This window comes from Mustela nigripes, chromosome 12, assembly GCF_022355385.1.
Source record: "Mustela nigripes isolate SB6536 chromosome 12, MUSNIG.SB6536, whole genome shotgun sequence".
Taxonomy (NCBI): domain Eukaryota; kingdom Metazoa; phylum Chordata; class Mammalia; order Carnivora; family Mustelidae; genus Mustela; species Mustela nigripes.
The window spans coordinates 130,112,500-130,220,772 of NC_081568.1; the positions used below are offsets into that span (position 1 = coordinate 130,112,500).

The 108,273-nt window shown below is 36.6% G+C and overlaps 1 protein-coding gene across 5 annotated transcripts; it reads right to left on the bottom strand.

Annotated features, from left to right (window-relative positions):
* Positions 1 to 13,791: 13,791 nt before the first annotated feature.
* On the bottom strand, positions 13,792 to 85,037 carry PJA2 (praja ring finger ubiquitin ligase 2). 5 transcript variants are annotated; one of them, XM_059418344.1, is made up of 11 exons: positions 84,903 to 85,035; positions 63,289 to 63,396; positions 61,707 to 61,824; positions 60,204 to 60,404; positions 57,730 to 58,783; positions 48,176 to 48,361; positions 38,277 to 38,462; positions 33,096 to 33,207; positions 20,219 to 20,333; positions 19,709 to 19,830; positions 13,792 to 17,326 (listed from the first exon to the last, which is right to left on the bottom strand). In XM_059418344.1, the coding sequence occupies exons 3-11, from the start codon at positions 61,735 to 61,737 to the stop codon at positions 17,201 to 17,203; spliced, it is 2,133 nt and encodes a 710-aa protein (XP_059274327.1). In that variant the 5' UTR covers positions 61,738 to 61,824; positions 63,289 to 63,396; positions 84,903 to 85,035; the 3' UTR covers positions 13,792 to 17,200. The 5 variants fall into 5 exon arrangements, with proteins under 5 accessions (XP_059274327.1, XP_059274326.1, XP_059274325.1 ...); XM_059418343.1 differs by lacking the exon at positions 63,289 to 63,396 and adding an exon at positions 66,348 to 66,539; XM_059418342.1 differs by lacking the exon at positions 63,289 to 63,396.
* Positions 85,038 to 108,273: the final 23,236 nt, after the last annotated feature.

The window sequence follows — 108,273 nt, forward strand, 5'->3', positions numbered from 1 at the left end:
TAGTGGGTAGGAGAAGAATCAATGAAACAAGATGGGATTGGGAGGGAGACAAACCATAAGTGACTCTTAATCTCACAAAACAAACTGAGGGTTGTTGGGGGGAGGGGGATTGGGAGAAGGGGGTGGTATTATGGACATTGGGGAGGGTATGTGTTTTGGTGAGTGCTGTGAAGTGTGTAAACCTGGTGATTCACAGACCTGTACCCCTGGGGATAAAAATATATGTTTATAAAAAATAAAAAATTATATTAAAAAAAAATGTCTATGTTCTCCTATAGGAGAGCAAAGACAGTAACCTCTTCAACATCAGTCACAGCAACTTCTTTCAAGACACACCTCCAAAGGCAAGGGAAACAAAAGAGAAAATGAACTTTTGGGACTTCATCAAGATAAAAAACCTTTTGCACAGCAAAGGAAACATTCAACAAAACAAAGAGGAAAACCACCAAATGGGAGAAGATATTTGTAATGATACTGTCAACAAAGGGCTGATATCCAAGATCTATAAGGAACTTCTAAAACTCAACATCTAAAAACCAAATAATCCAGTCAAGAAATGGGCACAAGACACAAACGGACACTTCTCCAAAGAAGACATACAAATGGCTAACAGATAACATGAAAAAGAGTTCATCATCATTAGCAATCAGGGAAATTCAAATCAAAACCACTCTGAGGTACCACCTTACACCAGTTAGAATGGCAAAAATCAATAAGGCAAGAAACAGAAAATGTTGAAGAGGATATGGAGAAAAGGGAACCCTCTTACACTGTTGGTGGGAATGCGAACTGGTGCAGCCACTTTGGAAAACAGTGTGGAGATTCCTCAAAAAATTAAAAAATAGAGCTACCTTATGACCCAGCAATCACACTACCGGTTATCTACCCAAAAGATACAGATGTAATGAAAAGAAGGGCCACATGCACCCCAGTGTTTATAGAAGCAATGTCCACAATAGTCAAACAGTGGAAAGAACCAAGATGCCCTTCAACAGATGAATGGATAAAGAAAATGTGGTCCATATATACGATGGAATATTACTCAGCCATCAGAAAGGATGAATACCCAACTTTTGCATCAACATGGATGGGACTGGAGGACATTATGCTAAGCGAAATAAGTCAAGCAGAGAAAGCCAATTATCATGTGGTTTCACGTATTAGTGGAACATAAGGAATAGCATGGAGGACATTAGGAGAAGGCAGGGGAATGAAGGGGGAGAAATCAGAGTGGGAGACAAACCATGAAAGAAGAGACTATGGGCTCCAGAAAACAAATTGAGGGTTTTAGAAGGGAGGAGGGTAGGGGGATGGGTTAGCCTGGTGATGGGTTTTAAGGAGGGCAGAGATTGCATGGCACACTGTGTATTATACACAAACAATGAATCATGGAACACTACAACAAAAACTAATGATGTACTGTATGGTGACTAACATAACACAATAATAAAACAAAACAAACAAAAACAAAATGGATGAAAGACCTAGATGTAATACAGGAATCCCTCAAAATCCTAGGGTAATGTAGGCAGCAACCACTTGGACCTTGGCCACAGCAACTTCTTGCTAGACATGTCTCCAAAAGCATAGGAAACAAAAGCAAAAATGAACTACTGACTTCGTCAAGATAAAAAGTTCCTGCACAGTGAAGGAAACAATCAATAAAACTAAAACTCAACCCACGGAATGGGAGAAGATATTTGCAAATAATATTACAGATAAAGGGTTGGTATCCAAGATCTATAAAGAATTTCTCAAACTTAACAACCAAGAAGCAAATAATCTAGTCAAGAAACAAGCAGAAGATACGAACAGTCATTTCTCTGAAGACATACAAATGGCTAACAGACACATGAAAAAGTGCTCAACACTACTGAGCATCAGGGAAATACACATCAAAACCATAATGAGATACCATCTCACTCTGGTCAGAATAGCTGAAAGTTTTTTTTTAATTTTATTTATTTATTTGACAGAGAGAGAGCAAGCAAGCAAGAAAGCAAGCACAAGCTGAAGGAGCAGCAAAGGGAGATGGACACAGAGTTCAATCCCATGACCCCGAATCATGACCTGAGCCTGAGGCAGATGCTTAACCAACTGAGCCACCCAGGTGTCCCCAGAATGGCTAAAATTAACAACTCAGGAAACAGCAGATGTTAATGAGGATGCAAAGAAAGGCAGACTCTCTTACACTGTTGGGAGTGCAAACTGGTGCAGCCACTCTGGAAAACAGTATGGAGGTTCCTCAGGAAGTTAAAAATAGAGCTACCCTATGACCCAGCAATTGAGCTACTAGATATTTTATCCAAAGGACACTAAATAGTGATTCAAAGGAGCACATGCATCCCAATGTTTATAGCAGCAATGTCCACAATTGCCAAAATATGGAAAGAGCCCAGATGTCCGTGGACAGATGAATGATTAAAGAAGATGTGGTATATACAGACAATGGAATATTACTCAGCCATCAAAAAGAATGAACGCTTGCCATTTGCAATGGTGTGGATGGAACTAGAGGTATTATACTAAGTGAAATAAATCAGAGTAACACCATGTGATTTAACCCATGTATGGAATTTAAGAAACAAAACTGATGAACATAGGGGAAGGGAAGGAAAAATAAAATAGGATAAAAACAGAGAGAGAGGCAAACCATAAGAGACTGTTGCCTATAGGAACAAACAGGGTTGCTGTAAGGGAGGGAGTTGGCAGGATGGGGTAAGGGGGTGGTGGGCATTAAGGAGGGCACTTGATGTAATGAGCACTGGGTGTTCTATGCAACTGATGAATCACTAAATTCTACCCCTGAAGCTAATAGTACACTACATGTTAACTAATTTGAATTTAAATTTTAAAAAAATATACAAAAAAATCACATACAAAGAAAAAATAAGAAACGCTATGGTCAAAAAGATAAGAAATAATAAGTGTGGGGGAGTCTGGGTGGCTCAGTGGGTTAAAGCCTCTGCCTTCGGCTCAGGTCATGATCCCAGCATCCTGGGATCGAACCCCATATCGGGCTCTCTGCTCAGCAGGGAGCCTGCTAACCCCCCTCACTCTGCCTGCCTCTCTGCCTACTTGTGATCTCTGTCTGTCAAATAAATAAATAAAATCTTAAAAAAAAAATAATAAGTGCTGACAAGGATTCAGAGAAAAGGAAACCTTTATTCTTGGTGGGAATATAAACCGGTGCAGCCACTATGGAAAACAGTATGGAGTTTCCTCAAAAGTTGAAAAACAGAACTTTCATATGATCCAGCTATTCCATTTCTGGGTATTTATCTGGAGAATATAAAAACTAATTCTAAAAGATATATGCACCCCCATGTTTACTGCAGGATTATTTACAATATCCAAGTAATGGAAGCAACCTAAGTGTCCATCGACTGATGGATGAATAAATATAATGTATAAACACACACACACACACACACACAACTGGGATACTATTCAGCCATAAAGAAGGAGGAAATCTTGTTATTTGCAACAACATAGATGAATCCTAGAGGGCATTATGCCAAGTGAAATAAATCAGACAGGGAAGGACATAAACCATACGATCTCACCTCTGTGTGAAATCTAAAACAGCTCAAAAACCAAAATACAAGAAAGCCCCACGCTCAGAGATATAGAAAAATGACTGGTGGTTGGCAGGGGTGGGAGGGCCTTGGGGTAAGGGCAAAACAGGTACACAAAGTTAAAGAGTACAAACTCACAGTTATAAAATAAGTCCTGGCAATAGAATGCACAGCATTGTGCCTAGTGAATAATACTATACTGCATATTTGAAAGTTCCTAAAACATTTTTAGAGGCCTCATCCCAAGGAAAAATAAATTTGTAACTGTGTATGACACAAACACTAACCAGGCGCATTGTGGCCATCATTTCATAATAGATGCAAATATATGTTGTTTGAATCACGATGCCATATACCTGAAAGTAATGTTATAGGTCACTTATACCTTATTTTAAAAATGCAACCCAAATGTGTAAAAAACAGTAACAGGCAAATTTTATTGGAGTGTTTACAATTGGGAACTTAGAGAGGATATGAATAAATAGCACTCCTTTTCCCTGATCAAATTCTAAACAAATTAAGACAAAAGAGTGGCTGATAGCGGCCAAAGTAGCACCCTGTTACAGATAGAGGTGAGGGGGCGGGAAATGGCTTGTTTCTATGAGCAAACACTTCTCTCCAGGGCCACCCCTAGGATGGGAAAGACCCTGGAAAATATTTTTGTTGGGCTCTTGTCTATATAGACAATTCGAATTAAAAAAATATTATAAAATTCATGGGTCCAAGTGCGGTATTGTGATTTATCAATCAAGATTTAGAACAAATAATGAATAGAGAAGATGTACTTACCTACTTGTTTGTGGTCCTGTCCGTGCACGGGAGGATTTTTCATACAATTCAGGCATCACTTCTTCCTGTCCAGGTCCTTATTCTTTATTGTCCTATGCGATGTTCCTAGCTAATTTCATATCTCTTACACTGAGGAAATGATAATAGCAATATTACTCATGATGCCATGGCCTTTCAGAACCTGTTTGTATTGAAACAATGCAGGTTGTCTTGCATCTGCAGTTCTCTAATTCCATTTACTTAATGCTGGTTCCATCATTACTTCTGATGCTGCATCAGCCAAAGTGTCACCTGAGAATAGCAGCATCCATGGTAGACTATATCAAAGGTCTTTACTGTGCTTTGTTGATGATGACCACATATGTGACCCTCATTGAGAATATGCAGGAAAATAGGAATAATTTCGTTTTCCAAATTCCTTTCATGTAGGGTTGTGAATCTTACAGCATAAACAGAACATTATGTCTTCCAACTACATCCTCTCTTGAATTCCTTAGGCTATAGTCTCTGCATTTCTAGAATGTGCTCTCTTTCCATGGGGACAGCACCCCTGCCTTCCACACACCATGAGCAGGGAGGAGGGGTGACAAGCAGTTTCCTCCTCCAGCACGGTTTAAACCAACTGGTGAGAGCATTGCATCGCCCCGGTGGGAGACAGGAGAGGGCATGAATGGAAAGGGCCTGTTGGTGTTGTGGAAAAATGGTCTCAAGTGTCCTCGGACTGGATGGGCATACCTGCTGGGAGTTGGCACCCTGGGTGCTAGTGGTGGGGGTGGAACAGGGGACACCTGCGGTCCCCACCTTGAGCCAGGTAGACCAGGTGGCACTTTGGTGATGTAGGTCCACACATGGAGCTCAAGCCACGACCTCAACTTGGATTGCCTCGGATCCAAATCAGCTCGATTCTGGGGGCCTGATCTTGCCTACTCTTACAAAAGAAACATCCTGCCGGTCAGCGGGAGACTTGCTGCCGAGGACGCCATTCTGGAACCAGAGCCTGGCTGTGGGGGCCCGGAATGCACCCATGGGGTGCGGGGGGGGAGTTCGGGGCAGCCCTGGGAACGTCACGTGCAGGGGAGAGGAGCAGAGGGCACCCCGGAGACAGACACAGGGGTGGGGCCCACACTCACCCCTGCTCAGATGGCACTACCTGCCAGACCAGTGCCAGGCCCTGGAGGGGGACTTGCAGAAAGGGACGTCCCGTTTTGAGAAAGAGACTTGGAGGTGCGGGACCCCCTGCGTTGGGGGGAGGGGTGAAGTGTGAGGGCAGGGCCTCAGTGGTGAACCCCGGAGTTAGTGTGACCAAGCGGTCCTTCCAGCATTAGCAATCTCCAAGCAGCGCTGCCCTGGGGAGAGCAGAGGCAAGGGCTCACTTCCCACCGAGGAAAGGAGCTTGAGCTCGACTCACCTTAATTCTAACCAGAAGTGAGGGGTGGAGAGAGCCCAGACGTGTCTCAGCAGTAGGGTTAACTCTCCATGCACGGGAACCCGGGAGGTGCAGACTAAGTGTTCCCACCTCACCCAGCCTGTGTGCCTGACAGGATTCTAAGGACTGCGCATGTCTGAACTCGCTCAGCCCCACAAGAGACGTGCCACCTGCCCCTGTTTTATAGATGGAGGCAGCAGACACCTGGAGGTCAAGTAAGCTACCGGTGAGCTCACAGCTAGTATGTGGTCAGACTTGGGATTTAAACTCCGGCAACCTGACTGAGGGAGGAAAGAAAGAGCAAACAAAGAAGAGGGAGGGAACAGAGGACAGAGGAGAGTAAGCAAAGGATAGGACCTGTTGCCTCCGGAGGAACGGGCAGGATCGAGCGTGTCAATATGGCTGCAGCTTCCCTCTTTTCAGGCTCTTTCAAGAAAGTTTGCCCAGAACAACCTTAAATTTGAAAAGAAATAATATTCTTCCCGGGTGCAAAGAACCTTATCCTCACTTTTGTAGACATCATCTTTGACATTAACAGGTCACTAAGGAACGTTGTTACCCAATTTACAAGACAAAATGTTCTCTTCATTGTGATTTTTTTTCCCCCCACCCAGCAGGTTTCCTACTTCAGGACCATGAAGCAATCACGGGGCTCCTAGGGATTATTAATCAGTATTGTTATACTTAAAAAGCCCCAAATTTCACCCTGTACTTTCATTTTAATGGAAGGCCTGCTGCAGAGCAAGCTGTCAGGAATGCCAAGGCAGGCTAGACTCTGGTCTAGAAGAGATGAGATGTGCTTAACCTTCAAGCCCAGAGCTGTTTCTACAGGGTTTCCCATGAGGCCTTCTGCTGACTTTGCAGGGGTGAACTGTGGTGGCAGAAACCAGACCAGAGGTTAGATGGTGGAATTTTCTGCAGAGAGAGTCCAATGAGAGAAGGACAAGCTCATTTTTTCAGACATGAATTATGGATGTCTTCCTGAATGCAGTGTGACAACTTTCTCAGTGATTTGAGACAACAATGCAGTCTCTTAAAGCATGGAGGGAAGGAAGGTTCTCTTGCTTCCTGGGTGAAGGATTGTGGCACGTCCCCTCACAAGTAAATGTCTTGATCTGCTCATTTGTCACTCTTTTCCCCCTTGGTGGGCTTGCAGCTGAGGACCTATGCACAAAGCAGGCAAATGCAACCCATTTCTCATTTCACCTTAGCAGCTGCTCTGATTCACCAAAGGATTACACTGGGCAAGAAAGTAGGAACACAGCTTTTGGCCAAGTAGGACAACTGTCTGTGGTCAGAACACCTGAATTTAAGTCCTAGCTCTAGCACTTTCTGGCTGTGTGCACATGGGCCAGCCACTGCCTCCTCCTTAAGGGAGGTCATGTATCAGTGATTTAATCGTGAACTATTCAATGATCCTAAGTACAAAGCAGTCTATAAATAGATAAGCTCCTTCTGCCAAGTTGCTTTGGCAATGCTCTCCCAGCCTCCATGGTATCTGTTACTGGAGATGATGAGGCCATGGGTTTTCATTAACCAAAAGGATTAGCTGTCTGGGGCAAATTAGGGTAGAGCAAGACCATGTAGAGTGGATTTAGCACAAATAGCAGTAGGGACTCAGTATTTACACCGATTCAGTTATTTGCTTTCTACTTAGGCCTTATCAGTCTGTAGAAATACAACAGGTTTCCTTTGACCACATCACTGATCTTGCTTGGAGATGTGGATAGTGGTCACTGACGCTGTGGGGGCCACAGGCACTAATAAGAGAAAAATGGTAGAGGCAGAATTCTCTCCATAGTGGATCTGAGAGTTACATAAACACCTGCATCCGCTGAGATCATGTTTTGCAGGTAGGAGAATAAATTGATGTAATATGTTTAAGCTCCTCTCTGGGCATATTCGCTGTGTAATACAGGTAATTCCCAACTTCCAAATCATTTTTGATCCAGATATAGTGTTTTCATCTCCACTGAAACAGTGTTACAAAGGGTTACTGACCTTGCAGGTGTGTCTGCAAGGACTATCAGTACCGCAGCTGGAAGTTACCTTATTGATACTTACCTTGAGTGTTAACTCACTCACCTGGGCAGGAGGCAATATACCAGAGCATTGGAGTCAAATCCTGACTCCCCTACTTCCTAGCTGTGTATGTGGCCCTTGGCAGCTACTGAACCTTTTGATGCCTTTTATAGATTAGAACAGTCTACCTGTAACAATTTTTTAAAATATTTTATTTATTTATTTGACAGAGAGAGATCACAAGTAGGCAGAGAGGCAGGCAGAGAGAAAGGAGGGGAAAGCAGGCTCCCCGCTGAGCAGAGGGCCCGATGCGGGGCTCCATCCCAGGACCCTGAGGTCATGACCTGAGCCAAAGACAGAGGCTTTAACCCACTGAGCCACCCAGGCGCCCCTACCTCTAACACTTTTTATTAGGATTAACTAAGATGATGCATATAAGTCTACCTATAAAAGTTCCTGGCATATAGTATGCACTCAACAAATATTAGCTGATTTACTCACTATCCTGCATCTTTCTTTTCCTCCTCTGTTCTTTATAACCCAAACAGCATTCAGCTCTTGTGAGTTACAATGTAGCCAAGTTGACAGTTTGACAGTGGTGCTTACTCCTTGTCAAGCCCCGCATAAGGCAGTTTCCAGGGTCTGATATTTCTGGCCCACTAGCATAGTAACCAAAACGTGTAAGAGATTTTGACCCAGATGCCACACAGCCAGCAGGAAAGCCGGCTTCAGAACTGCCTACTTCTTGTTCCAATATCAGGTAAAAACACACTGAAGGCTTCTTTGTATGTGCCATAGAACACCAGGGCTAGAAGGGAAAGGGAGTAAAAATATAGCACAGGAAAGAAGGTAAAACACTTTTAAGTGTTGCTGTTTCCCTCCATTCTGCTCAGCCCCATCTTTGGAAAATCAGTTTTTCAACTTCTCTGATTGTGAGATCCCATGACCTGCTGCTGGGAGCCACAGGGCCAATCCCTCCAAAGAGATCTTCAACCTGTACACATAGCACCATCGCTGTAGTTTCTTTCAGCTTGAGGGGATTTGGAAGAGCTAGTCAGCTTGGGACTTAGTATCTGTTGCTCTTTCTTGGTTTGGTTTGTTTCTAGCTTTGATAACCATAGAAGAGCTTTTTTTTTTTTTTTTTTAAAGATTTTATTTATTTATTTGACAGAGAGAGATCACAAGTAGGCAGAGAGACAGGCAGAGAGAGAGGAGGAAGCAGGCTCCCTGCAGAGCAAAGAGCCTGATGCGGGGCTTGATCCCAGGACCCTGGGATCATAACCCGAGCCGAAGGCAGCGGTTTTAATTCACTGAGCCAGCCAGGTCCCCCCATAGAAGAGTTCTTAAAGCTCTGTGAGCCAGACATTCCCCCCGCCGAGACGAACCCCTTCCCATCTAGTGATTCTTGGGACGGGTGATGGCTTGGGACGGGTGGATGGGCATGGAATAGAGCCTCCTCATAGCAATGGAGACTTCAGGAGGTCAGAGAATTTGAATATCTTGTTTATAGTTGTGCCAGAGCAGCACTTGGTAAACGTTTGTTAAGCAGATAGTAGCTTGGGATATTGCAAACAGGTCATCTTTTGGGTTTGCTGAGGCCATTTTATCAGCAGATTCTGGAAGGATGCCAGGCGGATATGTCCTAATATACTATTTCCAAAAGCAGACTAATTTCTATTGGAAAAAAAAAAAAACACAAAACTTTAAACATCTTCTTTCAGGTGCTACTTATTTAGATGTGGGTCGTAACTAAGGGATTCAACTATGATTTCCCATTATACTAGACTAAAACTTACTATTCACAAGAGGTTGATTTTGCAAGCTCCCGAACCCTATTCTCATCTGCCTTAAATGTGAATTTAAAGTAATTTAGAAGCTGACATTCTGTAATGGCATCAAACTTAGGGTACTGCAATTATCTCAGTTGAAGGACCGTAGTCCAGGTCAAGAAGGATTACTTGTTGAGGCCAAGCCTTGTCAGTAGGATGGTATGTAGTAGTTCTCTTAAAAACAACAACAAAACAAAACAAAACAAAAACAACCTCCCACACACCAAAAACCAGGAAGCAAATGCAAGGAGGGCATAGCTTAAATCCCTGGGAAGAATTTAAAATAACATTTAAGGATGGAAATTTAAAGGAAACCCTCTGTCAAGTATCTATTCTTACTGATGAAACAATTTGGGATAAGGTTCTCTACACTTTGGCGTGATCACAATTGTTGATGGAAAATGCCCATGGCTTTTTTAAGGAAGACTTCCACAGACTTTTGAAAAAGATGGGGTTGAGTCACTTACAGACAGGTGTCTACATTACTGAGGACTTACTGGCTGAAGACACTATTAACTATTATACTCTATAGTAATATATAATAAATAATAATATAGTATATTATATATAATTGTATGATATTATAATAATAATATAATAACTAATATACTAGCATGACACCATCTCGGGCCACTCAGAATAATTTCAGGATCCCGAATTATCAGGCAGTTAGGAGGTTCTTATCAGATCTTTTGTTGTTGTTGTTTTAAAAAAGATTTTATTTTATTTATTTGACACAGAGAGAGAGAACACAAGCAGCAGAGGGAGAGGGAGAAGCAGGCTTCCCGCTGACCAGGAAGCCTGATGTAGGGCTCTATCCCAGGACCCTCAAATCATATATGAGTTGAAGGCAGACAATTATCAGACTGAGCCACCCAGGTGCCCTTCATCAGATCTTAATAGTGACTAAGAAACTTTATGAACCAGGACATTAGAACTTTGGTCAGCCTTAACTTAAGGCAAAAATATGTCTCTGTAACAATTTAGCAAAGTAATATCGCAAAGAAAACATTTTTTTCAGAATTTTGAACGGCCTCCCACTCCCTACCATTTCTTTTCCTCATTTTTAAAATTCAGACTGCATCCCCCAAAAGTAATTTGAATATTAACAATAATCAGATAGGCTGCTCCTATCCAGGAAGGTGGCATGAACAACAAAGAACCCTTGAATTCTTGAGAACCAGGACTCAATTTTTTAATTTGTAAAGTCAGAACAAAACAACCTACTTTGCAAATTCATTATTAAGATTAAAACAGAGAGCCTAACACAATGTCTAATACTTAGCACTTCATTAATGAAACTTAAAAAAAAAAAAGATTTTATTTTTTTTATCTGAAAGAGAGAGAATGAGAGCGAGAGCGTGAGAGCAGGGGGTAGGGTGAGAGGGAGAAGCAGGGAGCTCCCGAGCAGGGAGCCCATTATGGGACTCAATTTCAGGACTCCAGGACCAGAGCTGAAGGCAGCTGCTCAACCAACTGAGCCACCCAGGTGCCCCAAATGAAACTATTCTTTTAATGTAAAAATGCTTTTTTTTTTTTTTTTTCTGGGCACCTTGGTGGCTCAGCAGTTAGGCATTTGCCTTTGGCTCAGGTCATGTTCCTGGGGTCCTGGTGGGATCTAGCCCCACCTGGGGGCTCTCTGCTCAGCGGGGTGTCTGCTTTTCCCTCTCCCTCTGCCCCTTCCCTTAGCCCCGGACCCGGCTTGTGCTCCTTCTCAAATAAATAACTAAAAAGTATAAATAAAAATGCATTTTCCTCGATGAATCTTAGTAAGAAGAGATGCTGTGTTATAATCAAAAGAAATCAGTGCTTACAGAATTTCTTACTGCACTGAATGGCTAACAGGTGCTATCTTTCTAAAAAGATAAAGATCTCCTTCCAATTTTCACTATAAAAACTGTATATGGATTATGAACTAAAAATTCAAGATGGGAATAAATTGTCATAGCCAGGCACGCAGCCTTTTAGTAAAATTATTATTGGTTAAATTTTACTTATTTTAATAAAGTTCCCCTGTCAAAATCTTTCAACTTCTGAGAGATTAAGATGCTTTTATGATTTTCATCTGAAATGTTCATCAATCCTCAAAGGTAGTGCCAAAATCAAACAATGATGGAAAGCAACCATATTTCTCCATGACTTTGCATATCAACAAAGAACTTTTTTTTTCAAACCTTTTCCCATGCCCAAACAGTAGTACTGAACCTGTAATTTAGATTCAGTACTTTATAGAGAAAACAAGCAGAACAACTAAGCATCTTGCCAAGGTCATGATACATCAAATATCACAATTTTTGAGAGGAAAAATAGATTATAAAAATTATAAAAATGAGGGGTGCCTGGGCAGCTCAGGTCATGATCTCAAGGTCCTAGGATCGAGCCCCATATAGGGCTCTCTACTCAGTGGGGAGTCTGCTTTCCCCTCTCTCTCTCTCTGGCTACTTGTGATCTCTATCAAATAAATAAATAAATAAATAAATAAATAAATAAATAAAATCTTTAAAAAATTATTAAAATGAGCTTGATATTATCACTTATCAAATTCTAGGACGGATTAATAAACAGATGGCATGTGAGCAGTTGGAAAAGGAGGTAGTGTCGTTTCACTAAGAATAAGGGCATTTCCAGCTAACTTCATTTCCCTTCTTGAATTAATATATTAGCAGATTAGGCTACTTCCATAGACAGAGCAATCTGCTTGTCTGCCAAACATGATAAAATCTATTATGGTGTCCTTTTAGGGAAGATGAAGAACCATAAGCACATCACTGATTTCGACAGTTGCTTCCACATCTGGACCTAAAGTACTGATGAACAGATCCAAGTCACCTGGAGCACAGCCTACGGTGGCATTCTTACGAGGGTCTGCATGCATTTCATCTTGTTATTTATCATTAACTTGAACAAAGCCACTAAATACTAAAGGCATGCTTCATCAAAACTGAAACAGACACAAGGCAAAGAGAAAGAATGAGAACTCCTTCCTAAGGACCTTTACAACTTATAGCAAATAAGGACAAATGCAGTGCTTCAATTAGGTTACCGAGAAATCGTTTTAAGTAATTTAAGGAATGGATTTGGCTTGCCAGCAATGCCTGTAAAGTTCAACAAGAGGTAAACAGTGGGATATGTTTATCTAATGGTGATGGTAACAGATAACATCAACATATTCCAACCCTAACAGTCACGAGAGTCATTCTGACGTCGGCAATCCAGCCTCGGGACCCTGCTGTCAGACCATGGAAGAACGGTGCTTAGTGCTGAGCAGTGTACTTGAGAGAGGGATTGGAAGGACCAATGCCAGGTTGGGCTGGAATGGACAACATTTAAGAACTGAGAAAAAATGTGAAATCTGAGGGAAGTTGTGAAGAGGTGACCACACTGAAGAGACAGGACCTTTCTGTCCAGTGTTACAAGTGTGCTATTTATAAACACATGTAGGTGACATGCTTCTAACAATGAAGCCCATCCCTTGTAGGAGTGCTGAGTAGCTCTAACTCTGGAAGCAGGGGTTGGATAAAAATCACATGACAATTATAAGAGGATATGGCATTAGAGAAGAGGTGTGCCAACCCTGTCTCTAGTTCCAAGACTAGTTTTCTAGTACGGGTCTATTCTATTAAGTGGGAATCACAATTCTAAACATTTTAAAGCTTCTAAACAAAATGATTTGTTTTCTAATTTAATGTGTGCATGACCTATTAGCACTCAATTTACCCTTCTGAAATGGGTGAAAACTTTGAACCCTTTGGAAGTCATGAGAAATCTTCCTCAACAAGTAGATTTGGTGACAGTCCTATGCCTGATCTGGAGCAAGCCACTGAGGGAAGGTGGGCCTCTATCTGGGAACTCTGAGGGTTTCTGCAGTCCTGAGTCAGTGTGGAAATCAGGCTCTGCTGGACCCACAGGACTGCTGAGAACATTAGGCAGGAGAGGACAGTGACTCCTCCTTCAGAGCCCTTTCCAAGTCCATCAACCACTTCCGTATAGCTGGGCTGTTAGAGCCTTCTTGGGCCACAATTGAAGGACAATGAAATCATGTGCCCAGGAGACTATTCCAGACTTTCTTAATAGCTGTGCTCTTTGCCATTAATGCTAAATCCTCCACGGGTTTAAATGATAGAAGTGATGTGACTGCACAATTAAATATTAGAAATGACCACTGAGTACATCCTGTTTATTGTTTATGATTTACACGGAAAATGATGGACTAGGGTTGTTGAACAATAAACCAATCATTACATTTAGACCTGGGCTTTTGAAAACTTGCATTCCATTTTAACAGTTCATATATATTTAACAGCTTATATATAAATCCAAATCACAAATAATCTTAAGAGTTAGTTAGCTCAGAGATAAACAATTAAGGAACACAATAGAAAACCACATGGATCTACCTTTAAATATCAGCATTCATATTACAAGGAAGAAGAAAATGTTTAAAAAAAATAGAATTATTAGGTCAAGTCACTTAACATAGAGAAGAGAAACAATATTTTTATCAGTATTTATACCTTTATAATTTACCTTCATATATTCTTAACTTTTCCAAAAGGATCCAAACAGTATTTCAGAGAATCAAACAATATTTTGGTATCTGAACTTTTCCGCTTCTGCTTATATTAACTTGTTACAATGAAAATCCTAAAATTTCAATTTTCTTAAAAAAAATTTTTAAGCCAACTCTTATTCGACTTTTCTCCTTCACAGCAGCTGTTTGTAGATAGTAGGGAGCCAAGAATGAAGGATAGAAACAGATGGAAAGCAAAAAGTACAACCGCTATCTTAAGTTCAGCTCTCAACACTACTGGTTGAGTTTGGAACCAAAACCTCTTAACAACTGGCATATAATAGCTAAATCTTAACAGGCAAAAAAGAAATATTTTCTTTGGGAATATTTTGGGAATATTTTCTTTGCTACTAGGAGAAGAAAGCTGACGTCCCTTAATACTGCCTAAATATAACGGGGCGCTTGGGTGGCTCAGTGGGTTGAAGCCTCTGCTTTCGGCTCAGGTCATGACAGTCCTCAGATCGAGTCCCGCATCGGGCTCTCTGCTCAGCGGGGAGCCTGCTTCTCCCCCCCCCCCCTCTGCCTGCTTGTAATCTGTCTGTCAAATTTAAGAAAAAAAAATTCTTAAAAAAAAAAAACTGCCTAAATATAATTTGTGGCTTACTACAGAGCAATCTGTAGCAATGTCAGTTTAACCAGTAAGCATCACAACTGATCAATATTACTTAAAGGAAACAAATAACAACAAAAAAGAAACAAGAAAAAGAAAGAAAACAAATTAAAAATCACACTAGCCATGAAGTTCCACAATATACACATGAGAATTAAGTTTAATCTGATTTGACTCCTCGACACTGATCGTCAATGAAATATGGTATGGAAAGATCACAGAGTAGAAAACAAGCAAAGATTAGTTTATACAACAGTGACTATATACATCAGAAGGAAAACATGCTACCTAATGCAACATTAAGGCCTGAATGTAAGCATTTCCAAAGTCACAGAAGCCCCAAAGAACCCCTAAATTACAAAGTCACCACATTACATGCATGCAATGTTCAGTTTTGTTTTACCCATAAAAGGATACACAGTATTTTGCTGTAAATACCAGACACACATTTACAATATATGCAAAAATTAGAATGCAAGTGTTATGTTCCTTATAGTTAAGCCTCAAATGTGCCAACAGTGAAAATTCATTTAAGAACGAAGAAAAGAGATGGAATATAAATACTCCAAGAAATTACACAAATAAAATGTAACTTTGCATTTGGGAAGCCATATAAATATTCCTTTTATGTGTCCCAACTAAATTACCAATGTACTACTCAGATGGATGTACACTCGCTACATGCTTTACAATTTTACTTGCTCAAATGCGATATTCTAACACCTATCATTCTCTGGTACTGAGAGCAAATCACATCTGTAAGTTAAATATTATGTCCATCTTCGTACATATTTGCCTACTGGGTGTGATCACCTAAATGGAAAGCTATGCAATCTTATTTTGGAGTTACATAATTATGGATGACCCTAAAGGCCAAATTTCCCATAAAAAACAACTAAACAAAGCTCATTTCCTCATGTTTATAGAAGAATCTGAACGGAACTCTTTTGGCAGGCAAATCTGGGGTCAGGGTCTTCTTTTCTCTTTTAGAGAAAGGAAAATAAGAAAGGAACCATGTTACATGTTCAGTTCTGCTCACAGTCACTAGGTGATCACCCTACTCCTTTTTCACCCAGGGCTTAATTTGGTTTAATATGATACAACCCATTTTTATTATTTATTTCCAAGTGAATAATTTTATCAAAATAAATTAGTGTAAAGAAACAAATGTACTATGAATAATCCTTATTCAGGAATACTTTAAAGAAATAAATTATAACACAGTAAGGTTTAGATATGTTATAAAAAGATGTGGCCAAATCTGTCCTATACCCCGTTAATTTTATGCTTTACACAAGTTGGTACAATTAACCTTCCAGTTTTTTAAGGATCAGATTTCCTCTTGGGATACAACAGAATGAATGTTTAAACATGTGATGAATGTCTTCAGACTTTCTAAAATATTTCTGAACCAAAATTACTTTAAACAAACTGTATCTAATATTTATAAATTTATAAACAAGCATATTTATAAATTTATAAATTAAAAAAACAACACTTATCTAAGAAATGTGCCATGAATGTTCTCAAGTATAACTGTAACCAGGTGGAAAGGGAAAAAGGATTTCATAAGGCCATCTAATTCACCTCATCATACCAAACACTGAGCACACTAGATTGTTCATAAGCTTTACTAACCTTACCTCAAGCACCAACCATAGTAAAACACTCATGCTTTGCTAACCTTACTTTAAGCACATCCACCACTAAGAAAAGGAAAAAAAAAGATACTTTACTATCTAACCATTCCAAGGGGATTACATTGAGAATCTTAAAATTTTGTGGTGATTAAGCCAAAATTTTGGCTTTTGTTTTGATTCTAAAAAGTCCTAATTTTAAACAAAGATGGAAGAGTAGACATCTTCCTAAAAAAACCACTCAGTATTATGAACCAAGAGGTTCTGATGTAGCAAAAGCAAAGCGACCAATGAAAAAAGCATGTTTTAGAATACTTTTTATTTCCAATGAAACCAAATTTTACTACTGTTGTGATCACAGTCTTCACATTTGATGCAAATAGGAGAATCTAATTATAATCACTTAGTGGCAGTACTTCAGACAAAACCAGTAATATGTGCCACATACATGATTATTTCTTCTGGAGAGAGTTAACTGGTAAGCTTGACTTTACAATTAATACCAACATGTTCAACGAAAGAAAATGGATGCACTGCTTCAACATTCAGCTTGAAAATGTTTCGTACTTTCTGCGAACCTAAATTTAGTTTAGAAAGGTTAATATTCTTCTTTCTAAACTATGGTATAGACTATATATAGGATTTTAAATTTATTTATATATAATTATTTGCACATCAGATTGAGAAGGGATTTGCAGAATGACTTTTAGACATAGTGATCTCATTCAAGGGTTAAAGTTTAAGGGGCTTCTGCAGAGCTGTCAGCGGAAGGGGGGGCCTCCTGGTCAGGCTCAGAGGACGGAGCTGCCGAGGCTTCGATGACGGCGGGTGGGAAGTGGCGGCGGCACACGGGGCACGTTCCCGACTGGAGGGGAAGAAAAACAAGGTCAGAGCCAAAGAAAAGGTCTTAACTGCCACACAGTATCTTAGCAAGGATAAAACCCAAAAAACCCTCATTCTCATTCTCAAAGAAACAACGGTATCTGTTATCCTAAAAATCAAATCAAATAACTTAAAAACAAAAACTGAATCAACTTCAAACCCACATAATCCAGAGAAGCAAAAGTGTGATGCTATTTCCTCTTTATCCCAATCAGATTTTAATTTCTTTGAGGGTGAACAGCATCTCCTAATCATGTTTGTATCTTTCGGGTCAGTCATCTTTCACTCAGGATTAGTGGAGAGTCTACTACACTCCTTGCTCAGCGCTGTGCCATGTGAGCAAGGAGTCACTGGAAAATGAATAAGGATATGTCCCAGTGTGTCCCAGAGTTAGTGTGAGAATTAAATGAGAAAATAAACAAGTCATCTACCAGTGCCTGACACATAGCAGGAACATTTAGATCCTTCTTAAGGCTTAGATAACTTAATATGTGGAATTTTAAATACATGGGAATTTAAATAAAGGAGATATGAGGGACAGCAAAGGTGGAATTTAAGCTGGCCCTGCCTAGATCATCTAATCCTGCAGATGGTATGGGGGAAAACTACACCAGCTACGCAAATATAAACAAATGTACACAGGAGTCAATGTGAACAGACAGGCTGGGGGCTAGATCACAGAATGCCTTGAAAGCCAAGAGAGAAATTTTAGATTTTATAATGGAATGGTGAAAATTTCCACACTGGATCTTACAAATCTTTTTTTAAATAATTTTTTTTAAAGATTTTATTTATTTATTTAACAGACAGAGATCACAAGTAAGCAGAGAGGCAGGCAGAGAGAGAGAGAGGAGGAAGCAGGCTCCCTGCTGAGCAGAGAGCCCCATGCAGGGCTTGATCCCAGGACCCTGAGACTGTGACCTGAGCTAAAGGCAGAGGCTTTAACCCACTGAGCCACCCACGTGCCCCTGAATCTTACAAATCTTAAGTAGAACTTTGACAACCATGAAGTGGCAGTAGAAGGGTAGCAACAGCAAAGAAAGCAAAAGGAAAGAAAGGAAAGGAGGAAGGAGAGGAGGAAGAAAGAAGGGGAAAAGGGAGGGAGTGGCTATAGGGAACAGAGGGAGTTATATCCCTAAGTACATAAGCTGTGAAAGTGATTTGGGAATTTCTACCTTACTGCCTATAAAAATACTTTGTGTAAAAACAGAGTTCACAGAGAAGATTTAAAATAAGATTTTATTTTGTGAGATTAAGAGTCACTTATGGTTTGTCTCCCTCCCAATCCCATCTTCTTTCATTGATTCTTCTCCTACCCACTTAAGCCCCCATGTTGCGTCACCACTTCCTCATATCAGGGAGATCATATGATAGTTGTCTTTCTCCGCTTGACTTATTTCGCTAAGCATGATACGCTCTAGTTCCATCCATGTTGTCGCAAATGGCAAGATTTCATTTCTTTTGATGGCTGCATAGTATTCCATTGTGTATATATACCACAGCTTCTTGATCCATTCATCTGTTGGTGGACATCTAGGTTCTTTCCATAGTTTGGCTATTGTGGACATTGCTGCTATAAACATTCGGGTGCACGTGCCCCTTTGGATCACTACGTTTGTATCTTTTCACCCAATAGTGCAATTGCTGGGAGAAGGGGGTGGGATTATGGACATTGGGGAGGGTATGTACTTTGGTGAGTGCTGTGAAGTGTGTAAACCTGGTGATTCACAGACATGTACCCCTGGGGATAAAAATATATGTTTATAAAAAATTTTTAAAAAAAAGTAAAAAAAAAAATAAGATTTTAATAAGATTTTAAATAAGACTGTTTTTTCTTAAGTAATTCAAATATAGTTAAAAATAATTGGGTAAATATTTAGGGAGAATATATATATAGTTGGAATAGGAGGTTTTTTGTAGGTGATTACATATTTCTCTTATACATTTTCAAAGACCTTGATTTATATTAGCAGAATATATATATATTATTACAGCACTTTAAGAGGTGCCATAGGCTTTTTTTTGCTTGTGATATTTTTGAAAACACAAATTTCAGGGATATGATTAAAGATCTACTAGGTTTATCCTAAAATGATTTTTTGATATTTAATCATTTCCAAAAATGATTAAATATGCTAAGCAATTAGTGTTATCTATATTGTTTTTCAGAAATGTTAGTAAAGTAAAATAGTTTCACATTATCATTAATCTGTAATCATTAAATTGTAATCAATCTTTAACACTTAATTAAAAAGTACTACAAGTATAAAGCTGAATAAAATAGGCTTAAAAGATACTATCATCACTAACTTTCAGGAGGAACTATTAAAATATTAATTTCAAAAAAAGTAAAAATAAAACTCACCTTCTGTAGCCAAATTGAGACACAAGGTTTGTGAAAGAAATGGTGACAGGGAAGCTCTGTTGCTATATCATCCTTAATATACTCACTGCAACAGATTGGACAGCACTGCTCTTGACCAATTGCTGAAAATCAAAAATAATCTGATCAATACCATAGAGTTCAATTTTAATAAAACTGAAAACCAACATATTAACTCACAGACGATACCTATGACAGACAGAAGAGCCATCTTTGAAAAAGTAATTGCCAAACATGTTTCTGTAATAAATGACAATTTGGAATTTAATAAATACTGCTTTTGTAGAAAAGTTGGCTGAGGCACATTTGTTCCAGCCCATGACTTAATAAATTAAAAATATTCTTCCATTAGGTGAAAGTTTGTCAAAATCTGGCTCCACAGAAAAACTAAGGAAAGTTTCTAGTAGTCAGTATTTTATCTTTCAGGTACATTGATAATATATGAAAACATGAAATATGTTATCTGACATGAAAGATCAACTTTGCCCTTACCGGTGTGGTCTTCAAGAACAAGGGTCTCTGGAAGACCATCAATGCTTTCCTTACTGGCTGGTGGATTGGCCACCTCAACATCCACTGCCAGAGACTCTAAATGTGCCAGTGCAGTCTGAAAAAGAAGTCACAGCTCCTTGTTAGAAAAAAACTTTAAAACAGTAATAAAAAGCAATTTTTTAAGGTATCTTTCAAAATTATATGCACCACTAGTCTCTTCTGCTTCAGTCCCCTGCCCTTTTTGTCTCCTCCCAAAAGGAATCATCACCACACCAGAACATCAAAAAGTATCCAAAAAAGCACCGTACTTCTCACAAGAACAACAAAAATCTATCTTGTCTCAAGAATCATCTACTTGCCCACCATATCTGTATCTTCAGAAGAGGATTACCTCTTCCAACTTATGACTTCCTGTGTGAAAGCAATAAGATGAAACAAAGTGAACACTTTTGGACAGGCTCAACATATGAAAGATAAAATGTGACCGAGGTTACCAGATGATGTTCAAGTTATAGAAGCAAACAAATAATGTATTTCTGAATGGCTGTATCTATCACTGGCAAAGAGTCAGCACACCCACATGACTATTTTTACTAATATTACTGGGTTATCTGAGATGTGAACTTTAATTAGGGGTTCAATATCTATATAAATTTACCATTCTAACAAAGATGAAAGGAACAATAGATCATATAACATCTTAGTATAATCCTTCTGTGGCTTGATTAGCCCTTCCGGCTACAATTAGAACTTCAGGTAGGACTTATATTCATGGGATCCAAAAGGTAGAAACCCAAACACCCATCAACAGATGAATGGATAAACAAAATATGGTTGGTAAAGTGTACAGGCAAATTCAGAGTACTTTGATACTATAATGTAATGTGTCAACTGCTTTATTCTAGTATAAAGGTTAAAGGAAAGAGTTACCACTATAGCACAATAATTTGTTAATAATATACAATATAAAAAAAGGTAAACTGTTAACATCAAATACATAAAAGGGAGGAACAAAAGTAGAGGTGTTTTGTTTTGTTTTTTTTAAAGATTTTACTTATTTATTTGACAGACAGAGATCACAAGCAGGCAGAGAGGCAGGCAGAGAGAGGGAGGAAACAGGCTCTCTGCTAAGCAGAGAGCCTGACGTGGGGCTCGAGCCCAGGACCCTTAGACCATGACCTGAGCCAAAGGCAGAGGCTTAACCCACTGAGCCACCCAGGCACCCCAAAAGTAGGGTTTTTGTATGTAATATAAGTTTAGTTGTTATACCATAAAACAGTGTTAAGATGTTTTACATAAGCCTCATGGTTACCACAAAGCACAAATCTATGTTAGATTCACAAAAGATAGAGAAAAGTAAATTAAACACCACCACTATGGAAAATCAAGTCACAAAAGAAGGCAGCAAGAGAGGGAGAAAGGAAAAAGAGAAAAAATAACTAGACAACAACTAGTAAGACGGTATAAGTAAAGTCCTTACTTACAAACAATTATTCTAAATGTAAATGGACCAAATTCTTTAGGCAACAGGCAGGAAGTAGCTGGTTGGATTGAAAAAGCAAGACCCAACTATATGCTGCCTACAAGAGACCCATTTCAGCTTTAAGGACACACAGGTGCAATGTGAAGAGACAGAAAAAGATATTCCATGCAAACAGAAACTAAAGAGAGCAGGGTAGCTACATTTGTATCAGAAAAAATAGACTTCAGGCCTGGGCACCTGGATGGCTCAGTGGGTTAAGCCTATTCCTTCCGCTCAGGTTGTGATCCCAGGGTTCTGGGATTGAGACCCGCCTCGGGCTCTCTGCTCAGTAGGGAGCCTGCTTCCTCCTCTCTCTCTGCCTGCCTCTCCATCTACTTGTGATCTCTATCAAATAAATAAAATCTTAAAAAAAAAAAATAGACTTCGGGCCAACAATGGTTAACAAGTGACCAGGTTATTTTTTTAATAATAAAGGGTCAATTGCTCAAGAGGATAAAATAATTACAAATATATATGTACCCAATATTAGAGCACCTAAGTATATTAAGCAAATAAAAGTAGATCTGAAGTGAGATTACACAACAATAAATAATACTAGGGGACTTCAATACCTAACTTTAAATAATGGATCATCCCGATAGAAAATGAGAAATAAAACATTAAACCTGAACTACACTTCAGCTAAAATCGATCTAAGAATATACAAAAAATTCCATGCAACAGCAAAAGACTACACATTCTTCTCAAGTGCACATTCTCTAGAATAGATCATATGGAAGGTTAAAAAACAAGTCTTAGCAAATTTAAGAAGACTGAAATTGTACCAACTTTCTTTTTGACCAAAATGGCAAGAAACAAAAAAATCAACAACAGAAAAGAAAATGCGAAAATTTAGAAATATGTGAAAATTAAAAATTTAATTAAAAATTAAAAATTCCTGAAAAACCAATGGGCCAAAGAAGAAATCGAAAGGTATCTTGAAATAAAAGCAAATGGAAACAACAGCATGTCAAAACCTACAGGATGATGCAAAGGCAGTTCTGAGAGGGAAGTTTATAGTAATAAATGCCTAAATATACTATATATTAAAAAAAAACCTCAAATAAACAATCTAACTTTACAACTCAAGGAAACAGAAAATGAAGAACAAAGTCAAAAGTTGGCAGAAATTAGAGCAGAAATAAATGAAACAGAAATCAGAAAAACACAAAATACCAACAGAACTAAATGTTGTTGTTTGAAAAAATAAACCAAAATGCTATATCTTTAGTTAGACTAAGAAAAAAAGAAGAGGCTCAAGTAAAATTAGAAATGAAAGAAGATGTTATAGATGATACTACAAAAATACAAAGGATCATAGCAGACTATCACGAATAATTATACACCAACAAAATGGATAACCTATAAGAAATGGGTCGATTCCTAGAAAACATGCTGACATCAAGAAGAAACAGAAAATGTGAACAGACTAACATAAGTAATACTGAATCAGTAGTCAAAAATATACCTCCCAAAAAAGGCCAGGATCAGATGGTTTTCCTGGACAATCCTATCAAACATTTAATGAATTAAAGGCCAATCCTTTTCAAGCTCTCCCAAAAAAAATGAGAAAGAGGGAACACCCTCAAATTCACTGTTTAAAGCCAGCATTATCCTGACGCCAAAGTCAGATTAGGACATAAGAAAGAAAATTAAAGTCCAATCGCCCTGATGAACATAGATGCAAAAATCTTCAACTAAATTCCTGCAAGCTGAACTCAACAGCACCTGAAAAGGTTCATACACTACAATTAAGTGGGATTTATCCCTGGATGCAAGAATGGTTGCAACACATGCAAGTCAATAAATGTGGTATTACAGAGTAAGAGATAAATATCATATGATTATCTTAATAAACACAGAAAAAAACATTTGACAAAACTATCATTCTTTCACAACAAAAGCTCTCAACGAATTAGGTACAGAAGGAACGTACCTCAACATAATTAAGGTATCCATGTATGACAAGACCACAGCTAATCTCAGAATCAACAGTGAGAGGCTAAATGCTTTTTAAGATCAAGAACAAGATAAGGGTGCCCAATCTCAGCACTCCTATTCAATACAGTACTGAAAGTCCTAGCCAGAGCATTAAGGCAAGAAAAAGGAATAAAAGGCATCCAAATTGGAAAGGTGGAAGTAAAACTGTCTCTGTTTGCAGATTTCATCTTTTATGTAGCAAATCCCAAAGACACAAAGACCCAAAGACCCAAATCCCAAAAAGTTGTTTGGACTAATCAACAAATTCAGGGAAGCTCTATGGTATAAAGTCAAGATATAGAAATCAGTTGTGTTTCTGTACACTAACAAAGAAATATCTGAGAAAGAGATAAAACAATCCCAATCACAATGCATCAAAAGCAATAAAGTACTTAGGAAACTTAGGAATAAACTTAACCAAAAAGGTGAAAGATTCCATTTACTGAAAACTGAAAGACGAAAGAGAATGAAGATATAATGGAAAGATATTCCATGTTAAGGAACTGGAAGAATTAATATTAATTAAAATGTCCACACTACCCAAAGCAATCTACAGATTAAATGCAATTCCTATCAAAATTCCAATGGTATTTTTGACAGAAATAGAAAAAAAATTTCTAAAATTTGTATGAACCACCTAGGCCCTGAATGGCCAAAGCAAAGAACAAAGCTGGGGGTATCACACTTTCTCATTTCAAACTATACTACAAAACTGCAGTAATTGAAAACAGTATAGTAGTGGCATAAAAATACTTAGACCTGTGGAACAGAATCAAGAACCCACAAATAAATCTCGGCATATATGGACAATTAATATTTTTGAGAAGGGAGCAAGGAATTTTCACTCGGGAAAGGATAATGGCTTTAATAAATGATATTGGAAAAACCAGTTAATCGCACACAGAAGGATAACTGCATATATAAACTGTATCACTACCTTAGCACCACTCACAAAAATTAACTCCACATGGACTAAGGACTTTAAGACCTGAAACCATAAAATTTCTAGAAGAAAACGCTGGTCCTTGACACTGATCTTGCCAATGATTTTTTGAGTATGACAACAAAGGCACAGCAACAAAAGCAAAAATAACTAAGTGGACTACATTAGATTAAAGAGCTTCTGCGTATCAAAAGAAACCATTAACAAAATGAAAAAATCAAACTACAGAGTAGAGGAAAATATTTGCAAATCATGTATCTGATAAGATATTGATACCTGAAACATAAAAGGAACTCTCACAACTCAGTGAAAAAGAAACCAAAACCAAAAACTGACTTAAAAATGGGTAGAGGAAATGAGCAGATATTTTCCCAAAGAAGACATACAAACAACTAAGTACATAAAAAGATGCTCAACATCACTAATCATCAGAGAAATGCAAATCAGAATCACAGTGAGGTATCACTTCACAAGGGTTAACAATGGCTATCACCAGAAAGACAAGAAAGAACAAGTATTGGCAAAGATGTAGAAAAAAGGGAACCCCTTGGAACGTTTGGTGAGAATATAAATTGGTACAGTCATCATGAAAAACAGTATAAAAGTTCCTCCAAATATTAACAGAAATACCGTATGATCCTACAATTTCACTTCTGAGTATACATCTAAAGAAAATGAAGTCAGGATCTTGGAGCGGTATCTGTACTCCCATGTTCACTGCAGTATTATTCACAATAGCCAAGATATGGGAATAACCTAAATGTCCATCAATAGATGAACAGATAAAGATGAGGTACCTATATATACATACTGGAATATTATTCAGCCGTAAGAAAGAAAAAATTCTTGCTACCTGAAATATGTCAGACAGAGAACGTAAGTACCCAATCATATAATTTACAGGTGGAATCTAAAAAACCTGAACTCACAGAGAGAACAGAGGGTAGAATGGTGAGGAGTAGGGGAAGCAGGGAGATGGTGGCCAGAGGGTACAAACTTCCAGTTATAAGATCAATAAATTCTGGGAATCTATGCAAACAGGGTGATATAGTTAACAATACTGTATTATATACATGAAAGTTGCTGAGAGTAAAAATCTCGAATGTTCTTACCACAAGAAAAAAATGGAAATTATGTGAGGTGATGCAGATGTTAACTAACCCTACAGTGATAATCATTTTGTTCAATGTAAGTGTATCAAACGAACACCTTGTACACCTTAAACTTATAAAATGTTATATGTCACTGATACTTCAATAAAGCCAAGAAAAATGTGGTATATACATACAATGAAATAATACTGAGCTTTCAAAAGCAAATTCTGACACATGCTACAACACGGATGAACCTTTAAAGCATATGCTGAGTGAAATAACTGGTCACAGAAGGATAAATACAGATGCCACTTAAACGAGGTACCAAAAGTAGTAAAACTCAGAGACAAGTAGAATGGTAGTTGCCAAGGGTTGGGGAGAGGAAGGAGCAGGGACTTACTGTTCACAATGTACTTAATGCTCCTTAACTGTATACTAAATAGTGGTTAGGTAATTTTACATTATGTATGTTACCACAATAAAAAGGAAGCTGGAGGAGGATTCTACCTGACAGTTAACATTGCCCTCTCTTGGATGGCAGACATAACCTTTTGTATACTCTTCAGGATTAGCTTGGATAATGTCACAATGAATTATGTCTTTCCAAAAAGAATCTGACATAACTTACAACAGACCATATGGCCAAGGCCTAAGCAGTCAGAACAAAGAAAAGGAGAAAGCAAAAAAGGTTCATCATAAGAGTTAGTAAATACACCTAATAATTCTGAACACCAATTTGACTCTGAGTTTGCAGAGACTGCAAAAAGACAGTGTGCCAGAAAAGGAATTACTGACTCTTAGCTCCAAATTCACCTTTCATTTCTGTCTGTTAAAATAGATCTGGGCCTTTTGAATATTTTTCCCTTGTTGGCCTACATGACCTTAGGTTTTGTCAGTAGAGAGCTCTGGCGAGATCTCACAGAAGTACTTTGCTGCTTGGTTCTAGTGGGCTTTCTGGGAAGGCCCGTAGTGTGGAAGGGTTTCCTATGGTGGGCTTCTGTGTCACAGATGACTTCTCCAGCAGGAGGCACCTCTAGTGCCAGGGGCTTCTCCATCACCTGGCTCCAGAAGCACATGTCATTTCTCCAGCGCCTGACAGATGCTATATAAGGTAGCCAGCAGATTCCCCTGGCACCTATCTTGGGTGGCTTTGCAGCAGTGTGCTTCCAGTTAGTCATGTCCTTGTAAACAGTTTCTCTAGCACTCCAGAAGGCGGATTTCCAGCAAGTTCTGCCAGCAGAGTAGCACAAGCACTTCTCTAAGAGCCATAGCTATGCCCTCCCAACAGCCTGGATCTCAGCCCCAAGCGGAGGTGGGGGTGGGGTGTGTGTGCTCTTCCTAAGGTTATTCCTTGAATCTGCTATTCCTGCTTCTGGCCAACAGAAATGAAATGTTATCAATACAAAGCCTGATTACAAATAATCACATTAATCACAATCAAACTACCACTGGGGTCCACTGCAATGAAGTGCCAACTAATACATGTGTCTTGAGAGCCCAGGTGCCTGCTGCACTTGACCTTATGGCAATAATGATGACTGGAAAATCTAATGCGGGATGAGATCCTTTAGAGTGTCCCTGCTCACATATGAAGAGAAAAGACAAACTCAGGGCCACTAACTCTCAGAGCAAGGTACTGTGTAAGAACCACAGTTTCCACGGTAGCCCTAGAACAAATATCTTATCTCTGAAAATCAAACACAAAATTTAATTGTGTGAACTGCTAAATTAAAATGAGAGTTTAATTCTGTCTTGTCAAGTTTCTCAAAAGCTGTGTCACCCCCTGGCTTAATCAGGATTCTGATACTTAAAATGGGAACATCTGGTTGGGCTCAGTGGAAACGGACTATTTTGAATTCCCAAATCACTCAGAGCCTCCTTCTTCCAGTAGAAGTAGCATACCTTCCACAGACCAGCTTTTCTCATCTTGAGAACCCTGTGATAATCCCGCTTGGAGTGTATATCTCTTATTATTTCTATGCCCAAGAGTGAATTATCAAAAACAACATCGTCCAAAAAAAGGGCAGGATGATCAAGAACACATACTCTTCTGGAATGTAGGTTTAGGTCACTCCATCAGGTAAAGATGCCTAACCAGCTGAGATTCTTGCTGAAGGCACACAAAATATAGAATGGGTTACTGAAGAAGGAAACCACAGCTCTCAACTATAGCCTGAGACCAAATATAAAAACAAGGACTAGTAGGCTTTGCATGTTTTCTATGAGCTTGTTATGTGTTTATTTGTATCTGCTAACCATTTTCTTTTTCATTCCCATTTTTATTTAATATGGCAGTTAATTTTACAATTTAATTTTATATAAGAGAATGCTCAATGTGACTGACTGAATTTGTAGAGTAATTAATATTTAGTGATGGATATAATGACCCTTGGAGTCTGCTCATCTATTCATTCTTGAGCTAGGGTAAAAACCTCTCCATTTTAAGAATAGGTGTATCTCGTTAGGTGGAATAGTTGCACTGCTGTTGAAAGGACCTCAAATGCGTGTAGAAAGGTGTATGGGATCCAACTGGTCTGTTCTCCAGTTATTACTGTTCCTCAAATCTAAGTTCACTGTTTTTGTCAGCTCTGTGAAAACGGATTTGGGCTATTTAAGTATTTTTCTCTGATAGCTGTCACACTGTTAATTAAGCTTTGTTCACAGAAGACGCTGCAGAGACACTGCAGAAGGAAAAGGGCTTTGCTTCTAATCCCAGCGTGTCTACTTGACACAGGTTTCCATGGCATGCGTGGTTCTCTCCAGCAGCAGACTTTGGCAATGCCCACAGCTTCTCCAGCATCTAGCTCTTGTAATGCAAGCTGCCAGCAGCACTCAGGGGCCAGCAGCTCCCCCAGCATCCACCCTGGACAGTTCTGTAGCGGACTGCTTCCAGTTAGACATCTCCCTATAAATAGCCTTCCCCGGCAGCACCCCAGGGCTGATTTCCAGCAAGTTCTGCCAGTGCAGCACTAGACTTCTAGTGCTGCACTGGCAAGTGACTTCAGCAAGTCACAGCTGTGCCAACTCTATCAAAGTTTGAATCCCAGCCCTGGAGTGAAGTGGGACTCTTTCTTAAGTGATCTGAGCCCGACATGTGGGGGCTATTCCTTGTATGTGCTTTTTCTATATTCTTTAGAAGTATCTTTATTTCTTACTAAGTAAATCCTTATTACTCTAATCACCAATTATAGTTAACAATTCTTTATATTAAACTTCCGCATCAGGAAACAGAAAATGGGAAGTAATAGCCTAATACTTGTCCCTTCTTTCTCATATAACTATAATCATGAATCTCCTCCAATTCCCTGTGTACTTCTCAAGACAGAATGCAAGAATTCATATGTACTAGTACCAAATGTTTTAAAAAAGAGGGGGGCGGTACTATTTAAAGCAAGTTCCATTTTTGGTAAGATTCTTATGCTTTGATACATGTTTGTCTCTATAGGTTCATTATTCCTTTATGATGATTATCCGCCCATCTGCAGCGCTAATACATACCTGGAATTTCACATATGTAAAAATAATTTATTAGCTTGGTACTGACAAATATTTAAGGTGATCTGGAGTCACTTATAAGTAACAAGAGTAAGAGAGACTCCTTTAAAACCACTGCTAAGAAAATCCATAAAAATACAAAAATCTATCTACACCCCAAACATTATAATATATTTTTGTAAGTTAGTCCAAATGTCAGAAAGACAATAAAATAGACTAAACAGCACAACTGGAATATACTTGGGTTTAAAGTAGCATAATCCTTTGTCAGTACAAAATCTGGTTTTTAAAGAATAAAGCACTATTTAGTTTCTAAAGAATGAAGATTTACAACAACTGATGTAATACTGATTTTTGAATGATAATTGAATCCAGATTTGTCAGATGATTACCACCTGTTTGACTGATTTGAATAAATTTTCAATACAGCCATTTGCTGACAACTTACGCTGCACCAGCTATTTTACTATGTGCTTTAAAATAATGTCAAAATAATCCATAAGGTAAATTTTATTATTCCCATTTTGTAGATGAGGACCTGAAACTTGTGGAGGTTAAATGGATGGTACAAGGTCACACAGCCTAAATAAATCCATCTAACTCAAAAGCACATGCTCTTCCTCATGAACTACTTTCTTAAGGCTGATTAACGCAGTATATATGAGGTGCTCTGTAATGTGTAAAGACTTTCTAGGGGCCCATGGGCATGGAGAGTCTTAAGAGACTCAATTTCAATTCAATTAACTTTCTTTCATAACCTTTCCTTAAACTGATCTGCCTAAAAATGTACCTGCAGTCAAAGTATTATTGCTGGTTCTACATTCCCATATTCCTTTTTATATTAATCTTCTCTCACGTTATAAATAAAAGCATACTTCTTACCCATTCAAAGGGGCAATATGAAATACTGGGGTCAAACTGAAGTAATGACTGAGTAACATTTTTTTTTTTTTTGACAGACAGATCACAAGTAGACAGAGAGACAGGCAGAGAGAGAGAGAGAGGAGGAAGCAGGTTCCCTGCTGAGCAGAGAGCCCGATGCGGGGCTCAATCCCAGGACTCTGGGATCATGACCTGAGCCGAAGGCAGTTTTAACCCACTGAGCCACCCAGGCGCACCGTGAGTAACATTTTTGTAGGTAGGCTCCAGTCACCTGCTTTCAAGAAAACTGGAGGATCTAGATAATCTGTCAAGTTGATGTGACTCTGGCAAATTGCTCAGAAAAACTAAATGACATTACTATGATAAACTCCTTCCATTCCCACCAATTTATTATGTGAACAAGGTTTCTCAAGCTTACATTCATAAAGATGAAAAGCAAAACTGATGTTGAACTATATCTCATCTTAGGAATATATAAAATTTAATAAGGAAGGAAATTAAGAAATGCATTTCTGGTAAAATTTTACTTTATGTTTCAATATTTATCAACATTTATAAATTTGTTTTTGATCAGCTGGACGCAACAATCAATTTTAACTCAATCTAAACCAATTTTGTGTATTTAAATTCTTTTTTTTTTTTTTTTAAGATTTATTTATTTATTTGACAGACAGAAATCACAAGTAGGCAGGGAGAGAGGTGGAGGCAGGCTCCCTGCTAAGCACAGAGCCTGATCGGGGGCTTGATCCCAGGACCTGGGATCATGACCTGAGCCGAAGGCAGAGGCTTTAACCCACTGAGCCACCCAAACATCTTGAACGTGTTTTTATTGCAAAAAGATATGATAGGGTAAACAATATTGTTTAGGGTTTATGTTAAAAAATTTTAGATGCCAACATAACTGTGCAAAGGGAAATATTTTTTTTTCCAAAACTGGTTTGGAATAAAAAGCTTTATTATCATTGTATCAAACAGTTAAAGATCTTAAATATTTCGTCCTGTTCACACCCAAATTTGAGACAAGATAGGAGACACATGTTTATTGTCAGTATTTTCACCAAAAGCCTCTATCTGGAAAAACAGATCAGTCTGCTATTAGGAAAATAACAGAAATGAAAACAACCAGCGCTGCAGAGATCAGATTGCTTGAGAAAAAAACAAATAAAAGCACACAGTTTGTGTTTTTAGTTGTTGTTGTTTCATTTAAAGACCATTGTTAAATTTAAAAGGAAAAATCATAAATTATAAACTATTTCAGATAAATTATTATAATTTATAATAATATAAATTATTTCATGATTAAATAACTGGATACTAGACATAGAAAAAGAAAGATTTCTAGAATGGTAGGAAGACTGAACTGTATTCATTGTCAACTGAATTCAAATAAAATAAAGCTGAGCATTAAAGCTGAGGAAGCTGTTAAACTGTAGTGAAAGGAGACACTTAAGACCATCAGTCAGAAGCAGGAGGGCAGATTGGTCAGAATGACCTGTCACTGGGTTCCCTAAGAGCCAACACTGTGGAGACCGTAAGTTCCCTGGACACACTATGCTTCTTAACTCTTTCTTTGCCCGCTCTGCTAATGCTTCTACACAGAATGACCAATCTTTCTGCTGCTTTTTTCGAGAAGCCAATCAAATGTCACATTTTCCACTGGTAACAAATAATAAAACTTCTATTTTAATTCTCAAGATTTCTTTTTAAAGATATCTCTATACTGCATGAAATCATAAACCACTAGCATACTAATGGGAAAAACTGTTTAAGAACTATGAAACCAGACTCTAGGATATATATATTCCATTGCAGTCACTTAAAATTACTGAACTCAAGGAAGTCAGTGATCCTTGATCTTTACATATTCTATTTCTGATACAAGCTATCACATTGTGCCACTATTTCATGTGTCGGACTCTAGTAAGGCAAAAAATAATCTGCAAGAAGTCCTAAGTGTCTTGTCTTATGATGTTCTTTCTGACTTTTCTCCTAGTACACAGTATTCCTGCTATGGTTACTTTAAAAAAAGAGATACCAAACAAAACATATAACTGATCAATGATCTCTATGGAAGATTACACAAGATGTTAAAAAAAAAAAAAAAAGTGATGCCAAAACAGACCTATCTTTAAGTATGTGTATGTGTAGATAGATAGGTCGGTCTATCTATCCAACCACCTACCTAACTACTGTCTAATTTATGAGTCTAAATTGGACTTTCTAACCTCAGAAAATTTCAAGATAAGATGCTGTTATGTCTCTGGAAGTTTTCTCATTCATTTTTGTTCTCTCACTTTTGACTGATTCACATTATCATTTTTCTACTTTGGAAATCACTTCAGAAATAGTAATTTGAAAAAAGACTTTAATAATGGGATCTACTAGTGCAGTGGAAGTTTCCAAACATGAAAAGTTTGGGCTTCTGACCTTATGCAAATACAATTACAAGTAAGTATTTACGTTTCAGTCAAATAAGGAAAATAAGGCAAGACAAAATTATGTGCCACACTTATTTAAGTATATATGTGTATGGAAATAATGGGAGTAAAACTTCTAACTTTGTTAAGTGGCATTACAAGCCATGAGGACAAAAAAAGAGAAGTGATTTGTAATATATCCTTAGAGATTGCCAATTTCATTTCACAAATATACCTTTGTGTGTATATAAAATATTCCGATTCACAAACCCAGATAATTCAATAAAGGAAAAGTGTATTTTCTAAATGTAAGCAAAACATTTTCTATTCTGTACTAACTAGGAAATACTGCAAATTACAGGCAAATTGGCACAATGTCTAGAGTAATTTATGTACATATACTAGTGGCAATCACTATTCAGTAAGTGTTATTGACGAAAAACTATTCACCTTTTCCTAAAAGCAGTTATAAAATCCTTCAATTTTTATTATTTTGCATCCCACCAACTTAAAATATGGGCATCAGTGTGAGTCACTAAAATACCTCCATAGCCTGGGCTAAGCGTTCTTCCAACGCCATGTAGGTGAGGAACTGAGGATCCACATAAGAAATCGCTTCAGCAACTCCTAGTCCATCTGCGAAACCATCAAACAGGCTGGGGAAAAAAAATACAAACATGATTTGGGAAATCTTTATGAAGACATAATTATATTAGCACACCAACAGTGTAAGCAGAAAACATTAAATATTTTAATGATATTTTAATATAAAGATATTTTAAAATAAACAAAATACTTGGATAGAAATCTTGTGTGATAAGGGGCAGGGAGAACCCAACAGAAAAGTAAAATACTAAGCACGAGAAGTTAGAATACCACAATCTCTTCCAATAAGCTGCCATATTCGTGACATAAAATTTATAGAAAAATTCTTGTGTTTCTAGTTCTAACTCCAGGGATAGCTTAGGGCAGGAATAAAGGTAGTACTTTTCCCTCCTGTCTTTCCCATAGATTTTCTTCTGTTCCTTTGAACTGCTAACCCAAATTTACATGATATCATGGTAAAGACAGTTACTGCATTTATTTCAATTCTATCTAGTCAAAGCCTCTTTTTCTTTTCTCACCTTTTATTGCTTGATCACTGAGGCCTTAAAAAAATATTTTATTTTCTCAAGTCTCTCTCTTTAATCTCTCTTCTATTTTCCTGAGAAGTAGGCCTCCTCAGTCATTATTCAGACTAAAAAATATTTAGCTCTTAACTGCCCCCCCCTTTTTAAACTAAAGGACTATAATCCCCTTGTAGAAAGTAAGTTTTATTCTGGTCCTAATCTCCTTCCTCCACCCCTCGACATACATAGATTCCTCCTTTTCCTCCAGTCTTGGAAATACCATATACTTCAAAATTTGGAAACCACAGTATATCCTCAGTCCTCTTCTTTCTAATCTTGCCTCCTTGGAAATTATATTAAAGTTCATTTCCTCAGTTATCCTCTCTGTAGGTTAATTCTTAAACCTACATCTAATTCCAAACCCTCTTCAGATCTTGACCTACATTTTTAGTTTTCTGAGGGGCACTTTACTTCGATTAACTCCTGTCACCTCAAATCTAGTATCTCCAAAACTGAGCTTATTTTGTCTACCTAAAGGCAAACTTCTGTTGACTTCTGTGTTCCTGAGAAGTCAAATACAGTCAGGAATATACAATTATACAAGTTAGATCAAAATAATTTTGATGTCAATTTTCGTGCCATCATTAAAATTACAAATCTATTGCCAAAAGATACAAACATATTCTTACAAGATTAAACCTCAGTAGTATTTTAAAACTAGCAGAGACCACATAGTACGAAGAATCATTCTCATATAATCACAGATTTTAAAATTAAAACTAGAAATTAGTGAATCCAACCTCCCCTGGAACACTAGAACTTCTTCACCCTAGCAGTGAGATATAGTGCAAAGACGAAGAGCTCTGGAGTCAATAAAATAGGGATTCAACTCCACATTTAACTCAGAGCTAGACAATGTGAACATTTTATTTAACTGTTACTCTATTTCTTCATCTATAAAACAAATTAATGAGTCAATGCATACACATGCCTGGCACAGAGATCGCACCAGAGAAGGCATTCAAGAAACAGCAAAACTATTTCCTCCATGTGGAAGAACCCTATCAGAAATTTGACTCATGTCAAGTAAGTGCTCTAGTTCTGCCCGCCGAAGCAACACAAATTACGTCTACTTTTCCTTTGCAGAAAACTCCTTCAAATGGTTAGAGTCAACTATCTCCTAATTCTTTTCTTCTTTAGAGTAAAACAAAGCTAGACATTCAAAGCAAAAATCTGCTTGTAAATTTGGTCACTGCAAAATAATCAGCTAATACTAAAAATTGTAGTATCATTCATCTGCCAATCACCATGGTAATTAAGTGTTTCAGATAAAAATCACTAAGTACTCAAAGAGGCCTGAAAGATAACACGTTAACCAACTGATCAGAATTAGCATCACCAGTAGTGGGACACTTTATGCCTTCTGATATGAACTAAGAAAAACCTTTTGTCATTTCTTTGGTGGTTCGGCTTAAAATCTATAACTTGAACCTAATCATGACACCAAATCTAAACTAAGAGACATTCTACAAAATAAACAGCCTGTACTTTTCAAAAATGTCAAGGTTATGAAAGACAAAGAAAAACTGAGGAAATGTTCTAGATTAAAAGTGAAGAAACATGTTACGCAAGAACAATGAGTCGTCTTGGTTGGACTAGAAAAAAATTCTCTAATGGCATTAGTAGGACAACTACAGACATTTGAACAATGTCTGCAGATTAGTGAACAGTATTGTTATCAGTATGAATTTCCTGATTTTGAAGATTTTACTTTCTTACGAAAGAAAATGTTCTTGTTCTTCAGGACTTCATTCTAGATTATGGGTAACAAGACAACTTACTCATAAGTGGTAGGGAAAAGGTACCACAAATATAGAGAAAGAAAGGAAAGAGAAAATGATAACACAAATGTGGTCAATGTTAACATTTAGGGAATATTAGTGGAGTATATGGAAATTCTTTGTTATTATTTTTGCCACTTTTCTGTAAGTCTGAAGTAATTTCAAACGGGTTTAAAAAATTCATGGTCACATCCACAGGGAATTAATTTCCCACAATCTTATCAGGTTAATAATTATAACCCTAGTTTCTTATAGGAAGATAGAGAGGTTAAATAGTTATCAAAAGATAAATAAAGGGTATAGCTGGAATTTGTCTAAATCCGAAACAACTCCCACCACACTAGTTTATATACTCTCTGGGTATTCTGTAACATTTCTGTGACATCATCAAAACAAATAAACTTTGATAGAGTATTTTTTAAATTTTCTTTTAAACTAAAATAAAGAACCAAAAAGCTTAAACTTTTTTTAAGTTGTGGTAGAACAACAACAAAAAATGTTGTTTTGGCTTTAGAGGTAAGAATTGCTGCTGTTTGCCATGAGTTTTCCTTTCAGTTGTCAAAATGACATTATTTTAGTATGAAAATCAAATCATATTTTCACTTTATCAACTTGCAGCGATTGCCACATAAATTAATATATTACCACATAAGCAAATAATGAGCTATTGACAAATCCACATAAAATTCAAAAGAGTAACCTTCAGAATTTTGTCTTAAAAATCAAAGTTAAAATGCTTTCCATATTTATTTATTTATTTAAAGATTTTATTTATTTATTTGACAGACAGAGATCACAAGTAGGCAAAGAGGCAGGCAGAGAGAGAGAGGAAGAAGCAGGCTCCCCATGGAGCAGAGAGCCTGATGTGGGGCTCGATCCCAGGACCCTGGGATCATGTCCTCAGCTAAAGGCAGAGGCTTTAACCCACTAAGCCACCCAGATGCCCCATGCTTTCCATATTTAAAACAAAACAAAACAAAACCAAAAAGCGCAACTACCCTGAAGCTCCCCAAATCTGGGAACAATCAGCAACATCTCTAAAATCTTAACACAACAGCTGTGTCCAGAAAGATCATCAATGAATTAGAACCCAAAATAATAAGTTTTCAAGTTTAAAAATTATATTCAAAAAAGATCTCAATTATTTCTTTAAATTTTTATGTTTTGAAAGTTATTTAAAATATGTATCAAGATCTTAATAAATACCAGTTATCTCAGTAATGTTACCTCCACTAAGCTGTCCTAAAGATATTAACCTGAAGTACAGAACAAGTTATATGAGAGGAAACGTTTACTGCACTATTTCAATAGAGAAATGATCAATTAAATTTTAGTGCAACTATAGAGTAGAGCATCTACGTAATGGAGCTGTAAAAAAATTATTTTCATAAAAATTTGAAAATGTGCAAAAGAAAACATTTCTTCATATTAAACCGTAATTGCCTCCCAACATGCACAGATGATGCTAACTAAATCAACAATTCTGTCATCTGCTGAGCATTATGAGGAATGACTTTGCATAAAGAAGACAGAAGATAGCAACAAGGAGTTCAGTGTAAGAGGGTAACAGGCAGGCATGGGGGAGGGGAGATGAGAGCACCAAGATCAGCAAGACCAGGACCAGGTGAGTCACTGCTTTTCCATAAAGTCTGGGAAGCCAGAACATGGGTTTTGGAGCCAGGAATGTTCAAAATGGAATTATAAACTGTTTGTGTGGCTGTGATGGAAACACCACTTCCTACCTCCACAAAATGGTTAACAAAAGTCTGCTCTGCACATAGAATTTTTTTGCCCCCTGGGAAGTGAGAACAGGAAATGCTAAGGATTTCAAGGAGATGCTGAGTTTCATATCTGGAACAATTTGGAGAACTACAAAGAAGTAACTACACACACAGAAAGAGACACTAAAGATACAGAGGACTCAAAAACATAAAATTCTAGAAGTCTGCAGTTATCAGGGCGTATCAGTGAGTTTTTGTATCTTTATTCTTCTAAATTTTCTGTAATGGAATTTTAGCTAGAAAAAAAAGAAAAATTCTTAGAAATATATCTGTGTAAAGATGAAAACAAAGGTAGTACCAAGCCATATTTTCTTCAGAAAAAGTAACAAGAGATTAGTGGGACTGTATATTCTTTCTATATCTCAAAATTAGTTGCTTCCAGAGACCTCCTGCACATTTGAAAGATAAATCTAACTGTAAGCCAAACCAATTAAATTCTGACCATTACATCATGAGACATAACAATTCTATAATCCACTTAATTTATAGGCTTCTTCTATTTGAAGTTCATTATTCTTTTTCAGCATAAAGTAAATAATACTTTCAGCATTTCTGGGAAGGTACAATTATTTTTCCATATTTTACATACAGAGAAGGATAACTATATTCTTATGATTCGTCTGATTTAATCACAGGTTTTGAAATTCTTCAAGTAGTATTTATTAAGGACTCTTTTTTTTTTTTTTTTAAGGATTATATGAAGTGCTACATTTAAAAGTTAGAAACCTCAAACCAGGAGTTTATAAACAACTAGGCTATAAGGTGGGCCTCAAGGTCAAAGGTCAAAGGTCAAAGAGGAAAAGAGGTCACTACCTGGAGTAAGTAGGAGGGAGTCTATGTAGGAAGTGACATCAGAATGAGCCCTGAAGAAGTCTGACAGATGGGAAAATGTGAACACGTCTGAGAGATCCGAGACACAGCTTTCACAATTTAGAATCATGAACAAATTCTACACAATTAACAATTAATCATGGTAATAACATGTGTTACATACCTCCAGTCCACATCTAAGTCTTCACTCACACTGGAGTCATCCTCAAGGTTATTGTTCCCATCCAGCATAAAAGCTTCTGGCTGTGCAAATTCATTGGCAGGCTCATTACCCTCATCACTGCTGCTTTCATTGACTTCATTGTACTGTAACCAAGGAATCTCTCCCTCTTCCAAGGATGTCTGTTCCCTAATACAAACATTTTAAGGGAAGAAAAAAAATATTATTTTGAAACACATTATAAAATTGTTCTCTAAAAAAAGTTCTATTTAGGGCAAACAGATTCTTTATTCTTTGAGTTCTAAACTCTTGGCACCTAAAGATTCTAAAAGTCTGATTTCTTTAACTGCAAAATTGTTTAAAAGGTAAGCAAATTTGTTACAGGGTCATATGTATGTAGTAATAGCTTCCAATTACATAAGAACCTATTTATTTGACATAAAAATTACCTATGCTCCTGTATTTCCTCTTTGTGCAGAAAAAAAAATAAAAAAAAATCATTCTAGACTATTTTAATTTTTAAACACTGCTCTTGAGGTGCCTACATGACTCAGTCAGTTAGGCCTCTAACTGTTGATTTCATCTCAGGTCATGATCTCAGAGTTGTGAGATTGAGCCCAGCACTGGGCTCCTCGTGGAACCTGCTTAAGATTCTCTCTCCCCCATGCCTCTCCCCATAACCTGACACCCTCATTCCTGCTCATGTATGCTCAATATCTCTCTTAAAAATGAATAAATAAGTAATAAAACTGCTCTTGAGTAGTATCCCTTCACAGTTGAAGTCCAAATTCTTCAGCCTGGCCTATAAATCCCTACATCATAACATGCTTTCTCTTTGGACCTCTTCTCCAACTGTTACCTCTCACCATTCTTCCCCCTAACTACTGTATTCTTATTAAGCTTTCTACCTTTGGAACACCTGGAGATCATTTCCACCTTGGGGCCATTTCCTCTACCTGAAATGTTCTTTCAACAGATTTTTGCACAGCTATTCCCTCCTCAATATTCAGGTCAAAGTCAATGTCAGCTCCTCAAAAGGCCTGTTTTAACCACTCATTTTAAGTAGCTGTCCAGTCACTAACCACATAACTCTGCTTATTTTCATTACAGAACTTACTTCTACTTGTCATTTTCTTGTTCATTGTTAGTCTTTCTCTCACTAGAAAATAAGCTCACAGGAACAGGGACAAACAAACCAGTTATATAGATTAAAACAAAACAAAACAAAACAAAGAAGTGTGGTGCCTAGGTGGCTCAATGGGTTAAGCCTCTGCCTTTGGCTCAGGTGATGATCAGGGACCTGGGATCGAGCCCCACGTCAGGTTCTCTGCTCAGCAGGGGAGCCTGCTTCCCTCTCTCTCTGCCTGCCTCTCTGCCTACCTGGGATCTCTGTCAAATAAATTAAATCTTAAAAAAAAAAAAAAAAAAAGGGAAGAGAAAAAAGAAGCATTTCAGAACAACAGAAAAAAGAATTATTCAGTAAATGACATTAGGACAACTGTGTATTCATCTGGAGGGAAGGAGGTTAAATCTCTATGTCATTATTTACCTGTTAGCAAATTCTAAATCTACATTTTAAAAATGCATGTGCACCCACCACCATTTCTAAAACAATATAAGTACTGGAAGAATCATGAGAGAAATTTTTACAAAAATCTGTGTGTCATTGTAAGCATGATGTAAAACCTAGAAGCCACAGACAAGACTGTTAAATTACACAACTCATACATTAAAGAAAAGTATGGACACAAAGATCACACTGAGAAGAATTAACTGTAACACCTGAGCAACAAAAGTTAAGGCTGCAATGACTAAACAAAAGGTAGTTTATGAACTTATAACTAAGAAAATTATACTGGCAGGATTTTATTTATATTTATTTTATTTAACAGAAAATAGTGTTTAGTATATCAAAAGGAGGTTAATTATAAGAGCATAATTCAGACAAAGATAAATTTTAGTTTTTGGATTTTAAGAAGAAAAATATTATACAATAATATATATTGCAAGAGCAGTTCTAATTAGAATTTTATTCATCCTAATGTGCAAATTTAACTATGGGGATAAAAACATTTATGAAAGAGATGTAGATGATGCCCACATATAAGAATCAACACATTTTAAAGACACAGAATTAGTATCTCTTTATACACCTAAACCCATACATGTTTCTTTAATCTCAGGTCCTAAGCAACACTTCAAAAATAACAGGTTTATAAGATTTAGTATCTAATATGGTCTGTCTAGTAAAATCAGAGAAATCAGCGTAGCAAAACATGCTTAATTTGTTGAAGGTTTAATACCTAATATATAAAGATAGTGGATATTTTCCTTTCATGCATTATACTTAGGTCCAAAGAAAAACGAGACCCAAAATGGATTTAAAATGCAAAATCAAGAATTCCTAACCAATAGTTCTTTGTTTATACCTTTATGAAAGCAGTCACCATACTGTTTTATAACCCTTCTGGTGACTCACCTGTCTCTTCCCAGACTGAGAGTTTTCCAAAGGCATATAGTGCTGTCTTTCATCATTGTAGCTTCACCCCTTTGCAATAAATGCTTAGCACTTAATAGGTACTCTAGTTGTGTTGCAAATGTTAAGAATAAATCCTTGAAAAACAATCCTTTAATAAATAAATAATTTGGGGATTGACCTGGAATAGTTCTTGGAAATTTTTGTTATTTCTAATGTACTCCTAAAAAAATGCTTTTCTTTTTCCTATTATACAGACATCAAAATGACTCAGTTACTACTCTGTACTTGGACACAGAACATGAAACTCTAATATGCTGGTGAAAATGATTCAGTATAAGAAATAAATAGTATGTATGAATATAAGTAACTTACAACACTCATTAATACTCTTTTATCATATGAGGAATTCTTGGCTACATATTTTGCTTAAACATTTGATTCTGTCTTTAATGCCTCATAATAATGTAGTCACATTAACAGAAAATAAGTAGTATACAGTATATACTTGCAATATATTACCTAAATTCACATCATTTACACAAAATTTACCAGGCTAGAAGCGTGGCACTATGTTGGGCCAGAAAGTTGTCTTGATATTTAACAAAAGGAATTATGTTCTTTATCCCCAACAACAACAAAAAATTCTGACAAATAGGGTCAAAAGTATCTTTCATTTTGTGAGCTAATAAAAGAAACAAGTATCTCTATTGGAAGGTAAGCATATAAGGTAAGTTCAAATGCTTCAGAAACCTTGAAAATATATAAAGCAGTACCTTAGTCTTCTCTCTCTCCTTATACATACACATTTACACACATGCCAGACATACCATTTGTAACACATTCACAAAAATTTAGACCTTTCTTCATTTTGGCAACTCAAAAATTAATAAAATGCCATTGTCAAGTTTTACAGTAATTTGTGAGATTTAAAAAGACATATTATCTAAACATGTCTCCAAAGGCTCAATTCTAAAAAAAAATTCCAGTAGATGGAAGATGTGGAAGCCTGTGCCTACCACAACCACCACTAAAGTCCCTTGGTGTTTCAACTGGGAAGGGCATTTGCCAGGTTGTCCTTTTGAGCACTTCCAGCACAGTGGAGGAAATGAATGCTGCTGCCACGAGAGGAAACTGAAAATGCTTCAAAATGTATCCCCACAACTTACTTCCAGTTAAAATCCTAGAAAACCTTCAGCATCATCAAATTTCTTGACTATGCTTTAACTCAAAGCTTCAGCTAAACAGACTGATGTTCTCTTCATGCTATATGATTAAAAATCCCCATTCCTCAATAATAGAAACTAGATTTAATAACATGTGAATAACAATATTAAAATTACCAAAATATATTAATAAGTCAACATGGAATATTTTAAAGAAATTTTCAATTAAAAGTTTTATAATATGCTATTATATAACCATGCATCACAGAATCTTCTGAGAAATGAAGAAAATGAAAGGTAGACAAATCAAATAAAACCTCTGAAAATACTACTCCAACTTTACATTCTGAGTGATTTCCTTTAGCTAACTAATGAGCAATTTGAGTATCAATTATTTGCAACACAAAATTTAAACCTTTGGGTTAATGCTAACATTTTAAAGGGCTGAGGTTTTCATGAAATAATCTATATTATAAGAAACTTTATAAAATCCTGGATAGCATAATAAGCATTCCTAATTAACTGATATTTAATTAATTGGTTTTCATTTTCTAAGTCAGATACATGTTAAGTAGCTGCTAAGCTTGAAGCATAAGCTCATTTTTAATAAGTCTAATTGTATAGCAAATTTTTTAAGATTTCAAATCCCTATCCTGGAATTAAAGTACATAGGAAAGTAACTGAAATTTTAATTAAAAAGTCAAAAAAGCTTCAAAAGGAATTAGAGCTTATAAAATCAATGGTACCCTGTTCCATGTTATCCAGTCACAAAGATGGAACCCTAGCACCTAATTTGAAGAATGATTTCTTTATTCTAATAAATAGAATAGTAAGGAAAATATTAAGTTTTATTAAAGCATTTTAAGAATAGTTACAAAGTTTATAAAGTCACCAAAACAGCAGGAAAAACTAAAGTAAAATATACAAGTATGATACACTAATTTACATTCAAAAATACTAATTTAAAACACTAATTTCAATACTGTCCAGCAATTATTCATGCACAGGTGTTACACTGGCCTTTTAGAATGATTTGGAGAAATAGCTCTTTTTCTCTTATAGAGTGAAGTGTCATGATCCTTGAAAGTTTAGTTTAAGAGAATTAACTCTAAAACCACATGGATTAGTTGTTTTCTCCACAGTAAGATTTTATGTTATTTTTTTAAAGATTTTATTTATTTATTTGATAGAGAGATAGAGCGACAGTACAAGCAGGCAGAGTAGCAGGCAGAGGGAGAGAGAGAAGCAGGCTCTCGCCGAGCAGAGAGCCTGACGTGGAGCTCAATCCCAGGAGCCAGGATCATGACCTGAGCTGAAGGCAGACACTTAACTGATTGAGCCACCCAGGCACCCCTTCACAGTAAGATTTTAAACTACTGATTACATATCTGTAATACTTATATTATTATTCAGGCTTCCCATAAGTTTTGGTGAATTCTATTTTCCTGGAAATTTATCAGTATCTTCTAAGTTTTCAAATTTACTGGTACAAAATTCACAGTACTCTTTTTACTCTATCCAGTCTTTATTGTATTTGTGGCTATGTACAGTTTTGTATTTCAGTATTATTTATTTGTGCCTTGTTTTTATTTTCTTGTTCACTATACAACTGGATTATCTATTTTTCTTAATCTTTTCAAAGTATCACCTTCTGATTTCTTTGATCCTTTCTATCATAACTCTTTTCTAACTTACTGAGTTATGCTCTTATCTTTCCTAATTTTAATTCTTATTTCTTTATTTTCTTTATTTTCATATTCCTTTTCTATTTTAAGTTAAATGCGTAGTTCCTCCATGTTCAGATTTTTTTCTTTTCTAACTTAAGCATTTAGAAAGATAAATTTCTGTTTACCAATTTCACTGCATCCCTCAAATTTTAATTACGGTGGTATTCTCATTATCAGCAAGTAGAGAGCAGTTTAAACTTCAGTTATAATTTTTTTGTCCTACTGGTTATTTAGGAGGATGAACAATTTAAAATGTATGGATTTTTAAAATTTTTATATTTTTATTATTTATTTCTAAGTTACCTGCATTGTGTCAGAGAATATAGTCTGCAGAATACTGATTCTTTGAAATGTGTTGATCTGTGCTTTGTAGCCTACTACATGCTCAGTTTTTTGCGTTTGTGTGTTGCACAGGGTGGAGTGCTTGTTAAACCATCCCTCACTTTTATTTTTTTTAATGAATTACTGGCCTTTATTATTGTACGGTATGAATGCAAGTAGCTGATGACTACCATAAATGTTTCTGTTTGTAGTCATACATTTCTATATCTAACTATAATCTGGGACATTTCCTTTAAGCTTAAAAATATTCAAGCATCTACTTATCATCTACACTGCATATCTAAATGGCACTTAAAACTTCCAAAGAGAGTTCTTACTTTCCATCTCAATGACAGTAGCAACTACCCACTGCTCAAACCAAAAAACCCAGCCATAACTGATTTCTCATTCTCCCTCATCTCACACTCAATCGCTCCTATTACTTATAACTCAAAAATATTCTCAAACTTGTTTACTTTTTTTTTAATCCTCATTAGTCCAAGGGCTAGTCCAACTTTCTTTTCTCTTTTATACTTTAATACCTTTCTAATTCATTCTGGAGACAAATTGTTAAGAGTGAATCTTTTACAAATTTGTGTCAGATCAATTACGCAATTCACTGTCCACTTAAATGTCCCTGCTCTATGAATAAATTCCAGCTGCTACATATCCTGCATAGTTTGGTACCTGCCACATCATCTCCTATCACTCTTCTTTTCACTCCTTCACTTCAGCCCCACTACCTCTAAACATATCAAGCCCTTTTTCTTTTTAATACCTGTGCTCTTACCTTTCCTTTTGCCCAGGAAGCTCTTCTCAACCATGAATTCTTATCTTTTAGATCCCAGCTCAAAGGTCAGTTCCTGAGAGAAGTACTCCCTGGCCACTCTAATTAATATAGGTGCCTATTACAGCAAAGGACACAGTCCAGAAAGAGGCAACCCACGGAATGGGATAATATATTTGCAAATGACACTACAAAGGGCTGATATCCAAGATCTATAAAGAACTCCTCAAACTCAACACACACAAAACAGATAATCATGTCAAAAAATGGGCAGAGGACAGGAACAGACACTTCTCCAATGAAGACATACAGATGGCTAACAGATACATGAAAAAATGTTCTTCGTCGTTAGCCACCAGGGAAATTCATATCAAAACCACATTGATTATCACCTTACACCAGTGAGAATGGCCAAAATTAACAGGAGAGTAAACAACATGTGTTGGAAAGGATGTGGATAAAGGGGAACCCTCTTACACTGTTGGTGGGAATGCAAGTTGGTGCAGCCACTTTAGAAAACAGTGTGGAGATTCCTTAAGAAATTAAAAATAGAGCTACCCTAGGACCCTGCAATTGCACTACTGGGTATTTACCCCAAAGATACAGATGTAGTGAAAAAAAGGGGCCATCTGTACCCCATAGCAGCAATGGCCACAGTTGCCAAACTTTGGAAAGAACCGAGATGCCCTTCAACAGATGAATGGATAAAGAAGATATAGTCCATATGTACAATGGAGTATCATGCTTCCATCAGAAAGGATGAATACCCAACTTCTGTATCAATATGGACAGGACTGGAAGAGATTATGCTGAGTGAAATAAATTAAGCAGAGAGAGTCAAGTATCATATGGTTTCACTTACTTGTGGAGCATAAGGAATAAAACGGAGGACAGTGGGAGATGGAAAGGAGAAGTGAGCTGGGAGAAACTGGAGGGGGAGACAAACCATGAGAGACTGTGGACTCTGAGAAACAAACTGAGGGTTTTGAAGCGGAGCGGGGTGGAGGTTAGGAGGGCCTGGTGGTGGGTATTAAGGAGGGCATGTATTACATGGAGCACTGGGTGTGGTACATAAACAATGAATGCTGGAACACTGAAAAGAAACGAAATAAAATAAAATGGAAAAAACACAGGTGCCTATTACTTGCTTTCTATCATATGAGTGTTTTCTTTCTTTCACAGTCATTATCACAGTTTGTAATTCATCAAGTTTGTATTTTGCTTAATACCTGCCTCTCCCACCACCGTGTAAGCTTCAAGCTGGAATCTTAGTTTGTCTTGCTCACTTAATTCCAGAATCCAGCACAATGCTTGGTACATACTAATTCCTAAATATATATTTGTTGAATGAATAATTACTATCACAATTTAATAATACTTAGTAAACTAATATTGATTCAAGAAGATCAAACATAAAATCAGATGAGGGAAAAAAAACACCATTTTCAATCACGATCAAAACAATTACGTTCATAAATTTCTTTCTTTACAGATTTTCTAATGTACTTATACCTTACAGAATTCATCTCAAGCTGGAAATTTACCTTTTGAGAAGTACAAATTTTAATGTTAGTCCAAGGTGAAAGTTATAAAAATATATCTACCAAAATAGATTCCATGAGAGACTAAAAATTAGAACTAACCAATTATCAGAAAAAACACTTAAATAGATACTACCTCACAATAAAACACAAGCCTAAGTTTCATAAGAAAATACTAAAAATCTTTAAAATAAGCCATTGAAGTAAAATATTTAAACAACCTTTAAGGGAATAAATAAGATAAACATCAAAGGGCTAAAAAGAAGCACACATACATTGTTTTAGCCAGGCAAGTATCACACTTATCCAGATAAAAGACATAATGGCACTTAACGCATCTCAACGTAAAAATCCTATGTCAAATATTAGCAAACAGAATCCAGCAGCTCATTAAAACAACAAACTATGACTATGTGATCATTTTTGTTTATTTTAAGAAGCTAGGGTAACTATCAGGAAATTTGGTAACAAAATAATTCCTTGGGCACCTGGGTGGCTCAGTCAGTTAAACTACTGTCTTTGGCTCAGGTCATGATCCCAGGATCCTGGGATCGAGCCCCACACTGGGCTCCCTACTCAGCTGGGAGCCTGCTTCTCCTTCTTCCTCTGACACTGCCCCTGCCTGTATTCTCTGGCTCTCTGTATATCTCTGTCAAATAAATAAATAAATAAAATCTTAAAAAATAATGTAAAAATTTTTAAAAAGATAATTTCTCATTATCATTAGGTCAAAGATGAAAAATCACTATGATAATTTCCACTGATGGTTAAAAAAAACTTTGATAAAATTTGACAAATATTCCTGCTAAAAACCTATAAAGTATGGGGATATTAGAAAAAAAATTGTGTGTGTGTGTGTGTGTGTGTGTGTGTGTGTATAAATCAACCTGTACTGCTTTGTGTGTGTAAATCAGCCAGAATCATTCTTACTTGGGAAGTATCAGAGCAAGGGTTATAAACCATGCCCATGGGTTATTTTCAACCTGCCAACTGTTTTTATAAATAAAATTTTGTTGGAAGACAGCCACACCCATTCATTTACAAATCATCTTACGGCTACTTTTACACTACAACACCGGAGTTGAGTAGCTGCAATAGAGACTGGCACACAAAGCTGAAAATATTTACTATCCAGCCCTTCACAGTGTTAAGTCTGACAACCCCTAGAACTAGAGCATTCCTATTAAAGTTAGGAAAAGACAAAGGCACTTATTAACAATCACTGATTTCAGAGCTATTGTCAGTTGCAGTTAGACAGAAATATTAAAACTTCAACTTTTTAAACTTTCTCCATATCTGTGAATAAATCACTGATTTCCCTCTTGTGTCTACCCCTTCCCTCACCATCACCTCCACTGCAGAGCAACAGCAGCTCTAATTCACTCACACCTAACTCAATCAAAACATCTTTTATTTTTTTAAAAGATTTTATTTATTTATCTGACAAAGAGAGAGATCACAAGTAAGCAGAGAGGCAGAGACAGAGAAAGGAGGTAAGCAGGCTCCACACTGAACAGAGAGCCTGATGCGGGGCTCGATCCCAGGACCCTGAGATCATGACCGGAGCCAAAGGCAGAGGCTTAACCCACTGAGCCACCCAGGTGCCCCGTCAAAACAGCTTTTATATGTCCAAGTTTTCTTTAACGCAAAGTGGAAATATATACTGTATCTCAAGAAAAGATAATGAAATTACTAGAATTTTCAATCTAATTGATCTTTGTAAAATACCAAAAGTATAATGAAAAAAAAAAGATCAGTAGGATTTACTGGTCCTACATAGAGGCTTGTATATGCAAATTAACAGCATCCCCAACATCTGAATGTGATGGGATACAATTCTCAGACGATACACATAAAAATAATAAATCTCACTGTTAAACATACCCTTCCTGTAGAGACAATTCTTGGTTTTCTTCTTCAGGACCACTGCTATCACTCTGTAATTCAGGTTCATTCTCATCTTTTCCTGGCAAAGTTTCCCAGCTTTCATCACTTGATGACTGATCTTTTTCTGTACCAGAAAACCGATGAGGCAATGAGGCAGACCATTCTCCGTCACTGCATTCTGAACTGCAAATTCAGAACAGAAATACAGTAACGTCACTATTTGTGCATTTGTCATTTGGAGGCATCACAGTATACAGTGTACGACTATGCCACACATGCTTCATCGGGTGCCAAGTCAATTTAAAAAAAATATTTTAAAAGTAAAGACAGAAATAAATACATTCAGCAGAATGTAACTTTTTCCGATGAATAAAGCATAAGGCAAGTCACAGAAATGTCAATTCATTATTTTCTTCACTAAAGTAAGTAATTCCATGGTGCTTAGATACAAGGTTCTTTATTTTTTAGACGTGTATCTAAATAAAATTTTAATTTGGTAATCATAAATTAAATGTTTTCTGAAATAAATAACAGATTTATTACTCATCTACCCCGACTAAAACAACTTTCTAATTACATACTGACAACTGGGGACATATTCTCTATGAATAAATTTCCACTATTACCATGTTTCAAAAGCTTAACGATTTTTTCCTTCCTTTTTTACAAAAGACTTTAAAGTGAAATGAGATTCAAATTCATAAAAAGCTGCACTGACTAATCTTTACTAACGTCTTTTGGTAGAACTGTGAACACAAAATAAATTTCCCTGCAAGAAAATATGTAGATAAGGAACCAAAATGTACGATAGAAGGGTTAATGAAGAACCTCAGAAAATGACTTTTGGTTATATTTTTTAACTTTGGTTAATTGGTTACATTTAACCACTCTTAAAGTACAGTTATCTTGTACTTATTAATGGTGAAAATAAATCTTAAATGCCCTTTCCAACCATATCAACCATGCTGATCAAGAATCCCCTTGGGGCACCTGGGGGGGGGTTCAGTGGGTTAAGCCTCTGCCTCTGGCTCAGGTCATGACCTCAGGGGCCTGGGATCAAGCCTTGCATCAGAGTCTCTGCTCAGCAGGCAGCCTGCTTCCCCCCCTCCACTCCGCCTACTTCTGATCTCTTTGTCAAATAAATAAAATCTTTAAAAAAAAAATCCCCTTAAAGATTTCCCTTTGGTGCCATGATTTTTAAGAAAAAGAAATTATAAATTTTAGTTTGTTTCTGAAAGAAGTGATAATTAGTAGGAAATAACTTTTATGATGATGTATCACTAGTGGTTATATTAATAATGATATATTAACTAGACTAGTTAATGAGTTCCTCCTTCTATAGGCAGATAAACCGAAGAGATCAAAATGCTATTAAAAAAGAGTAGCACTAATGTAATGTAAGCTCTGAGAAGTTACACGTAAAAAAGTAAAATCAACTTCCTATCTTCAGTAAATGATAGGCAGCAAAGTACGAGCATTCTGGAGAAGGAATGCTATATAGCTCTGGCATAGCAAGTAAAAGATATTCCTTCAGTTGAATAGGACCCTAATTGCTTTTATTTTGTAAAATTTTCTGTAATCTAAAAAATAATCTAAGTAAACCATTTCTAGATTTGTATCAGTGTAAACATCTAACATAGATAATAGTTTTAAAAGAGTTCTTGAACTGGGGCGCCTGGGTGGCTCAGTGGGTTAGGCCGCTGCCTTCGGCTCAGGTCATGATCTCAGGGTCCTGGGATCGAGTCCCACATTGGGCTCTCTGTTCAGCGGGGAGCCTGCTTCCCTCTCTCTCTCTGCCTGCCTCTCCGTCTACTTGTGATTTCTCTCTGTCAAATAAATAAAATCTTAAAAAAAAAAAAAAAAGAGTTCTTGAACTAAGTTTCCTCAATTACGAAGCCTCTCAAATTTGAAGCTATATTCCAGTTCCAATTTTGGTATCTCATTAACAATTACAGTAAGCTTTCTTTATTAATTTCTGGCAACTTAACTTATTTAAAAAGGAAATCTCATATTTTAAGTATTTTATGCTCCTGTCCAGAAATCAGTACCTAAAAACCTCTGAATTTTTTTTTAACTTAGTGAAATAATTGATGGACTATCTCCAAACTGTAACATAAAAAGAATGCCTATGATCAATAGTCAATATATTTAAGAAGCCTATGTCACAGATTGGTAAATTTGTTTTTCCTAGGGTCTCTGGATGAAAAATATGTTTTTTCTTTTCTTTTCTTTTTTTGTAAGTTTGTCTTTAATTCTACCTCTTACAAAATTTAAAATATATACTCTCCGGCCCTTTAGGGAAAAAATCTGCATATCCCTGCCCTGTATCACTGTTATTCATTATATATAATCCATACCCCTAAATAGGTAACTTTTAAATATATATACTAGCCCTGACCACCTAGCCATCCAGAAAGTTTTAGATTTTCACCCTCCTTTTCAAAAGCTATAAAACAAAACTTACTTGACAGGTAAATTTCTTGATTTTCTATCTGCTAATAGCATTACCCTGCTCACAAGCTGAATATCATGTATCTTTGACATCTCATGAACTCCTATGTTTAAATCCTTTTTACATTCCATTTTTTCTGTAAAATGTCTCCTTTGTCTCCATTTCCCCTAAAAATCCTGGTTCCAGTATTCTTTTCTAAACCTAGACCTGGAAGTCAATTATTAATTGGTGTCCCTAAATTTAATCTCATTCCCTCCCCTCACTTAAAAGATGCATTTTAAATATCACTATTGCTTTAATTTATATCAAATAGTACATACATAATATTACTCCAAAATCCTTCACTTTACTAAAGCAATATTTCATAAAATTAAACCATTTACCTACTGCCTTCTCTATTTTTGCTGCAGTCATACATTAATGCTATGTCTTAAGGTACAGTTGTTGAGAACACAGGTTCTGGAGTCAGTCTGCTTGGATCTGAACCCACCACTTAGTAGTTGTGAAAAAGTAACTTAACCTTACTGTGCCTTTATCACTCACACATCAGGTGAATTTAGTAACAGTACATAATAATTCACTGAGCTCATATGAGAAGTAAATGAATTAATACCTACAAAACATTTTAACAGAGCCTGGTAAATAATACGCCATCAGTAACTGTTAGCAAATCTTTTTTTTTTTCTTTTAAAGATTTTATTTATTTATTTGACAGACAGAGGTCACAAGCAGGCAGAGAGGCAGGCAGAGAGAGAGGAGGAAGCAGGCTCCCTGCTGAGCAGAGAGGTTTATGATGTTTAAATGAATACTGTAAATAAAATGTTTAGAATAGTTTTTGGAAAATGACAAACATTTAGTAAAGGTGGTAGCTACTTTATTATATAAGCTGTCTGCTTAGACATTTCAACTGGATTTCCAGCCAGCACACCACCATTTTCCTCTTTTCTCTACCTAAGAAAATCTACTCTGAACCCTTGGTTTGTCTTACTGAACATCAAAATCAGCCTCCTGGTCACCCAATACGCTTTAGTCTTAGTCTCTTTATACCAGGGGTCAGAAAACTATGCTCTGGCCCTTTAACCAAATCTGGCCACCTGTTTTTTAATGGACTGGAAGCTAAGAATGTCTTTTTTCTTTTCTTTGTTTGCATTTTTAAACAGTTATGTAAATACCTAGATAGTATCCTTGATTTTGTTTTTTGGTCCACAAAGCCTAAAATATTTACTATCTGGTTACCCTTTTAAAAGTCTGCAGACCCGAGGTTCAGAGAAGACACACCAAAGAGAAACCAAACATAGGTCAATGGAAAAGAAATCACAGAATAGGAAAGGGTGAACAAACTGCTTAACAGAAGTATTAAAACAAAACAAAACAAAAACGGTTACCAAGAAAAGTCAACTGGATGTGACAAAGAAGAGGTCACTGTTAATATCAGAGGATATAGAAATAACACTGGGAGTTAGATTTCAAAGCATTTAAAAATGCAGAGTGCAGGAACAGAAACAGTGGGTATGGAATATTTATTCTGAAAATTCAGCAGTGGAACAGAAAACAAACAGGCAAGTGGTTAAAGGAAAAGCAAGATCAAGTGAAGGTTTCCCCTTGAGGTTTAGAAAAATTACAGAATGAGGTAGAGGGAAGCAACTTTGGTATAAGATTAATAAAGTCAGGTGTCGGATATGACTATAGACACAGAATGAGACTAGTCACCTCTCTTCATTAAAGAAAAAACAGGAAAGGATACTAACATGTTGCTATATGGAGAAAAGGAAAACAAGAAAAAGTTCAGATTTGATCATTTTACCATCTCCAGGAAAGCAAGAAACAAAGTTATTTACTGAGAGTGACAGGAGTGTATGGAAATAAGAGCAGAGAGAAAAGATTTAAAAATAACTTTTCAAGTAGAATAAGCAACAGAACAAATAGGATACAAAACAATGATGGATAGTGAGGACCCATTTGTCCTTGAATATAAGAGCAAATGAGTTAAAAAATTTTAAATTCTCAAAATAAAACTTAAGTACCACTTCGATTTTCATATGGCCTCTCATTGGTACTGTCTCCCATTAGCATTTAGAGCTATATTCAAAAGCAGTCAACTATAACTTCAATGTTACATTTTACACATTCAATTGTGAACCGAAAACATTTTCTCACATATAGAATAAAATTATATGTGATTTCTATGCAAATAAGAATTTGTGTAGTACAAATCTTAGATAGAAATATGATACACCAAAAAAATATGTTTATAAAAAATAAAAAATTAAAAAAAAAGAAATATGATACAGAAGTAAAAGCATCCATAAGCAAACTTATTCCTTAAATTCCCCCAAAGAACTGGTTTGTTAGTCTTCTGTGACATTTATCACATCCATAAAAACTGAACTATATTTTGGATAATTTTGTTATGTGACTAGCTGAGGATCAAAAACACTTTTTGAATTTTATTGAAAATACTTTGGATGGAAATGATGTTAGGACATATCATTTTCAGACAGTATACTGAATATAATAATCTAAGCAGTCTGGGACATTTTATCATTAACAATGAACTATGCTGTAATACAATGCTACAAATGGTAGTTGTTCCAATCTATAAGTCTGCTTCATTTAGTAAATAAGGCCCAGATGGTTCTGAACTGTGCCTGCATTTTACAACTTTCCAGCCTTTTCCCTAAATATCAGAATATTGTCATCTGTAACTCCCTAACATGCCTGAGGAACAAAGCTCTTTATCCCTAACTTACTCCTTCTAAACTTTTAGGAACTTGGAAATAAGATAAAAAGGTGTGCTAAAATGTTACAGGATATGCTTTAGGATCTCTGCTGGCTGCTCATAGATGCCTCATTTGTAGGGATATCAGAGGAGCTCCTTCAGCAAGGAGCTTAATTTAGTCTCATGATAATTACCATTACGTTTTATCTTCCTCAGAAGGGTGGTGAACACCAAGAGAACAGGAATCATTATTTCCATTTACAGAGTACCTGGCAGAAAGTCTGACACTTAGGAAGATTTCAACAAATCCTTTTTGAATATAACAAACTGAAATCAACTAAAGAGCTAATACTCCTTTTATTTTCTCAACATCATTCACAACAAAAACATTCAACATTTATCTTAGGTAAGTGTTTTGGTTTTTGGTTTTTTCTGTTTAACCTTTTAACCTTTTAAGCAATGTCAAGGCTTAGGGACAGAAAAACTGTGAAAGAAACCTCAACTGCTCTAAGAAATGGTCAGTGGATGGCATGCCTCTTCCTTCACTCAGAGCCAAGGTTAAAATGTGCTGGCATGGTTAAAAGGTTCTGTTCATCTCAAGATCTTGTCATCAAACAGTTATTAAAGTTCTCAGGGTATATTTCAAAAGAGCAGGATGTTAACCTTAGCTCTTTGGTCTAATTCCAAGTCTGGTAATTACATACTGCCTATTAAAATTCCCCTCACAATTCTAATTTAATAAGGTGGTGTTCAGTTCCTGTCAAACAGCTCAGAGCAATTCTACCAGCTGCAATGCTTATTCCATATAGTGTAATGTTTCAGATATGATTAAGTGATCATTTAAAAAAGTTTTCAGGATGGAAATCGATCATGCATTCATTCAAATACTTTTCACTTTTAAAGAATATATGAACTATGTATTTTTTTAACTATATTTTTAAAAAGTGGCCAAAATTTCTATAACTAAAAATGTCACAGTGATTTTAGTTAAGTTCTGGATAAGAGGGTCCTATTTGTAGCTATTATAATATAAACATGACAAGAAAAATTTTCAAGTACAGCATCTTTAAGTTTTACAAAGCAAAGAAAACTCAAAAAGAATCTCAGACTCAAGGTAAAGGGTATTTATACCTTCTTTCTCAAGACACTCATTGTGTAGTCACTGTGTTTCCCCATTTCTCCAGTCTGCTATTATCAGAAATCAGCAGGACTACAGCATCAACATCAAGTAAATGAACAAGTGACAAAATGAAACTAAGTAGGAATGTATGGTTATTAAATTTCAACCTTTATCTGACAGCATACTAAAAGACATTCTGGCAACTGTGATCCTTTGCAGGGAGTTGAGGGCAGAAGAACTGGAAACAGCATAGAAATATTCCTCAATCCGCCAGACAGTTGCAATTTGGTCTTAAACCTATCTCAAGGGTTACAGATCCAAACGGGAGTGGAATCCTAGGTAAAATCATTATCCTTGAGAATTTATTCTGTGATGGTAGTCTTAAACAAACAAAAAAATCCCTAAGTGTTTCTGGCATTCCATTGTGTCTTAAAGATTACTCCGAAATTAGTTTAATCTTTTAAGGCCAACTCAACTTCAGGTTCTATAAATCGATATATTACCAAAAAATGAAAGAAAAAGAAGTTTCTACTAACTGTGTTTTCTTCCTCTGTATATTCTATTTTTTTAAAAAATCTATCATTGTTTAGAATACTGGTGTATCACTTAAGGAACCAAATTATAATTAAACATATTAAGACAACACCCTATAACCATTCAAAGTCCACAGTCATTGTAGGCAAATGAAATACTAACCCTATTCTCTCTCACACACACACACACACGCGTGCACACACACACACAATCAATTTAAAGGAAGAGCCAAGAAAACTACTTTTGAGGCTGATAAACGATGCAAAAGATTCATTAATTTTATTATATGACATTAGGCTTGACTATAAAAAGCAAAAAAAAAAGGGGGGGGGATTATTTTTTTGACTAGTGTGTCTCCAAAGATGAAGGTATGTCCAACTTAAATTATTTTCTTCAAGAAAGCAAAAATGTAACTGGTATAAAAATGCAACACTCTTATGTTCTGAAAAAGATAAGTTATCTAAAATGGTAAGTTGATGTTATTATTATTTTTTAATAGTAACCTAAGAGGTATAGTAAAGGTTCATAATCTAATCCAAAAATCTTAGGGTTGAGTATGTTTTAAAAGTCAGATTTTTTCCTGCTGAGATTCAGATGTATTATTTAATAATTCCCAGTGGGGTCTAACCCCAAAACTTAGTAATCAAACACTTTCATATTTCTGCAATAAATGTTAGGAATGCTCCAAAAAAAGGCCTCACGTTAGTTCAGATCCAGATCTGCATCAAATAAGTTAGTACCAATTAAGATTCTGATTTCAATTTCCATTTTAAAAAGAACTTTGTGGATTCTGCATAAAAGACTATGGGCCTAAATTGAAAAAACAAATAAGTTAGGGAGAAGTTCTTAATGAATTTTACTCTTAGACTTAAAAAACAGTAGGTTATATAAATATAGTCTGCTAGCCCTTGAAGTTTACAACTTAAAGACAGTAGTAGATGGGGCACCTGGGTGGCTCAGTAGGTTAAAGCCTCTGCCTTCAGCTCAGGTCATGATCCCAGAGTTCTGGGATCGAATCCCACACCAGGCTCTTTGCTCAGCAGGGAGCCTGCTTCCCTCTCTCTCTCTCTGCCTGTCTCTCTGCCTACTTGTGATCTCTGTCTGTCAAATAAATAAATAAAATCTTAAAAAAAAAAAAAAGACAGTAGTAGAAATTAGATTTCAACTGTTTCTACAAGTTACTTATGCTACATTATACAAGCTTTATCCATATGTCCAAAGAAAACCAAATACATTTTATTAATTTTGTGATATGAAATACATAAAATGTATTCATATTTAAGAGGAAAAATTTCTTCCTTTGTACTACTCTCTAGTTAAAAATAAAAAGTAACCATTATTTCTACAAGTCAGTAAGATCTTGAAACTGCACTGTTAACTGAGCAAGATCTATTCCAATTAGCTCCAAAGTCTGTGAAAATCTGGACTCGAGAGTAATGAAAATCAGAAGCTGGACAAAGAAATTTTCCATTTCTCTCTTCTTTTTATGGTCTTACAGTTTTGGGGGGGGAAATATTCTATATACGAGGAACACAGAATGCTTACTCTATGAAAAGCTGTGGGACACCTGGGTGGCTCAGTCAGTTAAACATCTGACTCTTGATTTTGGTTCAGGTCATGATCTCAGGGTTGTTAAGATTAAGCCCCAAGTCTGGCTCTGCCCTGGGCATGGAGCCTGCTTAAGATTCTTTCCCCCTCTCCTTCTGCCCATCCGCTCCTCAACTCCTCACCCTGCTCACGCTCTCTCTCTCTCTCCCTCTTAAAAAAAAAAGAAAGAAAGTTGTATGTTCTCTTGAGATACCCATTTGTATTAGGCAGCAAGTAGAAATGCAAATTCCAGCTCCAGAATTTACTAGCTTCGTTACCTTGGGAAGTCAACTCTCCTGTGCTTCAGTTACCAGGTCTATAAATAGGGGAAATAATATATATCACATTGTGGTGTGGTATATATTTTTATACATATATTTTACCTATAAATAGGCAAAAAATAAACCTAATGATAAAAAGAGCAACAAGGGGGCGCAACAACAACAAAAGAGCAACAAATGGGCGCTCAGTGGTTTAAAGCTTCTGCCTGTGGCTCAGGTCATGATCCCACGGTCCTGGGATGGAGCCTCACATCGGGCTCTCTGCTCAGAAGGGAGCCTGCTTCCTCCTCTCTCTCTCTCTCTGCCTACCTCTCTGCCTACTTGTGATCTCTGTCAAATAAATACATAAAATCTTTAAAAAAATAAAAATTAAAAAAAGAGCAACAAGAGGAAGAGAGAAACAGGTGACATTAATAAATATTGGCAAAGTTAATACAGTATTATCAAAATTTTCTGTGATCTTAAATCACTTTTTAAGTCCAGGATGAATTAACACAGAATTTTTTTTTAATATAATAATGTTTACTTTATAGTTTATAAACTGAAATACTAAGAATATGAAATACTAAGAAATGAAATAATTAGTATCTCTATCCTTTTGTTAAGAACTAATCAGAATTTTCTGAAATTACAATTTCTATAAATTCCTGAAATGCCCCAAAGGAAGTTTCTGTAAATAACTGTAAGTAACTAAACAGCAGTTTGCATGTGTGGTTAACACTGAGAAAATAAGAATATTTGGCCAAAGTACCTAATTCCCTGACCATGTCAAAGAGCCCATCCATCAAACGTTATGGTTGGTAGAAATAAACCACTTTGAAATAAACCACACAATCAGACAAAAGTACAAAATCTTACCTATCTTCATCCTTGTCATACAGCTGGTAATAATCTCCACAGCCATTCCAAAAGGTGTTATCCACCACTTCTTGCCTTCCTGCTGTGGCTCCACTTTCCGCTGTTACTTGGTTATGTTCTGTTTCCCTATGCGTAACTCTTGAGTAAGGTGGATCCAAGAACATGCAGTCATGTTCTCCATCATAGTCATCACATTTTATTAATAGGTCATCTGAGCCATTTTCCTCAACTTCCAAAGCCTCCCTCCATCTCTGAACACTTCTTTGTTTAGCCTCATGCCTATTAAAACCTGTTTCTTGGTCCACCTGGCTTGAACTTATCAGTTTTCTAACTTTGGGCCTTACTACCTGTTCAGGAAAACTTCCCTGGTTCTTTCCCTTATCACTAGTATTTTGTTCACTGCAGATATGCCTGGGAGCACACACTGCATCTTCAGCTGCATTTTCTCTCTGACTCTCCTGGCTAGTATCATTTTGTTGTTTCTTTCTAACAACTTCATCTTCAGAAGAGGACCTCTGAAATTCCTGATTGTTCTCACTGACAAACTCAGTATCACCAGTAGAACTTTTGACTAAAGGTGCTGAATCTAGCTCTTCAAATTCATCTCTTATTTCACAGTTAAAAGAGGGAACTGGTGGTGAAAGACCAGTGTATGCCTCTACCTCTCCATTTGCCAACTCAAATATTGTATTGCCCAATGCTTCCTGATAGCCACCACCTTCCACAACTTCTGCAGAAAGCTGAAGACGGTCACTGGCCTCTCCATGCGTGCCATCTGGATTATAAGAGTCAGTCTGAACCAATGAAATTCCATGTTGTACACTTGAAGCATTGCAAGCTTCTGTAGTATATTCTCCCTCAGAGTGATTATGAAGATCTGTACTGCTTCCTAAAGTCTCCCTGCCCTCCTCGCTATGATGTACTGCAGCAAAGGATGGACTGCTCTCAATGGTTTGATTCAATGTTGTATCACAAATGGGAATTTCGGTTTCACTTTTTTCAAATAAAGTGTCATTGGGTAAAGAAGAATGAACTTGATCCGATGGACTGGAACCTTCACAGAGAATAAAGAAAACATATTTGGAGACATTAAATATAATTTTATTTACTAATGACTATTTAAGCAGATATTATACTAATAATTATGCGCTTGAGTATGACTGAATTTCTCTGGCAGGTACTTCTATGCTCCCACCCTTAAAGAGGGCACACCGGTTACCCTATGAGTTCATTTATGCCATTGTAGAGCCCTTCAGTATCCTCTGCCTCAGATGTCTTTAGGAGGTTTTTTGCCTAAATCCAGATACCTAAAACATTCTGTAAAAGACATTAAAAGGAGAGGTATAAGTCAAGTCATAGGGTAACCAATCTGTCCTCCCAGTTGTTAGGGTGCACAATACAAACTTAACTTCTTTTATTATGGGCAGCTAAAATAACTGCAACAGTATTTTTCAGAGATAAAAGAACAGGTTACAGATCTAACAGAAATGAAATTCGATTGTGTCTGATGTCAATTCAGAAGATTATATCTCAGTTCCCAGATATATATTAGATTTCTACTCCCAGAATGGATTCTTATAATGCATCTATAATAATGAGTTAACTTTAGATATGTTACAGCTATGACTGCAAAACAACAAAAAGTCAACAAGCTGAATCTCTTTGCCATAGTCTGTCATATCTTGGGACAAAAATAAAATCATATCTATTCTATAAATCACTTTAAGCCTGATTACCTTTTATTACTACTAATGTAATAATAAAGAATGATGACATCTGAGTTTTGCTGGATGATACCCATTTTGTTGGAACAAAAATTTATGAATTATAAATAACTAAAGAGCAGTCTCATCATATCAGAGAAAGGCTTCTTTAACAGAATGAACTTATTAGCTAATAATTTAGGCTCTTGTTTATAAATGACAGTAAAAATAACCTAGAATTATCAAATTTGCTCAGAATAAGATGACCACAGATGTGTAGCCCAAAGATGTGTAATTAAAGTACATGCATATATGCAAAATACTTTCCCAGACCACAGAATAATTAAGAAATTTTAATTAAATAACTATTATTTGACATTCATACATCATAAAATGATTTTAAAAAATCAAATTAGCCAACCTAAATTATTTGGAGATACAATTAAAACAAAAAAGCTATTAAATATAATATGCAAGAAAAACATATTCAGTTCACATTAAAGTTTTTTTTCGAAAGCTGAGGATCTCCACTGGCTAAAGGATGTGATAAGGTAATCACTGCCATGGCAATGTAGCTGTATTTTAATGACTGACTGTATTCTATTTTTGTCTATGTTTAATTGTATAATATTAAATTCAATTAAAATACCAAAATAGAATTCTTGAGAGAAATGTATCATAGACACATAAAACCCACACACAATCTCAAATATTACAAGATCAATTCCTACATGCTTATTGATAGCTCTTATATAATCCCATGTTGCGCACCTGAGGAATTTTCCTTTGGAACATCATCTAGTTCCAACACTTCATAGTCATCACCAGCCCGACCTAAACTTCTTTCATGCCTCGTCATACATGGTTTAAAACTGACATATGCATGTCTTCTTCCATATCTCCTGCCTGTGATTGTCTGATATCCTCCTGCTGGTTTGGGCCAGGCAGCCTTGCTGGATTCTTGATCCATTGCTGAAAAACAGAGTTAAAAAATAAGAGAGGCATACAATGACTTTTATTCTGGTGACCAGTAGGGGCAATATTTCAACATAAATGCTATTTCTTGCCAAATCATATGCTACTGAACATCCAGTACACCTTATTAATACTGTAAAACATACCTGAAAAGTATACATTAAATATTATGAGAGTTATATGCCTCTTTACCCCCAAAAATAGCTTTTAAGGTTGGTATCTTTAAGATATTTTAGATTTTTATGATGTAACCTAATAAAAGCAATTTCTCATGTGCAAAATTCATACACCATACTGCAAAAGCTCATTAAGGATTGGACAATGATCCTCCAAATTATCTAAGTAAAGTACCTTATGTATAACTCCTTAATACCTCCTTGAATTACTAGTACATGAAATGATGGTTTCAATTACATTAAAAGTGAATGCATTCCTATCCAAGGTAATAGATAACTTTAACTGGGTACTATCATGAAGAACCAACTGGGCCATAATAAAACATACTCCAAATATTAGGGTCAGATAAAATTCTCCAAAAGAAAACAGCAATGAGCCAAGTCAAAGACATGCTACCCCACCTTCCAAAACTACCAATGGTATACACTATGGTAGCAAAACCCATCAACATTTGAACAACTTTAATACTAAGTTCTGATGGCTGAAGCATATATAGTAGTAAACAGTAGCACCTTTAACTAAGAACATTATCACATCTATATATAAAAGGTTTAAATTTCTTTAGTCAGTTAGATTTTACATATATTATACAAGAGGTAAAAAAAATTTTCTCACAGTATATGAAACAATCAAAGGAACAATTACATATTTTTGTTTTATTGCATTAAAACAATATAACTGCTTCCAAGCACAGATAAAAAACACATTATTTATAACATAGAGTAATCAAGTTTTACATTGTTATTTAATTCCTGCAACAAACTTATGAGACAGATATTGTACTTCATTTTAAAGATCAAAAAAATTAAAGTTAAAATTCAGTATTTAGTAACCGTCCAGTAACTGAAGAGTTTGACTACAGAAACAGTACCCTTTACAACTCCTCCAAAGGAATAGTCTCCAAAATGGAAAGCAAAATAGTAGCCAAGGGGGTACAGAAAGAAAATAAGAACTTATACTTATTTTCATATCAAAAATTGGAAATTAAGCTTTATATTCAATATACCAATCAAAAATGGCCTTAAATTAAGACCATGACTCCATGTCAGGTACACTATTCAAGGTATCTTGAGAGAAAAATACAAAGTCCTCAATATAGAGGAATTGACAAACTCTGCTTACCTGCTGGCTCTTTTTCAGTATACTGTGACATATATGGCAGTTTTCTTGTGCCCAGTTCAGTGCAATTATGGATATGACTTGGTTTTTACTCATACAATGAACAAGCTGCAGAAGATTCCTACAAAGAAACCATGGATTAAACAAAATAATAATACAAAACACAAAACAAAAATGGCAAAACTAATACTCCTCCTAGTGAAGCTCTTTGTTAGCCCCATAATAGAAAAATACAATGTGATCTGACAAGTCCACAAAAACCTTACAACTATCAAGATGGTTATTTGAAAAGCTACATCTCCTCTTAAAAAACCTTATTAGTATATATCATCCTTGAGACTGACAATGATAACAAAGATATTATTTAAAAGTAAATAAGCAGACAAACTGGAAGAAATGTTTACTGAGCTATGTAACCAAACTATCTGGGGGTCTACTACACTATGCTCTCTCTGCTTCTCCATCAAGCACTGGAATTCCTTTAGCCCTGGCACTGTTAAAAGAAGTTAACCCTAGGAATACAAACTTTATTTTAAAAATGCATAATGGCTTGGAACAATTTAAAATTAGTATGTGTAAATAATTATATTGTTTAAAAATAGTCAACTTACCATTCAGATTTTTTTTTAAAGATTTTATTTATTTATTTGACAGAGAGAGATCACAAGTAGGCAGAGAGGCAGACAGAGACAGAGAGGGGGAAGCAGCTCCCTGCTAAGCAGAGAGCCCGATGGAGGGCCTGATCCCAGGACACTGGGATCATGACCTGAGCCGAAAGCAGAGGCTTTAAGCCACCCAGGTGACCCTCATTCAGATATTTTAATCCCAAATTAGAACCTACTCTAATTTAAAACTAAATATTTTATTATCATGTAACAAATATAAAATGACCTTCTGATTTGCCATTAATTCATTTACTACCTCAAAAGTTGCAACCTGTGCTTTTTAAAAAAGCGTGGTAAGGGCTTACATTTCTATTTAAACACCTTATTTACTTAAACATTGGAAATATGGCTAATTACCTGTTAATTGCCTATCACCACTTAGTAGAAGATGACAGTTCTGCAAATGAGCTTAACTGTACATGTTAACTGTCTAGCCATAGATAGCTATATATTAACATACAAAAGAGTACACACACACATTCTCCAATATAAATTACAAATTCAGCAATAGGTTGTGAACCATGTCAGACTATTAGCAACAGCTAAAGGATAAATAATACTGCCCCCCCCAAAGCTACTATACTGGCAAAAACATAAGCTCTACTTAATTGTTTTAATACTAAGAAAAATGATCTGAAATAACTTGAATCTGAATGATCTGAGATAACTTGAATCTTCACATATTCACAGTATAGTACATGGCAACTGTAAAGCATGATCATGGATTTAAATTCACAAGTATTTTACTGAGTCTTTTCTTTACAATAAAGCTTTATTTCACCATATTCCCACGTACTACTTCTAGTGCTGACGATAATGAACTAAGTGTACAAATATTCCTGACCTCTTAAAATTACAGTATATGGTACAGACACTAAACAAAACAAGAAGTAAATAAATATATGTTAGACAATACATACTGTGGAGCAAAATAAAACAGAGACTGAAGAGTTGCTGAGGGTATGCAATTAGAAATACGGTGGTTAGGGAAAACCTCACTGGGTAGTGATCATCTGATCATCCCACACCTGTGAGGGAGAGAACCATGTGTAAATCTAGGGCAAGAACATTTTAGGCAGAATAAAAGGAAGTTCCTGAGGTGAAAACTTTCAGAAGTGATCATAGCAAGAAGTCTGGGATGGAATAAATAAGAGAGAAAGCAACAGATGAGGTTAGAAAATTAGTTAGGGTGGGTGGGTGCGGAGGGTTAGGTGGAACAGATCACTTAGGCCCTTATAGGATAATGCAAGAAATGCAGGTTTTATTCTAAGTGAGCCGGAAAAGCACTGAAGAGTTCTGAACACAGAACAGATACTACCTAACTTCTGTTTTAAGAGGAACACTCTGGCTACTGTTTTGAACAGACTGAAGGAAAACAGGTCAAAGGCAAGGAGCCTGGTTGCAAAGCTATCAAAATAATACTGGCAAGAGATGACAATAGTTTCAACCAGGGTAAAAAAGTGGTGAGAAATGGTCAAATTCTGAATTAATTATGAAAGCAGTGTCAGCAAAATTTTCTGATACAGTTTATAAAATAAGGTAAGGAAGGAGTCAAGGTTGACTCGAAGCTTTATAGTCTGGACAACTAGAAACATAAAAGAGTTACCATTAACTGAAATAGGAAAATCTGTGGAAGAAGCAGGTTTGGAGAAAATATATTCAGTTTAGTTTCAGATGTGTTAAATTTGAGATATCTATCAGACATTCAAGTAGAAAATGTTAAATAGGAACCTGGAGTTGACTAAAGAACGTTGAGCTGCCAGTATTATTTGTGAGTGATCGGTATGTAAATAATATTCAAAGAAGCATGAACTTGGACATTTAAGTGTACTTGGTGAAGGAAAAAATTTCAAGGGCTGAAGCCCTGAGATGATCCAACACAAAAAGGCCAGGAAAAAAGAAGTAATAGGAAAATCTGGCATAGGCCAATGAGAGAAAAGGAAAACCCAGTTGTGTGGATGCCAAATGAAGAAAGTGCGTCAGAGAGAAGAACTGTCTGATCCACTGTGCCAAATGCTGCTAAGAGATAAAGTATGAGGAGGATCTATAACTGGCCGCTGAACTCAGCAACATGGAGGATACTGAAGATCCTGACAAGGGCACCTTTGGTAGAATGCTGGATGTAAAAGACTGAGCAGAATGCTATAAAGAGATAGTGAGAGAAAAGGAGCTGCAACTGGAAAGAGTCCAAAGAACTGAAAACCATTGTTTGAGTAAGAGGGTTTGTTTTGTTTTTAAAGAAGCACCACACCCTGCATGGAGTCCAAAGCAGAGCTTTAACTCAAGACCCCGAGATCAAGACCTGGGCTGAGATCAAGGATACTTAACCTTGCTGGACACTTAACCAACTAAGCCACCCAGGCACCCCTTAAAAAATGTCTTTAATGTGATTCCACCTGCTTCCTAAAGATACTCTCTTCTGAGCCCTCCAACATCCTTGTCTATACTTTTGAAAACAAGTCTACTTGTTTTCAAGGCCCATGACCCTGGCTCTGATATCTTTTGATTGTACTTCTGAGTTAAGTCCTCTGATTTGAATCCCATGTCCTCATGTGCGTGTGTTGTCTGTCTTTACTAGAAGATCGAGTAACTGTTTCAGAAATTTTACATAAGAAGGTAAACTCTGGGGCGCCTGGGTGGCTCAGTGGGTTAAGCCGCTGCCTTCGGCTCAGGTCATGATCTCAGGGTCCTGGGATCAAGTCCCGCATCGGGCTCTCTGCTCAGCGGGGAGCCTGCTTCCCTCTCTCTCTCTGCCTGCCTCTCTGTCTACTTGTGATCTCTCTCTGTCGAATAAATAAATAAAATCTTAAAAAAAAAAAAAAGAAGAAGATAAACTCTGGGTCACATGCCTGAAAACATTTCATCCCTCCCTCATACTTTGTATGGCCCAAAACCACTTTCTCCAAACTCTGAGACACACTGTTTTCCAACATCCAACATTCCAACATTCCAACATTTCAACATGTTGGAATATGGCATCCCATTCTGCCAATTTATTTCTCCTATGTAAACTAATTTTTCTCCCTGGAATATTTAGGTTATCCTCTTAATAAATGATATTCTATAATGCCACAAGGACTTTCTAAGGAGCAGGCCATTTTAAAATTTCTCCTACATGGCCTTAATTGGGCTGTTTAAAAGACCTGTGTCAGTTTGTCTAAAAGATGTCCTTTTTCAAAATTTGTATTTTCTCTGTATTTTGCCTATATAGATTAATCCTTTGTCTGTAAACTTTTCTTTCTCATTTTCACTCTGTGAGCTGGTAAACTTCATCTACTTTTACTTCCAGTATTCTCTGTAATAATCTTCTAAATGTCTTATACTTTCTTGTTCTCTGCTTCTTTTATTCTTTTCAAAAGTAGTTCATGCCTTATGAATAAAACGTAGAATGGAATCCCTCTGTAAATACTAATTATTTTTATTTCACCTAAGGCCAGCTATAGTCAGGTATCTGTAACAGTGTTATCTCATTTCCAAATAAAAAAGTATGAAAATTAAAAAAAAAAAAAAGCAAAACAGGGAGGAGAGAGGATGAAGAGCAAGAAATAAAAACCACAGTAGTGTGTCAAGATTAAAATAGATTAAAATAGTTAATTCATCAGTCCCAAACTTGTATCTCAAGTATATCAGAAACATTCAGTCCCAGTTCTTTCTGAAGAGATGTTTGCTTTGCTGAATTAGTCTCTTGCTCTTTGTAGTAGTCATGTAATAAGTAACATATGATTCAATTATTCAATTCAAATGCTTTGGGACTTTCATATATTTCTTTCTTATGAACTGTCATCAAGTAAACTATATAAATACGCTGCTGTCTAAGAATTAAAAGAGTGAATCAGCAAAGTATTAATTCTAGATCTTATTAACCTGGAAGTCATCACTTTATCATTTTGACTAGGAAAAATATGCCAGCAGCTACAGAGAGACAATAAAAACAACCTTCAAAAGAATACAAGGAAAAGCATGGTTATGGGATACACACCTCCTACAGCAGAACTTAAAGAGTAGTGATTTTAGGGGCTCCTGAGTAGCTCAGTGGGTTGGGCCTCTGCCTTCGACTCAGGTCATGATCTCAGGGTCCTGGGATCAAGCCCCACATTGGGCTCTCTGCTCAGCGGGGAGCCTGCTTCCCCCTCTTTATCTGCCTGCTGCTCTGCTTACTTGTGATCTCTCTCTGTGTCAAATAAAAAAAAAAATCTTTAAAGAAAATAAATAAAGAGTAGTGATTTTAAAGACATAGACCTTGCTTTTTTCTTCTTACTTAAATGCACTATTAATGCAATCTATTAAATGCACTGGTTCTAACACATAGTCTAACACAGTATGAATTCAAATGTCTGTTGAACAAAAGGATGAATGAATGAACAAACAATTCTGATCTACAAATTCTTTGAAACTTCTTCAAAAAGCAAAGCTGAATCTGCACCTCTTCAGTGTGGGCTGTATTTAGCAACTTGTTTCTACTGAAGACAATGTATAATGTACAAGATGAGGGCGTAAAAGTCATTGCAGCTTCCTTCTTGCTGTCTCTCAGCTCACTCTCTCTGGGAGAAGCAAGCTGTTACACAGGAGATCGTTCAAGCAATCCTAAGGTCCACATGTTGAGGAACTGGCAGTTTCTGCCAAGAGCCAGAAGGAACTCACATCTTCTGGTAACAGCCATGTGAATCAATCACCCAGGAAGCAGCACCTTCAGTAAGTCCCAATCAAGTCTTCAGATGAAGTCCCAACCTATACCTTGACTGCAACCTCCTGAGAGACCTTGAGACCACCCAGACAGGCTACTCCTGAATTTCTGACTCAGAAACTATGAGATATAATAAATGTTCCCAGCTATTAGTTCTATTGAAGCATAACAAATTATCCTGCAATAAATAATAAACACAAATAATTTAAATTACATGCACTAAGATACTGATTTTTTCTTATACTTCTACTTAATATTAAAACAAAGATTTCCTACCCCCCAACTCATGAAAGCATATTTTCTCCCTTTTAAATAAGATCTGCTTATTCGCAGCATAGGTAGTGCCATACTAGGATTGATAGTACCAAAATGAATTACATTGGTGTTCTGCTGGCGGGCAATGTCAGACCTGCTCTTAGCTCCTATATTCTACCTTTCCTCTAACAGATATTCACTACATACCTACTGCATCAGGAACACTTACTTTTAGAATTTAAATCTGGCTGATTTAAGTGAAGTTTTAGGCAAAGGAAAGGAGAAATCCGCTGAACTTCCAGAAGAGTTTCAACTAAAAGCTTGGATCTATACCCCAGTGACATATTTGCTGGGAGCCAAAAATAACTCAAAAAAAAAAACAAAACAAAAAACAAAAAACAGAGGTGTAACTGGCATATTAGTACTGAGTATACAACATAATGATTTGATATTTGTATAGAGTGCTAAATGATCATCAAAGTAACATCCATCTAGTTAACATCTATCACCATAAATAGTAACAAATTTTTTTCTTAAACTTTTAAGATTTATTGTAGCAACCTTCAAATATATGACATGGGATTATTACCTATAGACACCACAATGTATGTTAATTCCCATGACTGACTTACTTTGTAACTGGAAGTTTGTACCTTTTGCCCCTCTTCACCCATTTTGCCTGCCTCCCACTCCCACCTCTGGCAACAACCTATCTGGTCTCTGTATCTATGAGCTTTTACTGATTCCACATATGAGGTCATAACAGTATTTGTCTTTCTCTGTCTGGCTTATTTCAGTTAGTATAATACCCTTAAGGTCTACCCATATTGTTGCAAATGGCAGGATTTCATTCTTTTTTCATGGCTGAATAATACTCCATTGTACGTGTATACACACACACTGCTGCAACTTTTTCCTTCCCTAGGACAATCCCTTCTTCTTGTCTTTCTTTCCTTAAAAAATTCTCTCACAGTTCTGGAAATTAAAGGTCCAGAATCAAGGTGTCAATAGAGCCATATTTCCCCCAAAGACTCTAGAAGAGAATCCTTTCTCACGTCTAGCCAGCAAACCTCTGCATTCCCTGACTTTATGCCACATCTTCTTTATTCATTCACCAAACAATAGACACTTAGGTTGCTTCCATACATTGGCCATTATAAATAATGCTACAAAGAATACAGGGGTGTAGTTATCTTTTCAAGTTAGTATTTTTGTTTTCTTCAGATAAACACCCAGAAGTAGAACCGCTGGATCATATGGTAGTTCTAATTTTAATTTTTTGAGGAACCTCCATTCTGTCTCCCACAGTGGCTGCATCAGTTTACAATCTCCTCAAGAGTGCACAGGGTTGTTTGTTTGTTTTCTTTTCATATCCCCACCAACACTTGTTACTTCTTTTCTTGTTAATAAAAGCCGTTCTAACAGATGAGAGTTAATATCTCATTTATTGATTTGCCTGTCTCTGATGATTAATGACACTGAACATCTTTTCATATACCTGCTGCCCATCTGTATGTTGTCTTTAGATTTTATTTACTTATTTGACAGAGAGATCACAAGTAGGCAAGAAAGGCAGGCAGAGAGAGACGGGTGAAGCAGGCTCCCCGCTGAGCATAGAGCCTGTTGTGGGGCTTGATCCTAGGACCTTGAGATCATGACCTGAGCCAAAGGGAGAGGCTTTACCTCCTGAGCCACCCAGGTGCCTCTGTATGTTGTCTTTAGAAAAATGTCTGCTCATATGCTCTGCCCATTTTCTAACTGGATTGGTTTTTTGCTATTAAGTTGCATGATTCCTAATATATTTTGGGTATTAACCCTTTATCACGTATATAATTTGCAACTACTTTCTCTCAGTTAGCAGGCTGCCTATAAATAACTCACTGTCCAGCTACCTTTCCTAGAAATAGATAAGTAAGTTGATAAACAAATATAATTTAATCAAACTATTTGAAAGGCAAAGTGCTGATTACTCTTCCGAGCCCACTGGAAAATCTGTTTTACATTCTCTCATATTTGCCTTTATAAAAATGCCTACAAAATGCCCTAAAAACATTTCTTAAAATTCCTCATATAACAAACTTCTAAAATTACATCATAGTCTGCATTTCCTTTCAGTAAAATATTAGTCATACAAAATTTTGGTTAATTATTATCAAACTTGAGTTATAAATTCAATAATACAAACTTTATGACAAAATGAGTTTATGACAAACTATAACAAGTATTGCCAGAAATCTGTTTTGTATATGATGGAACCAATTACATTTTAACTTAGTTTAAAGATTTTATTTATTTGAGAGAGAGCAAGAACAAGAGAGATCACAAAAGGAGAGGGAGAAGCTGACTCACTGCTGAGCAGAGAGGCCAACACAGGGCTTGACCCCAAGACCCCAAGATCATGACCTGAGCTGAAGGCAGACCCCTAAACTGACTGACCCACTCAGAGGCACCTTAACTTAGTTTACTAACATTATCTCATCTTTCTATTTTTAGCTGCTAAGGCAAAGTAAACATTCCAAGAGATTAATAAAGTATTTACTTTGAATAACAATCTTAGCTTACACTTAAACTATTTCTCATACTTACACATTCTTTTTAATTTTTCTCTAGATTTTTCATATCTTCTAGGCACAAGCACAAAAGGTTGCTTGTACACAGTGGCAACTGCAAAATATTCTACTAAATGTAACTAGCAGATACACAATAATTAAGGACTAAGGTGATATTATTCCTATATATTGCTACAAACAAGAAGACTGAATTGTAGCAAATCAAATAATGTACTATCAGCCACTAGACTTCGAAGTTACAAGCTGACACACAAGAAAACTTCCGGGATATGACTACTAGATTCTGTAAATGAACAACTGTAGAAATGACAATAGATAATTCAGAGAGAAATTTTAAAAGTACAACTTATAAACTTCTGAGATCAAATGGATTTACTATCCCTACTAACACAAGGAGATAATCTAATAAAAGGCTAGTAAGCTTACTTAAATACCAATTTTCGTGACTTTTCTGTCAATTACTGTAAAAGCTTTAATAAACTCAGTACGGATACAGTGAAAATTCCACTAAAAAAAACATAAAATATATGTAATTGGAAACAGACCTTTAGATAATCCAAAATTTTTATATTTAAGTAGATTAAAAAACTGTATTTCCAACTTGTTATGGAAAAGCCTATATCTCATCCAAAATGGTTTTAAAAATTGTTTAAAAATTGTTTTAAGAAGTTTTATGCAAATGAGCACCTAAATGGCTCAGTTAATTAAGGGTCTGCCTTGGGCTCAGGTCTTGATCTCAGGATTCTGGGATGGAGCTTCATGTCGAGCTCCCCACTAAACAGGGAATCTGCTTCTCCCTCTCCTGCTGGCCCCCCACGGTTCTGCACACTCTCATGCTCTCTCATTCTCTCATGTGAGCGCTCTCTTGCTCTCAAATAAATAAAGCTTTAAAAGAAAAAAATAACTGCTACAAAATGCTATTTTTAAATGAATATCCATGGAGAGAAATTAAATAGGCATATAGCCAACACAGTAGAACAATAAGGACTTTTTATGGTTTACTGCAAATATAACTGGCAAAGGGGAAAAAAAAGATTAAAGTCAAAGACAAATTGAGATGGAAGAATAAAATACCAATACATTTAAAAAAAAAAAAAAAAGGATGAAAGCTATTCCTCAAATTTACCTCTCATTTAGATAGGAAGATCTGATTTAAATGTGACCTAAGAAGGGCCCTGCTCAACCCACCCTCCTCTGGGATGCCAAGTCAAATCAGTTCCAAATAAACAGTTTAGAATTATTTCCATGTCAATAAGCCAAGAAACAGAAAAAAAAAAAAGTACAGGAAAAAAGAAAAATAGAAAATTCAATGTTGTGCATATTAAATGTAGCAAACTTGACATGATGATAAAAATTCACAAAATATGTCCAAAACAAATTAATATACCTATGATATTTAGACATTTGTATGTGTTTTAACTACAAAAAAAAAAAAAAAAAAGAGCTTATATGAGTAGGTTTGGAGAAACGAAGAAACAAGCATGGCAAAATGTTGATGCAAGTTGTTGTATAAATGTGGTTTCCTTGTACTCCACAGAAATTTGTTTAGAAATTTTCATGATAAAATCTTTTCAAGTATTTTCCTTTTCTCTGCAATCATTTGCTGAAGAACTATTTTTTAAAAAGTACAAAACTCTTCAGCATGCATTATATAGTTCAATGAATTTCTTCCTATATCATATATCCAAATAACTACCACCTACATCAAGATATAAATCATTACCATCATTTCAGAAGGTTCTCTCTCACCCCTTCCAACTGATTAAACTTCTCTCAAACCATAGGCAACCACTTTCTGGACTTCTACTCTAGATTAGTTTTTCCTGTTTTAAACTACACAAGTGGAATCATACAGTATGAACTCTTTTGTGGTCTGTCTACTTTTGCCCAACACAATGTTTCTGGGATTCATTCATGTTGTTATAAATATTCTTATACACATTTTTTACCTTTCTTGGGTAGTATGATCTGGAATTACTGGGTCACAGGACATACAGCCATGCTTAACTGTAACAGTTGTTACCAGTTTTCCAAAGTAGTCCTCACTAGCAACATATAGTAGTATCAGTTGCTTTGATCTTTAGCAACCCTTGTTATTGTGAATCTCTAACAGGGGCCATTCTGGTAGGTGTGTGATGATGACATTTCCTTGATGAATAATAACATAGAGCAACTTTACCTGTGTACACTGCCTTTTGTATACCTTCTTTTTGTAAAGAATCTGGTCACTTTTTGGCATGTTCTTAAAAACTGAGCTGTGTGCCTTTTTCTTTTTGACTTGTAATTTATGTGTATTTTCTTGATACAAGTCCTTTACCCGACTTATTTATCCCAACTATACTAACAGTCTGTGGCTTGCCTTTTCCTTTCTTAATGATAGATTGAAAAATAGAATTTTTTTAAAAAGATTCTATTATTTATTCATGAGAAACAGAGAGAGCCAGAGGGAGAAGCAGGCTCCCCACTGAGCAAGGAGCCTGATGCAGGACTCGATCCTAAGACCCCAGGATCACCTGAGTTGAAGGCAGATGCTTAACCATCTGAGCCACCCAGGCAACCGAAAAATAGAAATTCTTAATTGTACAGTCTAATTTATTAATTTTATGTTCTACTTAAGAAATTTTTGCAAAGGTGATATAGATTCATCTAGGTTTTCTCCTACAAGCTTCATAATTTTAGCTTTTACGTTTAGATCTAAGATGAAACGCAAATGAACTTTTGAAGATATAGCATCAAGTATAAATCAAGATTCATTTCATTATCATGTGGGTATCTACTTTATCTAACACAATTTATTAAAAGTAAATGCATTCTCTTCTTAATTTCGTGGCACTCTTGTCATAAACCAAGAACAGTTTATATGAAGGGCTATTTCTAGACACTCATATTCTTCCATTGACCTTTTTAATCTACCTTGTTCTAATACACATGGGGTTTTTTTGTTTTTTTTAAAGATTTTATTTATTTATTTGACACACAGAGAGAGATCACAAGTAGTCAGAGAGGCAGGCAGAGGGGGAGTGGAGGGGGAAGCAGGCTCCCTGCTGAGCAGAGAGCCTGATGTAGTGCTCTATCCCAGGACCCTGAGATCATGATCCAAGCCAAAGGCAGAAGCCTAACCCACTGAGCCACCCAGGCACCACAATACACACAGTTTTAATGACTATAGGTTCACAATAAGTCATGACATCTGAGACATTTATATTTTAATATAAATTCTGGAATCCATTTGACCAAAAAAAAAAAAAAATCTGGAATTTTCAGATTGTATTGAACCCATAGTTCAACATGAGGGAAATTGACATGGTAACAATATTGAGCTTCCTACTACATAAAGATGGAATATTTCTCTATTATTAAAGTATTTTAAGATGTCTCTATGAGCATCTGTGTGGCTCAGTCAATTAAACATCTGACTCTTGATTTTGGCTCTAGTTAAGATTGAAGGGCTGAGAGAGACTGAGCCTGAGTCAGGCTCCATGCTCAGCACAGGGAGTCTACTTGAGATTCTCTCTCCCTCTGCCCTTTCACCCCCACACTCTTTGTCTCTAAAATAAATATTTTAAAAATAAAATAAGATGTTTCTGAGCATTGTTCTATCATTTTTGCCAGAGAAGTTTTCCTCAATTTTTATCATATTTATTCTTAAAGATATCACATATTTTGGTTATTTTACTTACTTAATTACTTACTTACTTGGGAGAGAGGACAAAGGGAGAGGGAGAAGCAGACCCCCACTGAGCAAGGGGCCCGATGTCCTGGGATCATGACTTCTGCCAAAGGCAGACACTTAACCAACTGAGCCACTCAGTTGCTACACAATGCTATTCTTTTTTTTTTTTTAATTTTATTTATTCATTTGACAGAAAGAGATCACAAGTAGGCAGAGAGGCAGGCAGAGAGAGAGGAAGGGAAGCAGGCTCCCCACCGAGCAGAGAGCCCGACGCGGGGCTCGATCCCAGGACCCTGGGATCATGACCTGAGCTGAAGGCAGAGGCCTAACCCACTGAGCCACCCAGGTGCCCCTACATAATGCTATTCTAAAGATACTTTTCTAATTTTATTTTACACATTTTTGTTGCTAATATACACCTTAAAATTCATTTTTGCATACTGGCCTTGTATAACATATATAACAATGTAACAGTGAATAGAAGAAAAGATATTAGACATGAAACAAGACTTTTCATTGAGTATGCTGTTAACTGTATGTTTTCTGTTACTCTTTAAGAAAAAAAAGATTTGAGAGAGCGAGAGTGCACACGCATGAACAGGGAGGGGAGAGGCAGAGGGAGAGGGAGAAGCAGACTCCCCACTAAGTAGGGAGCCTGACATGGAGCTCCATCCCAGGACCCTGAGATCATGACCTGAGCAGAAGGCAGATGTTTAACTAACTGAGCTACCCAGGTGTTGCCATTTTCTGATTATCTTGAGGAAATAAAGGATATTTTCTTCATTTGCTAAAGATGATGAGGATTTATATCATGAATGGATGTTGAACTTTGTCAAATTATTTCTCTTTATCTGCAGAAATGATCCTATTGTTTCTCTATATTGTTCTGTTAAAGAGATGAACTACACTGATTAACTTTAAAAACATTAAACCAACCTTGCATTCCTGGAACAAATTTCTGATCTATATTACCCTTTCTATATATCACTGGATTATTTCAGTATCTATGTTCATGATAAATACTAGCCTATATTTTTCCCCTTTTTCATGCTTTTGTTAGCTTTTCCTATCAAGATTACACTAAAATCATAAAATATTGTGGGGGATGTTTATACTTTTTTTCAGAAGAATTTGTGAAAAAGTGGCAATGTATCTTACTTAAATGTTTACAATTTACCAGTGAAGCCACCTGGGCCTGGGGTTTTATAGAAAAGTTTTCAAAAAGTCAACTTGTTTAATAGACATTAGTCAACTCATTTTCCATTTCCCATGTCAGTTTTGATAAGTTATATTTTTCAGAGATTATCATCTTTCATTCAACTTATCAAATATTAAAATAAAGCTGCTCATAATTTCTTCTTATTAATAATTTACTATCCAAAAGGTCTCTATTAATGCCTTTTACATTCCTGGTATTGGTAACTTATGTCTTTTCCCATTTTTTCCTTCATCAGTTCATTACACATTTATTGTTTTTAAAAAGTCCTCTCAACAAACTGACTATAAAACATTTGTAGCTCCTTAATTTCTACTTTTCTATATACTATTTCCATCTTTCTAGTTTCTTTGGGTTTGATTTGCTGTTTCCTTCAGTTGCAAGCTTAAAGTAGTAATTTTTAACCTTTTTTCTTTACTAATATATGCACAGAAAGCTACAGAGTTCTCGTAAAGTACTGCTTCAGTTTCATTCCATAAGTTCTGATAGAACATCTTTTTTCTTAAAGATTTTATTTATTTATTTGACAGACAGAGATCATGAGTAGGCAGAGAGGCAGGCAGAGAGAGAGGAGAAGCAGGCTCCCCGCTGAGCAGAGAGCCCGATGTGGGGCTCGATCCCAGAACCCTGAGATCATGAGCTGAGCCGAAGGCAGAGGCTTTAACCCACTGAGCCACCCCGGAGCCCCCCTGATAGAACATTTTTGTTGTTTTTCAGACTTAAATGTTTTCTAATTTTTATTGTGACTTTGTTTTTGATTAATGCAGTATTCAGAAAGGTCTTGCTTAACTTTCAAACATCTGGAGCTTTCTGGTTATTTTTCCGTTACTGAACCGTAATTAATTCCTCAATGATCAGAAAACATACACTATGTAATGTCAATCTGAAATGTGATAATTCTTTAAGAATTACTTTGTCAAATGTCAGAAGTGCACTTAAAAAAAAAGTATGGTCTTCAGTTGTTAGATATGATGTTCTATCAATGTCAATTATGTCAAAGTGATTATTCAATTGTATTCCTTTACTGATATTTTTGGAACTGTTCTATCAGTGACTTTACATGTATATTCAAAATCTCAGCTATGAATACATATACATCTTTCCTGTTATTTATGCTAACTTCTACATTCAAAAGCTGTATTATTAGGTGAACGCACAGTTAGAATTATTATGTCTTCTTAATGAATTGACCCACTTATAATACAATCCTCAATTTCTTATAATACATCTTGCCCTATATCTATTTTGTACAGGATTATTAGAGCCACATCAGCTTTCCTTTGGTGTTTGCAGACAATACTCAATTCTTTTTTACTTTCATCTTATTTGTACTTTTGCATTTAAAGTGTTTTTTATAAGCAGAATATAGGTGGGTCTTATTTATAAGGCCTAACAATACATGTATTGCTACTGAAGTGCACAGTCCATTTACATTTAATGTAATTATTAATATATTTGAGTTTAAGTATCATCTTTCTCATTTGTTCTTTGTTCCTTTATCCTTCTTTTCTTGACTTTGGTACCGGTCAAAAAAAAATTTTTTTTTGTAACTATTCCATTTTACTTCACCTATTAGCTTGTTTAATGTACCTTTTGGTACCAATCTTTAAATGGTTCCCCTTGAAATTACAAAATGCATCCTTCCTATACATTGAATGTTATTTCCTAGCGGATCAGGATAATTTACCTTCCCTAAAGAGTGTTTTACGTTTTCTCATCTCAGGTAATTATATTGCAAGTAAAGACAAAGTGTGGGTTGAATTAGAGTACAAAATCTCTGAGAACTGCACAAACATAGAAAGTTGGCACCCACTCAAAGGCTCCTATCCAGGGATGCTGAAAAAATTGGGAAGTAGGCTGAAGACTAAGAAGGTATCTTTCAGAGGGGAAGGAAGATACTGCCTTCCAACGAAGAAAAGAATGAAGTCCTACCTGGGCCTTTCACCCATATGGGGGGAAAAAAACCTTACACCAGTGACAGAAGGACACCAATCACTGTTCTCCATTGTGGTTAGGGGAGAAGTAGAAGAAAGAAAAAATGCTTCTGGAATAGAGCTAGGAAACAGATCAAGGATTTCAAGAGATGGAAATACAACTGCAAGAAATAAAAGACATATTAATAGCGATACCCCCCCCCCAAAAAAAATTGTATGGGCTCATCAAATGACCAGGAGGAAGTAAAAATGCACTTCAAGAGGGGTTATGAAAAATTACCCAAACTGAAATACAAAGTAATTTTTAAAAAAGGAGAAAAAAAAAAGTGTGGGGAAGACACAAACAGAGCCTCCAAGAATTGTAGGACTTTATCAAAAACTACCAGCTATGCAATGGAAGTCTCACAAGAAGAGAGAGTAAGTGGTGCAGAAGAACTAAGTAGAAGAGAAAACCTAGAGAAATTTCCAAATATGATTTAAGAGATCAAACCTTAAATCTAAAAAAAGCTCAGCAACCACTCACAAAAAGCCCTACAAAAAGAAAACATGCACACCTCAATACAAATCATTTTCAACCTGCAATAAAAACCCAACAATAAAGGAAACATTTTGATGCAGAGGAATGAAGAATTACAACCAACTTCTCATCAGAAACTATGCAATCAAGAAAAGATTATATACAGCATCTTTAATGTAAGAAATACTGTGAACAAAGAATTCTATACCTAGCAAAGTACTCTGCAAAAAAAAAAAAAAAGAAAAAGAAAGAGTACATTTTAGCCAACCCAAAAGATGTTGTTACCAATAGACTGAAACTACAGAAAAAGTAGAAAACAGATATTTGATTCTACAAAGAAATGTGGAACTCTAAATTATCTGCACTTAATGTGAAGATAAATGTAAAACATATTTTTGCCTTACTTTTTAATTATTTCAAAACAAAAGTGTGTGAAGTAGCACTCACTGATTTTTTCTGAGATGATGGAAACCTTCGTAGGTGGTTCAATCTCAAAGCTAAAACCTACAGGTGGCTACTAAGCACTTACAAAATGGCTAGTACACAGAGAAAATTAATTTAAACTTAATATTAACTATTTTAAATTCAAATTAAATAGTCACACTGGCTAGTGACATAATGGACAAAGCAGGTCTAAAGCAATCATAGTAGCAAGCTATTATGAGCTTATGGCACATGAAAAATAAAATATATGACAATAATAATGCAAAAAATAGTTAAGAAGAAGTTGACAATATACTGCTGAGGAGCTCTAAAACTATAAAGTTGTATAACATTGCCTGAATATAGAGTAGAATTAAAGATGTATAATATAAATCATAAAGAAACCAGTATAAAATTTTTAAAGAGGCAAAATAAGTGTAAGTAGCAAGCTAATAATGAAGATAAAAATATATAACATTCAGCAGATAGATTAACTAAAAAACAACTACTAAGATAGTAGATTTATACCTAATCACATTAATAATTACATTAAATATAAACAATCTGAACAACCTAATTAAAAAGCCAGACTGGTCAGGATGGATCAAAAAAAAGTTGGTTGTCAAAACCAAAACTACTTTAAATATAAAGGCATAGATGTAAAGTAAAAGGATTTATCATGCAAACACTAACCAAAAGATAGACTGGTGATATCAAATAACAGATAAAACAGACTGCAGAAGAAGGAATACAGTCAGAAATAAGAAGGCATATTATATAAAGGGGTCAATTTACTAAGAAAACATAAGAATCCTAAATATATATGCACATAACAAAAGCGGTTCAAAATTCATGAAGCAAAAATTGTTAGAAAAGGAAAAATAGACAAATCCACAATTACACTTGGAGACTTCAACACTTCTTGCAATGATCAACAAAACAAGTAAACAAAACCTTAGTAAGGAAACATAAAACCTAATAAGGACCATCAGTCAACTTGACCTGACAATTACAGAATACTTAATGTAAAATATATAATATGCAATACAGAACTTATAGAATACTCCACTCAAAAGCAGCAAAATGCACATTATTTTGAAATACATATGGAACATTACAAACATTTACATATTCTGGGCCATAAAACAAACTTCAAAGAACTTAAAGAAATTATAGGAAGTATGTTATCTGCCTCAAAAAAATTAAACAAAAAAATCAATTACAAAAAGCTTTAAGCAAAATCACCAAGTATTTGGAAATTAAACAATATACTTCCAAACAATCTTGGGTCAAAGTGAAAGTCACATAAGAATTTAGAAAATACTTATGTATTTGGATGGCTCAGTCAGTTAAGCATCTGCCTTCAGCTCACATCATGATCCTGGGGTCTTGGGATCCAGCCCTGTATCAGGCTTCCTGCTCCACAGCGAGCCTGCTTCTCCCTCTCCCTCTATCTGCTGCTCCCCCTACTTGTGCTCTCTCTCTGTCAAATAAATAAATAAATCTTTTCTTTTTTAATAAATAAAATCTAAAAAAAAAAAAAAAAACTTAGAAAATACCAACCTAAGAAAATTTGTGTGTCTATCTTGGAAAATACCAACCTAAGAAAATTTGTGTGGCTATCTAAAGCACTGTTAGAAGGAAAAGAAGGTCTCAAATCAATGGTCCAAGCTTATACCTTACAGAATTCTAACAGAATGGATTTAAACCCAAAAGCATACAAAAATAAATAGTAAAGACCAGAAATCAATGAAACTGAAAAGTTGTTGTTGTTTTTTTTTTAAATGCAATAAAACAAAAAAAATGGATCTTTGGTAAAATTGATAAACCTCGACACAAACTAATAAAGACAAGAGAGGACACATGGCCAACATAAAGAATAAATGAAAAGACATCACTACAGTAACTACAGACACTAAAAGGATTAAAAAAAAAAAAAAAACTCTATGGAGATGAATAGATGAAAGACAAACTCCTTCAAAGACAAAAGCCACTAACACTCACATAGTGATAAAAGTAATTCACTAGTCAAAAACCAAAAGCTTTCAAGCAGATAACCCTAATCATCTTACAACTATTTAAGTAATTGAATTAATACTTTAAAACCTTTCAAAAAGAAAACTCTGGGCCCAGATGGGTTAGCCTGCAAACTCTAACTAAGACTTATGAAACAAATAACCACTCATCTGAAATTTTTCAGAAAATGTTAAGAAACACTTTAAAACTCTGTAAGACCAGCATGATCCTAATAAATTAAAAAAAAAAAAAAAAAATCACATGAAAAAGCAACCTTCCTGAACATAAATACAAAAAAGTACTCAACAAACTGAGCAAATCAAATCCACAAATTTATGAATATGATAATACATTATGGCCATATGAGATTTATCTAAAGAATGCAAAGTTGATTTAACATCTGAAAATAAAGCAATGTAATCCAACTTATTAACAGACCAAAGAAGATAAGCCATATGATCATCTCAATAAATATGATAAAATTCAATGTCCACTTCATAAAAATTCCCAACATTAAGGAATGGAATGACAACATCTTTAACTTGGTAAAAGGCCTAGTATACTTAACATGGTAATATATACAAAATAATACTTAATATATAATAATAACTTGATGAAATAACTAATCATGAAAGACTGAAACCACTAAGTCACTTCTAAAAAATTTTATGGAAAAGCAAAGAAACTAGAATAGCAAGAATGAGTTTGAAAAACAGTAAGTCAGTTAGAGAAAGACAAATACCACATGATCTCACTTCTATGTGGAATTTAAGAAATAAAACAAACAAGCAAAGGGACCAAAAAAAAAAAGAGAGAGAGCAAACCAAGAAACTCTTAAATATAGACAACAAACTGATGGCTACCAGAAGAGAGGTGGGGAGGGGATGGGTTAAATAGGTGATGGGGATTAATGAGTACACTTGTGATGAGCACCAGTGATGTATGTAAGTATCAAATCACAGTACTGTATACCTGAAACTAATTATTACACCATATGTTAACTAACTAGAATTCAAATAAAAAACTTCAAAACAAAAAAAGTAAATACTCCCCCCTCCCCCAAAAAAGAGCAAAGTTCAAGGACTTGCACTACCTGATTTCAAGACTTATTATAAAGCAACAACATAATCATGACAATGTATGTATTGGCAAAATGATATGTAGAAAGATCAAGGGGTTAGTCCACAAATAGACTCCTTTGTATTTGGTCAATTGATTTTTGACTAAGTTGATTCAGTAAGGAAAGAAAAGTGTTCTTAACAAATGGTGCTGGAACTGAGAAAATGAGCCTTAACTCTTCTCACACCATATACAAAAATTAACCCAAAATGCATGATACACCTTGTCATAAAAGCCAAAACTATAAAGCTTGTAGAAGAAAACATTAAGAGGAGAGCTGCATAACTTTGCATTGACCAAATTTAGAACACAAACACAAACCATCAAAGGAGGGCTGATGAACCGAATTTTTTTTTTTCAAGATTTATTTTATTTGAGAGAGAGACAGAAAGAGGAGCCCAAGTTGTAGGGTGAGAGGAAGAGGGAGAGAGAGAATCTCCAGCAGACTCTCAGCTGAATGTAGAACCTGTGAGGGGCTGGATCACATGACCATGAGATATCAACCTGAACTGAAACTCAAGAGCTGGGCGCTTATGAATGTAATCAAAATGAAAAGATCCTCTAATTTGAAAAGTTAGGAAACACAAAAAGGTAAGCCTCAGACTGCATTGTGTACATACAAGTCTGTGTACACAAAAATATATAAAGAATTCCTAAAACTCAATGAAACAAAAAACTTAATGTTTAAAAATGGGCAAAAGATTTGAACAGATACTTCACAAAGGAAGACATACGAACAACCAAGAGCAAATTTTCAGTGTCATTAATCATCAGATAAATGCAAATTAAAATTACAGCGTGATACTACTACATACTCATTGGAGGGCTAAAATTAAAAAGACTGAAATAACCGAATGTTGATGAGGGTATAGAGCAACTAGAACTGTAAAATAGGAAACAGTGTGGCAGGTTTTTATATTTAAACATTCATTTCCATACAGTGCAACAAATGCATTTCTAGGTATTTGCCCAAGAGAAACAAAAATCTGTCTTCAAACCAAACGTCATAAATGAATGTTCATAGCAGCTTTACAATAGAGGCCCTAAAATGGAAACAATCTATATATCTATAAATAGGGTGAAATGGTCAACAAATTGCACTAAATCAACACCACAGACTACTACTCAAAATTAAAAAGTTATGAATCGGTTAAACACACAAAAGCATGCATGTATGATTCTCAAAAACATCATGCTGAGAGAAGAAAAGCTAAATGCAAAAGAGTACATATCATGTAATTCCATGTACATGAAATTCTAGAACAAATGAAACCAAATTATAGTGAGAGAGAGAGAGAGAGAGAGGGGACAATGATTTCATGGGGCTGAGGGATATAAATGTCACTTACTGTACATGTCATAGGGAACTTTTGGGAATGACAGATATTCTTGACTGAGGTAATGAAAACATTCTACTCTTGAATGTGGTGGTCGTACTAGGATGTACGTATCTGTCAAAAGATACTGAATTGTGTATTTTAAATACACACATTTTATTGTATCTAAATTATCCTCTATAAAGTTGAGTCTTTAAAATGGAGCTCTTTGGGAAAATATTAACCAGGGAATATTGGTGATGTCCTTATATAATCACTAAAAAATCAAAAACATCAATAAAATTCAACATCCACTGATAGTTTTTAAAAATGTCATCAGAAATAAAAGAGAACAAAAATCATTTTGGAAAGCCAAGAACAGAAAATATTTTAGTATTCTCCATTTACCAGGAAGTTTCAGAAAACATCATACCTGATGCTGAAACATCAGAAGCATTCTCTCAAAGTCAGAAACAACAAATTTTTAGCTATCACTGCTATTCTTCAAAATTATATAGGAAGTATACTAGCCAAAGCAATGAGGAAAACACTTAAGTTATAAAATATGAAAAGTAAGCAAGAAAGCTGTGAATACTTTCAGATAATTATCAGCTCAAGTGAGCAGATACATGATAAACAGAAAAAATCCAAAAGTTTTCCTATAACCAGAAAGAGAGAGAGAGAAAATATCACTGAAAGTTTCCATCCACTAGAGGAAATCAAAAGATAGCTAGGAATACTAGGAAGGAATGCCATTCATATGGGGGGGGGGGGACAAGCGATAAAACTCTACCCAATAATATAAAGCAAGATGTGAATAAAAGCGAAAGACATACCATATATGCATACAGAAATGAGGGGAGAGACTCAGTATCATACAGGTCAGTTCGCCCCCAATTAATCTAAAATTTCAATGTAACATCACTCAAAAAACCAAAGGATTTTTTTTTAAACTTCTAAGTTGAGTCTAAAGTTTATCTGGAGAATGTGTAACAGTCAAGAATAATTCTGAAAAGAGGGAGAAATGGTTATCAAAATTTAAAACATGCATAACATTTAACCCAGCAATTCCATTTGCAGGAATCCATGCTCCAGAAATAATCAGAGGAAGTTTTCCTAATAGTCGACTTTTAAAATAAAGGTAGGACTACAAGGGGGAAGTGAGAGCTGCACTTTTCACCTTACATTCCTCCAATTTTTTAAAAAATTTTTTAAGATTTAAAGTTTGTAATTAAAACTAATCAAATTTAATGTTGACTTCAAATAAAGCATTATTCGTGGTAACAAAAAGAAACTAATTAAATGTCTTTCAATAGGTTAAATAATTATAGCTCTCATTCAAACTAATGAAATCCTACTTAACCTTTATAAAGTATCAGAGAGACCTATACATAATAAATAATGATGTGCAAGACATACAAACAAGAGAAAGAAACAAGTGATATACCAATGTGTTCGGTATTCCTCCGTGCCCCCTCCCCCACAAAATCCAACTTCATATATGTGCTTAAAAACGCATTTATAAAGATGCTCAGTAAATGGTTAACTTTACACACCGAATTAAGACTGGAGGATGAGAAATGTTCACATTTTACCTAATAGTCCTTTTTCCATATTGTTCCAATTTTTCCATCACGCCTGCGTGTCTGTGGTTAATTTTCAAAACTTAAACTTACTTCATATAAAAATGACATGAATTCTAGGAGACAAAAAACTCTCAAAAAAAAAAAAAAACCCAGTTAAAACGTTTATTTGTTATCTTCGTATTTATTTACATACTCTTCAAAGGATCTGTAGTGTTCAGCACAGGTGACTGCCATTTTAAGGAAGTTTAACTGACCAAATAGATCATGATAAAAATAAGAATACAGTAAGCCTTTTTTTTTTTTTTTTTTTTTTATCGTAAACTTCACAGAACCACCAGACTCAAAGCAGCGTCCATCCACACGCAAAAATTTTTTATGCCCGGAGAGGGAAATCTCCTAAATAGATGATTCCTCCTCCTTGCAAAAAAGGGTATTTACCTCCTCCTTTTTTCTTTTTCAACTTGGTCTGGGCGACTTTCAACTCACCATTTTGAATCTGCGCAAAATGTTTAACAGGCAGTCAGTCTGAGGGAGGCCGAACCTGAAGGCAGATGGACTGGAGTGCTCTGACCTGACATCGCTACCTGGCCCCAGCACTGATGGAATGGTGCTAAGATCTGGAGAACGACTGCTATGGTTTGAACTGGGTGTCCGCGTGCCCGAGGTTCGGTGACAATCGGAAAAAAAATGCAAATAAGGCCAAGAGAGCGGCCGCAGCGGAAGGTTTCTCGGGGGACGGGGGCTGCAGGCCTGTGGCGTAAGACGGCTCCGCTCTATGCGGGATGACTGGAAATGGGCTGAGAAGGCGGCTGGGAGGGCTTTGGTGGGGGCACACTCATACAGCCGCCAGTGTCGGGAGAAAGGCAGCGGGGTCCTTGGCCACGGCACCAAGGACAGCAGAAGAGGCAGCGGGGAACAGCGGCCGGTGGAGACCCCCAGATCAATCGATGCCATTCGCTGGGGGGTGCGGGCCCGGCGGCCACGTACTCGAGCGCGGCCTCAGGTCCGGGTTGGACCGGGCCCAGGACGCGAAGAAGGCCTTCTCACAGCCATCAACCCCACCCACCATGGCCGGCGCAGCGGGCAGGGACAGGCCCTGCTCCTTCTCGAGGAGAGAAATTAAAGAAATGGAGGGGGGGAAGGCAGCAATTTCCTCGCCCCGACCCTCACATTCCTGACATCAGAACCAGCTAGATTAAAAAAAAAAAAAAAAAAATCCCCTCACCGAACCGTGCAGCGGCTCCGGAGCGAGAACAGCGCTCGATCCTCCAGCCGCCACCACCGCCTTCTTCTCCGCCTCCGACTCCTCCCCCGCCGAACGCTCAGCGACAGGCGGCAGCGGCGGCGGCGGCGGCGGCGGCGGCGGCGGAAGCAGAGGCGGCGGCCGCGGCGCGTCCCGCCCCTAGCGCCGCGGTAGAGGCGAAGGAGGAGGACAGGCAAGCCCCGCCCTCGAACAGCACCGACCAATAGACTCAAAGGACCTCTGCGGGAAAAATCCACCTATCCAATCGGAACCCAAGGAGGGGGCTCACGTCAATGGTTGGGACGTGGCAGAAAAAGGGAAATATACTTGGACTGGGTCTACTCTCCGGACCCCCTTCTGACTCAGAAGGATTCCACCGATTGGCCGAAGAGCGGAAGGATGAAGCTACACTCCCCCCAACCGGGTCCCCGTCTGGGCCCCCCTCCTTTCCCCGCAGCACTGCGACGTTCGGGGAGGGGGCGGGGCATCGTGCTGGGGCTGGGACCGGCACGGCCTTTTGTGGTTTGGGCTGGGAGAAAAGGCGGGGTCTCAGGGAAAGGGAAAGGGGTGTGGAGAACTAAGGAAAAGGCTGGCGCAGCTAGACTTTTTCAGAAATCCCAAAGCAACAACCAAAATGGAGGCATTTAAATCAGTCCTAACTGGGCTGGAAACCCGAGTAACAAGGTTGTCTCCTGGCATAAGATTCTCCGTTGCAGTTCAGATTGGGTGGGACAAGAGAAAATAGAACGGCACTTTTCCCCACCCTGACTCTGAACACTATCTAGTGCCTTTTCCCCTCCCACGCTGCAGTAAGACCCTTGCATCCTCATTTCTCATTCTCTTGGCGCGGGGGCTGGGGGATGTGTGTGGTTCCTCTCTAGAGCCTTGGTCTGACCAGAGCCTTCCAGTTTGCATCTAGAGACTAATCCGCAGTCAAGCCGAGAAGTAACAGCTCCCATCACATGCAACCAAAATAAATACAACAGCTGTAGTCCCTGGACATCTTGCTTAATTTAAACAGGGGTAACAGTTTACTTAATCATGTCAGTGATGCTAAATTGTTTCTTCGTCCCACACATGTCCTTTTTTTTTTTTTTTTTTTCATCCTGAACATGTCTGCTTCTCTGATTACAGTCCTGCTCTCCTCCCACCTTATTCCCCAACCCCCTCAACTCTTTCCACTTAACACGCCCAGTGCCCAGGATATATTTATCGCGTCCCTCCCTCAAGAATTAAGCGTCCCACTTCTTGTGCTGTCCCTGGCAACTGCAAAATCTGCTAGTGAACTGAGACTTTACTTTTTTTTTTTTTTTTCCTGTAGATTGGAGCAATTTATCCAAAATTTACTATGGGAATTTCAGTTACAAGAATTTGCTATAGACATTTGTGAAATCAAATCTCAGTCTCAGCCCACCCTTGTAGTACATGTCTTACCAAGGAATCGTTTCTCACTTGATGTTTCTCTGCTTTACACATGTTGCTCTAGAAGCTGTGGCTCTTTTCCATCCAAGTCTCTCCCTCTTTGAAAGATAATTCATACTTTAATCACACTTCTCTAATCTCCCTTTGGGATGTTGCGTATTGATTCAATTGGATATACTGAAAAGTTTGTTAGGGCAGGGTTTCTCAAATTTCAATCTTTTTCATACCATATCTCTGTGTGTATACTACTAACAGTATTGCTTACTATGTTCTTTAAATAAATGTATTTTTTCTTTCAATTTCTTTAAGTGGGAAACTTTATAAAAAGACTATGATGGAAAATCTCCATCATCTATCCTAGGTTGAAAGCAATGGTAAGAAAAGTAGACAAAACCATTTCTTCTTCTTCTTCTTCTTTTTTTTTTTTTTTTAAGATTGTATTTATTTATTTGACAGCACAAGTAGGCAGAGAGGCAGGCAGAGACAGATGAGGAAGCAAGCTCCCCACTGAGCAGAGAGCCAGATGTGGGGCTCCATCCCAGACCTGAGCCAAAGGCAGAGGCTTTAACCCACTGAGCCACCCAGACGCCCCTGACAAAACCATTTTTAACGTTATAGCTAGAAACAATTGCCTACTAATGTCTCAGCCTAACCTCTGAGCCTGTTAAAAGGGGAGGTTACCAAGCATTAGACACATTAAAGATCAAGCATGCAAATGGTGTTTTTATTGATGTAATCAAAGGATAGAAAATTAGAGCTAAAATAGGAATCACTTTCTCACTATGTGAGTCACTTTTTAAAATCCTGCATGCATGCCCCAAGTGAAGTCATCCAAGGCACCAGAAATGATCTATGTTACTCTTTGGGAAACACTGCTGTGGAGGCCCAAAGCATGCATTCTAAAATCAAACAGACCATATTCTTTATAATAATTCCTGAATTTGTAGCTTTGTGCCTCTGAGCAATCTATTTACCCCGCTGGCCTTGATTTCCAACTTAAATATGGAAAAAGTGATAATGTCTACTCATGAGTCTTTGAGTAGATTAAAAAACCTAATAAAGGTAAAGCATATCATACCTACCATCTTGTAAGTACTAAATACATATTAGCTTATGTATTATTTTATTATGTGTATATAGAGATAATAATATATATTATTAGCTTATACATATAATAATTATTGATTCCAGAGTTAAGAAGCACTCCCTAAGGCAATGGGTTGAAGGTATGGTGTAAAAGAGTGGTTCTTAAAGAGTGATCCCCAGACCAACAACATCAGCATTGCCTGGGAAGTCTTAAAAATGCATATTCTCAGTTAGTTCCTGAATTGGAAACTAAGTGTCGAGCCCAGCAACCTGTAGTTTAGCAAGCCTTCCAGGTGATTCTGATGCACATAAAGTTTGATGACCACAGATAACATAGAAAGAGAACTGATTGGTTAAGGAGTGAGAGGGCCTGAGTTTTAATTAGATAGTCTTAGAGTGACATCAGCAGAATGGAGACATAAGGACCTCTGAAAATTCTTTCTTCTACTAAAGTAGTTAAAAAAAAAAAAAAAAACCTGGCAAAATTGTTAGAATAAACTTCTTCTAAATGCTGGATATTAACCAAAGGCTTGCAGCAATCCAGGAAGCTTTTTTTTTTTTTTTTCCCCCAAGAAAACAGCTCAATCTTTCAGTAAGAACAGCAAGCTTTTGTGATGTTTTGACTTGTTTTAACCCAATCCCTTCATCTCCAGCTTTGCTGTTGCACTGAAAAACAGTAGCACACAATCATGGTGAAAACCAGCCACCTGGCAGCCACCGAAGGAGGCTGAATGAGATTGGAGTGCTTTCAAAACCTAATTCTAAGAGAATAGTTTCACCTAACTGGTGGTTCCCTAGAAGTTCTCACTTGCAAGGCTGTCTTCATTTGATTTGATTCAGAGCCAAACCAGTGCAAAAAGCCTTTACTCCAGAAACATTTGTCAAAAACAATGAATGAGAGAGACTTGATGGACTTTCCAGTCACTTTAGAAATTAGAAATAGTTGGGAAAAACAATAGAGTAACCAAAAAGCTTGAAAAGTTGGAGAATGTCTGTAGGGACTTTGAAAAACTCCAGCGTATTCACAGGAATCTAGAAACCCCCACACACTCAGGGCTGTGTTAACCTGTACCTCAGATCAGGAAAAACCCAAGGAGGCCAGAAGCATTTACCATAGGTTGACCTTGAGGCTCTGTAAAAGCCAGAAATGAAGGCTAAGAGAGAGTTGGCAGTGCATGGCTTAGTATTGATGTCATGACCCAACACACTCAGACCTTCAGTAAACACTGGAAGACATAATGGTTCCAGACATTTAAGGAAGTCTGTCTAATCATAAGCTGAGCACTAAACTATCAAGTAGAATCTTTCATGGTCACACACAACAAAGAATGCAGACTTTATGTAGGTAGTTCAGAAAAGCCCTGAACAAACAAAAAGCAACTATAACAAACAATAACAACAAGAAACCCTGGAGGAAGAAGAATCTGATTTCCAGAGTTTCTACATTATGTTTCTTTTAAATGTCTGGTTTTCAACAAAATCAGAAGTTGCTTCTTCAAAAAGATCAACAAAATTGACAAACCTTTAGCTAGACTGAACAAGAAAAAAAGAATACTCAAATTACTAAAACACAACTACTAGCCTACAGAAATTTTTAAAAATTATAAGGGAAAACAGAACATTTGTATGCTTAACAAAAATGGACAAATGTCTAGAAAGATGCAAACCACAAAAACTGACACAAGAAGAAATAGAAAATCTAATCTTAGTCTTGTCATTTATGAAATGAATGACCTTTATTTAGGTTGGTCATTTAATTGTCTTGAGCCTTATTTTCTTCAACTAAAAAACAGATATAATAAAAACTATGCCATATGTTTAAATAAAGTAATAGAGAGGTTATATTAGGTATATATTAAGTATATTAAGATACTCTAACCATTGAAACAACTGAAGTCCTTATTAAGATAGCACCTACATGAGATTACTTACATCCAGTAGGATGGGCGGGAAGCTCTGCTTCACATTTAAGGACCTGAGCCCTATCATCTTCAATACAGGCTTTCATTTTAAGCTTGAGTGCCAACATTTACCTAATAGAATAAAGGAAACATGGAGGAAAGAATGTGAAGGATTTCTGAGGTATTTTATTAGCCTAGCGTGGATATAGCTTAGTTATTGGTGATCATCATCTACTGGCAGGTCACCTTGAACTTATGGAGGCTTGGTTTTAGGCTCTGTTAGACTACTCTACTTTGGTTTTGTCCTTACTATTAGGATATAGACCTTATACCTAGGATGTGGTTCTGACTCTTAGGGCATGACCATTTGGGGGGGGTCTCAACTGGAAACTTGGGATATTTACTAAGATCCCTCCTCCTGGCAGGACTGAAATTCCTACTTTTGACTCCCAAACTGTATGACTACTGAAACCTCTGCTTCATTCTTTATAATCTCAGTCACTGTTTTCTGCTGAGTATCTTGGAGTCTTGTTCTTTGCCTGCATCATTTAAGAATCAGCCAACAACTTAAAGGACTTTTTTTTTTTTTAATTTTTAAAAATTTATTTTATTTTATTTTTTTTATAAACATATAATGTATTTTTATCCCCAGGGGTACAGGTCTGTGAGTCGCCAGGTTTATACACTTCACAGCACTCACTATAGCACATACCCTCCCCAATGTCCATAACCCCACCCCCCCTCCCAAACCCTCTCCCTCCAGCAACCCTCAGTTTGTTTTGTGAGGTTAAGAGTCACTTATGGTTTGTCTCCCCACCAATCCCATCTTGTTTCATTCATTCTTCTCCTACCCCCTTAATCCCCCATGTTAAATCTCCACTTCCTCATATCAGGGAGATCATATGATAGTTGTCTTTCTCCTATTGACTTATTTCGCTAAGCATGATACCCTCTAGTTCCATCCACGTCATCGCAAATGGCAAGATTTCATTTCTTTTGATGGCTGCATAGTATTCCATTGTGTATATATACCACATCTTCTTGATCCATTCATCTGTTGATGGACATCTAGGTTCTTTCCATAGTTTGGCTATTGTAGACATTGCTGCTATAAACATTCAGGTGCACGTGCCCCTTCAGATCACTATGTTTGTATCTTTAGGGTAAATACCCAGTAGTACAATTGCTGGGTCGTAGGGTAGTTCTATTTTCAACATTTTGAGGAACCTCCAAGCTGTTTTCCAGAGTGGCTGCACCAGCTTGCATTCCCACCAACAGTGTAGGAGGGTTCCCCTTTCTCCGCATCCTCACCAGCATCTATCATTTCCTGACTTGTTAATTTTAGCTATTCTGACTGGTGTGAGGTGGTATCTCATTGTGGTTTTGATTTGTATTTCCCTGATGCCTAGTGATGTGGAGCACTTTTTCATGTGTCTGTTGGCCATCTAGATGTCTTCATTGCAGAAATGTCTGTTCCTGTCTTCTGCCCATTTCTTTTTTTTTTTTTTAAAGATTTTATTTATTTATTTGATAGACAGAGACCACAAGTGGGCAGAGAGGCAGGCAGAGACAGAGGGGGAAGCAGGCTCCCCACTAAGCAGAGAGCCCAATGTGGGGCTCGATCCCAGGACCCTGGGATCATGACCTGAGCCGAAGGCAGAGGCTTTAACCCACTGTGCCACCCAGGTTCCCCTCTGCCCATTTCTTAATTGGATTATTTGTTCTTTGGGTGTTGAGTTTGCTCAATTCTTTATAGATATTGGACACTAGCCCTTTATCTGATATGTCGTTTGCAAATATCTTCTCCCATTCTGTCAGTTGTCTTTTGGTTTTGTTAACTGTTTCCTTTCCTGTGCAAAAGCTTTTGATCTTGATGAAATCCCAATAGTTAATTTTTGTCTTAAAGGGAATTTATATGAAGGTTTTGAGGTTCCTTTTATGCAGTTCCTTCCTCCTGGGGATGTTCCACTATAGTTCAGCCATTTTGACAACTTTGTATTCTGACTTCTTGTCTTCACCATGTACTAAGAATACCACATTCTGCTTAAACTCTAGTCCTTGGTACCACAGTTTGGTGTATACACTCAGGAAAAAAGACAGAATAATGTGAAGCTAACCTTGGGCCTAATCTCTCTCAAGAATCATAGGCTACCAAGTCCTACCTGCTTTGCTAACTCTTCAATGCCTTCAAACATTTGTTTTACATATTTCCCCAGTTTTCATCATTGCTTTCAGTGGGAAGGTTAGTCAGATGGAAGTTAATTCATTGTGCTTGCAACCAAAAGTTTACCAAACAGTTGTTTTAAAGTTCGAACAGGGAAATGTTTTTCTAGTCTAGACTCATAGTTCTTTATCAATAGAATTCCTTCCAAATCTTAATGAAAGTTCTGATATTTTTCTTCCATGCAGTTTTGTGATTAGCCATATCCAAAGTTCTGTGCCGGATTTAATTCTCAAGTCTCGTTTAATTCTTTGCATCTTAACCTCCATGCCTCTCTTTTAATTTAATGGTGACTACCGTCAAGTTTGGGTGAGAAAGTCATACTCTTAAACTGGACTTTTTCTCCCAAAAGATTAGTCTTAATTGTCCTGTGTTGATCAGAACTTTTCCTAGTTATATATCTACAGGTTAGGGTCTGGAGAAAGTCCACTTTTCCAGTCATTTGCAGCCCCAAAGTTTCTGGAATTTCTCTATTTTATTTCTATTTGCATACAACCTTTTTTTTTTTTTTTTTTTTTTCTAACACCCTTTTTTTTTTTTTTTTTTTGTCCAACCTCATCTCTTTGATCTCATACTTTGCCAAACAGTCAGTACCAACAATATACAGCTCTAACATTCTGTTTTCAAAACTTTTCCCCTGGAGTTACAGACTGCACACACTTTATCTGCCTCCCAAATTACTACAGTGATAGCTGTTTTTTAACCAAATGCTTTGACATTGCAAAGCAAGGATCTCTATCTTTCCAGCATTTGAAATCAGTTGCTTCACCACTCACTGACCAACCACTAAGTCACTGCCATGTATTTACAATATTTTATTACAAAAAATCATGTATTAATTAAACAACCCTAGATAATGTAACAGACAAAGACTAAACTGTTATGAAACACTGGAAGTATATTCCTTGAAGAAGTAAGATCCACCTAGTGGTGAGAGAGAGGTGTGATGGGGGAGAAGTCCTTCCTTACAAGGGGATTCAATGACCCATGCTGGCTGAGGAGGAGCCATCTTCAGTCGTGTGTTCCAAGTTTATGCTGAGAATCCCCACCAAATAGTTAAAGAACTTTATCCAGCTGTGTTCTGGTTGAAGGCAAGAGAACAAAAGAGGAAAAAAATGAAACAAGACAAAACCGGAGGATACAAACCGAAAGAGACTCTTAATCATAGGAAATAAACTGAGGGTTGCTGGAGGGAAGGGAGTTGGAGAGATGGGATTACTGGGTGATGGACACTGGGGAAGTTATGTGTTGTAATGAACACTGGTTATTATATAAGGCCCGTATCCCTGAAACAAATAATACATCATATGTTAATTAATTGCATTTATTTATTTATGTATTTATTTATTCTAAAGATTTTATTTATTTATTTGACTCAGAGAGAGAACACAAGAAGGAGGAAGCAGACAGAGGGCAAAGCAGGGAGCCCGATGCAGGACTCAATCCCAGGACCCTAGGATCATGACCTGAGCGGAAGGCAGTCGCTTTATGACTCAGCCACCCACGTGCCCCAATTAATTGACTTTAAATGAAAAGAGAGGGACAGAGCAAAGAACATGAAATAGGTAGTTGAAAGAAGAAAATATAAATACTTAACCAGTTACAGCCTGTGACACAATTTATTCTATGGGTTACACCAGGGGTTCTTATACTATTGAAACCTCATGAGCAGCATCAGCATTCCTTAGGAACTAAATGGAAATTTTCATTTTGTATCCTAATCCTACTAAGTCAGAAACATTGGGAGTGGGGCCCAGCACTGTGATTAATGAACCCTCTGGGTGATTCTAATGCAGGCTAGGATTTGAAAACCACTGGGTTTCAGGACATCAACATAGGACTAAGAAGTGGATGTGGTGATTGATAAAGATAGTGGTTCTCTCCTTTCCCAGAGAGACTAAACGCAATTATATGGCAGCTGTGAAACTTTAATCATGAAGAATGTGGGCTGTACTATAATGGACAATAAAGACTGGCTTTTTCAGCCTTCATTCCAACCTTCCAACATAGGTTGCGGTTCTGGAGCTGGGAACTACAGTGATGGTTTCCTGAATTCACCGAACAGCTCTTGATGCTCTAATTTGCTTCTGATGGCAAGGACAGAAGTTTTCTTGGTGGTCCAGCTTTCCAGTGTGATTTGGGAAATCATTCTTGGATGCCCAGATTAGAGCCTATTTCATCCGCTCTACCAGCCACTTTGTAGAATATAATAAATCCTTTTTCTGCTTAAACTTGCAAGAGTGTATTAAGTTTTCTGAAACTGATTTTGAATATAACAGTAGGTGACCTGTTTTTTTAATCTCTGGAAGCTTTTAGCACATTTTCTGTATCTTTTTTTGTTCTAAAATTTTGTAACAATTTGTTCTAAATGTGGGTCTATTTTGATTCATCTGTTTAGGCATTCAGTAAATTTTTTCTGTATAGAGAACTAAATCTTTGAGTACCAGAAAATTTTTCTGTATTAATAGATTGCTAATATCCTCCCCTCTTTTTGCTTTTTAGATCTCTTCCAATTCTTTTCTCTCACCCTTTCATCTTCTCTATTTTTCTCCAGGTTTCTTAGAGTTCTTAAATTTTATCCTTAATTCCTTCCATTGAATTAATTTTTCAGCCATCGCATTTTTAATTTCTAACTTTTCTCCCTTTTGCCATACTGTTCTTATTTTTGGGGGCTATAATTTTTCTTGAATCGTTCCGAAGTTTCTCCACCTCTTCACTTTTATGACTGACAAATAAAATCATATATATTTAAGGTATGCAATGTGATGTTTTGCTATACATACACATTGTAAAATGATCAGCACAGTCAAACTTATTAACATATCCGTCACATCATACAATAACCTTTTCTTTTCTTTTTTTGATTTTTACCCTCTCAGCAATTTTTACCCTCTCAGCAATTTTTACCCTCTCAGCAATTATTATCAACTATAGCCACCATGCTGTACATTAGGTCTCCGGGACTTGTTCATATAATTAGAAATTTGTACCCTATGACATTTTTACCCCGATTCTTTCACCCTGATAACTGTTATCTTGCTCTCTGTTACTACAAACTGACTTTTTGACTTTCCACATATAAGTGAGATCATGCAATATTTGTCTTTCTGTATCTAGCTTATTTCACTTAGAATAATGTTCTCCAGGATCATCCATGGTGTACAAATAGCAGGATTTCTATATTTTTTTGATGCAAAATAATATTCCATTTTCAGAGGTACTCATTTACTATGTTCTCACTTTCCCCAATGGGAGAAATTGTGGATTAAACAGATCTCTCTTGGCCCTGAGCTGTGCAACCTTAGGAGAGGGATGTCACAGGTAAAATGAAGCTGTTCTTCCTACCCTCTTCAAGAGACACAACACATTCTTGGATTTTTTGCTTCAACGTCTTCTCTGGACTCGTGGACTCCCACCAAAGTACTCTGATCTGTGCGTGGTTGTCAAAAATCAGCATTATGTGGGTGAATGACAATAGAAAACTGCTATTCTGCCATTTCACTGATCCTAAAGATTCTAATAGAGGCTTATTTTATTGTTTTTAAAGTTTCTTTCCATTCTTTGAAGTAACTCTGTTTCCTTCAGTATTATGTACAATATTTTTGAATCAGTACTCTTCTTAACACAAGCTTTCTTCATGTATACGATAATCCTTGAATTGTGTTCTTATTTGAAAGTAGTAAGTAGGGCGCCTGGGTGGCTCAGTGGGTTAAGCCGCTGCCTTCAGCTCAGGTCATGATCTCAGGGTCCTGGGATCGAGTCCCGCATCGGGCTCTCTGCTCAGCAGGGAGCCTGCTTCCTCCTCTTTCTCTGCCTGCCTCTCTGCCTACTTGTAATCTCTCTCTGTCAAATAAATAAATAAATCTTTAAAAAAAAAAAAAAGAAAGTAGTAAGTAAATTATAAGTCAAGTGAATCTGAGTGGGGCCCGTTGAGGGGAAGACCTCACATTAAGGTCCACTAGCTCTTTTGCTGAAAGAATCATAAATACTAAGATGCCAAAATTTTGCCCCAGGGCCATCCAGTTTCTTCAGGAGTATGAAAACATGTTTAACTTTTTCATCTTGAAGAGATACTTGACTATTTTATTTTTCTTCATCCTGTAGCTTTCATATAGAATGACACTGTGCAATATAGGAGCTATTAGCCACACATGGCTACCGAACACCTGCATTATAGTTCCTCTGATTTGAGATGCACAAAAGGGTAAAATACACAACAGCATGTAAAGATAGAGTTCAATAAAAAGGAAAATATCTCAAAAATTGTTAGGTTTTTATCTTTATTCCATGTTGAAGTAATATTTTAGGTATGTTGGGTTAATTAAAATACATCAACATTAATTTCACTGTTTCTTTTTATTTTTTAATTTGTCTTTGATAATATTCAAAATTGTAACTTTGGCTCAAAGTGTATTTCCACTGTTCAGCACTTGCAGAGTTTTCAATGATCTTTCTTCAGTTCTGTATCTTCTGCTCTTCATAGTACTCATACCTAGCTTTCTGAAACATCAAGTGTCTCTGAGGTTCTTTAAGTGTGCTCGTTTTCCAGCTCAGCTATAATAACTCCTTCCAAGTATCCTTGAGTATTTAGCTTTTTTTCCTGCCTGGCTCCAGTCAGTTAATTCCTCCATTTGATCTTTGTTTTCTAAAAATTTTTGAGGTCTCACATGTGCTGATGCCCTTCTTCCCATTATCTTTATAATTTGTGGTTTACACTGTTAAATTTCTTTAATATTACTTTCATGTAGATTCATGAGGGGAATCTACGTGGTTTGAACATACTCTGTGTACACAATACATTATTTCACCCATATACCTGGGTATGCCCTTAGTGTCGCTTGGCACAGAACACTAAAAACAGTAGAGATTCAGTTTCTAATGAATCTCATGCTTGTAAAAGAAATAAATGATACAGTTAAATGGAAAGTGATGAATACTATTTCCTTATGATGGAGACTATATCATTAAATTACAATTGTAATTGACCACAAACTGGTTAATCAAAGAAAATTATTAAAAAAAAATATTGGGTAGCTATAGAGATGTGTAAAGAGACTGTAGAAGCAAGCTTGGGAAACTGGTGGGAACAAACAGAGGCTGGGCATGCAGAACCATAGCCTGAGGCATGCTATGTAACCAGCCAGGTGAGGACACTGCTATGACCCCACTGAGCACTGTATGACACAGCCTACGCCAGCACAGAATGGTGCTTCTGGCAATTCTGCCACTCAGAATTGACTGCTGTTTTTGCCAAACAAATTCTTCCCTGAGTGCTTTTTTGCAACTACTACCTTCTGAGTCAGAGTCCCTGGAGAGGGCACCTGATTATGAGAGCCCAAGTCATTTGGCAGTAGAGAGTAGGAAAGCAAGTATCTGGCATTTTCTGTGAGTGTAACGGGAAGCTCTGTCTTCCCTTAAGATTTGTGTAGTAAGGAATTCCTCAAACAGGAAACAGGTTGAGATTGGAGGCAGCCAAAAGAAGTGACACAGAAGCTTCAGAAGAGAACATAGCCAATATTCAGAACCAACATTCGGTATAACTTACAGAAATGTGAATGTTTAGATACCTTTAGAAATATATTCTTCTAAGTTTAGTAGTTGCAAAATAAACAAATGAGCTTTGAGATCTACAACACTATCACACAATTAGTGAAAAGATAAAAAATCTGAAGGTTTAGAAGGAAGAGTTAATACCAATTGGTTCAGCTTCTTACTTAATGCAGAAGTCCTTCTCTAAGACCCATTCCAACATTTATAGTATTGGGGGAGCTCATTGAAATAGGATTTCATTTCATTTCTAAATTACTAGAAGTGGAATATTAGAAATTTCTTCCTTATGTATGATGAAAATTTCCTTCTTATAACATCCACCCATGAGACCTAGATCTGATAACTCTAGCTACTCAGAACAGAACAGAGTAGTTAAAGGTTTTATTTTAACTACTGGGGTCAGACCAATATTTGATCCTGGCCTTGTTTCTTAGTAACTAAGTGACCTCTTTAATTCTTGTTTTCTACATCTGAAAAATGAGGATTAGAACAGCATCTACTCTAAAGAGTTATTGTAAAGTCTGAGTGCTTTAGTGCTTAAATCAGTAGCCAGCACATAGTGAACATTCAAAAAATTTTGGTGATGATAATGATTGATTGATTGATTGATAATAACAGCTCTTCTGAAATTGAATATCAGCTGCCATGGAAATTTAGAATGATATTGGAGAAAAGTAGTTGTAATTCTGATTTTACCACTGACTGATTCCTTAACCTAAAAGAAGTCACCATGTTATTATTTTTTTTTACAAAATGAAATATTTGGATTAAGTTTTCTTAGAAAGATCCCTTTCAGCTCTAAATTTCTGAAACTCTATCTGCACTTTGTCATCTGTTTTTATTACTGAACATTACCAGTATCATCAACTATACCTCATGTATCTTGATCAACAGATGTACCATAGCCTCTATCATCTTTCCCAGCAATGCTTGTCAGTGTTCAGCCAATTATTTTATTAGTAGGTTTCTTTCTTAAGATGAGATTGGGAGGGAGACAAACCATAAGTGACTCTTAATCTCACAAAACAAACTGAGGGTTGCTGGGGGGAGGGGGGTTGGAAGAAGGGGGGTGGGGTTATGGACATTGGGGAGGGTATGTGCTTTGGTGAGTGCTGTGAAGTGTGTAAACCTGGCGATTCACAGATCTGTACCCCTGGGGATAAAAATATATGTTTATAAAAAATAAAAAATTAAAAAAAATTCTTATCCATATTTTAAAAATTGAAAACAAATCATAAGGCCATACATACGTAATATAGCAGTATAAAGCATTAACTCTTTGTGAAAAGAAAGGAATCTTACAGAAGCAAAATTTGACAATTGGCATTGTAATGTTTCATCTTTTTTTTTTTAATATTTTATGTATTCATTTTAGAGAGAGAGAAAGAGGGAGTGCGGGGTGTGGCGGTAAGAGCAGAGGGGGAGGGGGAGGGAGAAAGAATCTGAAACGGACTCCACACTGAGCATTAGACCCTAATGCTGGACTCCAACTCACAACTCTGAGATCATGACCCAAGCCAAAACTGAGAGTGGGAGGATTAAGCTACTGAGCCACCCAGGCACCCCCATTATGTTTTAAATAAAGGTCTTAGATGCCTTGATATATATACATTTATATTTATATATAGTCTTTATGTTTGATTCCACTCATCTATAAACTCCATGAAGACAAGATAAATATCGACTTTGTTCACCACTGTACCCTGGTATTTAGCAGAGTATACATGTATGTACACACACACACACACACACACACACAATGAATTGAAAACTTACAGCATTTGGGCAACCCTAACTCTCCCTCTAAGCAAAGACTGGCATTTTCCTTTTCAAGTGTTGACCTTGTTTTTGGGGAGTGGTATTATTTAGAATTTTGAATGGCAGTTCAAAAATATATGGTGCTATATATTTTCCTAAATTAATTTAATCCAACCTTTACAGCCATTATCAAACCTTTGAGAAGTCAATGTTGCATACTCTTCCTATTACCAAGAGTTTGGAAATGTTGACTTAGAACTGGGCATAAGTAGCCAGAAATTGCTCTTGTAGAATACCCCCTAATTTTGTTTTGGAGAGAAACTAAGTGTGGATGAGGACACTGAGAAAGAGAGATATTTTGGACCGCAGGGCCATCATTACGCAGATAATACTGAGCTTTATTCAGCCATACATCTCCCTTTCCTCTAGCCCAGATGGTGAAATGACTCATCGATTCCACTGGCCAGAAAAACAAGGGCGATAGAAGAGGAGCTGTTATAATCCAGATAAAAATGGATGATGTTTCAGAAGCAAGGGGAAAATATTTCTAGGCAGTGATGATGGTACATTGATAGTACTTGTTAATACTTTACATTCCTTTTCAGATTCACAGCATGAGTTTCATATTGCTTCTAGGATTCCTTGGTAGTTCTGACCAGGAATTCTTTTTATATTCATCAGGTATGTAAGTTGCAAACATTTTTGACTTTCAGACAACTTACTTTACTAATTTCTTTTTTTAAAGCCTAGTCATCAACCTTCAAATGTGTGACTTTATTACTTTCCTTGAAAATCATCTTTAAAATTTTATATGGAACATATTCTAGTTGAAGATGTGGTTAGGATGAAAGTGTAATTCTTTTACTAAATAACTGGGGAAAGTGACTACTGGATAGGTAGAATAATGAGGTAAATAATTATGGAATCTGATAGATAAAAATGAGGAGTGAACGATGAAGAAGGTGTTGGTGTATGCTTAGTTTTTTGGTTGCTATTATAGGAGATGATGCTGAGTCTGTCTATAGGAGTTTTTAGATATATCGCCACAGAAGATCTTGAATCTTGCATCCTTCTCCCAAGATCTGAAAAAAAAAAAATAATTGATTTCTAGGAAATCAGACTCGTCTTTCACTAGAAATTCAGTTTCTAATGGAAGAGAAAGTAAAAATAACTAAGTAGGATTTGTTCTGTACTATTAATGGCATAACTGTATCTCCGAATCTGACTTCCTATTCCATTTGGTCCCAAATCCATTAACCTGAGCCTCCTTAACTAGTTTCAATCGTATTACTCCTCAATCCTAACATTCCATTGCTATATATTCCCTAGGACACTAGGTAAAATATTTCACTTGTGCACTTAGGAGCAGTGCTACACAGCTGAGCCTACTTTCCTGTTGTTATTTTGCCAGTATAATTTCATGTTCTATGCTAGATAAGCTAAACCTTAAAAAAAAAAAAAAGATTTACTTATTTGAGAGTTTGAGAGGGGAGGGGCAGAGGCAGAGAGAATCTCAAGCAGACTCCCTGCTGAGCATAGAGTCTGACTCAGGGCTCAATCCCATCACTAAGATCACCTGAGCCGAAATCAAGAATTGAATGCTCAACAGACTGACCATGACCCAGGTGCTTCCAAACTAAACTTTTTCATAAAACATACAAATTTTCATGATTCTATAAACAACATAGCTGACACTGCTGTACTATAGTGGGTGTCTCCTGTTTTGTCTGCTTGACATCTATTTCTCCTTCTTCTAATAATAATATCTACTTCTTATTGGGGGAAGAACCACCCCTCATTGTATACAAACTTGGTGGGTTCCTCAGTCGAGATGTTCATCCTAGCTCTGGTCAAGGAGTGGACACACTACCCAAGGTACTCAAGGTAAACCTTTACTCAAGGTAAATCTTTACTCAAGGTAAGCCAGTCAGATTTTGGAATTTGAATCTCAAGCAACATAAGAATAAAACACAGTCAGAGCTGATTCATTAAGATAATAGTGTCTATTAAAGATTGTCTATTATTTCCCACTTTCTAGACACCCAAAGCTGCTATTCCACATCTTTTCCAACACAAACTTATTCAGCTTCTCTATAATTCTATCAGTTAAACCTTTATCCACCTAATAAATTCCCTATCTGCTTAAGTTAGAGACAATTTCTATTGCTTGTAAACAAAGAATAAATGATGGACCTAATGGTAGGCAGAATAATGGGCTCCTCAAAGATGTCCATGTCCTAATCCCTAAAGCTTGTGAATATGTTATTCTACATGGCAAGGAGGAATTAAGTTGCAGATGAAATTAGGATTCAGCTGACTTTAAGATGAAGAGACTCTCCCAGGTGAAACTAATGTAACAACACACTACTTAAATGGGGATGAGGGAAGCAGAAGAGTCCAAAAGAGAGAGAACACATCTTGAGAAAGACATGACCCACTATTGACTTTAAAGATGGAAGGGGACTATGAGCCAGTGAATGTAGGTAGCCTCTAAAAAAGTTGGAAATGGTAATAAAATGAATTTTTCCCTAGAGCTTTCAGAAAAACACAGCCCTGCTGACATCTCCATTTTAGTCCAGAATTATATTGGACTTCTGACCTTTAAAACTGTAAGATAATAAATATGCATGGTTTTAAGGCACTAATTTCGTGATAATTTATTACAGTAGCAGTAGGAAACTAATAAAGACTGATAAAATATGTATATATAAAACCTATATATCTTTCAAGGCAAATAATGCTTTCTCCATGAAGTCTTTTAAATTATTTTTTAAGTGTGAAATGTCTCAAACATCTGTACGAATTGAGAGAAATTTATCATGAATATACATCATTACCACCCAAATTTATATATAATTTGCCAAATTATAAAAATTTATTTATAATTTGCCAAATTATAAAATTTGCAATATTTGCTTGGTATTTTTGGAAACAAATAAAATGTAACAAAGTCCCTTGAGTCCCTTCTTCTGTAAATTTATCTCTTAAACTGAATGTAACATTCCTGTGTATACTTTTCTTAATTTTATTTATGTCTAAACAATGTAACTTTCTCTTTCACATTTTTACCTCTACAAACCTGTCAGTTAATCATTCAGCAACTTACTTCTTTTCATTGGAAATTGTATTTTTTACTTTTATTCATGATGAAATATATAAATCTATTTTTTTAAAAAATTTTGATATCTGGAGCACCTGTGTAGCTCAGCCAATTAAGCATCTGCATGCACCTCAGGTCTTGATCCCAGGGTCTGGAATCGAGCCCAAGGTTGGGCTCCCTACTCAGAGGGGAGTCTGCTTCTTCCTCTCCTTCTCACTCTTCGTGCTCTCTCTCCCTGTGTCTCTCGAATAAATAAATAATTTTTTAAAAAATGGTATATGATAGTATATAAGCTAAATAGCAATAACAAACACCCTCAAAATAGAGTGGCTTGGGCACCTGGGTGGCTCAGTAGGTTAAGGGTCTGCCTTTGAACAGGAATGATCTCAGGGTCCTGGGAATGAGCACTGCATTGGGCTTCCTGCTCAGCAAGGAGTCTGCTTCTCCCTCTGCCCCTCCCCGTGCTTGCACTTTCTCTTGAGCTCTCAAATAAACAAAATCTTAATAAATAAATAAATTGGCTTACAGCTAAGTAAAAGTATAATTTTTTTTTTCTCACATGATGATCCAGAGGTGGGTGATACAGGCTATTCTCCCCTCTTCAACATGTGATTTCCATCTGTGGGATGAAGACAGCTCTATTATAGCTCTTCCCCTCTTCCCAGACAACTAAGATGGTAAGGATAAGAGTAAGGTAGTTTCATCAGTTTTTTGGTATAACTAGGAAATGACATACATTACATCAGCTCATATCCCATTGCCAGAACTTAACCACAACTTCACACTCAACTGTAAAGAAGCTAGATAATGTGAACTCAAGCTCAGCAGAAAAAGGCCCAACAATAGTTTGGAAGTTTTGTTTCTAAAAACAGGAGAAATCTCAACATTCTCCTTTCATTAAAGGAGAATGAATATACCTAGAATATACCTAGTAGAAAGGAAATCAAGGAGAAAGGGAACATGAATCCAATCAACCGACAGAACCCAGTTGCCACTGATAAAGCACTCTTCCCATCAACAGCAGAATACACATTGTTTTGAAGTCCATAAACATTTACCCGGAAAATCATATCTTGGCTCATAAAACAATATGAACAACTGTAAAAGTCATGCAAAATACATCCTCTAGCCATAATGGAATTAAACTAGAAATCCATAAAAGAAAAAATGACAGGAAGATCTTTGAACATCTGGAATTTAAAATACACTTCTAAATTCATCAAAGAATAATTCTCAAGGGGAATAAAAAATATTAAACTAAATGAAAATACAATGTAGCAAAATCTGTGGGATACCACTAAAACTACTTAGAGGAAAATTAATAGTATCAAATACTTATATAAGAAAAAATTTCAAGGGACACCTGGGTGGCTCAGTTGGTTAAGCAGCTGCCTTCGGCTCAGGTCATGATCCCAGCGTCCTGGGATCGAGTCCCACATCGGGCTCCTTGCCCCACAGGGAGCCTGCCTCTCCCTCTGACTCTCCCTCTGACTCTGCCTGCCACTCTGCCTGTGCTCGCTCTCTCTCTGACAAATAAATAAATAAAATCTAATAAATTAAAAAAAAAAAAAAGAAAAAATTTCAAATAAATAATCAAAGCCTCCTGCTCAAAAAACTAGAAAAACAAAATATCTCAAAGTAAGTATGAGGAAATAAATCATAACATAAGGCAATAACACTAAGACAAGAAATGAGTGACACTGAAAGTTTATTTATAAGATATAATATTGTCTATAAGACAATAGAGAAAAATCAATGAAAATTAAAGCTACCTCTTTAAAAAGATTAATAAAATCGATAAATTGCTACTAAGACTGACAAAGAAAAATAGAAGACATGAATTACCAATATAAGGAACTCAAGAGAAGAGATACAGACTTTGTGGAAATTAAGAGATAATAGAGGATCACTACCAAAAAACTTCCACACACGTAAATTTAATAACTTGAGGGACACCTGGGTGGCTCAGTTGGTTGGATGACTGCTTTCAGCTCAGGTCATGATCCTGGAGTCCCAGGATCGAGTCCAGCATCGGGCTCCCAGATCCACGGGGAGTCTGCTTCTCTCTCTGACTTTCTCCTTGCTCATGCTCTCTCTCTCAAATAAATAAATAAAATCTTTTAAAAAAATTTAATAACTTGATAAGATGGACAAATTCTTAAACTAAAAGATGAAATATATAATGAACAGTACTATAACTACTAAAATATTGAATTAGTAGTTTAAATAATCTCCCCCCCAACCAAAACCTCCATGCCAGATTGTTTTAATGGCCAAAGCTGGAATAATTTTAAAAATAAAAAAGCAGTATTGTTTATAGTTCAGAGTATAAAATAAATATCTGAGCTCATATTGAAATAACAAAGGATTAAATAAAGTAGTAAGTGGGAGAGAATAGACAAATCTGTGCAGAAGAATTCCAAACAATTTCTGATGAAATTTGGAAGTCCAGGGTTCATGAGTGGAATGGCTAAGAAAGAATACTTGAGACAATTTTGGTGCAAAAGAGGTGTTTTTATTATAGTACGGAGATAGGACCCATGGGCAGAAAGAGCTGCACCTGCAGGGTGAGGGGACACTCATTATATATTTTCAGTTTTGTGGAGGGAGGAGTGGTAGAGATAGTATAGCTCTCTAAGGAACTTCTGTATGCTGAAATGAAAGCACCATGAAGATTTAGCTATCGTCAGGATAAGGTTGCCTTTAGTCTTTAGTGAAACAGAAACATTAAAGCATTAAGGCAGTCATGAACTCCTTAAAGAATATCATGTTCTGCGTGTCTCAGGTATCTATCAGTGAGCTATCAGTTGTAAGGAGATTTAATTTAAATGACTTTTTTTTTAAACCTTTGTTCTCCTCATCAATTTATGTAGATGCTCCACCCTCAATGATGGGTAGCATAACTCCCCACTCTTTACGTGTAGCTTATGCACAATGATTTCCTCTTAAAGAGTACTCCACAGTGGAGCGCCTGGGTGGCTCAGTGTGTTGAGCCTCTGCCTTCAGCTCAGGTCATGATCTCAGGGTCCTGGGATCGAGCCCCGCATTGGGCTCTCTGCTCGTCGGGGAGCCTGCTTCCTCCTCTCTCTCTGACTGCCTCTCTGCCTGCTTGTCATCTCTCTCTGTCAAATAAATAAATTTTTTTTTTTTTAAAAAGAGTACTCCACAGAAAGTGGGGAATAAGGTGTAACTTTACAATGGAGAAACCTGAAAAACACTAACTCATACTGATAATCAAGCTCAACATCAATATTCATAGATCATTTGCTGATAGTTTGCACCCTTGATACAATGTTATGAAAATAACATTTTGCCTGTGTGGTCTTCCTCCAAAAAGTCTGTAACCCCAGTGCTATGAATAAAATAGAAGAGAAAGAAGGAAGGAAAGAAGGAAGGAAGGAAGGAAAGAGTAAAGAAAGAAAGTAGAAAAAAAAGTAAAACAGAAGACAAATAATAATACTGGGGCATCCTATAAAATATATGACTAGTACTCTTCAAAATTGTTGAGGTCATCCAAAACAAGTAAAATCCGAGAAACTGCACAGCTCAGAGAACCCTAAGAAAATATACAACAAAATGTTATGTTGTACCCTGGATGTGATCCTAGAATAGAAAAAGGACATTAGGTAAAAACTAAAAGCATCTGAATAAACAATGGGCTTCAGTTAATAATGTATCAATGCTGGCTCACTGTCAGAAATGTACCATACTAATGTAAGATGTTAATAATAGGGAAAACTTGGTATGGGGTGTATGGAACGCTCTGTGCTATCTTTTCAAGTTTTCTGTAAATCTAAAATTGTTCTAAAACATGAAGTCTATTTAAAGAAAAAAATAAAAAAATAGAGGGGAAGAAGATCAAAATCACTAGAAAATGTGGGAAAAACAGAAACAGACAACTCGCAAAGAGGATATAAAAATTTTCCTTAATTATATGAAAAGCTGTTCAATTCCACTCACGTTTAGAGAAATGCAAATTAAAACATTTCTTATTTTGTCTTTTCAGAACATTTTTTCTCTTCTGGAGACTATGGCCCCTTTTGTTTAAAAAAAAAAAAAAAAAAGTGTTCTTCTACCCAGCTGCATCCCTGTGCTTCTAGTTTAAACTATCATAACCACTAGAAACATAGTAAGCACAAAGTCATTGTTGGCTAACAAACTGTTATCTGACTTGTAGCAGAATCCACACTTGAGAAAATTTCTATTCATGGTTGACTTGAAACTGAAACAGGGCCCTCCTCCTAGGGCTGGGAGATTGGAAAGAAGTTAATAGTCACTAGAACATCATAATGGAGGCAGCAATGCTGGCAGAAGAGTTATACAAATATTAGGACATACTCTCTTATACTTATACTATGTTGGGATGATATATTGGATCAAGCCCAGGATATGTGATATGCAACTGCATGGTGAGGCACCTGCCACTGTTCTCCTTTTCCTGCTCCCATGACTGGTACCGATCACATTGGCCACCACCGTGAAAAGCTCAGACTGGTGTTTGATTTATAGGCCAGCCATCGGGAAAATCTCCTAAGGGACTTCCTCCCAACCCTCCTTCCTCTCTACCTCTGTCTCTGCCCTCTCTCACACACACTTTGTTCACCATAAACTTAAGACATATTTGGGGAAGAATATTTCACTTCAAAGGATGCTTGGGCCACATTCATCTCTGTCCTAGGCCCTGAGAAGATGCTTATTGGTAGGTTTCACAGAATTGAGCCATCTACCTGGTGGTGGTTGCAGAAATCCAACTCACAACATCATCCCCAGCTCTTTTTTTCTTAGTGAATTATGGTTTCTCACTTTGCTTATAGGCGTCTTTTTGATTTCTAATATTCTAGCTATGGTGGCTTAGTCTTAGATTCCAGCGTAGAAATCTTTGGATAGATCAGCTTTTGCAAGTAGTCTCAAGGAAAGGCCACTAATAACAGTCAATTTCTAGAAGGCCTGTGACACTGATTAAACCTAAGCCACCCAGGAGACTGAGGGAGATATCAGAATGCGAATTTACTAACTTCAGATGAAAAATAATTGTCATAGAAAATAGAAGACCCACATTTGGAATGAAGAACTTACTCTCCCTCTGTAGTCAAGGTACATGTGATTAAAAGATTGCCTGGTGAACATGGGAATTTAAACAAGAGTCAGTAGATCAGTCAAATATTTGTTATTATCAGGGAAGATGTGTCCATGTCTCCATAGACATAGTTTTACCAAGGTATTCAAAATATGATGCCTAAAACTCCCTCTCATCAAGAACCTGTTGGGATGGATACCACCAACATTATTCCCTATAACTTCCCTTTGTGTCTGCTGTGAGGGACCTCAAACTACCCTCTCAGACTCTCCTTGTCTAGGTTTCCTTGGCTGATCTGTCAGGTATATATGTAAATATCACCTTTACATTATAGCTCTGAAGGCCCAGAAAATTGTCTCTTTTGCAGAAGGATTTGCCCACCAAAGATAAGGTAATTACGCTCATTTTGCAGTTTTTCTCTTGAGACAATCTATTTCCTTCATTTTCTAAGTTCTTGAGGGCCACTTCTATATATAGCTCTCAATACGCACCACATCCAGCTTCTGACGAGCACAGCACTTTCAATTTGTTGCCATATGGAGAAAAACTTGTAAGAAACTGATGGAAAATAGCCTTAAAAATTTATCTTTATATCATGAAATGCATTAGACAGATGCAAAAATGTTGAGTTGCCAAGTTAAATTAATTACAAAAGATATGTATGTTAAGTAAAGCAGACATTTGTGCCTAGTCTAGATGGTATGCAATCCTTTTGGAACATTCCTCATGTTTTTTGCAGTTTAACTGATTTTAAATATTAGAAGCATTTTTATCTTAATAAGTGTATAGAAGTAATTAGCATTAGATAAAGTTAAATTTGTTCCTAGAATGAGTGAATAATGTCCTAAAATCCTTTTGTGAAAACCATGGCCTGTATTTGAGTGAAAGACCCAAATACATTAAGAGTATAAAAGACTCTGGAAAACAGCATGGAGGTTCCTCAAAATGTTGAAAATAGAACTGCCCTATGACCCAGCAATTGCACTATTGGGTATTTACCCTAAAGATACCAACGTAGTGATCCAAAGGGGCACGTGCACCCGAATGTTTATAGCAGCAATGTCCACAATAGCCAAACTATGGAAAGAACCTAGATGTCCATCAACAGATGAATGGATCAAGAAGATGTGGTATATATACACAATGGAATACTATGCAGCCATCAAAAGAAATGAAATCTTGCCATTTGCAACAACATGGATGGAACTAGAGCGTATCATGCTTAGCGAAATAAGTCA

Excerpts from the sequence above, each read along its gene's own strand:
- PJA2 (XM_059418342.1), bottom strand. The coding sequence starts at position 61,737 with ATGTCACAGTATACTGAAAAAGAGCCAGCAG. Across the intron at positions 58,784-60,203 it reads TCCAAAGGAAAATTCCTCAG|GTTCCAGTCCATCGGATCAA; the intron begins GTGCGCAACATG and ends TTCTCTGTGAAG. Across the intron at positions 17,327-19,708 it reads TCTCAATTTGGCTACAGAAG|TCGGGAACGTGCCCCGTGTG; the intron begins GTGAGTTTTATT and ends CTTCCCCTCCAG.